This window comes from Nerophis lumbriciformis, linkage group LG03 (genome assembly GCF_033978685.3).
Source record: "Nerophis lumbriciformis linkage group LG03, RoL_Nlum_v2.1, whole genome shotgun sequence".
NCBI lineage: Eukaryota > Metazoa > Chordata > Actinopteri > Syngnathiformes > Syngnathidae > Nerophis > Nerophis lumbriciformis.
Window position 1 is genome coordinate 71,817,501 of NC_084550.2, and position 120,000 is coordinate 71,937,500.

The 120,000-nt window shown below is 41.3% G+C and overlaps 3 protein-coding genes across 13 annotated transcripts in view; 2 read left to right on the top strand and 1 right to left on the bottom strand.

The window, feature by feature from the left end:
- Nucleotides 1-12,282: 12,282 nt before the first annotated feature.
- Nucleotides 12,283-56,932, top strand: LOC133590099 (BTB/POZ domain-containing protein 10-like). Of its 2 annotated transcripts, XM_061942690.2 has the most exons (8): nucleotides 12,288-12,704; nucleotides 18,073-18,314; nucleotides 20,505-20,784; nucleotides 27,975-28,077; nucleotides 38,195-38,315; nucleotides 45,251-45,448; nucleotides 49,814-49,924; nucleotides 55,965-56,932. In XM_061942690.2, the coding sequence occupies exons 1-8, from the start codon at nucleotides 12,622-12,624 to the stop codon at nucleotides 56,390-56,392; spliced, it is 1,566 nt and encodes a 521-aa protein (XP_061798674.1). In that variant the 5' UTR covers nucleotides 12,288-12,621; the 3' UTR covers nucleotides 56,393-56,932. The 2 variants fall into 2 exon arrangements, with proteins under 2 accessions (XP_061798681.1, XP_061798674.1); XM_061942697.2 differs by lacking the exon at nucleotides 45,251-45,448 and having other exon boundaries at nucleotides 12,283-12,704.
- A 2,421-nt stretch (nucleotides 56,933-59,353) lies between these two features.
- On the bottom strand, nucleotides 59,354-105,175 carry LOC133590294 (basic helix-loop-helix ARNT-like protein 1). The gene is made up of 20 exons (XM_061942903.1): nucleotides 105,034-105,175; nucleotides 90,926-91,083; nucleotides 88,782-88,845; nucleotides 87,500-87,647; nucleotides 84,403-84,423; nucleotides 84,288-84,320; nucleotides 81,901-81,930; nucleotides 81,197-81,354; nucleotides 78,684-78,763; nucleotides 78,292-78,384; nucleotides 78,101-78,218; nucleotides 73,855-74,004; nucleotides 71,433-71,679; nucleotides 68,728-68,834; nucleotides 66,274-66,424; nucleotides 66,121-66,200; nucleotides 65,938-66,046; nucleotides 64,704-64,797; nucleotides 64,269-64,362; nucleotides 59,354-60,497 (listed from the first exon to the last, which is right to left on the bottom strand). Exons 3-20 carry the CDS (start codon nucleotides 88,825-88,827, stop codon nucleotides 60,340-60,342), a joined length of 1,917 nt encoding a protein of 638 aa, XP_061798887.1. The 5' UTR covers nucleotides 88,828-88,845; nucleotides 90,926-91,083; nucleotides 105,034-105,175; the 3' UTR covers nucleotides 59,354-60,339.
- Nucleotides 105,176-111,491: 6,316 nt separating this feature from the next.
- Nucleotides 111,492-120,000, top strand: part of LOC133590304 (liprin-beta-2-like) — a 103,982-nt gene continuing 95,473 nt past the window's right edge. For 9 of the 10 annotated variants that reach the window (XM_061942915.2, XM_061942930.2, XM_061942945.2 and 6 more), the window contains exon 1: nucleotides 111,492-111,709. The gene's annotated coding sequence lies outside the window, so the exon portion shown is untranslated. Of the gene's footprint in view, nucleotides 111,710-112,700; nucleotides 112,743-120,000 lie in introns of those variants that run through there. The other variant, XM_061942922.2, reaches the window with a different exon arrangement.

The following is a 120,000-nucleotide window of genomic DNA, read 5'->3' on the forward strand; positions in this document are numbered from 1 at the left end:
TACATTGTTATTTCATTTTAACGACTTATTGTCTCCTGTCCATTGTAATGCTTCTCACAATCATCAACAAAACTGTAAACAATTTCCTTAGCCTCAAATAGTTCTTTAATAATGTAATCACTTTTTTCATATTATTCTGATTTATTGAAATGTACCTGTATCAACCGAGACACACCAATATGATCTTTTTTCCAAGCTCAGATTAATGTGTCATATTCAGCATTGTGTTGCTCCTGCACAATAATAGCACTTTCCCCAGGGGGCTGGAATTCACGTTGTTACCAATTCATTGCTCCATTTCCCCCTCAGAGAGTATGGACTACTACATGTCTCGCATGTAGAAATGGTGGCCTCTGCCGGTCGGCCCGGACCTCCAGGGAAAGACGGCATTCCCCGGGTTGGAATGCCCAGGCATATCGGTCGACAAGGACGGTCCGGACCCCAAGGACCAGTAGACTGCAAAGACAAGATATTTCATGTTCACACTGAGAAACTTGTTTTTTTTTTGCAAATAATCATTGCAAAAAAGTGTTATGATATATATATATATATATATATATAAGAAATACTTGACTTTCATGGAATCTAGCTATATGTATATATATATATTTATTATATATATATATATATATATATATATATATATATATATATATATATATATATATATATATATATATATATATATATATATATATATATATATATGTATGTGTGGGAAAAAAATCACAAGACTATTTCATCTCTACAGGCCTGTTTCATGAGGGGGGGTACCCTCAATCATCAGGAGATTTTAATGGAAGCATTCGCATACCATGGTTTGTATAGGGCACAGAGTGGGTGGGTACAGGCTGGCGTAGGGGCGTGGTGATTGGCTCATGTGTTACCTAGGAGGTGTTTCCGTCTATGGCGGCATGCTGTTACAATTTCGCTGCGCTTGTTGAGGGATGACAGGTCTGGACGGTAAATAATAAACAGTTTCTCTTTCAAGCATAGGTTGCATCTTTTATTACCACTATTGTAAGGTGTGCTGGATGCAAGAATTTGCCATGTTATTGAATATTCAACATTATTGTCTTTGAGGTCCCAAATGTGTTTGCTGAGTTCTGTGGTATTCCGCAGGTTTTGGTTCCTGAAAGAAGCCTTGTGATTGTTCCATCTGGTTTTGAATTCTCCCTCGGTTAATCCTACATATGTGTCAGATGTGTTAATGTCCTTGCGTATTACCTTAGATTGGTAGACAACTGATGTTTGTAAGCACCCCCCGTTGAGAGGGCAATCAGGTTTCTTTCGACAGTTACAGCCTTTGTTGGTTTTGGAGTCGCTCTGTCCGGGGACCGACGGCTCATTTGCAATTGTTTTGTTGTGGTTTGAGATGATTTGTCGTTTATTGTTCATGCAGCTGTAGCTCAATTTAATGTTGTTCTTGTTGAATACTTTTCTTAGGGTGTTGTCTTTGGGAAAGTGTTTGTCAATCAGATTGAGGAATTTGTGTCCAATGTTAGTTGAGACGTTTTTGCTGTATGGGGGGTTGTACCAGATGATGTCGTTTCGTTTTCTGTTCTTTTTTGGCTGGTTTCCTGGCGTGGGTTCATAGGTGAGGGTGAAATTGTATCCGCTTTCATCAATGGCTTTTTGGTACGGGGGGGTTGCTTGGTCAAATTCAGCTTTGCTAGATGACAGCATCTCACACATACATATATTGCGCTCTACTACGGTATCGAGCACTATTTTTTGGATAACCTTATTAAGTATTTCTTATATATATATATATATATATATATATATATATATATATATATATATATATATATATATATATATAAGAAATACTTGACTTTCATGGAATCTAGCTATATGTATGTATATATATATATATATACATACATATAGCTAGATTCCATGAAAGTCAAGTATTTCTTATATATATATATATATATATATATATATATATATATATATATATATATATATATATATATATATATATATATATAAGAAATACTTGACTTTCATGGAATCTAGCTATATGTATGTATATATATATATATATATATATATATATATATATATATATATATATATATATATATATATAAATAAAATAAATACTTGAATTTCGGTGTTCATTTATTTACACATATACACACACACATAACACACATCTACTCATTGTTGAGTTAAGGGTTGAATTGTCCATCCTTGTTCTATTCTCTGTCACTATTTTTCTAACCATGCTGAACACCCTCTCTGATGATGCATTGCTGTGTGGCACGCACAAAAGTGCTTACATCAAATGCGCTAGAGTCTGGAATCTTCCATCTCTCCCTAGCATGGCCCAAAACCGGTCAATCTTTGTTTCCTGAGGAAGATCTTCACTGCCAAGCACTTGGTAGTCCACTACTTCTTCCTGGAGGCTATCCAGGTCCAATCGCAGCTGCGGCTTGGAACTTACAAGCGTATTTCTTCATCTTACTCGTCGTCGGCGTCGCCACGGCTGTATCTTCCTCGTTTTCTGCTTCGTCTCCTTGTTGTGTGCGCAGTTGTGCACTGCACTCGCTAAAAGCCCTAGATGTTATTGTCATATATGCATGTACACTAGATGGCAGTATTGTCCTGTTTAAGAGTGTCACAACATTGCTGTTTACGGCAGACCAACTGCTTTACGGTAGACGAAAACGTGACTGCTGTTGTTGTGTGTTGTTGCCGCGCTGGGAGGACGTTAATGAAACTGCCTAACAATAAACCCACATAAGAAACCAAGAACTCGCCCTCCATCATTCTACAGTTATAACGTCATTGGGCAGGCACTGTCATGACTTGGTCCAGGTGTTTAGTTTTTCTCGAAGGCAACGGAAAGTTGGCTCGGGCGAGACGGGAATGAAGGTACATCTTTATTTAAACACTATAAATACAAAACAAGGAAGTAAACAAAAGGCGCGCACAATGGCGGAGAACAAACTATGAAACCAAACACTTGCACAAAGGCAAAAACTATGAACAACAAAAAACACTAACTGTGGCAATAATAAACAAAACTTACTTGGCATGGACAAAAAGGTGCAGCGTGAACGATGGACATGAAAAAAGAGTCAGAAATGTGCAGAGCATAAATGTGGGGATGTCACCAGAAAGACAAACTGAAAACAATGAACTTAAATACTACAGACATGATTAACGAAAACAGGTGCGTGACTCAAAACGTGAAACAGGTGCGTGACGTGACAGGTGAAAACAAATGGGTTGCTATGGTGATAAACAAGAGTGCACAATGAGTCCAAACGTGGAACAGGTGAAACTAATGGGGTAATCATGGAAACAAGACAAGGGAGTGAAAAGCCAGAAACTAAAGAGTCCAATAACTAAACAAAACATGACTAAGACAAAACATGATTACACAGACATGACAGGCACGCTGTTTATATTGTGGGAAAGCGGACGTGAAAACAGGTCAGGTCCGTATGGAGCTGGAGGGGGCGTGGCCTCCAGCTCCGCCTGAATTTCGGGAGTTTTTCGGGAGAAAATTTGTCCCGGGAGGTTTTCGGGAGAGGCGCTGAATTTCTCCTTGGACGTATCCTTGCTCATCCATGCGGACTAGACACTGGCCCAGAGTTGGTGGGCGGCCGAGGGTTGCTTTGTTGGGTTTGCTCCTGCCTCTGGCCATGCTCCCCCACCCCAGCAGACGATGATGTCGAACACCGCAGAAGCCACCACAGTGTGTGTAGGTTGTTTTTTTGTTGTTGTTGTTGTTGTTGTTGTTTTTACTTTTGTAGCTGTATGTAGAAATCAGCTCTGTTCTTTTAATGTTCTTTGTGTTCTTTGATGTTTCCCTCTTACATGCATGCTTATGTGTGCTATGGCTATGAAGTTGTTTTTTTCTTCTAACCCTAACCCCCTGGACCCAGGCTTCGACTTTACCTGTTGCTCATATTATTGGTAAGGGGCTGCCTCCCTGTACTGTTTGATCCTGTTCTGTCTCCCTGTAATGTTTGATCCTGTTCTGTCTCCCTGTACTGTTTGTCTGATCTTGAATGAGATTGTGCTGAAAATCTTAATTTCCCCTCGGGGATGAATAAAGTATTTCTGATTCTAATTCTGATTCTGAAAATGTCTGCCAAACGTTTGTACACCGCCTTATCAAACGGCCAAACATTTTGCATAACAAACTACAACCCCCGTTTCCATATGAGTTGGGAAATTGTGTTAGATGTAAATATAAACGGAATACAATGATTTGCAAATCCTTTTCAAGCCATATTCAGTTGAATATGCTACAAAGACAACATATTTGATGTTCAAACTCATAAACTTTATTTTTTTTGAAAATAATAATTCACTTTAGAATTTGATGGCAGCAACACGTGACAAAGAAGTTGTGAAAGGTGGCAATAAATACTGATAAAGTTGAGGAATGCTCATCAAAGACTTATTTGGAACATCCCACAGGTGTGCAGGCTAATTGGGAACAGGTGGGTGCCATGATTGGCTATAAAAACAGCTTCCCAAAAAATGCTCAGTCTTTCACAAGAAAGGATGTGGCGAGGTACACCCCTTTGTCCACAACTGCGTGAGCAAATAGTCAAACAGTTTAAGAACAACGTTTCTCAAAGTGACATTGCAAGAAATGTAGGGATTTCAACATCTACGCTCCATAATATCATCAAAAGGTTCAGAGAATGTGGAGAAATCACTCCACGTAAGCGGCATGGCCGGAAACCAACATTGAATGACCGTGACCTTCCATCCCTCAGACGGCACTGTATCAAAAACCGACATGAATCTCTAAAGGATATCACCACATGGGCTCAGGAACACTTCAGAAAACCACTGTCACTAAATACAGTTGGTCACTACATCTGTAAGTGCAAGTTAAAGCTCTACTATGCAAAGCCAAAGCCATTTATCAACAACACCCAGAAACGCCGCCGGCTTCTCTGGGCCCGAGATCATCTAAGATGGACTCATGCAAAGTGGAAAAGTGTTCTGTGGTCTGACGAGTCCACATTTCAAATTCCATCCATCCATCCATCCATCTTCTTCCGCTTATCCGAGGTCGGGTCGCGGGGGCAGCAGCCTAAGCAGGGAAGTCCAGACTTCCCTCTCCCCAGCCACTTCGTCCAGCTCCTCCCGGGGGATCCCGAGGCGTTCCCAGGCCAGCCGGGAGACATAGTCTTCCCAACGTGTCCTGGGTCTTCCTCGTGCCCTCCTACCGGTCGGACATGCCCTAAACACCTCCTTAGGGAGGCGCTTGGGTGGCATCCTGACCAGATGCCCGAACCACATCATCTGGCTCCTCTCCATGTGGAGGAGCAGCGGCTTTACTTTGAGCTCCCCCCGGATGACAGAGCTTCTCACCCTATCTCTAAGGGAGAGCCCCGCCACCCGGCGGAGGAAACTCATTTGGGCCGCTTGTACCCGTGATCTGGTCCTTTCGGTCATAACCCAAAGCTCATGACCATAGGTGAGGATGGGAACGTAGATCGACCGGTAAATTGAGAGCTTTGCCTTCCGGCTCAGCTCCTTCTTCACCACAACGGATCGATACAGCGTCCGCATTACTGAAGACGCCGCACCGATCCGCCTGTCGATCTCACGATCCACTCTTCCCTCACTCGTGTACAAGACTCCGAGGTACTTGAACTCCTCCACTTGGGGCAAGATCTCCTCCCCAACCCGGAGATGGCACTCCACCCTTTTCCGGGCGAGAACCATGGACTCGGACTTGGAGGTGCTGATTCTCATCCCAGTCGCTTCACACTCAGCTGCGAACCGATCCAGCGAGAGCTGAAGATCCTGGCCAGATGAAGCCATCAGGACCAAATCATCTGCAAATAGCAGAGACCTAATCCTGCAGCCACCAAACCAGATACCCTCAACGCCCTGACTGCGCCTAGAAATTCTGTCCATAAAAGTTATGAACAGAATCGGTGACAAAGGGCAGCCTTGGCGGAGTCCAACCCTCACCGGAAACGTGTCCGACTTACTGCCGGCAATGCGGACCAAGCTCTGACACTGATCATTTCAAATTGTTTTTGGAAATATTGGACATCGTGTCATCCGGACCAAAGGGGAAGCGAACCATCCAGACTGTTATCGACGCAAAGTTCAAAAGCCAGCATGTGTGATGGTATGGGGGTGCATTAGTGCCCAAGGCATGGGTAACTTACACATCTGTGAAGGCACCATTAATGCTGAAAGGTACATACAGGTTTTGGAACAACATATGCTGCCATCTAAGCGCCGTCTTTTTCATGGACGCCCCTGCTTATTTCAGCAAGACAATGCCAAGCCACATTCAGCACGTGTTACAACAGCGTGGCTTCGTAAAAAAAAGAGTGCGGGTACTTTCCTGGCCCGCCCGCAGTCCAGACCTGTCTCCCATCGAAAATGTGTGGCGCATTATGAAGCGTAAAATACGACAGCGGAGACCCCGGAACTGTTGAACGACTGAAGCTCTACATAAAACAAGAATGGGAAAGAATTCCACTTTCGAAGCTTCAACAATTAGTTTCCTCAGTTCCCAATTGTTTATTGAGTGTTGTTAAAAGAAAAGGTGATGTAACACAGTGGTGAACATGCCCTTTCCCAACTACTTTGGCACGTGTTGCAGCCATGAAATTCTAAGTTAAAAATAAAGTTTATGAGTTTGAACATCAAATATGTTGTCTTTGTAGCATATTCAACTGAATATGGGTTGAAAAGGATTTGCAAATCATTGTATTCCGTTTATATTTACATCTAACACAATTTCCCAACTCATATGGAAACGGGGTTTGTAGTTGTTCCCTGGAATGAAGTGTAGAATCTTAGATAACAATTCAGTTTTCTTCTGACCTTTTGGATGGGATTACTCACAAAAGGTGACTGCATTGACTTGAGCTTCCCAAACATGTGCACGGCGCCATAAAGGTTAGTAAATGCTCCTCCAGATACTTCATTGAGAAAACCTTCTCTGACGTCAAATCGGCGTCAAAGCTCCATTTCGGGAGGCCGGTGTTCATGCCTGGTGGCCGTCGTAACCAGGGAGACGTGCCGGCCATCAATGGCCGTCGTAAATCCATGGAAAGTGTTGTGTGAGTCACAGCAGAAGGTCAGTGTCGGTGGTCATGTTTGCAAAGAGGAGGTGTTCCTGGCCTGTGATGTCATCAGCGCTCATGACGACAGCTCCTTATTGGCCGCCTATAAAAGACCTGTACTCCGCCGTTTATAGCATCACTGACAGACGCCATCACAAATGGTGCGGTTGACGCGCGTCCACATGAAATAAACTTCATTTGTGTAACTTGGCCTTTGTTTGTTAACAGGCTGCAGAGTTCATCATGAGAAGTTCAGTCGTGGTCATCGTCTGCATTTCACAAGTCTTCACTGTCGCCCAAGGCGGCCCCCTGAGGTAGATGACCACTTGCTTGTACTTTTCTAGGACCTTCAAGTTCAAGTACCGATGATTGCGTTGTGCATGTCGCAGGAAGAGGACGGTGAGCGAGGTCCAGCTCATGCACAACCATGGCGAGCTCAAACAGGTGCAGCAGCGCCGCGACTGGTTGCAGGTGAGGCTGCGAGGCCTCCACACCGCGCCGTGGACCAGGAGGAGGTTCTTTCTGGAGGAAGTGGGTGGCCTGACAGCAGAGGAGATCCAGGAAGCTTTGGACGCGTTCGACAAGCTCCTCAACTCCAAACGCTCTTGATGTCACTACAGTTGGAATTGTTCCTCTCTTTATATGCTCCAAAATGTTTTTATTTTCAATTCCATTTCCTTTTGTAGTTGTATTTATTACATTGTTATTTAAGACGCAATATGTACGAGCTGAGATTCAAGTAGGCACTATTTGTTTATTTGCAAGATGAAAAGTGAAGAATTGGACCAATGTCATTGATAAAATTCTAATTCAATTATTTTTTCCCGTTTGACTTGATTTCAAAATACATCTTTATTTTTTTATTTATCCGTTTAAAAAAATATGAACTTCGACCAATTATTTTACGAGTGTACCTGTTTTTAGAACAACATTTTTTTTTGACAATTTGGGATTGCCCTGAGACATTAAGAGGTCGCGTTAAGTCGTGATAGTAAACAACTTCCTGCTGCGCTACAACTTTCAGTCATAAAACAAAAATAACAACGTTCGAGCATTCAAAGTATTTGCATAGCGATAATATTTTTCCAAAAATGGAGTATTTCAATTATTAGCTTGAAAAGCAAACTTATTTAGATACGTCTGTCATGTCTGTGTGATCATGTTTTGTTTTAGTCTTTGTTTTGTTTAGTTATTGGACTCTTTAGTTTCTGTTTACGTTCCATTGTGTTTGCTTCCATCACGACCCATTAGTTTCACCTGTACTCGTTTGGACTCACGCACCTGTCTCATTTGTTTGAATCACACCTGTCGCTAATCAAGACATCACTATTTAAGCCTGTAGTTGCCAGGCAGTCAGCCTGGCGACATCACTCTTGACACACTGTTTCATGTTCATAGTCCATGCTGCCCTGTCCACGTCATCGAAAGTAAGTTTTGTTGATTAATGCCACAGTTAGTGTCTTTTGTTTTTTTGTCCATAGTTCTGCCTTTGTGCGAGTTTTTGTGTTTATAGCCAAGTTTTGTACTTCCGCCCTTGTGCGTGTCTTTTGTTTTTTCCTTTTTTGAGTGTTAAAATTAAATATGTATTCACCTTCACGCCATGTCCGGTCCAAATCCTTTGCACCTCGGGAAAACAATCCACGCCAAGGTCCACCTCTTGACAATGTCACCGCGAGTCAAAGTCAAAGCTAAGACAAAAAAGGGCAGCTTGAAATTTTAACAATGTATAATGTGGAGGATAAATGTTATTCTCATTTTTAAAGCGTGTTTGTCAATTATTTCTGCAGTTAGTAAATGAAATATATGCTATAGAGCAGTGGTTTTCAAATGGGGGTACGCGTACCCCTGGGGGTACTTGAAGGTATGCCAAGGGGTACGTGAGATTTTTTTTAAATATTCTAAAAATAGCAACAATTCAAAAATCCTTTATAAATATAAATAAAAACCTATCTTTTTTTCCAAATAGTTCAAGAAAGACCACTACAAATGAGCAATATTTTGCACTGTTATACAATTTAATAAATCAGAAAGGGTAAAAGAAACTAGATTTTTGGGAGTATTAATAGATGATCAAATGAACTGGAAATCTCATATACAAAACATACAACATAAGGTGGCAAAAAACATTTCAATAATGAATAAAGCAAAATATGTCCTGGGCCAAAAATCACTACATATTCTCTACTGCTCGCTAGTGTTACCATATCTGAGTTATTGTGCAGAAATATGGGGAAATAACTACAAATGTGCGCTACATTCGCTAACCGTGTTACAAAAAAGATCAGTTAGAATAATACATCATGTTGGATATAGAGAACACACAAACCCTTTATTTATTAAGTCAGAAATATTAAAGTTTGGTGATTTGGTAAAATTGCAAACAGCTAAAATGATGTACAAAGCAAACTATAACCTGCTACCAAAGAATGTACAACAATTCTTCTCAACTAAAGAGGAGAAATATAACCGTAGAGGAAAAAATAATTTAAAACATTTATATGCACGTACAACACTTAGAACTTTTAGCATATCAGTATGTGGAATTAAATGATGGAATGGATTAAGTAAAGAAGTTAAAAATTGTACTGATATGATCCAGTTTAAGAGGTTGTTCAAAATAATAGTGCTTGCAGAGTACAAAAAAGAAGAATTATGAGAAATACTTTCAACCTTATTGAAAATAAGATATTCTTCATCTCAGTATGTTAATAATGACTGAATTAATTAATTAATTACGTATTACAAAACTGTTGTATACTAATTCATAGATGTTATTTTATTATATAAAAAGGTCAGTAAATGATTCTATATATTTGTAAACGCTTTGAAGTGGGAAAGGGGTAGGATTAAATAAGCTTTGCTTCTTCCTACTCCTTTTCGGGCATGATGTCAAATGAAATGATATGAAATTGTGTGATGTATTATGATGTAAGTGTGTTCATGTTCCAAATAAACTCAAGAAAGAAAGAAAGAAAGAGAAACTGATGACATAGTGCTGTATTTTACTTCTTTGTCTCTTTTTTTCAACCAAAAATGCTTTAGGGGATACTTGAATTTAAAAAAAATTCACAGGGGGTACATCACTGAAAAAAGGTTGAGAACCACTGCTCTAGAGGAAACACCATCAGCTAGGGAACAGAAGTGGCTGACTTTTGGCGCATGCGCAAACACATCAGGCACTTATTAAATTGGGTTGATGGAGTTGAAGATGCAGGACATATATAATATATAGTATATCATATATTGACATATGCCATTCATTTCTGTAGAAAATGTACTTTTTACTTTGATTTCATACATACTTGCCAACCTTGAGACCTCCGATTTCGGGAGGTGGGGGTTGGGGGCGTGGTCGTGGGTGGGGCAGGGCATGGTTGGGGGCGTGGTTAAGAGGGGAGGAGTATATTGACAGCTAGAATTCACCAAGTCAAGTATTTCATACACACATATATATACATATATATATATATATATATATATATATATATATATATATATATATATATATATATATATATATATATATATATCCTGAAAATATGCAAACTGTGTTTAGATAATTGATACTTCAAACTTGCATAAATAAATATTAAGGAATATAACATAACTTGGCTTCTGAGAGCTTCAAAATGTAATGAATAAAATGCTAAAGTTGTTGATAAACAAGCATTTATTTTAATAATTAAATATGGTCATTTTAAATGAATTATTATGATAATTTAAAATTAATTATTTCAAATATGTTTATTTTAATGTATAATTCTAATGCCTGGATGTAATAAGGAGTCAGAAAAAATACAAATAAAAATACAATTCATTTTGATGTTTTTAGCAAAATATAGTAAAAATGTATTTAGTTTTTCTTTTTTTTTAAATTAATAGATATATTTATTTTTAGGTAAGATAAACATAATAATACAATTTATCTCTAGTCTGGATGATTTAGTTCTTGTCACCCTGTGGTCCTCCCGTCGTGAAAAAAGGCTGTCCTCACTCAGGTCCGCATGGAGCTGGAGGGGGCGTGGCCTCCAGCTCCGGCTGAAAATCGGGAGATTTTCGGGAGAATATTTGTCCCGGGAGGTTTTCGGGAGAGGCGCTGAATTTCGGGAGTCTCCCGGAAAATTCGGGAGCGTTGGCAAGTATGATTTCATAGGACGTACAGTGTAAATATGTTACATTTTGAGGTATTGTACCCACGTAAAAGATGTGTTAGCATTAAAGGCAGGCCCGGCCCTAACCAATCTGGCGCCCTAGGCAAGATTTTAGGTGGCGCCCCCCCACATCGGCAGTGAAGTGTATATACTCACAAGAAACCGAATAGCTTTGTCTTTGACCTTTTTTTTTTTACTTACAACTATACCTAATATATAAAGGGGTGGAAAAGTGACTATTACCTGCAGGGCAAACATAGCTAACCAGAAGGCAACAACAATGTAAAAAAAAAACAGCTGCTTAAAAGATCTAATACAAATGTCCCTGAAAAATGTAAGGTGGGAGTACTGTAATTACCTAACGTTACATTATTATTTTCCATAACAATTTAGCCCCCTCCACAATATTAACCCGACGTTAAAACAGAACTAGCTATTTATTGATTAACAATTGCCGAATCATGTAACATTAGCTTAATGCTAAAAAGCCAGGTTACTATCACATTCTGTAACAGACAAATAATTTCATGTAGGCTAACGTTACCTACCTGCTACCTCTGTCTTTTCTCGTTTCTCCTCCTCTTCTTTTCTCTTTTTTCTTCCCTGGGCACCTGACAGTTTTGGCCGTTTTGACATCTTGTGTTGATTTTTTGATGTGGTGACGTCCAAAAAGAGTCATGATACGGGAAGGGAGGGGGCTCAACGTGGGATTATTTTTTGTATTTAGAAATAATAGTACCAACTTTTATTTTATTTATTTTTTCTCCAACATTTGTGGCACTGGCGTGGCGCCCCCTGGTGGACGGCGCCCTTAGCATTTGCCTATACGGCCTATGCCACGGGCCGGCCCTGACATATATAATATATAGTATATCATATATTGACATATGCCATTCATTTCTGTAGAAAATGTACTTTTTACTTTGATTTCATAGGGCGTACAGTGTAAAAATGTTACATTTTGAGGTACGTAAAAGATGTGTTAGCATTACACAATCAAACACCAGAAAGCCTTCAAACGTCTGAAAAGAGACGAAAACTGTCGATTGTAGGGGACATCGTTTTGTTTCAGTCAAACATGCTTAACACAGTTCATTTTCTAATAGGGAAATAACAAATGAGTGGTGTACTAAATATATAAATAATAAAACGTAAGCGTCGCTAAGGCAATTAAGGAGGAGACGTGCGGCTTTTCCGAGGCGCACCTGAAGGCAGCATCGCTGTGACTCAGTCCTCCGGACTTTGAAAGTGTCTTGATGATGACTCGCCGCTGCATCATTTTTTTTCCTTTTTTTTTTTTTTTCCCCCCAACATTTTTCTTTTCTGACGCTCTCAATGTTTGAGCCGACGCGTTGACGGAGTGGAAGGAAGGATGCGGATGAAGTTGTCAAGTAATGAGCGAGGATGCTGAGGCTTTGTTGGGAGGACGACGAGGCTTTTGCTGCTTTGTCTTCTCCTGGTCCTCCCCGGAGCGCCGGTAGGATGCCTGATCCCTTTTTGCATTACAATTCTCACTTTTATACGACGTGTCTTTCATTCCCGTCTAGTGTGAGTGGGAAACTAACCCAAATATATCTATTTGTCCAGTTAATACATCATGTCACTGTAAGCTTTCTCCTTTGGCCATCAGTCCATGTCAGCATCCGCTAAATAATTGATGGAGCCCACGAGACTCTTGCTTTTAATAGATAGCCGTGACAGCTGGTGTCCTTAATTCCAACCTTATTGAAATAAATGTATCAGTGGTCAGCAAAATGCTGCACATGTGAAGATGGAGGAGTCACCTTCCCTCAATTCCTTTGTTTCTGTTGCCAGATACCTTTTTATCATCCACTTTCTGTTAGCATTTCACTTCTCTATCAGACATTTCTGTTGCCAGATACCTTTTTATCATCCACTTTCTGTTAGCATTTCACTTCTCTATCAGACATTTCTGTTGCCAGATACCTTTTTATCATCCACTTTCTGTTAGCACTTCACTTCTCTATCAGACATTTCTGTTGCCAGATACCTTTGTATCATCCACTTTCTGTTAGCATTTCACTTCTCTATCAGACATTTCTGTTGCCAGATACCTTTTTATTATCCACTTTCTGTTAGCACTTCACTTCTCTATCAGACATTTCTGTTGCCAGATACCTTTTTATCATCCACTTTCTGTTAGCACTTCACTTCTCTATCAGACATTTCTGTTGCCAGATACCTTTTTATTATCCACTTTCTGTTAGCACTTCACTTCTCTATCAGACATTTCTGTTGCCAGATACCTTTTTATCATCCACTTTCTGTTAGCACTTCACTTCTCTATCAGACATTTCTGTTGCCAGATACCTTTTTATTATCCACTTTCTGTTAGCATTTCACTTCTCTATCAGACATTTCTGTTGCCAGATACCTTTTTATTATCCACTTTCTGTTAGCATTTCACTTCTCTATCAGACATTTCTGTTGCCAGATACCTTTTTATCATCCACTTTCTGTTAGCACTTCACTTCTCTATCAGACATTTCTGTTGCCAGATACCTTTTTATCATCCACTTTCTGTTAGCATTTCACTTCTCTATCAGACATTTCTGTTGCCAGATACCTTTTTATAATCCACTTTTTGTTAGCACTTCACTTCTCTATCAGGCATTTCTGTTGCCAGATACCTTTTTATTATCCACTTTCTGTTAGCACTTCACTTCTCTATCAGACATTTCTGTTGCCAGATACCTTCTTATTATCCACTTTCTGTTAGCACTTCACTTCTCTATCAGACATTTCTGTTGCCAGATACCTTCTTATTATCTACTTTTTGTTAGCACTTCACTTCTCTATCAGACATTTCTGTTGCCAGATACCTTTTTACTATCTACTTTCTGTTAGCACTTCACTTCTCTATCAGACATTTCTGTTGCCAGATACCTTTTTATCATCCACTTTCTGTTAGCACTTCACTTCTCTATCAGACATTTCTGTTGCCAGATACCTTTTTACTATCCACTTTCTGCTAGCACTTCACTTCTCTATCAGACATTTCCCCCTCAAAGCGTATGTGGATGTTTTTGACAGTTACCCTGCTGGTGTCTTCAAGGACATTGCTGCTACTTCTTCATGGCAAGCAGGCTAATGTTGCTTCATCATATTTCACTCCTTCTCCTACTTGAAAATGAGCAGTAAAAATAAAACAATTCTTTACAGCAGGCGTGTCCAAACAGCGGCCCGTTTTCAGCATACAGCTCGATTTTATTGGCCCTTGGCATGTCATGAAAATACAATGATATATATAATATTTTATTTCTATTTTTTTTTATCTATGTTTCTGTTTTTATCTAGTGTTTATCAAGTGTTTTTCATGTTTTCATTTTTATTTTTATTTTCTATTATGTATTCTAACTTTTGGGTTGGTGCACTAACTGTAAGTGTACCTTGTGTATTTTATGTTGATTTAATAATAAAAAATAAAAAAATACAATCATTAATGAGACATAGTGTTAGATATTAAGGCGGGGGTCAGCAACTCGCAGCCCTCGAGCCGCATGTGACTCTTTAGTGCCGCCCTAGTGGCTCCCTAGAGCATTTTTTTAAAAAAGGATTGAAAATGGAAAAAGATGAGGGAACTTTTTTTTGTTTTGTTTTAGTATATTTTTTGTTTAAAGACAAACATGACACAAACCTTCCCATCCATCCATCCATCCATCCATCCATCCATCCATCCATCTTCTTCTGCTTATCCGAGGTCGGGTCGCGGGGGCAGCAGCCTAAGCAGGGAAGCCCAGACTTCCCTCTCCCCAGCCACTTGGTCCAGCTTCTCCCGGGGGATCCCGGACCAGCCGGGAGACATAGTCTTCCCAACGTGTCCTGGGTCTTCCCCGTGGCCTCCTACCGGTCGGACGTGCCCTAAACACCTCCCTAAGGAGGCGTTCGGGTGGCATCCTGACCAGATGCCCGAACCACCTCATCTGGCTCCTCTCCATGTGGAGGAGCAGCGGCTTTACTTTGAGCTCCTCCCGGATGACAGAGCTTCTCACCCTATCTCTAAGGGAGAGACCTGCCACCCGGCGGAGGAAACTCATTTCAGCCGCTTGTACCCGTGATCTTGTCCTTTCGGTCATAACCCAAAGCTCATGACCATAGGTGAGGATGGGAACGTAGATCGACCGGTAAATTGAGAGCTTTGCCTTCCGGCTCAGCTCCTTCTTCACCACAACGGATCGATACAGCGTCCGCATTACTGAAGACGCCACATCGATCAGCATGTCGATCTCACGATCCACTCTTCCCTCACTCGTGAACAAGACTCCCAGGTACTTGAACTCCTCCACTTGGGGCAGGGTCTCCTCCGCAACCCGGAGATGGCACTCCACCCTTTTCCGGGCGAGAACCATGGACTCGGACTTGGAGGTGCTGATTCTCATCCCAGTCGCTTCACACTCGGCTGCGAACCGATCCAGTGAGAGCTGAAGATCCTGGCCAGATGAAGCCATCAGGACCACATCATCTGCAAAAAGCATTTCAAATTGTTTTTGGAAACTGTGGATGTCGTGTCCTCCGGACCAAAGAGGAAAAGAACCATCCGGATTGTTCTAGGCGCAAAGTGCAAAAGGCAGCATCTGTGATGTATGAGGGTGTATTAGTGCCCAACATGGATAACTTACACATCTGTGAAGGCACCATTAATGCTGAAAGGTACATACAGCTTTTGGAGCAACATATGTTGCCATCCAAGCAACGTTATCATGGACGCCCCTGCTTATTTCAGCAAGACAATGCCAAGCCACGTGTTACATCAACGTGGCTTCATAGTAAAAGAGTGCGGGTACTAGACTGGCCTGCCTGTAGTCCAGACCTGTCTCCCATTGAAAATGTGAAGCCTAAAATAGCACAACGGAGACCCCCGGACTGTTGAACAACTTAAGCTGTACATCAAGCAAGAATGGGAAAGAATTCCACCTGAGAAGCTTCAAAAATGTGTCTCCTCAGTTCCCAAACGTTTACTGAGTGTTGTTAAAAGGAAAGGCCATGTAACACAGTGGTGAACATGCCCTTTCCCAACTACTTTGGCACGTGTTGCAGCCATGAAATTCTAAGTTAATTATTATTTGAAAAAAAAACCATCAAATATGTTGTCTTTGTAGCATATTCAACTGAATATGGCTTGAAAAGGATTTGCAAATCATTGTATTCCGTTTATATTTACATCTAGCACAATTTCCCAACTCACATGGAAACAGGGTTTGTATATCGAACATGGAGTTTAAATAAAAACATATCGAGATATACTTTTTGGTCCTTATCGACCAGCCCGACCGGCCATACAGCACCTTTAAGTGCTTGACTTCTCTGGTTTCCGATCGCTCTTTATATATGTATATATATATATAAATGTATATGTATGTATATATACATATATTTATATATATATGTATATACACACACATATACATATATATACATATATATATATATATATATACATATATATATATATATATATATATATATATATATATATATATATATATATATATATATATATATATATATATATATATGTATATATATATGTATATATATATGTATATGTGTGTGTATATACATATATATATATATATATGCATATGTGTGTGTATATACATATATATATATATATACACTAGAGATGCGCGGATAGGCAATTATTTCATCCGCAACCGCATCAGAAAGTCGTCAACCATCCGCCATCCACCCGATTCTAACATTTAATCAGAACCGCATCCGCCCGCACCCGCCCGTTGTTATATATCTAATATAGACGATGCAAGGCATTAGTGAGGTTATAAAGCTTTTGCCTGTTAAAGAAAGGAGACTGATCCAATGCAGTACAGACATTCGCGTGCCATTCTGTCACGGCCGAGACGCACACCAGTGCGCAATCATATGGGAGCTGCGCTGAGCGCACCTCCAAGCGCGTCTCGCTGCCGGCGACGGCCGGGTATGGTCCCGACGCTCCAGCGCCATCCATTTTCAGGGCTAGTTGATTCGGCAGGTGGGTTGTTACACACTCCTTAGCGGGTTCCGACTTCCATGGCCACCGTCCTGCTGTCTATATCAACCAGGGTGAGCCCCACCCCTTTCGTGAGCGCACTGCGCGCGGAGTGACCCCTGTTACGCGCCCCCGGCAACAGGGGTGGCGGGCAGGTAAGCTGTGCGGGTGGAGCGCGCAGAGTGACCCCTGTTACGAGCCCCCGGCCATGGGGGTGGCGGGCAGGTAAGCTGCTTACCTGCTGCGCGTGACGCCGGACGCGGCGAAGGCAGACGAGGCGGGGTGTCGGTGCGGTGGGCGCGGTGGTGACCCTGGACGTGCGTCGGGCCCTTCTCGCGGATCGCCTCAGCTACGGCTCCCGGTGGGGCCCTCTCGGGGGAAGGGGCCTCGGTCCCGGACCCCGGCGAGGCGTCCCTTCTCCGCTCCGTAAAAGTGTCCATCTCTTTTTCTTTTTTTTCTTCTGTTGTGGCATATGCTGCAGGTGCCTGCTCGTTTTTCGTATGTGGGTAACAACATTTAACTATGTATATATATTTACCAATTGGTTTAACTGCCACCCGCCTGAATCTATTTAAAATCTAATTTTTTTTTATTTCAACCGCCCGATCCGCGGATAATCCGCGGACTCCGTGGTTGTGCCCGCAAACCGCGCATCTCTAATACACACATATACATATATATATATATATATACACATATATATACTTTCATTTGTCATTGGACTGCCTTCAGCTGCTGGAAGTAAAACATCAGCTACACTGTTAAGCAACAATACTTGAATGACAATACTTGTTCTTTCATGATGCTGCACATTTGTGTCTTTGACTTGATGTCTTAGTGACAGGCATTGTGGCGTGTCAGTGTTGGACTGCCACCACCACCACCACCACCACCACCAGCAGCAGCAGCAGCAGCAGCAGCGGTGGAGCGGGAGCATGAGCCTGTACGGGAAGGATGACACCAGCGGTCAAGCAGGAGGACGGAGCGATAATGGCGATAATGGTGACTCGTCCCGTGAGAGAGAAGAGAGTCAGCTGACCCCCTGCATCAGGAATGTTACATCCCCGACCTGGCAGCATGGTGAGGATGGCTTAAAGGAGTGGCGTTGTTACATCCACCATGTTTGCTATACCGCTTACACCTTTTGTTGACTTAGAAAAACAATGACGGTGTGACGACAAACTTTTCAACATATCACAATAGATAGGGGCCACTAATGCTTCTGGACAAATAATCTAATAGATCCCTGAGCTGATCTTTTTGTTAAAAAGCCAGTCTGGATGCCATCTACCAGAGGTGGGACCAAGTCATTGTTTTGCAAGTCACAAGTAAGTCTCAAGTCTTTGCCCTCAAGTCCGAGTCAAGTCCCGAGTCAAGACAGATCCAATGCAGCACAGACATTCGCCACAATTTCCAGTCAAGTCCAAAGTCAAGACTGGAAAGTCTCAAGTCAAGTCCTAAGTCCTGCATTTTGAGTTTCGAGTCCTTTCAAGTCCTTTTAACCACAGACTAATATATTAACACAGATTGTGTATGCTTTTCAAACGCTGTATTTATTTATTAAAACAAGTGCATTTTAAATTGCAGGAAAGAAAATTGTGCTGACATTGCACTTTATAATAGCACTATTAACCAGTCATTTTAAACATTAACTCATTCCTTTACAGAACAAACACATTGAAAAATAAAGTGCAAATGTACTTATTTGTACAAAAGTGTTAACATTGAAAAAACATGACATATACGTGAACATAACAAAAAAGTTGTACTTTTTATATGTCAGGGCCCTATGCTGCATTGCATTTGCAAAAGACCAAATTAGCCAAGAGTCTGTCAGTCATTTGTGCACGATGGGGGCGTAGTATGATGCCACCATGGCTGAAAACTCGCTCCACTGGAGCACTGGAGGCAGGCACTGCCAAGACTCTCATGGCCACTCGGAACAGTGAAGGAAGAGTCTTCATGTTCAATGCCCAGAACAAAAGGGGGGAGAGAGTTGTTTTGGGTTGGTGCACTACTTGTAAGTGTATCTTGTGTTTTTTATGTTGATTTAATTAAAAAAAGAAAAAAAAAAAAAATTCTTGAGCGGCCCGATACCAATCGATCCACGGACCAGTACCGGGCCGCGGCCCGGTGGTTGGGGACCACTGAGGTAAACAACCAACAGTATGTCAGAAAGCTAGCTAAAACGGTACACATATTCATAATATAGTATACATTTTAACTGACCTTTATTTTACTATTTTTGTCTTTTTTTAGGCGGCTAAAATACGCGGTGCTGCTGACCGCCGTCTAACGTTACGTGTGATATATTGACTAACGTAACCCTGCTTAAAAAAAAATCACTGAACAAAAAGTATGAATAAGGTAGTGAACTGCAACAGATTCCCGTGTTTGCAATAACGTTATAACGTTAGCAGTGAGTTTACAGCCTCACTGATTTAACTACACAGCAAATAAAAGTCACGTTACTAAGCCAATAAACGTTATCTTACATTCAAAACTTACCCTTCTTTGTGCAACTTCAAATGCCGGACGAAGTTGGAAGTTGTTGCCTCTCCATCAGTCATTTTGGAACCGCATGTGTTGCATACTGCAAACCGTTTTGTGTTGACCACCTCGTCATTTTTATACCCAAACAAAATTATTTTAGGTATCATTTTTTGTTCACTGGCGTGTGGTTTGGACATGTCTTCTTCGTTGGTTGTCCTGCAATTTGATTGGATGAATGCTGTGTGATGAAAACAAAGTAGATGTAATTTGATTGGCTGTTGTACTGAGAGCACACCAGCTGACACACGCAACGCTGATAGACAAGTACACAATGAAAAATACGGAGCGCTCCCGAATAACTTTTTCATCTTTGGGTTTTGGGGAAAGTAGCAAGTCATGTCAAGTCATGTCAATTCAAAAGGCTCAAGTCCAAGTGAAGTCACAAGTCATTGATGTTAAAGTCGAAGTCCAGTTGCAAGTCTTTTTACATTTTGTCAAGTCGAGTCTAAAGTCATCAAATTCATGACTCGAGTCTGACTCGAGTCCAAGTCATGTGACTCGAGTCCACACCTCTGCCATCTACTATAGAGAGTTGTGCATTCACACATAGTCCTGTTATAATGTGTTTATTAACCAGGGCGCTGCAAATATATTGAAGGTGGGCCACCACAAACACTGCGTTAGATGGTGAAGGATGAAGAGTTTTGCTAAGATATAAGAAGTGATGCACAGCTGCACTTGGGAAATGTTAGAAATGTGTTGATTGAATCCCCGCAGATGGAGAAGGTGGTGATGGAGGCTCATCCTCCACATCTCCTCCTGGGGCCTCTCTTCCGTCTTCAAATGTAGAAGGAGGACACCTATCCCAAACCCCGAGCCACGCAAGAGGGGACCTCCACCCCAACACCCTTGGTCAAAGACCATGTGATACAATGGTTGTGTATAATAAAGAGTTTCATCACGGAGGAGGAGAGTGCTTGACGCTCGTCGTGGACAATACAAGATTTGTGGTGGACTCCGCCATCTTTACAGCCCAAGCCAACACCATGCTGGGAAGGTAAAGACATCACACTTCACAAACATGACTTGACATTTAGTGACAACTCCACCTTCACTGTATGGCAGCATTTAGCACACATGGAAGCGCCAGGATAGTCATTGGCTTCACAAAGAACCACACATTTATTGCAATTAGGGCGCAGAGGATAAGGCGCACTGCCAATGAATGCTCTATTTTCCACCCTTTTTCATGACCTTTGTTTTCATCTAATTCAGGGGTTCTTAACCTTGTTGGAGATACCGAACCGCACCACTTTCATATGCGCATTCACCCAACCCTTCTTTAGTGAAAAATAAAATGTTTTTTTTTTCAAATTCAAGACAAAGTTATATGTTTTGGTAACACTTTAGTATGGGGAACATATTCTAAGCAACAAAGACTTAATTTAGAGTTCTTTGGTTAGGGTTAGTGTCACGTTCAAACACTGAGGACATCTATTAAACAAGACAAAAGGCAAGGAATCAAACAGAGACAGAATTCAATTTGGACTCAATATTGAGGAGAGACATGGCCACTGCACTCTCTGTACAGTCCTGCACCACGCTCTGACCAAGAAGGTTTTCGTCACCTCCTTTATTCAGATGTTCAATGTTCACGCACCAACACATGTCACAGCAGGAATGGGGAGTATGTAAAACAGTCATTGTTTTCGGTCGCTTTGAAGTCCAAGAAGAGGATTTCTCGGGCTTGGGCTCTTCCTGGATCCAGCTGGGGCAGGTGTCGGAGGACAATGGATAACCCCTCCCGTCTCCTGACCACAGCGACTTCAAGAGGGCAGCGGGTCGTAAATAGCGTTGACCTCGGTTACCAAATAGTTGGAAGAGAGTTTGTGAAATACTTCAGAGAGAGTTCGTTTAACACTTCAAAGAGAGTTCCTCTGGAAGTTGAGCAGATCCTGCCATCTGTCCGTGTTGAAATCACAGTGGCGTTTCACGAGCGTTCTTCCTCTTGTTAGGCCTCGAAAGACAGCATTCATAATACAACGTTTCTTTTGTGATAACTTACAAACAATTATTCCAACAGTTAGGGTTAGGGTTAGGGTTATAATAAGGCATACTTGCCAACCCTCCCGGATTTTCTGGGAGACTCCCGAAATCCAGTGCCTCTCCCGAAAACCTCCCGGGACAAATTTTCTCCCGAAAATCTCCCGAAATTCAGGCAGAGCTGGAAGCCACGCCCCCTCCAGCTCCATGCGAACCTGAGTGACGTCAGGTGCGCAACACCACGTACATCGTTGGCCAACCAAAAAGTAACCCCAGTACGCTATAGCCAACATTCACCAGGAGATGGCAACAGACAAACATAGATCACTATTACATTCCTCCCCTTTTAGAAATGTATAGAAGTTACTCAAAATAAATAAGCAACCCAACCAAAAAATGCAGCAGCTCGATTAAAAAACTGTACTTAAGCCACATTCTTTTCTTTCTTTTTTTTAGTACTGAACTCTTAACCCTCATTTGTAAAAAAATAACATGCTTATTATACAAACAGTATTTGTACACCTTTAACACAGATTTTTATACTGTCTTCAGAGATTCAGTTTTTTTGGTGGTACTCGAAACCTTTCTGGGTACCTGCGAAAGGGTGTTCAGCATGGTTAGAAAAATAGTGACAGAGAATAGAACAAGGATGGACAATTCAACCCTTAACGCAACAATGAGTAGATGAGTGTTATGTGTGTGTATATGTGTAAATAAATGAACACTGAAATTCAAGTATTTCTTTTATTTATATATATATATATATATATATATATATATATATATATATATATATATATATATATATATATATATATAAATAATAAAATACATATATATATAGCTAGAATTCACTGAAAGTCAAGTATTTCTTATATATATATATATATATATATATATATATATATATATATATATATATATATATATATATATAAAATAAAATACATATATATATATAGCTAGAATTCACTGAAAGTAAATTCTAGCTGAATTCTAGCTGTAAATATACTCCTCCCCTCTTAGCCCCGCCCCCAAAAACGCCCCTGCCCCACCCCGACCACGCCCCCCACACCCCACCTCCCGAAATCGGAGGTCTCAAGGTTGGCAAGTATGTAATAAGGCCATGCCGAATAAGGCATTAATAAGTACTTAATAATGACTAGTTAAGAGCCAATATGTTACTAATTTGCATGTTAATAAGGATGGACAATTCAACTCTTAACTCAACAATGAGTAGATGAGTGTTATGTGTGTGTATATGTGTAAATAAATGAACACTGAAATTCAAGTATTTCTTTTATATATATATATATATATATATATATATATATATATATATATATATATATATATATATATATATATATATATATATATATATATATACATATATATATATATATATATAATAAAATACATATATATATATATAGCTAGAATTCACTGAAAGTACATTCTAGCTGAATTCTAGCTGTAAATATACTCCTCCCCTCTTAGCCCCGCCCCCAACCACGTTCTGCCCCACCCCGACCACGCCCCCCACCCCCCGAAATCGGAGGTCTCAAGGTTGGCAAGTATGTAATAAGGCCATGCCGAATAAGGCATTAATAAGTACTTAATAATGACTAGTTAAGAGCCAATATGTTACTAATTTGCATGTTAATTAGCAACTAATTAATGGTGAATATGTTCCCCATACTAAAGTGTTACCATATTTTATTACTGGTGCACAAAATGAAGCGTGCATGAACATCACCTTGTTCAAAGAACAAAACCAACATAAACTCACAACAAATGACACACCTGCAAATCAGTCTGACTTCTGCTGTTGTCGTATCCGTAATACGCCGATAGGGAGAAGTTTTTATTTACACGATGAGTCGGGTGTGTCTCGACCTCCGCCGAACCCCTGAGCCCGACTCACCGAACCCCTAGGGTTCCATCCAACCCAGGTTAAGAACCACTGCTCTAATTATCATTGCGATCAAAAATGGAATCATTCAATGATGTTGAAAAGTTGAAGTATCAGTATTGGCATTGGTATGACCACTACTGCACCTTTAACTACTTGGTATTGGATTGGTTCCCAAACTTGTAGTATCACCTAAAACTAATGTAAAGTATCCAAACAAAAGAAGAATACGTGTTCATTTTATTTCAACATAAGTGTAGATAGAAACATGTTACACCAGAAAGTAAGCAGATATCAACAGTAAATGAGCAAGTAGATGAATAATAGTTTTGACAAAATAATACAAGTGGAAATGACACGATGTTAGTCAGCTAAATTAGGAGCCTTTTTAACCTGTTTTGTCTATTATCATTTACATACCAAATATTGTGTTGTGATTCATTTCATTATGGAAGGAAAATGCAATAGAGATTTTAAATCATATCAATTGCAATTACTCCTCCACAGTTACAATCAATACACTCTCGTAATAGAAGGTAACATCTATTTCAATCCCACTTATAAATGTTCTGCCTCCGGGGCTGAATCGCTGCTCCACTGGCTTATGTATGGATTTGTTTGTGTGTGTGTGTGTGTGTGTGTGTGTGTGTGTGTGTGTGTGTGTGTGTGTGTGTGTGTGTGTGTGTGTGTGTGTGTGTGTGTGTGTGTGTGTGTGTGTGTGTGTATATGAATACACTATATTGCCAAAAGTATTTGGCCAGCCATCCAAATGATGAGAATCAGGTGTCCTAATCACTTGGCCCGGCCACAGGTGTATCAAATCCAGCACTTAGGCATGGAGACTGTTTCTACAAACATTTGTGAAAGAATGGGCCGCTCTCAGTGATTTCCAGCATGGAACTGTCATAGGATGCCACCTGGGCAACAAATCCAGTCGTGAAATTTCCTCGCTCCTAAATATTCCAAAGTCAACTGTCAGCTTTATTATAAGAAAAATGGAAGAGTTTGGGAACAACAGCAACTCAGCCACCAAGTGGTAGACCAGGTAAGGTGACAGAGAGGGGTCAGCGGATGCTGAAGCGCATAGTGCAAAGACTTTCTGCACAGTCAGTTGCTACAGAGCCAGGAGAACGCTACATTTCGGACTGCATTGTGCCGAGTGTGAAATTTGGTGGAGGAGGAATTATGGTGTGGGGTTGTTTTTCAGGAGTTGGGCTTGGCCCCTTAGTTCCAGTGAAAGGAACTGTGAATGCTCCAGGATACCAAAACATTTTGGACAATTCCATGCTCCCAACCTTGTGGGAACAGTTTGGAGCGGGCCCCTTCCTCTTCCAACATGACTCAGTGCACCAGTGCACAAAGCAAGGTCAATAAAGACATGGATGACAGAGTCTGGTGTGGATGAACTTGACTGGCCTGCACAGAGTCCTGACCTGAACCCCATAGAACACCTTTGCGATGAATTAGAAAGGAGACTGAGAGCCAGGCCTTCTCCACCAACATTGGTGTGACCTCACCAATGCACTTTTGGAGGAATGGTGGAAAATTCCTATGCATGTCTTTGGAGGTGGGAGGGGCCTATCCCCAGGTGCATTTGTTTGGAGGTGGGAGGGGCCTATCCCCAGGTGCATGTCTTTGGAGGTGGGAGGAAGCTGGAGTAGAACCCACGCAGTCACGGGGAGAACATGCAAACTCCACACAGAAAGATCCCGAGCCCGGGATCGAACCCAGGGCCAGATACTCTCATCATTTTACCACTGATGACCGTGTGTGCACCAGGTGATACTCTCATCATTTTACCACTGATGACCGTGTGTGCACCAGGTGATACTCCCATCATTTTACCACTGATGACCGTGTGTGCACCAGGTGATACTCCCATCATTTTACCACTGATGACCGTGTGTGCACCAGGTGATACTCTCATCATTTTACCACTGATGACCGTGTGTGCACCAGGTGATACTCCCATCATTTTACCACTGATGACTGTGTGTGCACCAGGTGATACTCTCATCATTTTACCACTGATGACCGTGTGTGCACCAGGTGATACTCTCATCATTTTACCACTGATGACCGTGTGTGCACCAGGTGATACTCTCATCATTTTACCACTGATGACTGTGTGTGCACCAGGTGATACTCCCATCATTTTACCACTGATGACCGTGTGTGCACCAGGTGATACTCCCATCATTTTACCACTGATGACCGTGTGTGCACCAGGTGATACTCCCATCATTTTACCACTGATGACCGTGTGTGCACCAGGTGATACTCCCATCATTTTACCACTGATGACTGTGTGTGCACCAGGTGATACTCCCATCATTTTACCACTGATGACCGTGTGTGCACCAGGTGATACTCCCATCATTTTACCACTGATGACCGTGTGTGCACCAGTTGATACTCTCATCATTTTACCACTGATGACCGTGTGTGCACCAGGTGATACTCCCATCATTTTACCACTGATGACCGTGTGTGCACCAGGTGATACTCCCATCATTTTACCACTGATGACTGTGTGTGCACCAGGTGATACTCCCATCATTTTACCACTGATGACCGTGTGTGCACCAGGTGATACTCCCATCATTTTACCACTGATGACCGTGTGTGCACCAGGTGATACTCCCATCATTTTACCACTGATGACTGTGTGTGCACCAGGTGATACTCCCATCATTTTACCACTGATGACCGTGTGTGCACCAGGTGATACTCCCATCATTTTACCACTGATGACCGTGTGTGCACCAGGTGATACTCCCATCATTTTACCACTGATGACTGTGTGTGCACCAGGTGATACTCCCATCATTTTACCACTGATGACCGTGTGTGCACCAGGTGATACTCCCATCATTTTACCACTGATGACCGTGTGTGCACCAGTTGATACTCTCATCATTTTACCACTGATGACCGTGTGTGCACCAGGTGATACTCCCATCATTTTACCACTGATGACCGTGTGTGCACCAGGTGATACTCCCATCATTTTACCACTGATGACTGTGTGTGCACCAGGTGATACTCTCATCATTTTACCACTGATGACCGTGTGTGCACCAGGTGATACTCTCATCATTTTACCACTGATGACTGTGTGTGCACCAGGTGATACTCCCATCATTTTACCACTGATGACCGTGTGTGCACCAGGTGATACTCCCATCATTTTACCACTGATGACCGTGTGTGCACCAGTTGATACTCTCATCATTTTACCACTGATGACCGTGTGTGCACCAGGTGATACTCCCATCATTTTACCACTGATGACCGTGTGTGCACCAGGTGATACTCCCATCATTTTACCACTGATGACTGTGTGTGCACCAGGTGATACTCTCATCATTTTACCACTGATGACCGTGTGTGCACCAGGTGATACTCTCATCATTTTACCACTGATGACTGTGTGTGCACCAGGTGATACTCCCATCATTTTACCACTGATGACCGTGTGTGCACCAGGTGATACTCTCATCATTTTACCACTGATGACCGTGTGTGCACCAGGTGATACTCCCATCATTTTACCACTGATGACCGTGTGTGCACCAGGTGATACTCCCATCATTTTACCACTGATGACTGTGTGTGCACCAGGTGATACTCTCATCATTTTACCACTGATGACCGTGTGTGCACCAGGTGATACTCCCATCATTTTACCACTGATGACCATGTGTGCACCAGGTGATACTCCCATCATTTTACCACTGATGACCGTGTGTGCACCAGGTGATACTCCCATCATTTTACCACTGATGACCGTGTGTGCACCAGGTGATACTCCCATCATTTTACCACTGATGACCGTGTGTGCACCAGGTGATACTCCCATCATTTTACCACTGATGACCGTGTGTGCACCAGGTGATACTCCCATCATTTTACCACTGATGACCGTGTGTGCACCAGGTGATACTCCCATCATTTTACCACTGATGACCGTGTGTGCACCAGGTGATACTCCCATCATTTTACCACTGATGACCGTGTGTGCACCAGGTGATACTCCCATCATTTTACCACTGATGACTGTGTGTGCACCAGGTGATACTCCCATCATTTTACCACTGATGACCGTGTGTGCACCAGGTGATACTCCCATCATTTTGTGGTGTGTGTCTACTAGTTGGTTTTTTGATACTGAGAAGTGTTCTCCAAATACTTGATAGCTGTTGCAGCCTATCTTGGCTCTGCATCGTCACGGTTTTCTCATGGTTCTGGATTCAAGATGCTTGTTGTTTTTTCTGCTTTCTTCGTAGGATGTTTAGCTCCGGGTGGGACAACAATTTCACAAGGCCCAATGAAAAAGGAGAGTTTGAAGTGGCGGATGGTATCAGCTGCTCTCTCCTCAGAGCCATTCTGGTAAGAATGACATCCCAACCCTTAGGCTGACATCTTTAACACTTTGTCTTAAGCTTCTTGGACATGTTTATTGTTTCATAAAATGAAAAACAAACTGCACGATTGTCATTAAAAGATCATTTATGAACTGAATGTTTATACTACGAGATGGAACATGAAGTAGGAGTAGAAGTAGGAAGAAGGAGAGCGATTACATCTATTTGACAAACACAAGCTATGCTCATGCATTTAGTTGACATTCTGCACCTCCAGTATGTCATACATCCATTTCATGGTGAGGTCTGCTCTGAGTGGAAAGTGTCAAGTCAAAGCGTGGAATGGTCTCCACCATCGTGCTGCAGTTCACATTCAGAGTGTCGCTCATCTTCTATTCTATACTATTCTTTTTTTTACATCCTCAGAGTTGCTCATGAGGTTATATCCGGGGTAGGGAACCTACCAGGTGTGGCTCTTTTGATGACTGCATCTGGCTCTCAGATAAATCTTAGCTGACATTGCTTAACACCATAAGTAACGAATGATTCCGCTGGTAATCACAGTGTTAAAAATAACATTCAAAATGAAAAACATTCTCATCCATCCATGTTCTATCGCACCTGTTCAAGAAGTCGCATTCATATTTTATTTATTTTTGGTTAGCTTCAGAATAGCAATGTTATTAAAAAGAACAAGAGACTTATTATACTCTAAAAATGTTAGTCTTACTTAAAATTGCACTTATTTAGTTGTATTCAGTGTTAAAAAATATTGGTAACACTTTAGTATGGGGAACATATTCTCAGTAACAAAGACTTCATTTAGAGTTATTTGGACACCAGGGGAACATTTAAGGGTTAGGGTTACTAATAAGCAATAATTCTGAGGTTATTGAGGGAAGAATCTTAGTTAATGGATTCCTGGTTGTATAATAAGGCCATGCAGAATAAGGCATTAATAAGTACTTAATAATGACTACCGTATTTTCCGCACCATAAGCCGCCCTGGGTTATAAGCCGCGCCTTCAATGAACGGCATATTTCAAAACTTTGTCCACCTATAAGCCGCCCCGTGTTATAAGCCGCATCTAACTGCGCTAAAGGAATGTCAAAAAAACAGTCAGATAGGTCAGTCAAACTTTAATAATATATTAGAAACCAGCGTGATGTGGGCGCGCATGGAGTCGTATATCAACATGGACGGAGCTGCGTGAAAAAAGCCACCCGGCCTCTTCGCGTAAACTTACCTTAACCACTCGCTCATCTTTTCTTCATCCATCCATCCCTTCGAGTTAGCTTTTATGATGACGCCGGCTGGAAAGGTCTCTTTTGGCAAGGTCTTCCTTTTGAATATCACCATGGGTGGAAGTTTCTGGCCATTAGCATGGTAAGCTAGAACCACAGTGAAGGATGACTTCTCATTCCCTGTGGTGCGAATATTCACCGTACGTGCTCCCGTTGTATCCACAGTGCGGTTCACAGGAATATCAAAAGTCAGTGGAACCTCGTCCATGTTGATAATGTTCTCTGGCCGGATCTTTTTTTCAGCTATCTTGTTTTTACAATATGCACGGAAAGTAGCCAGCTTTTCTTGAAAGTCTTTAGGCAGTTGCTGTGAAATAGTAGTCCGTGTGCGGATGGAGAGATTGCGTCTTGGAAACCTGTCGCTTAGTAGGAGCCATTTTGTGGTCTTTACAGATGTAAACACACAAAGGAAATGAAACGTAATATCCGCGCGCTTCTTCTTCTTCTTCTACGCGGGCGGGTGGTTGCTTACAGTAGAAGAAGAAGCGCTTCCTGTTCTATGGGGGCGGGTGCTTACCTTGGCAGTTGCTTGCGTAGAAGAAGAAGCGCTTCCTCTTCTACGGGGAAAAAAGATGGCGGCTGTTTACCGTAGTTGCGAAACCGAAACTTTATGAAAATGAATCTTAATATTAATCCATATATAAAGCGCACCGGGTTATAAGCCGCACTGTCAGCTTTTGAGTAAATTTGTGGTTTTTAGGTGCGGCTAATAGTGAGGAAAATACGGTAATTAAGAGCCAATATGTTACTAATTTGCATGTTAATATGCAACTAATAATGGTGAAGATGTTCCCCATACTAAAGTGTTACCAAAATATTATATGGCTCTCACAGAAATACATTTTACCAGGGGCGTCACTAGCTTTTAAGGACAGGGGGGGCTTAGCCCCCAGGAGATGCACAGGATGCGAGCAAACGTTACCACAAAACTTCACAAACGGCTAACAAAGACTTAGAAATTATTCATTGTTATTATTTTTTTTTTTTTTAAATGCACGGGACGAAATGAAATGCTCCCGGGACGATAGCTTTTCACCATTTTTTTTCTTTTTCTTTTTATGTATTTATTCATTTTACATTTTATATTAAATGTCCTGGTTTTTCCTCCCTCTGAAAATCCTATGAAATGTTTAACAAGCCATCCTATAATAATAAAACAGCTATTAATGTAACAATACAATAAAACAAATATATTTAATGATGTTTTTTTCATTATTTTAACAATAGGCTAATGTATATTACTTTATATAGATTCTACAAGAAACACAAAACTTAAAAAATAAATGATTTACAATTGCACACACAAGGTTTTGTGCAGCTTCACTCATTGTAAAGGAAGATAATGTGCTTCGTACACCTGCAGGACCGCAAGCAAGGTCGCAGAGAAAATGCGGACTGGAATTTGAGTGATGTGGGCATTTTCTATATGAACAAGTGGAATGGATTGGATACTGACGCACGAAAGGGGCTCTCTACCTTATGCTACGAAGTGAGGGGAAACTGAGTGAATAATAACAGGTTATATGATTATTTATTTAAACTCATATTCGGACCACTTTATAATGAATATGTCGGCATGTATATGTAAAAAAAAAAAAAACACCAAATTATTTAGGGGGGCTTAAGAATATTTTAGGGGGACTTGAGCCCCCCTAAAATATGCCTAACAGCGCCAATGCATTTTACAATATTTGGCTTTCATGGCTCTCTCAGCCAAAAAGGTTCCTGACCCCTGGGTTATATGATGAACTATTATGCAAGTGTGCAAATAAGAGCTGACTAAATGTAATATAAAAAGACAGAATAATACAAATAAAAACTAGTGAAATGATCTGTCCTTGCAGCTAGTTACAGTTGATAAGACATCGTAAATTAAGATTTGTATATCTAGAAATTAGCAGGACTTTGAAGATAGAAATACGTTTTTTGTGTGACGTGTAGGTGAAGTGGATCCCAAGTATGCAGAGACCTATATCGTATGGATAAGAGTTTTTCCTTTTATCTAGGAGGAAGCACAAAGTAGCAAAATAAAGGCGATGGTGGCAAACACAAAAAACACCATGCAAAAAAAACAACTTTGCGAAATAAAATACACATAACCACAAGCGCTAGACAAGGCTAGGAAACAAAGAACAAAATAAGAACACTAGAAAAGGCTAGGAAAATTACTTCATGCATACTTGCCAACCTTGAGACCTCCGATTTCGGGAGGTGGGGGTAGGGGGAGGGGCGTGGGGGTCGGGCGTGGTCGGGGGCGTGGCTAAAAGGGGAGGAGTATATTTACAGCTAGAATTCACCAAGTCAAGTATTTCATATCTATATATATAATATATATATATATATAACAAATACTTGACGTTCAGTGAATTCTAGCTATATATATATATATATATATATATATATATATATATATATATATATATATATATATATATATATATACGTATATATATATTTATTTTATTATATGTATATATATATTAATTTTATTATATATATATATGTCTTAATAAGGTTATCCAAAAAATATTGCTCGATACCGTAGTAGAGCGCAATATATGTATGTGTGGGAAAAAAATCACAAGACTATTTCATCTCTACAGGCCTGTTTCATGAGGGGGGGTACCCTCAATCATCAGGAGATTTTAATGGGAGCATTCGCATACCATGGTTTATATAGGGCACAGAGTGGGTGGGTACAGGCTGGCCTAGGGGCGTGGTGATTGGCTCATGTGTTACCTAGGAGGTGTTTCCGTCTATGGCGGCATGTTGTTACAATTTCGCTGCGCTTGTTGAGGGATGACAGGTCTGGACGGTAAATAATAAACAGTTTCTCTTTCAAGCATAGGTTGCATCTTTTATTAGCACTATTGTAAGGTGTGCTGGATGCAAGAATTTGCCATGTTATTGAATATTCAACATTATTGTCTTTGAGGTCCCAAATGTGTTTGCTGAGTTCTGTGGTATTCCGCAGGTTTTGGTTCCTGAAAGAAGCCTTGTGATTGTTCCATCTGGTTTTGAATTCTCCCTCGGTTAATCCTACATATGTGTCGGATGTGTTAATGTCCTTGCGTATTACCTTAGATTGGTAGACAACTGATGTTTGTAAGCACCCCCCATTGAGGGGGCAATCAGGTTTCTTTCGACAATTACATCCTTTGTTGGTTTTGGAGTCGCTCTGTCTGAGGGCCGACGGCTCATTTGCAATTGTTTTGTTGTGGTTTGAGATGATTTGTCGTATATTGTTCATGCAGCTGTAGCTCAATTTAATGTTGTTCTTGTTGAATACTTTTCTTAGGGTGTTGTCTTTGGGAAAGTGTTTGTCAATCAGATTGAGGAATTTGTGTCCAATGTTCGTTGAGACGTTTTTGCTGTATGGGGGGTTGTACCAGATTATGTCGTTCCGTTTTCTGTTCTTTTTTGGCTGGTTTCCTGGCGTGGGTTCATAGGTGAGGGTGAAATTGTATCCGCTTTCATCAAGGGCTTTTTGGTACGGGGGGGTTGCTTGGTCAAATTCAGCTATATATATATATATATATATATATATATATATATATATATATATATATATATATATATATATATATATATATATATATATATACATATATATATATATATATATATATATATATATATATATATATATATATAAAATAAATACTTGAATTTCAGTGTTCATTTATTTACACGTATACACACACATACCACTCATCTACTCATTGTTGAGTTAAGGGTTGAATTGTCCATCCTTGTTCTATTCTCTGTCACTATTTTTCTAACCATGCTGAACTCTGATGATGCATTGCTGTGTGGCACGCACAAAAGTGCTTTCATCAAATGCACTAGATGGCAGTATTGTCCTGTTTAAGAGTGTCACAACATTGCTGTTTACGGCAGACAAACTGCTTTACGGTATATAAAAACGTGACTGCTGTTGTTGTGTGTTGTTACCGCGCTGGGAGGACGTTAATGAAACTGCCTAACAATAAACCCACATAAGAAACCAAGAACTCGCCCTCCATCATTCTACAGTTATAACGTGATTGGGCAGGTATGCTGTTTATATTGTGGGTTAGCGGACTCAGGTCCTCATGGACCTGAGTCCGCCTGAATTTCGGGAGATTTTCGGGAGAAAATTTGTCCCGGGAGGTTTTCGGAGAGGCGCTGAATTTCGGGAGTCTCCTGGAAAATCCGGGAGGGTTGGCAAGTATGACTTCATGAAAGAAGTCAAACAGAAAAACAAAGAACAAAATAAGGACGCTAGACAAGACTATAAAAACCTGAGAAGATGGGCACGTTTGCTTTGTTTTCTTTGTACGTTGACTGTTATATGAGGAATAAATCATTTTCCTTAACTGCATGTTGCCTCCGGAGTTTCCGTCTGCATCCTGATGAACAACCCACACATAAACATGTGACATTTTGTTCTGAAAACAAGCATTATTTAACTTGCAATTCTTAAATTTAGCATCCCCGGGATGTTGCAGAATCTGTAAACAGTTATCTGTCTGGGTAAAACCAGAATATTTTATTTGAATAGCAAATAGACAAAATATAATTATTCATGCTAAAATTATGATTATGATGTAAAGTCAATTACTTTAAATAAATAAAAAAAATTCTCTTAAAACTAAGGACATTTCTAGAAATACAATTTTAAATCTTGGCAAGTGGCATAAAAGGTGCAGTGTGAAAGCACCAAATTGAACACACAATGTGCAAAGATGGAGACAAGTACTATAGTAAGAGTTTGAGTAGTGTAAATGATAAAACATAAATAAAACATGTCATTTTATATTGAACTAGAAAAGCAGTCAGGCCTCTGCCATGCTCTACCTCACAATAGTGAAAAGGTCCTAAATCTAGAAAGGGATTCGGCTGGCCTCCAAAATGTAGTCACTTGTTTTTTAATCCCACATTTCCTGAAACTTTGATCAAAATTTGCCATTTTAACATTTTTTGTTATCTACAGCAGAATTGAAGAAACAGTAGAAGTTAAAGCTCATAAAGTTATGTAGTAGAAATGCTCCAGAACAGCCTTAACATTTCTGACATTGCCTTAAGTTTGATGAAAATCCACCATAACTATTTGAGCTATCTGTAGCGGAATGAAAGAAAGTGAGTCAACCCTCTTGTCAGTCTCCACTATCTTTGTCTCTTTGGGGCCACAAGCATACACACACACAAAGGTTGAAGCTTGTAATGTAGCTGTGGTAGAAATGATCCATTACAGGCCCAAAATCTCATCAGTTGTTCCTTATTCCAAACATTTGCTGAAAATGTAATGAAAATCTGCCCATAGTGGCTGGTGCTGGTGGTCTGGGCTGCTGTTTCTGCTGCCGTTTGTTCATGGCTGCTGGGTCTGGTGCAGGGGTGTGGCTGATGTTGTGACTGGTGGCAGGGCACGTGCGTGGTGGTTGTCGGGGCTGACGAACTGTGTATATGTATGTATATGTGTGTGTATGTGTATGTGTATGTATGTATACTGTATGTGTACATGTATGTATATGTATATATGTGTATGTGTGTGTATGTGTACATGTATATGTGTATGTATATGTATATATGTATGTATGTATATTTCTGGGGGTACGCTCTGGGCCTGCCTGTCAGGCGGGGGTCGGCGCCTCAGGCTACTGCATCCGGACTGCGTGTCTGGAGCTCCTGGGTCCCACCGTCCATCCCTTCCGGGTGCCCGTCTTGGTTGGGGCCTGCTGGGTCTAGTCCCTGCGTCTAATGTGGTAGCTTGGTGCGGCAAAGGTATTCCGAGGTGCTGCGAGTTGGCCAGTTGCTGGGGTAGTGACCTTGTGTGTCAGCATGTCTGTGATCTTCTTTTAATTAAATTTTTAAAAAAAATTTTTTTTTTTTTTTTACTAATATTATTTTGTTATTTTTCCCCTCCCAGGGGGGGAACTCGGCGGGGTGATTGCTGGTTGTTCCATCTCCATCATTGGGGTCCCTGCGGGTGGGGTGGGTGGTTCCCGTGTCCCCGTGCCGGGTGGTCCTGCGGCGGCCGATTTGGGTGGGGTGGCCGGGGGCTGGCCTCGCCGCGCTCTCCGGGGGTGGGGGACGGGCTCGTGGGGGCCCGGTTGCCGGTGGGGCGGGGGCGGTCTTCCCGTCCGGTTGCGGGGACTCTCTGGGCCCCCCAGGCGGGGCGTCCCGCCTTTCTGCACGTGTGGGGTGTAGTCTCTCGCTGGCTTGGGGTCTGGCTGTCCCCTGCTTTTCTTGTGCCTTGTCCTCTGCCGGGTGCGTCTGTCTGGGGCCTGCTGCTGGCCCTTGTAGGCGGTGCGGTGGACCGGGCTCTGGGGTTCCTGTCGCTGGCCGGCTTGGCTGCGTGGGGGCAGTGGTCCCTGGTTCCCTGGGCACCACACCTACTGTTTGTGGGTTGGGCTCTCGGGGAGGCTGGGGCCGTGCTCTGGCTCCCACGCACACTGGGAGTCGAATATATTGTACATGCAAATTCACATACATACATACATACGTACACACATACGCTCCCACATACATACACAAATACAGTACATATTTACATACTCAAAGTTCGTACATCCACACGCACAATCATTATACAAACATACACATACACATACTGTACATACTGTACAAACATACATATACACATACTGTACATATACATTCACTGTACAATTACGGACACATTTCGGGTGTTGTTGTTGCACTAGTGAGCCACGGATGAGGAGATGCTGCTCCGTTATTGATTGAAGTAAAGTGTGAATGTCATTAAAACAGTTAGCTCCATCTTTTGACACTTCTTCCACTCCCGTCCTTGCACGCTACACCGCTACAACAAGGAGAAGACGCTGTCCAAGTGGAGGCACATAAATAAGAGCGCCCACAAAACGGCGCATCCTGAAGAGACTGTCAGAAAGTGAGTTGAAGATGATGTGTAAAACATCATCTATGCAACATTTTGAGCAAAGAAGCAGCATTACATGTTATGTAGACCACAAGGAAGTCTTTTACATTTAGAAAATAATCATAATAATATGACTCCTTTAATGCACCTTATAATCCGGTGCGCCTTTTGTATGAAAAAAGACCTGATTAGACCCGCTCATTGGCAACGTAGAATTAGAGATGCTAGTAGTTGTATCTGTGCTGGGAGTGGTAACGTGATGGTTTCCATGGCAACATAGAATTAGAGATGCTAGTAGTTGTATCTGTGCTGGTTTCCATGGCAACATAGAATTAGAGATGATAGTAGTTGTATCTATGCTGGAAGTGGTAACGTGATGGTTTCCATGGCAACGTAGAATTAGAGATGATAGTAGTTGTATCTGTGCTGGAAGTGGTAACGTGATGGTTTCCATGGCAACGTAGAATTAGAGATGCTAGTAGTTGTATCTGTGCTGGTTTCCATGGCAACATAGAATTAGAGATGATAGTAGTTGTATCTGTGCTGGAAGTGGTAAGGTGATGGTTTCCATGGCAACGTAGAATTCGAGATGCTAGTAGTTGTATCTGTGCTGGAAGTGGTAACGTGATGGTTTCCATGGCAACGTAGAATTAGAGATGATCGTAGTTGTATCTGTGCTGGAAGTGGTAACGTGATGGTTTCCATGGCAACTGTTGCGTTTTGGACCAGTTGTTCCTCCCAGGGAATTCAAGTCACAATTCGCTCCCAAGCTCTTTACGACACTTAAAGCTGAGTTGAAAAACCACCAGAGACAGAATAGGTATTTTGTTGTATATTTTCAAAGCTTTGCCAATATACATTTTGAGACCAGTCTAACCCTAGAACATTCTATTGCGCCTCCCAAAATGGTCTGTCTTCCCAACGCCAAAAACCCCTCTTTCCTTCCCCCTCCCTAGCCATAATACAAGTACAACGTCTCCCTAGCCATAATACATTCCAAAGAACTCAAGGTCAACACACACAGTTTACTTGCTGACAGAGCATCAAGAGAAGAAATGGAAAACACGAGCTGTTTTCAAATATGACAAAGAAATGGAAGAAGTACAACTTAAATTCGGATATATGTTAATATCTGCCTCCGACACAACGTATAATTAGAGATGCTAGTAGTTGTGTCTGTGCTGGAAGTGGTAAGGTGATGGTTTCCATGGCAACGTAGAATTAGAGATGCTAGTAGTTGTATCTGTGCTGGAAGTGGTAAGGTGATGGTTTCCATGGCAACGTAGAATTAGAGATGCTAGTAGTTGTATCTGTGCTGGAAGTGGTAACGTGATGGTTTCCAAGGCAACGTAGAATTAGAGATGCTAGTAGTTGTATCTGTGCTGGAAGTGGTAAGGTGATGGTTTCCATGGCAACGTAGAATTCGAGATGCTAGTAGTTGTATCTGTGCTGGAAGTGGTAACGTGATGGTTTCCATGGCAACGTAGAATTAGAGATGATCGTAGTTGTATTTGTGCTGGAAGTGGTAACGTGATGGTTTCCATGGCAACGTAGAATTCGAGATGATAGTAGTTGTATCTGTGCTGGTTTCCATGGCAAGGAGGGAGGTGGTCATGCTAGCAGGCTGCAGGCAGACATGGAGAGCTTGCAAAGTGGAGCAGTGGAGTGACGACAGCAGCTTTTCTCTTCATCAGCCCCCCCGCTGCCTTATTTAGCTCTCGTGATGCTGGCCCACTTTCACTTTGTCAGCACCGCACCTGCCCTCCACTCCTCTCTCCCTGCAGCCTCGGTGAGTCAAGCAGCATCAATAATGGCGTCTTGTTTTCTCATCCTCTGTGTGTGTGTGTGTGTGTGTGTGTGTGTGTGTGTGTGTGTGTGTGTGTGTGTGTGTGTGTGTGTGTGTGTGTGGGAACACCCTCCTTCCCGCACACTGTGTGCATGGCGCTGAAAATGGCAGGATTACTACAAATCAGGGATAATCCGCTGCCCTGACGGCGTTTCCATTCCTGAGCTGAGGGAGGCATGTGACTACCTGTGTATCTCCTTCAACTGCAGCACCATCAAGTGCAGAGACCTCAGTGAGTACACACTTCTTCTTCTTCCATGCTGGCCTCACACCATGTCGCGTACATTCAATGAATTGTTGTGCAGAATATGTTGTGTAACTCATGTTTGCGTTCTGGCTGTGGTTGCTTTGTTTGGGAGTGTGTGGGAGGGGCCACTTCTACTAATGGCACCTCTTGTCTTTCTAGATGTGTGTGTACGTGTGTGTGTGTGTGTGCGTGTGTGTGTGTGTGTGTGTGTGTGTGTGTGGGCAGCCAAAGTAAGTAATGATTACTGTGTTATGAGCTTGTCACGGTAACACATTTCGGTAGTGAATTCCCCACAATTCTTGATAGTTTTTTGAAAAAAACAAAAACTGAACCCATGTGCTTTTAAATTCACTACATTATTGAAAAGTGTGTCACGTCTTTAAGATCACTGTGCTTCAATGTCTTCTTGCACATATCATTAGGAGCTGCAAAGAGCTAATTATACATTCAAAAAGAACCTCCCAGTACATCAGAACAAACAATACTCTGCTTATAAAAATGATCATAGATAACAACAATAGTAGGGCTGCAGCTAACGATTATTTTTCTATCGATTAATCTATAGATTATTTTTCCGATTAATCGGTTAATCTATAGATTATTTTTTCGATTAATCTATAGATTATTTTTCCTTTTACCGATTTTTTTTATTTATTTAAAATGAAGAGGAAAAAATAAATGTAGGCCAGTTTTTTCAAAAGGCATGGCTTTTATTTACAAAAAAAAAAGTATGGCCACTAGTCAGTCAACATTGACAACAACATGACAAAATATTCTGTAACAATGTAAACATTTAAAACTTTTAACATTTAACAAAATTAAAAGTAGCTTATTTGCTTTTTAATGTGCAAATATAAAAGTAAACATCCAGTGCAAATCTTAATATTCTGGAATAGTATAAGCATTTCAAAAGTAAAAGTATTGATTATTTTGCTTTAAAATGTGCAAAAATAAAGATAAACATCCAATACAAAAAAGTGTACAGTGTAAACATTTCAACAAAAGTAAAAGTATTGCTTATTTTGCTTGATAACACAACAATGATAGTATGATTAAAGTGAAAGTTAATTGTTGGTTTGTACATAGTATATGTAACTGTTAATGTTGTAAAAGGTATTTGCACAACTAATTAACGTTAGCGTTTGTGACACGTCTTGTGCCGTGGGGTTCTTTCAGGACCGACAGACTGAACGCCAGACGGCTTTGCCAGGTTTACAATCTTTTAATTTTACACAAAGTCTTTTCTCTTCCAACTCTTTTCTCTTTCTTTCCTCGCTTTTCAGCTCCTCTTCCTCGCTCGCTCGTCGTCCCCTGTCTCTTGCGGCGTCACTCCCGGCGCGCCCCGCCTCGCCGCTCGCTCGCCGCCGCCTCTCCACAGCGTTAAAGAGGAGCGCGTCTTTGTAAACACTGAACAGGTACGCCAAACGCGCCTCTCAGAGCAAACGGTGCTTTAGTTTATGAATTTACAACGCAGATACAAATGACACATTCATGTTTTTGTGTAATAATGACAACGTATACGCACGCGGACGATTGACTTGTTGATGGTGATGGCAAGAACGCTGTCGGGGGTTTTCTTTTCAAATGTTCGTTCATAGCCGTTGTGCTGCTATGATAGGCCATTTCCGCTCGACACAGTGTGCATACAACAACATTATTAGGCCGTTTATTGAAATACTCCCACACTTTTGACGACTTTTGGCGTGCTTTTTTCCCCTCGCTCGCATCGTCTGCTTTGCGCTCCGCCATGACAGTAGTGTGACGTAAATATGCGACGCGACGACGCACAAAAACGGCGTCGACGTATTTACGTAACCGATGACGTCGACTACGTCGACGCGTCGTTTCAGCCTTAAACAATAGTCAACTATTTTACCTTTTAAAAGGAACAGCAACGACGTGGAGCCTTAAGTAGAGAAAACAAACCAGATTGTTATTCAAAATGTTTTCAATATGGTGGTAGTGTGATGTCATCATATCATTTGTAATGAAATAGGCTAATAAAAAGGCTAAAACATATATTTAAAGTGTTTGTATTCATTATTAGTATCAACAGGTCAGCCTTTGCTCATTACGTTGTGCTCTATTTTAAAATGTTTGTCTGTGTTTGTTTTATTTCTACAAAGTGCCACATAAAAAAGAGGTGCATTGAGCAAATGGAGCACACATTACCTTCCTGGTGAAACAAGTAATTACCTTCCTGGTGAAACAAGTAATTACCTTCCTGTTGAAACAAGTAATTACCTTCCTGGTGAAACAAGTAATTACCTTCCTGTTGAAACAAGTAATTACCTTCCTGGTGAAACAAGTACCGTATTTTCCGCACCATAAGGCGCCCTGGGTTATAAGCCGCGCCTTCAATGAACGGCATATTTCAAAACTTTGTCCACCTATAAGCCGCCCCGTGTTATAAGCCGCATCTAACTGCGCTAAAGGAATGTCAAAAAAACAGTCAGATAGGTCAGTCAAACTTTAATAATATATTAAAAACCAGCGTGATGTGGGCGCGCATGGAGTCGTATATCAACATGGACGGAGCTGCGTGAAAAAAGCCACCCGGCCTCTTCGCGTAAACTTACCTTAACCACTCGCTCATCTTTTCTTCATCCATCCATCCCTTCGAGTTAGCTTTTATGATGACGCCGGCTGGAAAGGTCTCTTTTGGCAAGGTCTTCCTTTTGAATATCACCATGGGTGGAAGTTTCTGGCCATTAGCATGGCAAGCTAGAACCACAGTGAAGGATGACTTCTCATTCCCTGTGGTGCGAATATTCACCGTACGTGCTCCCGTTGTATCCACAGTGCGGTTCACAGGAATATCAAAAGTCAGTGGAACCTTGTCCATGTTGATAATGTTCTCTGGCCAGATCTTTTTTTCAGCTATCTTGTTTTTACAATATGCACGGAAAGTAGCCAGCTTTTCTTGAAAGTCTTTAGGCAGTTGCTGTGAAATAGTAATCCGTGTGCGGATGGAGAGATTGCGTCTTTTCATGAACCGGATACCTGTCGCTTAGTAGGAGCCATTTTGTGGTCTTTACAGATGTAAACACACAAAGGAAATGAAACGTAATATCTGCGCGCTTTTTCTTCTTCTACGCGGGCGGGTGGTTGCTTACACTAGAAGAAGAAGCGCTTCCTCTTCTATGGGGGCGGGTGCTTACCTTGGCGGTTGCTTGCGTAGAAGAAAAAATTGCTCTAAAACTTGCTGGTAGACGGCTGCGTTGACCCTGGATCTCAGGAAACAGAGTGGACCGACACCAGCAGATGACATGGCACCCCAAACCATCACTGATGGTGGATACTTTACACTAGACTTCAGGCAACGTGGATCCTGTGCCTCTCCTGTCTTCCTCCAGACTCTGGGACCTCGATTTCCAAAGGAAATGCTAAATTTGCATGGTTGGGTGATGGTTTGGGGTGCCATGTCATCTGCTGGTGTCGGTCCACTCTGTTTCCTGAGATCCAGGGTCAACGCAGCCGTCTACCAGCAAGTTTTAGAGCACTTCATGCTTCCTGCTGCTGACCTGCTCTATGGAGATGGAGATTTCAAGTTCCAACAGGACTTGGCGCCTGCACACAGCGCAAAATCTACCCGTGCCTGGTTTACGGACCATGGTATTTCTGTTCTAAATTGGCCCGCCAACTCCCCTGACCTTAGCCCCATAGAAAATCTGTGGGGTATTGTGAAAAGGAAGATGCAGAATGCCAGAGCCAAAAACGCAGAAGAGTTGAAGGCCACTATCAGAGCAACCTGGGCTCTCATAACACCTGAGCAGTGCCAGAAACTCATCGACTCCATGCCACGCCGCATTAACGCAGTAATTGAGGCAAAAGGAGCTCCAACCAAGTATTGAGTATTGTACATGCTCATATTTGTCATTTTCATACTTTTCAGTTGGCCAACATTTCTAAAAATCCCTTTTTTGTATTAGCCTTAAGTAATATTCTAATTTTGTGACACACGGAATTTTGGATTTTCATTTGTTGCCACTTCAAATCATCAAAATTAAATGAAATAAACATTTGAATGCATCAGTCTGTGTGCAATGAATAAATATAATGTACAAGTTACACCTTTTGAATGCAATTACTGAAATAAATCAAGTTTTTCAAAATATTCTAATTTACTGGCTTTTACCTGTATATATATATATATATATATATATATATATATATATATATATATATATATATATATATATATATATATATATATATATATATAATAAAATAGATATATATACGTATATATATATATATGTATATATACATATAATAAAATAAATATATATATACATATATATACACATACATATAATAAAATAAATAAATATATATATATATATATATATATATATATATATATAGCTAGAATTCACTGAACGTCAAGTATTTCTTTATATATATATATATGAAATACTTGACTTGGTGAATTCTAGCTGTAAATATACTCCTCCCCTTTTAGCCACGCCCCCAACCACGCCCCCGTCCCACCCCGACCCGATATTTGTTTAAAAATCCTAAAATCAATTTTAAGGTTGTATTTTTTTCTCTAAAATTGTATTTCTAAAAGTAATAAGAAGCAAAGTAAAAAATAAATGAATTTATTTAAACAAGTGAAGACCCATCCATCCATCCATTTTCTACCGCTTATTCCAAGTGAAGACCAAGTCTTTAAAATATTTTCTTGGATTTTCAAATTCTATTTGAGTTTTGTCTCTTTTAGAATTAAAAATGTCGAGCAAAGCGAGACCAGCTTGCTAGTAAATAAATACAATTTAAAAAAATAGAGGCAGCTCACTGGTAAGTGCTGCTCTTTGAGCTATTTTTAGAACAGGCCAGCGGGCGACTGATCTGGTCCTTACGGGCTACCTGGTGACCGCGGGCACCGCGTTGGTGACCCCTGCCCTAGTATATACAATAATATAAACCAAGTCATTGTATTTCATTTAGGATTATTTCATATCTTCATTTAAATAAAAATATATTTGTATCTTTTTTAGATACAGTCAATAAATAATGTGAACATGTATCATAACATGGACATCTAAGAGAACGTGTTGTGGATGATTGTGGACTGGGAATTTTTTTAATTTTATTTTTTTACACATTTTTATAAAAAAAAGAAAAGTTTTTCCGACGTATTACATTTTAGACGATTTCTCTTCTTAGTTATTATTTCTCGGGCTGTAGAAAAGAGCCGCTCACAGGGCACAGAGGAGGCGACACAGTTGGCGTATCGGTCACGTGACCAAAACAGCTCATGATCGGTCACGTGACTTTCTAAAAGCGGTACGCGCACCGACACAGGGTTTTGCTCTATGAGCTCGACGCATGCGCCGATGCATCGGTGTTGCCGGACACATCACTAGTGCTGACAGGAAATCAAACAAACACAGAGGAAAAACTCAAACTTAACCAAGCCTGACAGTTAGAATTTGCTGAAGCTTGCCTAAACTTATGCACAGAAGGTCTGTTACGTAGGAGTTTTGCTCCTATGATGACAAGGTTTAGTGGAAGTGGGAACAAATTAAGGCTGAAACGACGCGTCGACGTAGTCGACGTCATCGGTTACGTAAATACCTCGACGCCGTTTTTGTGCGTCGGCGCGTCGCATATTTACGTCACTCTACTTTACTGTCATGGCGGAGCGCAAAGCAGACGATGCGAGCGAGGGGAAAAAAGCACGCCAAAAGTCGTCAAAAGTGTGGGAGTATTTCAATAAACGGCCTAATAATGTTGTTGTATGCACACTGTGTCGAGCGGAAATGGCCTATCATAGCAGCACAACGGCTATGAACGAACATTTGAAAAGAAAACCCCCGACAGCGTTCTTGCCATCACCATCAACAAGTCAATCGTCCGCGTGCGTATACGTTGTCATTATTACACAAAAACATGAATGTGTCATTTGTATCTGCGTTGTAAATTCATAAACTAAAGCACCGTTTCGCTCTGAGAGGCGCGTTTGGCGTGCCTGTTCAGTGTTTACAAAGACGCGCTCCTCTTTAACGCTGTGGAGAGGCGGCGGCGGCGAGCGAGCGGCGAGGCGGGGCGCGCCGGGAGCGACGCCGCAATCGTGCCCAGGTGCGCGTTCCGCGCAGTTGGAAGAGAAAAGACTTTGTGTAAAATTAAAAGATTGTAAACCTGGCAAAGCCGTCTGGCGTTCAGTCTGTCGGTCCTGAAAGAACCCCACGGCACAAGACGTGTCACAAACGCTAACGTTAATTAGTTGTGCAAATACCTTTTACAACATTAACAGTTACATATACTATGTACAAACCAACAATTAACTTTCACTTTAATCATACTATCATTGTTGTGTTATTAAGCAAAATAAGCAATACTTTTACTTTTGTTGAAATGTTTACACTGTACACTTTTTTGTATTGGATGTTTATCTTTATTTTTGCACATTTTAAAGCAAAATAAGCAATACTTTTACTTTTGAAATGCTTATACTATTCCAGAATATTAAGATTTGCACTGGATGTTTACTTTTATATTTGCACATTAAAAAGCAAATAAGCTACTTTTAATTTTGTTAAATGTTTAAAGTTTTAAATGTTTACATTGTTACAGAATATTTTGTCATGTTGTTGTCAATGTTGACTGAGTGGCCATACTTTTTTTTTTGTAAATAAAAGCCATGCCTTTTGAAAAAACTGGCCTACATTTATTTTTTCCTCTTCATTTTAAATATAAAAAAAAAATCGGTAAAAGGAAAAATAATCTATAGATTAATCGAAAAAAATAATCTATAGATTAACCGATTAATCGAAAAAAATAATCTATAGATTAATCGATAGAAAAATAATCGTTAGCTGCAGCCCTAGAACAAATGAATAAAAGTGTCAAATAAGTGATGTCAGAAGCTGTTCAAACTTCAACCAATCAGAAAGTCAACCCTCCTTTGGCAGGTGCCCTGATGCACGAGCTGTCCAATGACGGGGCCCGACGTCAGTTTGAGTGCTACCTGGAGGAGATGCTGCTGCCGCTGATGGTGGCCAGTGCCCACAGCGGGGAGAGGGAGTGTCACCTGGTGGTGCTGACTGATGACGATGTGCTGGACTGGGATGAAGAGTATCCTCCGCACATGGGAGAGGAGTACTCACAAAGTAAGACTTTTTGCCTTTCAATAGTCAACTAGGTTGGACCCCCTAAAACAGCAACATTTTAACATACAAAATGCCTTTTCATTTGAAAAACTAACTTTTGGACACTAAATATTGTTTGAAAAACATTTCAATTGCACATACCGTATTTTTTGGATTATAAGGCGCACTGCCGATGAATGCTCTATTTTTGATCTTTTTTCATATATAAAGCGCACCGGATTATAAGGTGCATTAAAGTGCTCATATTATTAGGGCCCGCATGGCCCATTGCATGGAGTCCTTATGCAATGGGACATAAGGACCTATTGAATTTGTAAGGTTTTATTCTTTATTCTTTATTCTTCCGCCGCCACATTAAACTGTAATTTGACCCACTTAACATGCTTCAAAACTCACCATATTTGACCCACACATCAGGACCTGCGGAAATTGCCTTTTTTAAAAACAAAACGAACCACAAAACTCAAAATTGCGCTCTAGAAAAAAACCAAACTAGACTGCCTGTAACTCCCACTAGGAAGGTCGGAGAGACATGAAACAAAAACCTCTATGTAGGTCTGACTTAGACCTACATTTCATAATAGTACACTGTTGGGCTAAACTCAACAGCAAGTTGGCAATTCCCCCTTCAAGACAAAAAAGTACTAAAAACAGTCACTTTTGCCTCTTTGAGCTGTAATTTGACCCCTTAACATGCTTCAAAACTCACCAAACTGAACGCACACATCAGGACTGGCAAAAATTGAGATCTAATAAAAAATCCTAACCCCAAATCTCAAAATTGTGCTCTAGCGCAATTTTTTAATAAAACGCACAAAAAACTGCTCCTCGGACGAAAAAACTGACAAAACTGCCTGTAACTCCCACTGGGAAGGTCGGAGAGACATGAAACAAAAACCTCTATGTAGGTCTGACTTAGACCTACATGTCATAATAGTACACTGTTGGGCTAAAATCAACAGCAAGTTGGCAATTCCCCCTTCAAGACAAAAAAGTACTAAAAACAGTCATTTTTGCCTCTTTGAGCTGTAATTTGACCCCCTTAACATGCTTCAAAACTCACCAAACTGAACGCACACATCAGGACTGGCAAAAATTGTGATCTAATAAAAAATCCTATCCCCAAATCTCAAAATTGTGCTCTAGCGCAATTTTTTAATAAAACGCACAAAAAACTGCTCCTCGGATGAAAACATTGACAAAACTGCCTGTAACTCCCACTGGGAAGGTCGGAGAGACATGAAACAAAAACCTCTATGTAGGTCTGACTTAGACCTACATTTCATAATAGTACACTGTCGGGCTAAAATCAACAGCAAGTTGGCAATTCCCCCTTCAAGACAAAAAAGTACTAAAAACAGTAACTTTTGCCTCTTTGAGCTGTATTTTGACCCCCTTAACATGCTTCAAAACTCACCAAACTGAACGCACACATCAGGACTGGCAAACATTGTGATCTAATAAAAAATCCTAACCCCAAATCTCAAAATTGTGCTCTAGCGCAATTTTTTAATAAAACGCACAAAAAACTGCTCCTCGGATGAAAAAACTGACAAAACTGCCTGTAACTCCCACTGGGAAGGTCGGAGAGACATGAAACAAAAACCTCTATGTAGGTCTCACTTAGACCTACATTCCATAAATTGACAACCCCCAGCAAAAATCAACAGGAAGTTTGCTATTCCCCCTTCAAAACAAAATTTTTGTAAAAACCGGTCACCTTTCTTCAAAATCTATCTCCTCTGAGCGCGTTTGTCGTTTCGGCTTCAAACTAACACAGGAGAGAGATTGAACCCTTGTGTATAAAATAACAGAACAGCGTTTTAATACCTGCTCCGGTTTTGATTTTATGACCCTTCAAAGACCCGCTGCGCTGATGCTGCTGCGCTGCTGTTTTTTTAAGATGGCTGCTTAAAAGCAGGAAGCACCAACGTGCCCACACAATGCAGACAAGGTAGGTACACTAGACAAAAGTCTTGGGACAATTATGACTACCACCGAACAAAAGTATTGGGACACTTGGGCCGAAAACTGGACAAAAGTATTGGGACACTTAGGCGGAAAACTGGACAAAAGTATTGGGACACTTGGGACTACAACTTGACAAAAGTATTGGGACACTTAGGACTACAACTTGCCAAAAGTATTGGGACACTTGGGACTAAAACTGGACAAAAGTATTGGGACACTTAGGACTAGCACCTGCCAAATACGCGGGCCCGACCAACGCTGCTTGCAGCTTTAATTATGATTATTTTCTAAATGTAAAAGACTTCCTTGTGGTCTACATAACATGTAATGCTGCTTCTTTGCTCAAAATGTTGCATAGATGATGTTTTACACATCATCTTCAACTCGCTTTCTGACAGTCTCTTCAGGATGCGCAGTTTTGCGGTCCTATTTACGTGCCTCCACTTGGACAGCGTCATCTTTGTTGTAGCGGTGTAGCGTGCAAGGACGGGAGTGGAAGAAGTGTCAAAAGATGGCGCTAACTGTTTTAATGACATTCACACTTTACTTCAATCAATAACGGAGCAGCATCTCCTCAACCGTGGCTCACTAGTGCAACAACAACACCCGAAATGTGTCCCGTGACCGGAACGCTCTAATAAGTAAAGTTCCTTGGGTGAATAATGTAAAGTCACTACACCGGTATGTTTTAGTGCTTTCATGGTGAGTTTACTGACAGATATAAGTAAGAACTTTACACTACTTTATATTAGAAATGGCAACAGCGGAGGATGAATGTCACGTTTTAATTTTTGTTGGTTGCTGCTTGACTGAACGATTTATTTTCAGCCATTTATTAATTATTTGCGATTTCAACGAGCGATGTTAACACCTCTATGATTGGTAATAAAAACTACAACTAAGACGCACGCTACAATCAAACAGCTGGTGTGAAATAAGTACACTTACAGTATAAACATATTGCAGGACTCAACAAAAGACAAGACTGGCATATTCAACTTAATGGCAAAGACTACTTCCTGGCTACGGCAACACACCAAGGACAAACTAAAATGCAAACATACTTGCAAATGAAGAAAACAAAATATAACTGGAGTGTACAGTTATTATTATCAGATAACTAATAATATGCACTTAAAAAAATCAAACATTTGTTATTAAAACACATTCATTACAACGTGAACATGAACGCGCTCACTGGAATCAATTCACTCACTTCAATCGCTGCGTGGCTCTCCCAAAACATCACAAGTCCAACATGTCTCATCAGTTTGAAAAAGAAAAGAAAAGTTTTGGATAAAAAAAAATATTGTTTCAAAAACAACACAAGCAGTTGGAGGAAGTCATGTACAGTCATAACAATGTACAAGGTTCATGTACAGTCATAACAATGTACCAGTTTAATGTACAGTCATAACAATGTACAAGGTTAATGTACAGTCATAACAATGTACAAGGTTAATGTACAGTCATAACAATGTACAAGGTTCATGTACAGTCATAACAAAGTACAAGTTTAATGTACAGTCATAACAATGTACAAGGTTCATGTACAGTCATAACAATGTACAAGTTTAATGTACAGTCATAACAATGTACAAGGTTATTGTACAGTCATAACAATGTACAAGTTTAATGTACAGTCATAACAAAGTACGAGTTTAATGTACAGTCATAACAATGTACAAGTTGTATGAAGTCATGTACAGTCATAACAATGTACAAAGTTAGTGTACAGTCATAATAATGTACGAGTTTAATGTACAGTCATAACAATGTACAAGGTTAATGTACAGTCATAACAATGTACAAGGTTCATGTACAGTCATAACAAAGTACAAGTTTAATGTACAGTCATAACAATGTACAAGGTTCATGTACAGTCATAACAATGTACAAGGTTAGTGTACAGTCATAACAATGTACAAGGTTATTGTACAGTCATAACAATGTACAAGTTTAATGTACAGTCATAACAAAGTACGAGTTTAATGTACAGTCATAACAATGTACAAGGTTCATGTACAGTCATAACAATGTACAAAGTTAATGTACAGTCATAACAATGTACAAGGTTAATGTACAGTCATAACAATGTACAAGTTTAATGTACAGTCATAACAATGTACAAGTTGTATGAAGTCATGTACAGTCATAACAATGTACAAAGTTAGTGTACAGTCATAATAAAGTACAAGTTTAATGTACAGTCATAACAATGTACAAGTTGTATGAAGTCAGTGTTTATGGATATGTGTGTGTGCGTATAATAATGTATACATCAATGCAAACATGAATGCTAACTTGTAAGATCATCATTGATCTTCAACGTTTTGTAATCTGCGTAGCAAGTTTCATTGAAGGCTAAAGCAAAGTTTCCTTTCTCCTGACCAGTCATTTACAGCACCAAACTCTACCGCTTCTTCAAATACATTGAGAACAGAGATGTGGCCAAGTCTGTGCTGAAAGACCGAGGACTGAAGAAGATCCGACTGGGCATAGAAGGTACTGTACATTCCCACTCAACACATCGAGCTTTAATGAACAGTCCGAAGCTGTCAAGTCCAAGCCAGGTAAACAATGGTAATATCCATCCATCTTCTTCCGCATATCTGGAGTTGGATTGAGGGGGCAGCATCCTAAACAGAAACAACTGATTTCAGCCAGCTTCTCCCGTGGGAACCCGAGGTCTTCCTAGACCAGTTGAGAGACATAGTCTCTCCAACCTTTCCTAAGTCTCCCACAAGGCCTCCTGCCGGTCCGACATGCCCTAGGGGCATCCTGACTTGATGCCTGAGCTACCACATCTGGCTCCTCTCAATGTGGAGGAGCAGCGACTGCACTGCGAGTTCCCCCTGAATGACAGCACTTCTCACCCTATCTCCAAGGGAAAGCCCACAAAGGAAACTCATTTCAACTGCGTGTTCATGTCCTTTCACCCAAAGCTCATGTCTATAGGTGAGGATAGGAACATAGATGGAGAGATAGCCTTCCAGCTACTTGAACTTGAATCTCATCCCTGAATACCTGGACCGGCAATGGCGCTGACTCCACCCTAACCCTGGCAAGAAACCATAGCCAGCTCTGACTTGGAGGTGCTGATTTTCAACCCTTCTGCTTCACACTCATACTCAAACCCATCCAGTGAGAACTGAAGATGACAGCCCAATGAAATCATCTGCAAAAAGTAGACCGGCCATTGGACTGGATCCCTAGAAATTCTGTCCATAAAAGTTCTGAATAGAATGACAAAGAGCATACCTGACCAAGTCCAAATGAACCCAACCGAGTGCCAGCTCTGCAGACCATCATACAGAGAGATAATAATCAATAATATGCCTTGTAAATTGATATTGCTAAAAATGGAAGGAAATCAATCCATAATCAATCAAATCGATTATTTGTACCCAGTCCTACTTCAAGGTACCGGTAGTCCTTTCCACGAAGCCCTTCCCTTCACCCGAGTGTCCAAGACTTAGAGCCGCAAGTTGCAGGATGTGGCTGAGACACTTGTGATTTAGGGCTATATAAATAAACATTGATTGATTGATAATGTGTCCTGGTGCCAAGCGCATGATCACAAAGCACCACTAGGGGTCAGCAACCTGCGGCTCTTTAGTGCCACCCTAGTGGCTCCCTGGAGCATTTTTAAAAAAGGATTGAAAATGGAAAAAGATGGGAGAAAATAATGATTTTATTTTAGTAGGTTTTTAATTTGAGGACACAAACCTTCCCAATTGTTAGAACTACCACTCTTTAATACGTTTGTTTGTGTATGCTTCACTGATGACATCCTTTTGTCCTACTCATTTCGGCGGTTTTTGAACTCACCATAGTGTGGACTGTGACGCAACAGTTTGTTTACATGTAAAATCGTCCACTCCTTCTTTGTCTCATTTTGTCCACCAAAAGTTTTATGCTGTGCGTGAATACACAAAGGTGAACTTTGTTGATGTTATTGACTTGCTGGAGTGCTGATCAGGCATATTTGGTCAGCGCATGGCTGCAAGCTAATCCATGCTAACATGCTATTTAGGCTAGCTGTATGTACATATTGCATCATTATATGACCTGGTCCCTACACACCGGAGCTCTTGTAAAAAGAGCTCAGCAGCGCATGCTAGTGATGGGTTGATGAGGCGTCATGAAGCGTTTCGACACATTGCAAAACTGTATTGATACTGTGTCGATACTGTGTCACTAAATACTGACATCTGCTGGACATTAAAAATCCCTACAGGCAACCTATGGACCGACTCAACTGACACTGATTTGATGACCTAGTATATACAATAATATAAACCAAGTCATTGTATTTCATTTAGGATTATTTCTAGAGATAAATGCATTAAAATGTAATATAGGAAATTATCGGTATTGTTTTTTTAAATTATCGGTATCGTTTTTTTTGTTGTTTTTTTTAAATCAACATAAAAAACCCAAGATACACTTACAATTAGTGCACCAACCCAAAAAACCTCCCTCCCCCATTTACACTCATTCACACAAAAGGGTTGTTTCTTTCTGTTATTAATATTGTGGTAGGTTCCTACATTATATATCAATATATATCAATACAGTCTGCAGGGATACAGTCCGCAAGCACACATGATTGTGCGTGCTGCTGCTCCACTAATAGTACTAACCTTTTACAGTTAATTTTACTCATTTTCATTAATTACTAGTTTCTATGTAACTGTTTTTATATTGTTTAACTCTTTTTTTATTCAAGAAAATGTTTTTAATTTATTTAACTTATTTTATTTTATTAATTTTTTAAAAAGTACCTCATCTTCACCATACCTGGTTGTCCAAAATAGGCAAAATAATGTGTTAATTCCACGACTGTATATATCGGTTGATATCGGTATCGGTTGGTATCGGTAATTAAAGAGTTGGGCAATATCGGAATATTGGCAAAAGGCCATTATCGGACATTCCTAATTATTTCATATTTTCATTTAAAAAAAACAGATTTTTATCTTTTTTAGATACAGTCAATAAATAATGTGAACATGTATCATAACATGGAAATCTAAGATAACGTGTTGTGGATGAGGACGCTTGTGGACTGGGAATGTTTTTTTTTGTTTTTTTTACACATTTTTATTTAAAAAAAACCTGTTTTTCCAACGTATTAAATTTTAGACGATTTCTCTTCTTAGTTATTATTTCTGGGGCTGACAGCATTGAGGAGGTGGATTTGTTAATGTACGACAATTCTGTCGTACAAATGAGACATTTAACCTGCAGAAAATATGAATAGTAAACTAAGAATCATTTTGAAGAGATTTTGAATTCTAATAGATCAAGTGGAAACTTTGAGAGAAGAGGATGAAACGACAAGGAAATTAACACAAATACATTTTTTTCCGATATATGATCAAAATATTCCCACACGGCGGAAATCTTTCTTTTTGCCTGAGGCTGCTCCATGATCTCCGACGACGATAAATTAGAAATGACCAACGACAGAAGTGCGACAATTGTGTTGGCAGCAGCATCTCGTTGACAGATGCGTTTCCTTATAAAAACACAGTTTGGCGCGCAGGCGTCAGTGCGACACAGTTGGCGTATCGGTCACGTGACCAAAACAGCTCATGATCGGTCACGTACGTGACTTTCTAAAAGCGGTACGCGCACCGACACAGGGTTTCGCTCTATGAGCTCGACGCATGCGCCGATGCATCGGTGTTGCCGGACCCATCACTAGCGCATGCACTTTTTGCGTGGGATGAAAAGAGCACAGCTCTCTCAGCACATTCTACAGAGGCACTATAGAGACCACCTGCATCTCTGTCTGGACTGGAGACTGCAATGCCTCAGACTGGAAGTCTCTCCAGAGAGCGGAAAAGATCATCAGGACTCCTCTTCCTCCTATCCAGGAGATGGCAAAAAGCCGCTGCCTGACCAGGGATCAGAAAATCAGCAGAGACTCCTCCCACCCCCACCAAGGACTGTTTTCACTGCTGGACTCTAGAAAGAGGTTCCGCAGCCTCCGAAGCAGAACCTCCAGGTTCTGTAACAGCTTCTTCCCTCAGGCCGTAAGACTCTTGAACGCATCATAATTCAATTATCCCCTCAACTCCCCCCAAAATGGATGAAGTGGCTGGAATAGAAGGAAATAAAGAAAAGGCCATGTAACACAGTGGTGAACATGCCCTTTCCCAACTACTTTGGCACGTGTTGCAGCCATGACATTCTAAGTTAATTATTATTTGAAAAAAAAAAAAGGAGTTTATGAGCTTGAACATCAAATATGTTGTCTTTGTAGCATATTCAACTGAATATGGCTTGAAAAGGATTTGCAAATCATTGTATTCCGTTTATATTTACATCTAACACAATTTCCCAACTCATATGGAAACGGGGTTTGTACAGGTAAAAGCCAGTAAATTAGAATATTTTGAAAAACTTGATTTATTTCAGTAATTGCATTCAAAAGGTGTAACTTGTACATTATATTTATTCATTGCACACAGACTGATGCATTCAAATGTTTATTTCATTTAATTTTGATGATTTGAAGTGGCAACAAATGAAAATCCAAAATTCCGTGTGTCACAAAATTAGAATATTACTTAAGGCTAATACAAAAAAGGGATTTTTAGAAATGTTGGCCAACTGAAAAGTATGAAAATGAAAAATATGAGCATGTACAATACTCAATACTTGGTTGGAGCTCCTTTTGCCTCAATTACTGCATTAATGCGGCGTGGCATGGAGTCCATGAGTTTCTGGCACTGCTCAGGTGTTATGAGAGCCCAGGTTGCTCTGATAGTGGCCTTCAACTCTTCTGCGTTTTTGGGTCTGGCATTCTGCATCTTCCTTTTCACAATACCCCACAGATTTTCTATGGGGCTAAGGTCAGGGGAGTTGGCGGGCCAATTTAGAACAGAAATACCATGGTCCGTAAACCAGGCACGGGTAGATTGTGCGCTGTGTGCAGGCGCCAAGTCCTGTTGGAACTTGAAATCTCCATCTCCATAGAGCAGGTCAGCAGCAGGAAGCATGAAGTGCTCTAAAACTTGCTGGTAGACGGCTGCGTTGACCCTGGATCTCAGGAAACAGAGTGGACCGACACCAGCAGATGACATGGCACCCCAAACCATCACTGATGGTGGAAACTTTACACTAGACTTCAGGCAACGTGGATCCTGTGCTTCTCCTGTCTTCCTCCAGACTCTGGGACCTCGATTTCCAAAGGAAATGCAAAATTTGCATGGTTGGGTGATGGTTTGGGGTGCCATGTCATCTGCTGGTGTCGGTCCACTCTGTTTCCTGAGATCCAGGGTCAACGCAGCCGTCTACCAGCAAGTTTTAGAGCACTTCATGCTTCCTGCTGCTGACCTGCTCTATGGAGATGGAGATTTCAAGTTCCAACAGGACTTGGCGCCTGCACACAGCGCAAAATCTACCCGTGCCTGGTTTACGGACCATGGTATTTCTGTTCTAAATTGGCCCGCCAACTCCCCTGACCTTAGCCCCATAGAAAATCTGTGGGGTATTGTGAAAAGGAAGATGCAGAATGCCAGACCCAAAAACGCAGAAGAGTTGAAGGCCACTATCAGAGCAACCTGGGCTCTCATAACACCTGAGCAGTGCCAGAAACTCATCGACTCCATGCCACGCCGCATTAACGCAGTAATTGAGGCAAAAGGAGCTCCAACCAAGTATTGAGTATTGTACATGCTCATATTTTTCATTTTCATACTTTTCAGTTGGCCAACATTTCTAAAAATCCCTTTTTTGTATTAGCCTTAAGTAATATTCTAATTTTGTGACACACGGAATTTTGGATTTTCATTTGTTGCCACTTCAAATCATCAAAATTAAATGAAATAAACATTTGAATGCATCAGTCTGTGTGCAATGAATAAATATAATGTACAAGTTACACCTTTTGAATGCAATTACTGAAATAAATCAAGTTTTTCAAAATATTCTAATTTACTGGCTTTTACCTGTATGTATTTTGGGTTTGATATGGCTCTTTCAACGCTTGAGTTGCCGACCCCTGGGTTGGACCAATCAAGCTTCTCCAGGTGTCGTGTTGGCCAACAAGAGTCCCCCAGCGGAACTAGGGAATCCCCAGAGTAAACTACTTCCTCTAGAGGATCCAAAAAAGGAGGTACTTTGAACTGCTGTTGAGCACATAAGCATAAACAACAGTCAACTGAACTGAACTCTTCCATTGCCTCTCACGTCTCACCCTGGCGACGCCAGTGCAGGAGAAAGTCCAAACGCTCTGCAGACCCCCTGCTGTGTTTCCAACTGAGTCGAGCTGGAACTTCCCAACCTTGCGCAATAGCTCTGACTCCTTTTCCCACGAGACAGGTGATCCAACCACTCAGGTAGTAACATAACACAAATACATTCATCATTGATTCAAATGTAGGAATAATCCATCATGATGGCTTCACTACTGGACAGGAAGTTGTCGCTACTAGACAGGAAGTTGTCATTCTGCTGTTGAAGTCTAAACATCAATGCTAAGCTAAGCTAAGCTGTGCTCCAAGTTCCTGACGGTGTTCCTCTTCTGCAGGCTACCCTACCTACAAAGAGAAGGTGAAGCGGCGTCCAGGAAGTCGCCCGGAGGTGATCTACAACTACGTCCAGCGTCCTTTCATTTGCATGTCCTGGGAGAAAGAGGAGGGGAAAAGTCGCCATGTGGACTTCCAGTGCGTCAAGTCCAAGTCCACCACCAACCTGGCTGCAGACATCCCCCAGGACCGGCTGGTGATTCTCCAACCTTCGGGCCCGCAGCTGGACACACCCCCTTGGGATGGCTCACACCCGCCGCCCGGCTCAGGCCAGGCGGCGAAGGCCCAGCAGGTTCATCACACAATCGCTCCTCGCCGGTCTGAGGAGATCCAAAGTCCGACACCGAGCAATCGCACTCAGGCACTTTACCGCCACCAGCCGCACCCCCGACCCCCGCCCCGGTCCGCTTTTGCCACGTCAGCACTTTGAGGGTGGAGAACCTACTGACCTTTGACCTGCAACTAAAACACCACTTTGCCTTTTTGTGCTTCAAACGGAACTCATTTGCTTTTACTCAGCACACCAAAGTGGTGTGTTCACAACACCACCCAATGTCTGACCACTAGGTGGCGCTGTTCACCTGACTGGAAGCACACCCTCCATTTTACACTTACTGGACTTCTTTTTTCAAACATGTGACCATGATGTTGAACAAATATTAAATGCAAGCACATGCTGACGTCATGAAGTCAATCTTTGTTAAAAAAAATATGATCTTAGTTCATGAATTTGCACATTTTCTCCCACCTAGTGGTGGGTGCTGGTATAACCCTTAAAGTGACAAAGAGAATGACGATGGTATTTGTCTCAACCAGTGATCTATATTAACCATTCAAGTACAGTAAAGGTTATTGTTAGCTGATATTGAAGCATCCATGCATTCATAAAACACTGATGTGTCACTTTTTACTTCATGAAAACATCACATGACCAATGCAGCTGCTGTTTCTTTGAACTATAAAGCGCTAAACTGGAGTGTTTTGTTCAGCTTGTACTAAAAGAAATCGGAGAAGTTCTGCATTTGTCACCATCATCGATCTAAATGGAACTAAGAAAAACAAAACAAAAAATGATTTTGATCCTTAATCACCAAATCCGGAAGAACTTTGAACATGTCACGAGGGAGGTGCTGGACATTGAGTCCGAGTGGACCATGTTCCGCACCTCTATTGTCGAGGCGGCTGATTGGAGCTGTGGCCGCAAGGTAGTTGGTGCCTGTCGTGGCGGTAATCCTAGAACCCGTTGGTGGACACCGGCGGTGAGGGATGCCGTCAAGCTGAAGAAGGAGTCCTATCGGGTTCTTTTGGCTCATAGAACTCCTGAGGCAGCGGACAGGTACCGACAGGCCAAGCGGTGTGCGGCTTCAGCGGTCGCGGAGGCAAAAACTCGGACATGGGAGGAGTTCGGGGAAGCCATGGAAAACGACTTCCGGACGGCTTCGAAGCGATTCTGGACCACCATCCGCCGCCTCAGGAAGGGGAAGCAGTGCACTACCAACACCGTGTATGGTGCGGATGGTGTTCTGCTGACCTCGACTGCGGAAGTTGTGGATCGGTGGAGGGAATACTTCGAAGACCTCCTCAATCCCACCAACACGTCGTCCTATGAGGAAGCAGTGCCTGGGGAGTCTGTGGTGGGCTCTCCTATTTCTGGGGCTGAGGTTGCTAAGGTAGTTAAAAAGCTCCTCGGTGGCAAGGCCCCGGGGGTGGATGAGATCCGCCCGGAGTTCCTTAAGGCTCTGGATGCTGTAGGGCTGTCTTGGTTGACAAGACTCTGCAGCATCGCGTGGACATCAGGGGAGGTACCTCTGGATTGGCAGACCGGGGTGGTGGTTCCTCTCTTTAAAAAGGGGAACCGGAGGGTGTGTTCTAACTATCGTGGGATCACACTCCTCAGCCTTCCCGGTAAGGTCTATTCAGGTGTACTGGAGAGGAGGCTACGCCGGATAGTCGAACCTCGGATTCAGGAGGAACAGTGTGGTTTTCGTCCTGGTCGTGGAACTGTGGACCAGCTCTATACTCTCGGCAGGGTCCTTGAGGGTGCATGGGAGTTTGCCCAACCAGTCTACATGTGTTTTGTGGACTTGGAGAAGGCATTCGACCGTGTCCCTCGGGAAGTCCTGTGGGGAGTGCTCAGAGAGTACGGGGTATCGGACTGTCTGATTGTGGCAGTCCGCTCCCTGTATGATCAGTGCCAGAGCTTGGTCCGCATTGCCGGCAGTAAGTCGGACACGTTTCCAGTGAGGGTTGGACTCCGCCAAGGCTGCCCTTTGTCACCCATTCTGTTCTGAACTTTTATGGACAGAATTTCTAGGCGCAGTCAAGGCGTTGAGGGGATCCGGTTTGGTGGCTGCAGGATTAGGTCTCTGCTTTTTGCAGATGATGTGGTCCTGATGGCTTCATCTGGCCAGGATCTTCAGCTCTCACTGGATCGGTTCGCAGCTGAGTGTGAAGCGACTGGGATGAGAATCAGCACCTCCAAGTCCGAGTCCATGGTTCTTGCCCGGAAAAGGGTGGAGTGCCATCTCCGGGTTGGGGAGGAGATCTTGCCCCAAGTGGAGGAGTTCAAGTACCTCGGAGTCTTGTTCACGAGTGAGGGAAGAGTGGATCGTGAGATCGACAGGTGGATCGGTGCGGCGTCTTCAGTAATGCGGACGCTGTATCGATCCGTTGTGGTGAAGAAGGAGCTGAGCCGGAAGGCAAAGCTCTCGATTTACCGGTCGATCTACGTTCCCATCCTCACCTATGGTCATGAGCTTTGGGTCATGACCGAAAGGACAAGATCACGGGTACGAGCGGTCGAAATGAGTTTCCTCCGCCGAGTGGCGGGGCTCTCCCTTAGAGATAGGGTGAGAAGCTCTGTCATCCGGGGGGAGCTCAAAGTAAAGCCGCTGCTCCTCCACATGGAGAGGAGCCAGATGAGGTGGTTCGGGCATCTGGTCAGGATGCCACCCGAACGCCTCCCTAGGGAGGTGTTTAGGGCACGTCCGACCGGTAGGAGGCCGCGGGGAAGACCCAGGACACGTTGGGAAGACTATGTCTCCCGGCTGGCCTGGGAACGCCTCGGGGTCCCACAGGAAGAGCTGGACGAAGTGGCTGGGGAGAGGGAAGTCTGGGCTTCCCTGCTTAGGCTGCTGCCCCCGCGACCCGACCTCGGATAAGCGGAAGAAGATGGATGGATGGATGTTTTAATCCAGCAGATGCCGGATGAACATAATGAAAGCTCGTATCAGTGCAGTGTCAATACAGCTAGTGAGTGTACAACACACTCACTGACAAATCACTAGTTTCATGGTATTCAATAAGTTACTCCCATACAACAACAAGTCAATAAATGTACAGTGAGGTAAATAAAGTCACTATTTTAGGTCATATCATATAAACAGCAAAAAAAGACAGAAACAAAGTTTTATTTTAAAAAATAATTGACTGCTGATACATACAATACACTCATCATACTCATATATTTGCATAAAGTATAATATTTGATACATTATTCTGTGACGGGGGAGGGGGTATATAGACATGGGTACACTTTATTGTTGTGTCTAACATTAAAACAAGGTCAAACACTAAAACACAGTAGACCTCACCATTGCTGCCGGCTTGGAAGAAAAAGTTCACCACAAAGGTTGCGTCTCAAGTGGAATCAAATATACTCTGGCTTTTTCTTCGTCTCACCTTTTTAGTGTGAATGGTAAGCACTCCTTCAGCGTGCTGCTGGCCAGTAAGACGACTATTAAGGATGTTGGACGTCCATCACAGCTACTGACAGTGCAAGGCAGTTTGTATCATAGACCTTTGACAAAAATATTCTGCTTTTTTGCCATGTACCTGTATATAGCAGGTCACGTCCTGGAATAAGAAATATGAAATAATGTCACACATGCGAGTAGATATTTGATCATTCCAATGATTGTTAGGGAGTGTTCCTATTTGAGTAGGAGGTACAGTACTGTAGATATGGCATCTTGTAAGAGTGCTGAGGGTCACCACTGGCAGATGTGCAGGGAGAAGTAATGGTGAGGTCTACGTGCTCTGCTGAGGACCACTACAAACCTTCAGGAAGGTTTCCAGATCCATCGTCAGCACTGGACTCACAGCAAGTGGAAGTTGGAGAGTTCCGGAAACATCTGGATGTTTTTCCTCTGATCCACAAGTGGAATTGTTAGATGGCGAGTCTTCCAGCGTTTGCTGTGGTCCAGAGCCAGTGTTAGAAAGAGGTCAACTACTGGGTTCTACAGTACAAGGAGCCATGATCTCAGAGTCCTTTGCTGGCCTTCATTCACGCAGCAAACATTTCCTCCTGGCTCAACTCTCTCTAGCGCTGGCTTTGGTGCAGGAGGGAGGCTCCTGGCGATCCTCTCCACAGTCCTCTTACAAAGGCCAGGGCAGGTCGCTGAAGTCCACAGGGCCGCCTAAGCCGGCGTCCGCCTCCAGGAGGGACATAATGACCGCCATGGCCGCCTCGTCGTTGCTGGGGCTGCTGGAACCGGGCTCATCCATGATGTCGATACCCAGGTGGGAGTTGTCACCTGAGTGGACGACAGTTACACTTGACTGGGAGCGGCCAAGAAGACTGTCTTGTATTTCTACCCTTCTTGAGACATCAACAAGGAAAAGTAGCTTCCATATGAGGAGGTGTGAACAAGTTAGGACATAAATCATTGCATCTAATAGAGAGCCAAATACTAGAGTCCGTGAACATTGCTCCAAAGTCAGAATTTTTTGTTGATTTAATGTGCATACCAAAGTAAACATTGACAGGTGCAAAGGCAGCAATATATGATCAAACAAGACGGCAGCTAAAGAAGGACTTCCTGTTTATCACCGCCAGGTGAACATCTGATTTGACCACTTCCTGTGCTGACGTAAGACAACCCGAGTCCCTTATGTGACCTTAGGATGAATGAATACACTATGCTACTAAGACTATGGTGGCTATTGATCCCTGACTCCTTTCTGGTCCCTGACTGCTTTGTCATCTGTGGTCCCTGACTCCTTTGTCATCTGTGGTCCCTGACTCATTTGTCATCTGTGGTCCCTGACTCCTTTGTCATCTGTGGTCCCTGACTCCTTTGTCATCTGTGGTCCCTGACTCCTTTGTCATCTGTGGTCTCTGACTCCTTTGTCATCTGTGGTCCCTGACTCATTTGTCATCTGTGGTCCCTGACTCCTTTCTGGTCCCTGACTCCTTTGTCATCTGTGGTCCCTGACTCCTTTGTCATCTGTGGTCCCTGACTCCTTTGTCATCTGTGGTCCCTGACTCATTTGTCATCTGTGGTCCCTGACTCCTTTCTGGTCCCTGACTCCTTTGTCATCTGTGGTCCCTGACTCCTTTGTCATCTGTGGTCCCTGACTCCTTTGTCATCTGTGGTCCCTGACTCCTTTGTCATCTGTGGTCCCTGACTCCTTTGTCATCTCTGGTCCCTGACTCCTTTGTCATCTGTGATCCCTGACTCCTTTGTCATCTGTGATCCCTGACTCCTTTGTCATCTGTGGTCCCTGACTCCTTTGTCATCTGTGGTCCCTGACTCCTTTGTCATATGTGGTCCCTGACTCCTTTGTGATCTGTGGTCCCTGACTCCTTTGTCATCTGTGGTCCCTGACTCCTTTGTCATCTGTGGTCCCTGACTCCTTTGTCATCTGTGGTCCCTGACTCCTTTGTCATCTGTGATCCCTGACTCCTTTGTCATCTGTGGTCCCTGACTCCTTTGTCATCTGTGGTCCCTGACTCCTTTGTCATCTGTGGTCCCTGACTCCTTTGTCATCTGTGGTCCCTGACTCCTTTGTCATCTGTGGTCCCTGACTCCTTTGTCATCTGTGGTCCCTGACTCCTTTGTGATCTGTGGTCCCTGACTCCTTTGTCATCTGTGATCCCTGACTCCTTTGTGATCTGTGGTCCCTGACTCCTTTGTCATCTGTGGTCCCTGACTCCTTTGTCATCTGTGGTCCCTGACTCCTTTGTGATCTGTGGTCCCTGACTCCTTTGTGATCTGTGGTCCCTGACTCCTTTGTGAGCTGTGGTCCCTGACTCCTTTGTCATCTGTGGTCCCTGACTACTTTGTCATCTGTGGTCCCTGACTCCTTTGTCATCTGTGGTCCCTGACTCCTTTGTCATCTGTGGTCCCTGACTCCTTTGTCATCTGTGGTCCCTGACTCCTTTGTCATCTGTGGTCCCTGACTCCTTTGTCATCTGTGGTCCCTGACTCCTTTGTCATCTGTGGTCCCTGACTCCTTTGTCATCTGTGGTCCCTGACTACTTTGTCATCTGTGGTCCCTGACTCCTTTGTCATCTGTGGTCCCTGACTCCTTTCTGGTCCCTGACTCCTTTGTCATCTCTGGTCCCTGACTCCTTTGTCATCTGTGGTCCCTGACTACTTTGTCATCTGTGGTCCCTGACTCCTTTGTCATCTGTGGTCCCTGACTACTTTGTCATCTGTGGTCCCTGACTCCTTTGTCATCTGTGGTCCCTGACTCCTTTGTCATCTGTGGTCCCTGACTACTTTGTCATCTGTGGTCCCTGACTCCTTTGTCATCTGTGGTCCCTGACTCCTTTCTGGTCCCTGACTCCTTTGTCATCTGTGGTCCCTGACTACTTTGTCATCTGTGGTCCCTGACTCCTTTGTCATCTGTGGTCCCTGACTACTTTGTCATCTGTGGTCCCTGACTCCTTTGTCATCTGTGGTCCCTTACTCCTTTGTCATCTGTGGTCCCTGACTACTTTGTCATCTGTGGTCACTGACTCCTTTGTCATCTGTGGTCCCTGACTACTTTGTCATCTGTGGTCCCTGACTCCTTTCTGGTCCCTGACTCCTTTGTCATCTGTGGTCCCTGACTCCTTTGTCATCTGTGGTCCCTGACTACTTTGTCATCTGTGGTCCCTGACTCCTTTCTGGTCCCTGACTCCTTTGTCATCTGTGGTCCCTGACTCCTTTGTGATCTGTGGTCCCTGACTCCTTTGTCATCTGTGGTCCCTGACTCCTTTGTCATCTGTGGTCCCTGACTCCTTTGTCATCTGTGGTCCCTGACTCCTTTGTCATCTGTGGTCCCTGACTCCTTTGTCATCTGTGGTCCCTGACTCCTTTGTCATCTGTGGTCCCTGACTCCTTTGTCATCTGTGGTCCCTGACTCCTTTGTCATCTGTGGTCCCTGACTCCTTTGTCATCGGCCTTAAGCACGTTACAAATAACAAAAAATAGAGATCTCATTTGCACCCCTGGTGGTGACATCTATCAAATTGAGGGTGGTCCCAAAAAGGAGGGATTTTTCAAATTGACTGTGTGTCGCTTTTAAAAGTGCTCCCCCTCTGGCCAACATATATAATAACAAGTGTGTGTAAGAAATTGAAATGCGCCCCCTTTGACCAAAATTAACTAAAAAAATGAAATAAAGATGTATATAGAGACATACTGTAATAACTTTAGGTAAATAAAGAAGATTAAAAAACAATTACAAAAAAAATAAAAATAAATTAACTAAAAGCAGTCTTTTTTTCACATTGTGTCGACTTTCTCATATTCTTTCGGTTTCTGTAATATTGCAATTTTTATCGTAAAATTATTACTTTTTTATGTAACATTATTACCTTTTAATGCAAAATGCTGACATTTGTCGTATCAAATTCTGACTTATCACAATATTTTTTTTGTTGTTCTTGTAAAATAGTGACAATTTTGCCAAGTAAAATTCCGATTATTATTATATTGCCAACATTTGAAAGTTTTCTTATAAAATTGTTACTTTTGTCGAGTAAAATTGTGACTCTTCATAAAATTGCCAAAATGTTAAGCTTTTCTTGTAAAATTGCAACTGTTATTGAGTAAAATTCCAACTTTTATCATAATATTGCACAAATGTTCAGCTTTTCTTCAATGTCAATCAATCAATCAATCAATGTTTATCTATATAACCCTAAATCACAAGTGTCTCAAAGGGCTGCATAAGCCACAACGATATCCTCAGTTCAGAGCCCACCTAAGGGCAAGGAAAAACTCACAACCCAGTGGGATGTCATATTCTTGTAAAATTCTGACTTGCGTTGAGTAAAATGACAATTTTTATTATAATACTGCCAACAATCTAAGTTTTTCTTGTGAAATTGTAACCTTTTTCTTGTGAAATTCCAACTCATTTTTCACAACAAGCTTTTTTATATGTGCATAGTATGTATATATTATTCATGTTGTAAATGCAAATCTTTATATATCTAGAAAGGCTGGTCCTAAAGAGGTAGGCATTTGTCTCAGGTCTCAAGAAGGTAACACATACAATAATGTGTGTGTGTGTGTGTGTGTGTGACCTACTCATGATGGACTGGTTGGAGTAGGGGTATCCCACAGAATCAGGTCCAGGTAGGATTCCAGTGCTGGCCAGCTCAGGTGTTCCTCCATTGTGAATCTATCAGAGGAAACATTCATTCAACAACTTGGTCTCTTGGACATTTAATAATCATATTTACAGCAAGGAATGAATATTACCCTACATCTTCAGTCATTTTTAAAATTGGATAAATGTAAATGTGTTTATGATTTTCTGTCAAAATCACAAGGGATAAACAACAGTAATAGTGGATTGTTGGGATTTATGATATTCAGAGGTGTAAAAAAACTCATCTAAAAAAGTGACAACAACCAAACAGTGGATTTTGTGAATGGTTTCTCCACTAGTGTGAGTGTGTGTGTGTGTGTGTGTGTGTGTGTGTGTGTGTGTGTGTGTGTGTGTGTGTGTGTGTGCATCACCTTCTTCCCCCCTGGAGAGCAGGTGTCAGGTGGAGGTGTGCTGGTGATGTTTAGTGGGCTGGATCCACAGCTGGAGGGGGAGGAGCCTCGAATCCTACAATGGAAACATTTCATCGTAATTAATAGTAATAGTGATTAATACTGTTAAGTGGGTTTTGAATTTTGGCCCCCTGCATGATTGAGTTTGACACCCCTGGATAAATGTTGTGTACTTTATATACAGTACAGGCCAAACGTTTGAACACACCTTCTCCTCATTCAATGTGTTTTCTTTATTTTCATGACTATTTACAAGCACAAACCCCGTTTCCATACGAGTTGGGAAATTGTGTTAGATGTAAATATAAACGGAATACAATGATTTGCAAATCCTTTTCAACCCATATTCAGTTGAATATGCTACAAAGACAACATATTTGATGTTCAAACTGATAAACTTTATTTTTTTTGCAAATAATCATTAACTTTAGAATTTGATGGCAGCAACACGTGACAAAGAAGTTGGGAAAGGTGGCAATAAATACTGATAAAGTTCAGGAATGCTCATCAAACACTTATTTGGAACATCCCACAGGTGTGCAGGCTAATTGGGAACAGGTGGGTGCCATGATTGGGTATAAAAGTAGATTCCATGAAATGCTCAGTCATTCACAAGAAAGGATGGGGCGAGGTACACCCCTTTGTCCACAACTGCGTGAGCAAATAGTCAAACAGTTTAAGAACAACGTTTCTCAAAGTGCAATTGCAAGAAATGTAGGGATTTCAACATCTACGCTCCATAATATCATCAAAAGGTTCAGAGAATGTGGAGAAATCACTCCACGTAAGCGGCATGGCCGGAAACCAACATTGAATGACCGTGACCTTCCATCCCTCAGACGGCACTGTATCAAAAACCGACATCAATCTCTAAAGGATATCACCACATGGGCTCAGGAACACTTCAGAAAACCACTGTCACTAAATACAGTTGGTCGCTACATCTGTAAGTGCAAGTTAAAGCTCTACTATGCAAAGCCAAAGCCATTTATCAACAACTGTGATGATTATCTTGTGTGATGACTGTATTATGAAAATAATATATATCTGTATTATGAATCAATTTAAGTGGACCCCGACTTAAACAAGTTGAAAAACTTATTCGAGTGTTACCATTTAGTGGTCAATTGTACGGAATATGTACTTCACTGTGCAATCTACTAATAAAAGTTTCAATCAATCAATCTGCTCTTACCTTTGAATCTCCATAACTTCCTCTGCGATCATTCTTCCAATTTTTCCCGCTCCTGCCCTGGTGCCACCGGGAATGCCAGGCACTGTTTGTAGGGCTCGCCTTCCTCCACCTACAAGTCCACAGCAATCAGGAAGAGAAGGATTAGCACACAAGTCACTACTGTGCTTGAATGCAACGTTTTACCTTCTGAGGGGAGAAGACTGTCCATACTCTGTGGAGAGGCAGCAGACTGAGTGTACACGGATCCTTCAATCATGGGACACCTTGAGAGAGACAACCATTCCGTTTCTTAACACACACTTCTCTGACATTCTCCATTGATCTTTTGACACTTACGACACAACCGTGTTGGTGGAGACAATGTACTCCACCTCCTTGGTCCAGGGGTTCATGAAGCTGAACCATCGGCTTCTCAGCGTGATGAAAGAGCCATCTTTGATCTTAAATTTGTAACAATTGGTGTTGATCTTTTCTCTCATCTGCAACACTATGACAGAGGACAGAAGGAATCATTCAGTTCTTGTTGTGTCTGCGATACAAAAGCAGTTGTAGCTTCTCAGTTCACATCCATTGTTTACCAATCAAACAACAAAGCCACAAGCATCTTTGTTGGAAGAGAAGCCAACACAAAATAGCACACGTCAAAAGGTAAAGTTACAGTGGAATCGACATAAGCGGTTGTCGACATAACCCAAACTAGCACTGAACAGGTTATGAGAGTGTGTGTGTGTGTCTGTATGTGACCCCTATGGTGTCTGCAGAGTTACTGCAAGGGGGTCGTAAAATCTTTGCTTGATTACTTTTTCGTGATATATTTTTTTTATATTTCCCCATGGCCATTTGTTCACAAATTTAAGTGTAAATACACATTAACATGAATCCAATAGTGTAGTTTATAAATGGCAGTGGCATTGCCACCTTACTTACTGTACCTTAAAAATATTAGTGTCAGCATTTAAGATAGCTAGTGATTAGCGCTCTAGTTGCCAGCTAAAAATGAACACTGTATTATTTGAATATCTTAGTATTGGACAATAAAATGGTACTTTTAGTACAAGTTTAATTTCAAACACATTTTATACAGGCTATACAAGTAGAAAAGAGACGTCCAAATTGTGTACACTAAGGACTGTAATACTGAAGGTTTGTGCTGTAGGTTAGGAAGCATTTTATTATTAATAGTATTAACATTTCAACTTTTTCTTTTTATATTATGTCTTATTGCTCTTTTTCTTACATTTAACTGTTTTTTCGTTAGATTTTATTTCGACGATATGCTGCCAATCAACAAAACTCAAGCTATGGGCCACAATTGGCCTGGAAAACGCTGAAGACCTTTAAATTATAAAGTAGCTTAGCGATGATGATGTACCGTATTTTCCGCACTATTAGCCGCACCTAAAAACCACAAATTTACTCAAAAGCTGACAGTGCGGCTTTTAACCCGGTGCGCTTTATATATGGATTAATATTAAGATTCATTTTCATAAAGTTTAGGTCTCGCAACTACGGTAAACAGCCGCCATCTTTTTTCCCCGTAGAAGAGGAAGTGCTTCTTCTTCTACGCAAGCAACCGCCAAGGTAAGCACCCGCCCCCATAGAACAGGAAGCGCTTCTTCTTCTACTGTAAGCAACCACCCGCCCGCGTAGAAGAAGAAAAAGCGCGCGGATATTACGTTTCATTTCCTTTGTGTGTGCTCCTACTAAGCGACAGGTTTCCGGTTCATGAAAAGACGCAATCTCTCCATCCGCACACGGATTACTATTTCACAGCAACTGCCTAAAGACTTTCAAGAAAAGCTGGCTACTTTCCGTGCATATTGTAAAAACAAGATAGCTGAAAAAAAGATCCGGCCAGAGAACATTATCAACATGGACGAGGTTCCACTGACTTTTGATATTCCTGTGAACCGCACTGTGGATACAACGGGAGCACGTACGGTGAATATTCGCACCACAGGGAATGAGAAGTCATCCTTCACTGTGGTTCTAGCTTGCCATGCTAATGGCCAGAAACTTCCACCCATGGTGATATTCAAAAGGAAGACCTTGCCAAAAGAGACCTTTCCAGCCGGCGTCATCATAAAAGCTAACTCGAAGGGATGGATGAAGAAAAGATGAGCGAGTGGTTAAGGTAAGTTTAAGTTTACGCGAAGAGGTCGGGTTGCTTTTTTCACGCAGCTCCGTCCATGTTGATATACGACTCCATGCGCGCCCACATCACGCTGGTTTTTAATATATTATTAAAGTTTGACTGACCTATCTGACTGTTTTTTTGACATTCCTTTAGCGCAGTTAGATGAGGCTTACAACACGGGGCGGCTTATAGGTGGACAAAGTTTTGAAATATGCCGTTCATTGAAGGCGCGGCTTATAACCCAGGGCGCCTTATGGTGCGGAAAATACGGTAGTTAACAGCACAACACGTCGACATAAACGGACCATTTTTCTTTTAAAGAAATTGGCCCCTTTGACTCATGTTTTATGTCGACAAAAGCGGCCGAACATGCATGCGGATGTCGACCTAAGCGGGCACTTTTCAGTAATAGGAAGAACATGGTGAACCAGGACTAGATGAGTTGGTCCACACAGACTGGCTGACTCAAACGGGTTCCATGGTGGACACCACCAATGTGTGTTTGCACATTTCTACTCGTCTCATTTTGAATAAAATATCTAATTTCATTGAATGGGTCACACACTCCAATCATCAACTGATGATAAATGAAGCACATTATCCAACTTAGCACACGTGTGGAGCAGAACTTTTTTTCTGTACTTTCCAAATACCTTGTCTGTGGCACTCTGCTAGATGGCCAATGTCATCCTGATGAAAATATTCATAGAAGGAGGTTCCCAGCAGCTCCTGGGGTAGGTATGCTAGGATAGCTGTTGCCCTGAAAACAACAACAACAACAGGTTTTTAGAGGAGACACCTAGAAGTTAAGTAGTAGCAGGCTGTGCTTACAAGCATTTATGCAGCTATGAATCCATATAATCTATATCGCGTCAACCCTCATGAAAGACAGTTTTGCCAAGTCAACTCACATAATGAACACCTAAACAGGATCTATATTTCAAGTGGCAAAGTTCTGTAAAAAAATTAAAAACTATTATCACTCTGGCCATGAATTGATTGACTTAAACAAGTGTAAAAACTTATTGGGGTGTTACCATTTAGTGGTCAATTGTACGGAATATGTACTGTACTGTGCAATGTACTAATAAAAGTTTCAATCAATCAATCAATGGCCCCTTCGAGAGTATTGAGCACCGCACGGAACATTGTTAAAAAACACAATACAGAGAAACCTTTGCAGGATCCTGAGACAGTTTTGCGAGATCCAGTGACAGTTGTGCGAGATGCAGAAAAACTTTTGCGAGATCCGGACAAACTTTTGCAAAATCGTTAAATAGTCTTGTGAGATCCTTAAATAGTTTTGCCAGATACCAAAACTAAAACTTAGAAACGTGTGCTATATCCCCTTGATACCAATACCAACATTGATATAACTTATCGATACCGGTATTCATCGGTACTCTTATTGGTACTATTTGTAATTTGTGTAAAAAGCATTTTAATTAGCACGAGAGGTTGTGCACTAGCAACATTCAAGATATAACATCTCACAACATGGAAGTATTTGATCAACACCTGCTTTTTAGGTCTTAAACAGGTCAACTATGTTTCCATGTGCAAAGTTCAATGCAGAAGTAATGTCATCATCTTGTAACGACCACACAGATCCATCACTGTGTTTCTATTCATTACAATTACACTCAGTATACCCAACCATCCATTTTCTACCACTTGTTCCTATAATAATTTTAGATAATAGTAATTAAATAATACATTAAAATAATATGTGTGGAATTCATGTTCATTCACAGACCTTTAACATGATACCTCATATTAAATATATAATACAAATCAATACAATCAATTCGCATGTTCGGGGGGGGTGTGCATTTTGTAACAACAGGAATGGTTATTCGTGTTTATGTTGCTATTAAACTGACGGCTCGGAAGCCAGTGTTGACAGCCACCAACAAATATTCATCTGTGTCGTGCGTGCATTTCATAAATAAAAAGACCCAATAATTATTTTAAATGTGAACTTTTTTGAGTGGATTAATACTGGCCTGTGAATGACTTGATCACTGGATCAACGCTCGGTTTGACACTTACTCTTTTTAGCATGTGTGACTTTGGGGACTGGGAGTTAATATTGTTGTGTTACAAACTTTTGTGTGGTGTTGCTTCCTTATTTGTGATTATTCCAGGCTGATTAACATCTGCCCGTGAGTACTAGAGCCACTAGAACTGAATGTGACAGCGTGTCACAATTACGACGATCAGCTGGTAAAAAAAAAAATACAGATAGCAGGATCATTAGTCCAGAATCTTAACGGTCTTCCCTATTAGGAACCGGTAGCAAAAAAAAACCAAATAACAGTACCCGGTATAAATCCCTAATTCATAGATAGTTTTATGAGGTCCTTAGTTTTGCAAAATCCATAGATAGTTTTGCAAGATCCCAAGAAACTGTTCCAAATGCTGCAAGTGTTGTGGATTGCTAATCACCAGATAAGGATTTCTTGGGGTCACAACAGATCCTTACAGAGGGCATAATGTGCATGCAAAGGGTTAAAGTGGGCCAAAAATGTATTTTGTTAAGTAAAATGATCAAATATAATCACAGCGAGGATGGTTGTGCGATGCTTGCTATAGAGAGAATGTTGTGACGCTAGGCTAGTCTACAGTAAAGACCACATTTTATGTCATTATGTTTTAGTCTGATTTCAAAGTAAAAGTTAAGCCTTACCAAAACGCTGAAAATACTGAAAGGAAATAATACCTGACCCAAAAATATTTTAAAAACTATCTTAGGATCTTCCAATATTTTCTTAGGATTGTGTTTTGTTTTTTGCGCTCGTTTATTTTTTTCCGACCATGTCCCCTAGAGCAGTGGTCCCCAACCACCGGGCCGTGGCCCAGTACCGGTCGGTCCGTGGATCGATTGGATGTTATTAAATCAACATAAAAAACATAAGATACACTTACAATTAGTGCACTAACCCAAAAAACCTCCCTCCCCCATTCACACAAAAGGGTAGTTTCTTTCTGTTATTAATATTTCTGGTTCCTACATTATATATCAATATAGATCAATACAGTCTGCAGGGGTACAGTCCGTAAGCACGCATGATTGCATTTTTTAAATGACAAAAAAAAATAATAATAAAAAAAAAAAAAAATTTGTTTAGATTAAGAAAAATAAAGAAGATTTAAAGAAGGGTCTCCTCCCTACTCGCATATTTTAAATCGTTTTTCTCTTGATGGAAGTTTCATAATAGTTCAGACCATCATGACTAAATGAAGCATAAATTCAATCAGTAGCCTAAGTGAGAAGATTATGGGTTGAATGAGCGATTGTTTAGTTTAAATACATACGGTTCTTTTCCAAGTGATGGTTTGCATGACACTGACTTACCTTTGGTCAACAAAGACAAATTTGCCATCGATAGCATGTCGAGAGACATATTCGGTGGGTTTCACCCTGATGTCTGCCAGGCTGGGCTGCGGGACAATATGTGGATGCAGCCGACCGATGGCTACCAGGCAGCTCAAGTTGCAGCCCTCGTTGTCTGGCTCATTGTCTTCATCCAGACCCATCTTTGTGGGGGGCCAGCTTTTTAGATACCCTGTGCTATGGATGGTGCAGAAGCTTTTACGATCAGCTGTGGTGGAAATACAACAAGAAAGTGGAAGATGCTAAGTTTACATCCTTTGAACACACATTCAAGTACAGTGTGTCCCCAGAGTCACTATACACATCCATCCATCCATTTTCTACCGCTTATTCCCTTTGCGGTCGCGGGGGGTGCTGGAGCCTATCTCAGCTACAATCGGGCGGAAGGCGGGGTACACCCTGGACAAGTCGCCACCTCATCGCAGGGCCAACACAGATAGACGGACAACATTCACACTCACATTCACACACTAGGGCCAATTTTAGTGTTGCCAATCAACTTATACTTTTTTCTATTTGGTTTTAGGTATCATTCAGACAGACATCAGAATTTAACAGCTTAGGCTTTGCATTTCTTTGCCCATGGCTCGCCAATTGACATTGGAAGAGTGTTGCAAAATGACCGCCTGGTGAGAAGTTGTTCTGTCCCTGACTGCAGTTCAGCAACAGTTAGAGAAGCTTTATCCTGTCACACTGCGTAGCACAATTTATGCTATCTACAGCAAGTTTTTTGAAACAGGATCTGTTTGTTTTTTTAAAGCAAGGGTGTGTGGTGTTAATTGTTTCTCACCAGGTGGCAATTTTGCTATGCTGTCCCATGAAAACTAAAACTGTTTTCAACAAAGTAATGGACATGGATTCAGTTTTTTTAATTTTTATAGTGATATCGAATAAAATGAGAATGGAAAGACTGTCAGCCATCCGGAAACTTAAAGGACTATACGTTGCACCTCATCTCCTGTTATTACTTTACAAAAGCATTGTTCAACCCATCCTTCTGTACTGTTCCACATGTTTTTTCACCATGCTTTCTGTAACCAACCGGACCAAACTCACACGCATTACAAACATAGCAGCTAAAATCATCGGCCTACCCACACCCAACATTTCAGACATAAACCACAGGTCCATCACCCGACTGGCAAAAACAATAGTCCAGGATATCACTCACCCACTACACCAATACATCATCCCACTACCATCAGGGCGCAGGTACAGAACAATCAAATTCCGGAGGGCCCGCCTCAGGAAAAGCCTGATCCCTGCAGCTATAGCCGCCCTTAATAGCAGGCCCGGCCGACCTGTCTGACAAGCCTGTAAATGTGTGTTAGTCATGTATGATGTCTTTTTGTTATTTTTTTTGTGTGATGTGTAATGTCTAGTGTTTAAATGTACGGCAGTGACAATGAATTTCCCCAAGGGGACCAATAAATCTAATCTAATCTAATCTAATCTAAATACACAAGTATCGGTATCGACTACTAACATTTTGGTATTGTGACAGCCCTATTACTAGGGGATCAAATACTTATTTCATTGAGTGACATGCAAATACATCTTTTTTCCAATATGATTTTCAGGATTTTCTTTTAGATATTCTGTCTCTCACTGTTCAAATAAACGCATCATTAAAAGTGAAGACCGTTCATTTCTTAGTCAGTGGGTGAACTTATAAAATCAGTGAGAGATTTTATCATTATATGCGCTGTTGTAAAAGTTATAAATTCATTTGAATAAATAGAGTATTTGATTGAGGGAAATACCTGTTTAACGTAACGTAGCAAAGTACTATGTCTCCGGACCTTAATCCCATAGAAAATCTGTGTAAGGAAGTCAAACACCCGAGTTGCCAAGCGACAGCCTTAAAACCTTACGTATTCGGAGGGTATCTATAAAGAGGGGTGTAGCAAAATCCCTCCTGAGATGTGTGCAACCATAGTGACCACAAGCACACAAGAATGACCTCTGTGCTTGCCAACAAGGAGTTCTATCCCAAGTACTAAATCACTGTTTGTAGTAGCAAATGAATCAATACATTTAATAAATGCTTTAATCTTTTTCCGTCTCTCCCGATTACAATAAACGCCCCAACAATGTTTGTAAGTGGTAAAAAAAAGGTCTAATCAGCAGGGTATCAGACCTAATGCACTTATGCATTCAGTTGTGTAATGTCTTGTGCTAAGTGAAGTGAGAGTCCTGCTTTTAACAAGGATGTGGCCTTTCAAATAGAAAGAGGGACCTTTGCATTTGTTCTATTTCAAACATGTGAGGTGAAGGTCTGGGAAACAAGTGTGGGACAATACTTTCAGCACTACAAGAAGTGCTTGTTTTGGAGCAAAGGGAGATTACAAATTGTGTACGTCGTGTTTGAAAAGCACTCTACCTTTTTTCTTGGAACAGGTAGAGGGAAAGTCTTTATCTTCTACTTTGACAGAGGGTCTGTTACACTTCATCCTGCAGAAAAATGAGCGTCTGGCTCCAGAACAAAGTCGAGATGGACCAGGCGTGATGTCCGTCTTCACTGGAAGACCAGCTGCAATACAAAAAAAGACAACAGAATTTAGAAAATGTAATGTAAAAAAGTGGTAAAAATGATCGTGTCAATATGAGAAATTCTGTCATAATACCAATAACATTGAAAAACAACTTTAATAAAGACAAAAAAAACGCTCCAATGAGGCGAGATTACTTGTTCTATGGCTGCAGTACGAGTAGGTAGAAACAGGCACTTGAGGGTAACATCATTATCATCATTTCTACTAAATAAGATCAAGATATGAATTTGTGGAGCCCATTTATTAACATTTTGTGTTTTGTGGGAAATCATCGGAGCAATGTCCGTTGGCATGCAACGCCCACATTTATGGTGTAGGCAACATCTGTTTACAATTTATTATTACCTCTATGTGTAGTATCTGTAATTGCTACTGCAACTCATTTGGCTAAAGTCCCTAGGAGAAGTTCATTAAAGTACAACCCCTTTTTTTCGTTGAAAATTGGCTAATAACCATCAGAGCAAAGTTTGGCGCTATACCACGCCTACATCTTATGGCATAAGACAAAATTTGTTCGCAATTTATCATCACCTATAAGTGCAGTATCAGAAATTTTAACCGAGACTCTTTTGGTCAAAGTCCTTAGGAGGAGTTTGTTATAGTACGAACCCTTTTTGTACGAAAACAAAGATGGCCGACTTCCTGTCCGTTTTCAGGTATGGGTTCCTGAGACTTATGTGCGTCCCATCAGGATAGACGTCCAGACGTCTCGCAATGTTCGTGCCGATACGTGAAACTTGTAGGAGGGTATGATTTTTTTTGTCATTTTAAAAGGTGGCGTTAAAGAGACAATTTTGAAATTTCATTTGCAGCTGCAAAATATGAGGCCTTTTTGTGCGTGTTAAGGGCCTCAAAAAAGGTATCCAAACATAAAGAATAAAAAACACAGCAATTTCAATAGGGCCCTGGCGGTGTTCTGCATTGACCCTGTGGGGCTTGCTGCGCTGCTCGGACCCTGAGAATAATGCAAGTCACCATTTAAAACTACCGTATTTTCCGCACTATAAGGCGCACCTAAAAACCACAAATTTTCTCAAAAGCTGACAGTGCGGCTTATAACCCGGTGCGCTTTATATATGGATTAATATTAAGATTCATTTTCATAAAGTTTCGGTCTCGCAACTACGGTAAACAGCCGCCATCTTTTTTCCCCGTAGAAGAGGAAGTGCTTCTTCTTCTACGCAAGCAACCGCCAAGGTAAGCACCCGCCCCCATAGAACAGGAAGCGCTTCTTCTTCTACTGTAAGCAACCACCCGCCCGCGTAGAAGAAGAAGAAGCGCGCGAATATTACGTTTCATTTCCTTTGTGTGTTTACATCTGTAAAGACCACAAAATGGCTCCTACTAAGCGACAGGGATCCGGTTCATGAAAAGACGCAATCTCTCCATCCGCACACGGATTACTATTTCACAGCAACTGCCTAAAGACTTTCAAGAAAAGCTGGCTACTTTCCGTGCATATTGTAAAAACAAGATAGCTGAAAAAAAGATCCGGCCAGAGAACATTATCAACATGGACGAGGTTCCACTGACTTTTGATATTCCTGTGAACCGCACTGTGGATACAACGGGAGCACGTACGGTGAATATTCGCACCACAGGGAATGAGAAGTCATCCTTCACTGTGGTTCTAGCTTGCCATGCTAATGGCCATAAACTTCCACCCATGGTGATATTCAAAAGGAAGACCTTGCCAAAAGAGACCTTTCCAGCCGGCGTCATCATAAAAGCTAACTCGAAGGGATGGATGGATGAAGAAAAGATGAGCGAGTGGTTAAGGTAAGTTTACACGAAGAGGCCGGGTGGCTTTTTTCACGCAGCTCCGTCCATGTTGATATACGACTCCATGCGCGCCCACATCACGCTGGTTTTTAATATATTATTAAAGTTTGACTGACCTATCTGACTGTTTTTTTGACATTCCTTTAGCGCAGTTAGATGCGGCTTATAACACGGGGCGTCTTATAGGTGGACAAAGTTTTGAAATATGCCGTTCATTGAAGGCGCGGCTTATAACCCGCCTTATGGTGCGGAAAATACGGTATATCAACTTCTATTTCACATTACTGTAGAATTGTTTACCATTGTACTGTAATTGGAAGGTAAAAAACTTTTAGTTATCCTAAATAAAGAAAAAAACTTAAATGGACTCATCACCGTAAGCAAAAATTGTACTTTAATATTAAATACCTCAAAGTGCATTTTTTCCCAGTTGGAAAAACTACTTTGGATTGTCTTTTTTTTGTTGTCATCACAACATTCTCGCTTGTTTGTTTGTGGAGATGAGCTCATTTTGGGCGACATATCATATTCCCATAACGGGACATTTGGCTTTGTAATCATATTTTTCCTCTTTTTTTTTTTTTTTTTAACTTCACACTAGTGAGTCGCGAGGCTCTCTGTTCGTGCTTCTTGTGAGTGTAAGCAACGGTCTTCCTCTCCGCCCACCGAGACACAGATTGTGAATCAGTGAAAAGAGGGCTCATTGCGTTCAGTAAATTCTACTGTTAGATAAACACGCTCAGGTGATAAAAGCAATCCAGAGATTGAGACCTATTTCTCCCTGTTTTTAGAGGGAGATTAAGAAAATAAACACACACGGACAGAGCAATTATCATTTAGTGTTTGATTGTCTTATTGACCATCGGCCAAGGACAAGTCACCATTAAAACTTTTTCCAACACCAATGTTTGTTATTAGCTGGCTCCACTGCAGCGCAGACAAACTTGCTGTTTTCTTAAACACTTTTGATTACCATGAATTGATTTTTCAACTTGCTTAAACAAGTTGAAAAACGTATTCGAGTGTTACCATTTAGTGGTCAATTGTACGGAATATGTACTGTACTGTTTCAAATAATGTATTCTCTTCCTTTGCAATCTACTAATAAAAGTTTCAATCAATCAATCAAATTGGCCCAGAGGCCAAGGACATGAGGCTCAACAATTCTGACTTGCTAACATGTCTATCACTCAAATGCCGGAAAACCCCCCCGCCTTTTGCGGTTATTTATCACGCTAATTAAAATCTTGACGTCGATTCGATGTATCGATGTTGATTAATTGTGCAGCCCTAACCCGTAATGTGCTGTAGCAAATCAAGCGCTCTCCTAAAAACTTTTAACGACCAGTCATAAATGTCCTCTCAGCAATATATAAACATAGGCCGATCGTGAGGGACTTCTTCACGATTTGAAAAGGAAGACTGTAAGAATTTGAATCTTCATGATTCAATTTGATACAGATTCTTGGGGTGACGATTCAAATCATAACCAATTCAAAATGATTCTTGCAATTAATTGTTTGGTATGTAAGGAACAATAGTATTAATGATAAACCGCTGGTTAGTATTCCTGTTTTAAAATAAAAGTACTGTAAAATATTGATGACTGCTACTGGTGCAGGAAAAAATTGATTCACATCCGACTTGCAACTCTTATTTAATACGATTTTTGAATCAATTCAAAATATTCAAGTATCAATTCTAAAAATACGTTTTCAGCGCTTATGTCAGGAGTTCGAGTCCTGAAAACTTTGTATCGATCCAGAATCATAATAAATAAGAATCTTTTTTTTCTTTTCTCGTCACTCTAAGAAGAATGTTCTGCAAACATTCCATGAGGAAGAGAAAAAAACATTGTGCAACGACACATCAAACCACATTAGCCACCGGTAACGCCAGCATTGCTACAACGGTGTTTCGAAAGCCTAAAAAGATGCCTGCTGCTAAAGAAGCTGCCCCAAAGCCAGCCGCAAAGTAAGACCAAGAGGCTTGTCCTTGTCACTGCGGCTTCTGAAAAGTGCATTAAGTTTTGCCGAGGGCTAAAGCTATCTGTGATTTTAACATGGAAATCATGGCCCGAGACGGCCAGCACTTCACCATTGTTGAAGATACTGGCTTTTGCAAGGACAAATTAAAAAGGCACAGTTTGTTAAATCCACCTTTGTTAGAGTCTTTCTTACCTTCAGATGTGCATAAACCATACTTAAATCTACATTTAAAAAATAACAGTTTTAAATAACCTATCAGTCCTAAGAAGCAGAAATGTATCACTAGAAGAAGGTATTTGCCTACTTTTAGCATCAATGAGCCTCTCACGAGGGGCGGTGTCGGAAGAAGACAGCTGTTCTTTCACCTTGGCAATGTCTTTAGGATGCAGGTAGTCAAAGAGACTCTGACCTATCAGGTCATTCTGAAAAAGAAAACATCAAAGATTGAATTTGTCCTCAGACTGCTTGGCTTACATCAAATGTTTGTTCACTTACCTGGCTGTAGTTAAGAATCTTGTAAACAGATTCTGAAACAAAAAGAATTTTTCCACGATCACAGCCGACCACAAACAGGAAACCATCGGCAGCCTGCAAAAACAGACAACAATTCTGATTTTAGAAATTGTACCAACACATATGTCATTAATACTTTCATCAATAGCAGAAACAAATTATTCTTACTGTATAAATGATCTTTATTCATCTGATGAATGACTAACAGTTGGATTGACTTCAAGGTTACGAAGACATGACCATGATAAATTGATTTGAAGAAAAAAGGTTAGAAAATAATGACTTCCCCAAATGTGGCTACCAATTTGTAATTGTGATAGATTCACAATTTCTAAAAAGGAAGAAGTTCATATTATAAAGTGTATAGAACTCACCCTAAGTATCAAATGTTTCAGCTCATCGTCAGAAAGGAAGGAAGGCTTGTAGTTGGCCTCTGTGTAGGGGTTTGCTGCTCCTGCATACAACAGCAAACACACATTTTACATCTATTACTTCTTATTACTTTCATCAATCTTCCCTGGACACAGAAGGACATTGAGGTTAAAAAACTAAAGATTTAAAAAAGTAATAGTAGTTTTTGCTTTTGTTTAGTTATTGTGTACTATTGACTTCATTTTGATCAAACAATTGTACGTAATACAAGCTCATAGGAACCAGTTTCAATAGGTTTTGATATTGTTACACTGTCAATAGCACTCACCATAAATAAGTTAAAAATAGACAGTTAATAAATGTGAATATATCGGCCGATCTCACTCATCAGTATCGGAGTCAACAGCATAAAACTGATTGAAACATCCCTAAAAATGTTTTTTTGTAAAGCCTAAAATACTGTTGAATTCAATGATCTTATTGAATATCCATGCATCACAGAATAAATTATCAAAAAAATTATTGACAAACAGTGGGTTGGCGAGTTATTAAAGACCTATTCTCCAACTGCAATGATTCTGCCCCTCAATTTAAATTTTTCAGTGCGCGCCTTCATCCAAGATGCACACTTTAGGTCGAGCAACCATTAAATGTGGGCATTTCCTGTCAAATGAAAAGGTCGTATCAATCCAAGCCGCACGCACTTGTGTTGCCATGGTGATGTAGTGCGTGTCTGCACACTACAACCGTTTATTCTTCCTGGCTAGATGTCACTCAGTGGATGACATTTTATTTACTTGTTATTATTCACCCTAATGTTATTTGTGATCTTAAGATGTGTTTAGTACAAAAGCAGTGACGTGTCAGAGAGGCTTGTATGTGTGTGTGTGCCTCAAATGTGTCGAGTGCAGCTGACCGTTTGAGTGTTAAAAAAAGTGAAATAAATCAGTTGATAGATAGATGCTAGGGCTGCACGATTTTGAGAAAAAACCTAAATTGCAATTTTTCTCTCTAAAAATTGCGATTGTTTTTTTTTTTTACATAAAAATGCCAAAAAGTGCAAAACTAACAAGTAACGACATGTTTCTTGTTGACTGTAAATCAACCTACTTTTGTCTCAAGGTGCCACAGATTAGAAGAATATGCAATCATTTACCGGTACTTGAAAAAAATATTTGGCTTTATGCAGACAGACTCAGAGCCTTTGGCTACAGCATACTCTTGAACTGAAGAAATAATCCAAAACATTTTACAGTGTTATAATGTAATGAAATCATGATATGTAATAATATTGCAAGTAACCATTTACAAGGTTTTTAAACTTTCATTTTTTTTTATTACTGCAGAATTGTTTACCATTGTGCTGCAATTGGAAGGTAAACAACTTTGTTATCCTAAATAAGTAGATAAAACAAGACATAAAGTGGACTTATTTCTGCAAGCAAAAACGTGCCTTAAATAAATAACGTCTGTGTTGATGGGCTAATAATACCCATCTGATCTGAAGCTGAAATATTACCACAAAGGAACATTTGGCTTTGTTATCATATTTTTTGTCCTTCTAATTTGTGTTACTTTACAGCAAGTGGCGAGGCTGCCTGTGCTTCCTGTGTGTAAAGCTGGCACGCCGCTCTCCGGCCACCGAGACAATGGGAAACGGGTTATACTTGAATAGCGCTTTTCTACGCCCTTAAGACACTCTTTTCCACATTCACAGACTGATGGCGGGAGCTGCCATGCACGGCCCTAACCACGACCCATCAGGAGCAAGGGTGAAGTGTCTTGCTCAAGGACACCACAAATGTGACGAGGATGGCGGAAGCTGGGGATCGAACCAGAAACCCTCAAGTTGCTGGAATGGCTGCTCTACCAACCGAGCCACGCCGTTGATAAAGATTGTGAATGACTGAAAAGAGGGATCATTGCCTTCAGTTAATTCTATTGTTAAATAAATGTGTTCAGGTGCTGAGAGCGATGCACACAGTTTTTCTCCCTGTTTGAAGCGAGAGGCGGACAAACGCAAGGCTCAACAATTCTGATTGGTGACCATGGCTGTCACTCAAATGGCGGTCAATCTCAGCCTCTTGTGGTTATTTATTAAACTAATCAAAACCTTAAGGTTGATTCGATGTTGATTAATCGTGCAGCCTTAATAGACACTACAACAAATATGTCATTTCTATCCAATAGTCACATAGTTCAATGATAACGATCCAGATGAAATCGATGTATTACTTCCACTAGTACCAGGATGTCCAAACAAGGCTGATATATGCGGGGTCCCCTTCGGATGTGTAAATAAAGGTGGTGTTCTTGTTATATTTTTTAATTTAAAAAATGTTACTGTGAGAAAGTTGCAAACAGCACCTCTACAAAGTTACGGGGCGGGCATATCTGCAGACTTGATGGGAGAATACAAAAAGGAGTATCTTGCATAACGTCAAGAACGTAAAAAAACTAAAGTGCAAATCGGAGAATCTGGCCCTAAGAACAAAGTAAGAGGTTTTGCTCTGACCTCTAAGTGTCTTCATGTGCTGAACAGCCATGCGCAGAACCGTCAGCTTGTCCAGTTTACGAGACATGGCGTTACACGTGGGCACCAGTGACGCCAGTTCATCAATAAAACTGTTCATCTTGTCCCTGCGGCGCTTCTCAATCTGGCTGTGAGCCTCTCTGTGAAGAAGCGTGAGAAAAAGTACACATGAACACATAATGAAACATGACATTTTTATCCCTCAGTTTGTATTGCTCACACAGTCCCAAAAATCCACAACTGTAATCTTCATTTGTAGGGTCGGCGACTTTTTGGTCAAAACAGCAATTTTGAGCCATTTTACACTAAAGAAAAACAGCCTGGAGTTACAAAAAATTACAAAATCAATTTCTGAATTTTTTTTAAGGTTTTTTAACAGAAGCGTGTGGTGTGCCTAAGGGATGCCAGCTAGTGTGGCTGTGCCATAGCTTTAAAAAAAATCTCAGAGCTTATAGCAAAGGAAGCAACAAGGAGGAGGATAAAAAGGCAAAAACTACTACTACTATACAACTGTGGCAAGAAAAGAACATTTTGTATAACTTTCTAAACACCTTCACCTTTAGCTACCCATTTTAGCAGGCGCAGCCAGCGAGCATTGGTATGTCCATACACTCCTGTCTTTCATTTACTGGGTCTGCCTCAAATCAGGCAATGACATTTCATTGAAAGAACAAAATATCCCATACCTGGCATTCTTTATCCGTCCTGGTTGGTCACTGAAAAGAGAAAATACGATTTAAAGGAACGAGTAGCTGTAAGTTAAACACAATAGTCATTCAAATATGTCAATAACATAATTACAAAGATTACTAAGTAGGGATGTAACTATCAAAATTGCATATCACCAAAATGTTCTCGATTATCATTAACCGGTATTGTTGAATTTGCTCAAAAGTTGCTTTTACACACTGAAATCTTGAATTTTTAAAATAACTTAAATAAGTAGACCTACTGTTAGAAATCCCACTTTTGTATGTTTTGCGTTTCAAATGCTTCACTGATAAGAGCATTCTGGCGGGCGTTGTGGTGTCCTACTGTGTTCAGCAGTCCTGAATACACCGTAGAAACACCTTCGTGTCATGTTCCTCCGAGTTTCTATCAATTACTCTGCTAAGACAGCACAGTTTGTAGGTACAATGTGCACAATTAAATATCTTAGTTGTTTGGACAGCAATGTGTTTCTACAAGTTTAGATTGAGGTACACCGTTTCTTAATGGGGTAAGATAATAATGTCTCTTGTTTTCATGTTAAAATTTAAGCTAGCAAGCTAGTACCAGTGTGTCCGTGAGTTTATCAAAGTATGGCTATCAATCAGGGTTTTTCGATCATTTTAATTTGAAATGAAAACACCAACTTTCAAGAGTTTTACCGCAGTTATCATTATTACCGTTTATCCTTACATCCCTATTACCGTATTTTCCGCACTATAAGGCGCACCTAAAAACCACAAATTTTCTCAAAAGCTGACAGTGCGCCTTATAACGCGGTGCGCTTTATATATGGATTAATATTAAGATTCATTTTCATAAAGTTTCGGTCTCGCAACTACGGTAAACAGCCGCCATCTTTTTTCCCCGTAGAAGAGGAAGTGCTTCTTCTTCTACGCAAGCAACCGCCAAGGTAAGCACCCGCCCCCATAGAACAGGAAGCGCTTCTTCTTCTACTGTAAGCAACCACCCGCCCGCGTAGAAGAAGAAGAAGCGCGCGGATATTACCGTACGTTTCATTTCCTTTGTGTGTTTACATCTGTAAAGACCACAAAATGGCTCCTACTAAGCGACAGGTTTCCGGTTCATGAAAAGACGCAATCTCTCCATCCGCACACGGATTACTATTTCACAGCAACTGCCTAAAGACTTTCAAGAAAAGCTGGCTACTTTCCGTGCATATTGTAAAAACAAGATAGCTGAAAAAAAGATCCGGCCAGAGAACATTATCAACATGGACGAGGTTCCACTGACTTTTGATATTCCTGTGAACCGCACTGTGGATACAACGGGAGCACGTACGGTGAATATTCGCACCACAGGGAATGAGAAGTCATCCTTTACTGTGGTTCTAGCTTGCCATGCTAATGGCTAGAAACTTCCACCCATGGTGATATTCAAAAGGAAGACCTTGCCAAAAGAGACCTTTCCAGCCGGCGTCATCATAAAAGCTAACTCGAAGGGATGGATGAAGAAAAGATGAGCGAGTGGTTAAGGTAAGTTTACGCGAAGAGGCCGGGTGGCTTTTTTCACGCAGCTCCGTCCATGTTGATATACGACTCCGTGCGCGCCCACATCACGCTGGTTTTTAATATATTATTAAAGTTTGACTGACCTATCTGACTGTTTTTTTGACATTCCTTTAGCGCAGTTAGATGCGGCTTATAACACGGGGCGTCTTATAGGTGGACAAAGTTTTGAAATATGCCGTTCATTGAAGCTTATAACCCAGGGCGCCTTATGGTGCGGAAAATACGGTACTAACACATTCAACAAATCGTCAGGATTAGAACAGTAAAACCAGCATCAATAAAGAATGTAGAATGTGCAAACTTGCACGTGTTTTAAAGTGTCTTTTCAAAAATGTAATTGTTTGTGAATGCACCTTGCTTACCATGACCTTGATCGGTACATCTAAAGGAAGTGTTGTGTTGCTGCGGGTGCTACAGTGAAATGTGTGTGTGGTGTTAGAACTAAGCAAAGCTGTTCACGTGTTCAGAAGCCTGGCAATGAAGTTGAACAGACTCAAGAACAAGCACTGTATAGTGGCACCAATAGCTAACCCTTTTCACCCTGTCAGCTTACTACAATTTGTGTCGGTACCCATCTATTACAGAACAAAGTTTCGCTAATTATCCCAATTTGTAATCAGTGTAAACACATTTAGTTTTACAGACTGAGATTATCATCAAAGACCAAGTAACACCACGATCCTGGAGATAAAATCAAACTTTAGTATCTTAAAAAGCATGCTTTGCTTAATTTGTTAATAATGACTGTATGAAGTGTTGATGTAACATACTAATGGGTGAAAATCTGGTTTATGGAAAAGCAGGTTTAATAAATAGTAACGGTGGCCTCTTACCTTCCCAGTTTATCTTTGTCTGGGTCTAAATTGCTGAAGAGGGAGAGATAATGCATTCAGCAATGGAAGTGTGTCAGACTGAGCCTGATTTGACTGTTAATGTGTTTGCACTTACTCATATGGGAAGCCATCGATTCTGAAAAAGAAAACATTCATCTGTCAGGTTGTATCACTATATACATTTTATGAATACATGAGATATGATGGCTATATATATTACACTATTGTCTTGTGGCGTTTGCAATGACCTTTCTCGACCATCCGTTTTTGTTTTGATGACGCCACAGACGGGAAAATAGACGTACTGTTTAACGTCTTTATTATTAAAAGTGCTAAACTCCACATAAAGTCTGATTCTGTTCGTGAATCCTATGTTCTCCTTTTTCTAATATCGATAAAATCTATTTATAAATGGTTGATTTATAAAGGCTAGTAAGGTAAAGTTTCGATTCCCTTATAAAACAAACTTGGACCTATCACGCATGCACGCTAAAATAAAAAAGTTCATTTTAATTCTCATTAATGTACACTCAGTACCCCATCTTGACATAAAAAAAGTAATGTAGAATTTTTTGCAAATATATTTAAAAAAAATACATGTCCATAAGTATTTAGACCCTCTGCTGTGACACTTATATTTAACTCATATGGTGTCAATTTCTTCGGATCCTCTTTGAGACGGTTCTGCTCCTACATTGGAGTCCAGCTGTGTTTAATTAGACTGATTGGACTTGATTAGAAAAGGCACACACCTGTCTATATAAGACCTTACAGCTTACAGTGCATGTCAGAGCAAATGAGAGTTATGAGTTCGAAGGAACTGCCGAAGGAGCTCAAAGACAGAATTGTGGCAATCCACAGATCTGGCCAAAGTTACAAAATAATTTCTGCAGCACTCAAGCTTCCTAAGAGCACAGTGGCCTCCATAATCCTTACATGGAAGAAGTTTGGGATGACCACAACTCTCCCTAGAGCTGGCCATCCAGCCGAACTGAGCAATTGTGGGAGAAGAGCTTGGGTGAGAGAGGTAAAGAAGAACCTAAAGATCACTGTGGCTGAGCTCCAGAGATGCAGTAGGGAGATGTTGCCACAAGTTCCACAGAGTCCACTATCACTGCAGTCCTCCACCAGTCGTGGTTTTATGATAGAGTGGCCCGACGGAAGCCTCTCCACAGTGCAAGACATATGAAAGCCTGCATAAAGTTTGCCAAAAAACACATGAAGGACTCCAAGACTATGAGAAATAAGATTCTCTGGTCCGATGAGACAAAGAATAAAAGTTTTGCTTTAAATCTAAGCGATATGTGTGGACAAAGCCAGGCGCTGCTCATCACCTGCCCAATACAATCCCAACAGTCAAACATGGTGCTGACATCATCATGCTATGGGGGTGTTTTTCAGCTGATGGGACAGGGCAACTGGTTGCAATTGAAGGAAAGATGAATAGGGCCAAGTACACAGATATCCTGGAAGAAAACCTCTTCCAGAGTACTCAGGACCTCAGACTGGGCCAAAGGTTCACCTTCCAACAAGACAATGAGCCTAAGCACACAGCTAAAATAACAAAGGAGTGGCTTCGGAACAACTCTGTGACTTGAATGGCCCAGCCAAAGCCCTGACCTAAACCCAATTGAGCATCTCTGGAAAGACCTAAAAATGTCTGTCCACCAATGTTCACTAGCCAACTTGACAGAACTGGAGAAGATCTGCAAGGAAAAATGGCAGAGGATCCCCAAATCCAGGTGTGAAAAACTTGTTGGACCATTCCCAAGAAGACTCATGGCTGTACTAGCTCAAAAGGGTGCTTCTACTCAATACTGAGCAAAGGGTCTAAATACTTATGACCTTGTGATATTTCAGTTTTTCTTTTTTAATAAGTTTGCAAAAAATTCAACATTTCTGTTTATTTTCTGTAGAGACGGGGTGCTGAGTGTACATTAGTGAGAAATATAAGTAATTAATGATGATTTAGCAAATGGCTGCAATGAGTCAAAAAATTAAAGGGGTCTGAATACTTTCCGTACCCACTGTGTGTGTATGTATGTAAGAATGTGTGTATGTATATATATATATATATATATATATATATATATATATATATATATATATACATACATATGCACACGCAGGCACGCACACACATCTACACTCTTGAACTGAATTAATAATGATTAATTACCAGTTATTTGTTTGCTTTCATAAATCAAATTCACTTAAGAAAATACCCCAATAGTTGGATACAACTGCATTTTTGTAGTCAGAATGTCATACAGAAACATGTCTCATTCATCCAGGTCATTGTATTCTCAGGAAATTCAATCAATCGCAACTGCACTGTTTGGTTTGTCTTAGAAGACGTTTCGCCTCTCATCCAAGTAGGCTTCATCAGTTCATGCTCATAGACTTAGATTGGTCAAATCTAGTCTAGCGGCTGGTGCCAATACCTCAGTAGACTTCATCAGTCCATGCTCATTGACTTAAGATTGATGAAGCCTAATCGGATGAGAGGCGAAACGTCTTCTAAGATAAACTAAAAAATCCAGTTGCGATCGATTGAATGCCCTGAGATCAAACAGGAACATTTTTTTAAATGTTTTACTGAACTGCAAGTCATTGATTTGCTCAAAACTTGGTGACAGTAAGTATAGTAAGAATTAAGTGCACACTTTGAAAATATTTGCAATAATACTGTATAGCATACTAGGTACAGATGTACAGTATGTAACGCATGTGAACGGTGATTTGCGGTAAACGCAAATAAACGTAGGCAGCATAATTTACTGTCCTGTTTGCTGCCCATTCAGCATTCATGCTAGCGACGCCATCCTAACGTTCAAGTTTCGTTTTAAGATTCTATTTTAAACTTGATGTGCGCCGATGATAAGAGTTTGTCGCTGCATTACCTCAGTTTTACCTAAAGTTTCGTCTGAGTTTATTTTGAAGGGCGCAGAGCTCATCACTCTATCATCACACTGGCTGTGACGAGATCACTGCCTGTGCAATGTGTGCCACCTTGTAGTGGTCAAAACAAACAATGTGATTAATCATTTTCCATTTATGATAACGCAATAAAACATTTTTTATTAATCACACGCGTTAACGAGTGTACCACTGACAGCCCTAATTTTTAACCCAATGAATGTGTCCCCCCCGAGTCTAAAGGTTTTGGGACCCTAGCTCTATGGTGTATGCTGTACAAATACATTGCTTACTGGTATTCTGTGGTGCTGCCCTTTCTCTTCCGAGTGTAGTCCATGCTGGGAGTGCTGATAGAACTGGAGATGAGGTCAGTAGAGCCGGGGGACATAAAGTCAGTCATTGTAGAGGAGATGTCCATCCTTTGGTCTGCCATTAGGTCATCTGCAGAGGCAAAATCACAGTACCATTATATGGAGGATTCAGCAGCATTTTTGATAGGCATTTCCTACAAATTCTGTAAATTCTGTAAAAATGCAAGAAAACTTACCAATGGTTTCTGTTAGATAAAATAAACTGAAAAACACATCTCTATTGCATGACTGTACTACATCATCAATAGTTCATTGTTTTTGTGGCGGAAATATCTTCACCATATCAATGCAAGTCATTCCAAAATGTACAACATCCATAGTTTATGTCCTTAGTTCAATGTTTTGTCTGGTTTAGAAAATCTTTTCACTACATCCCTATAAGGTATTTCATGAATACATGAGATAGTGTGGCTATATTTCATTAAAAAAACATTGTAATTGTAAAAACTTAAATATGTTGTTGAACTAGTGAGTGACTTAGTAAAGTCATGGGTGTAAGATTAATTCATGGTATCTGCTACAAGATTTTTAGTACAATTATAACTTGAAGCTTTTAATTATACGTAATCTTAATAAATTCATGAACATACTGTAATGGCGGCAGCAATATGAAGGAGGCAGAATGACTGTGCGCAAGTCAGCCTTTTATTTGTTTTTATAAACTAGCACTGTACAGCGAAACACAGGCCTTGTTCACACTGCAGGTCAATTCCGATTTTTTTGACCATATGTGACCTGTATCGGATTTTTTCATTTCAGTGTGAACACTGCAATTGCCAAAATGCCTTCACACTGACGCCGGCAAAAGCATGTATGAATTGCCCACTTTTCTTACAGAGGTTGTTCCTGCTATAGGGACGTGTCCACATGTTAGAAAAGCATAATAAAATACATTTAGACAGTCAGTCAGCGCAGGCTGCACTAGGCCTACTGAGTGGCTAGCGTAGCCAGCTATGACTCTAAGCGGCCAGCGAGCCACAGTGCGCCGGAAAGTGTGAACAAGTCAGCTACTGTAGGCTGCACTCGGCCTGCTAGCGATACGGAAATTGAAAAAAAGATATCACTTTGGCTAGACAAATAGCGGAGTTCCACTAAATAAAGGACATCTGGGATGCCCGGTCATTATTTAACAAATAGGACACTATTAGCCGGAGACAATGTTGAGCTGACATGTGGAATAAAGCAGAATGAAATGAAGTCTCACCACAGATGTTCATCACAGCCTCTGTGTTAAAATCATCTCCTTCCATCCACTCTTGAGCCCTCAACTGTGAACAAAGAAAGAATGCATCGCTCAGAAAACGTACAGAGTAAAAAAAAACACTATCAATTTGCAGACACAAATAGGTCATTCCAAATTAGGTGCAGGAAGAATATGAAAAGGTGCAACCTTTTCCACTTCTGATGATACTCAATAAGCTTTGAGTACTAACCGATACCAATACAGATTCGATACAATAACAGCAGAAATCATACATACTTTTAACATTTTGTTGCGTAGAATGTTAGAAAAAGTTAAATCAAGGGAAATTAGACAGACAGAACAATGGCACTAACCTATTTATTATTAACCATCTACAATGGACTTATGCTGTCTTTAAGTTACGACATGACATCCAGTGACCACAGTAATTAAAGAAGTTAAGTTTATGACTTAGTTGAATGATGCGGACATGTCTGTTACTGGATACTTTCTAATACACAGAAGCGTATTGAAAAGTATCAAGGATATGGGTATGCGACAGTGGTGATAGCTCTAAGATTGCAAGACAGCGTCCCCTAAAGTATCACGCCAAAAGTGGTCAAATATGTACTTTTGTGTTTACATTTCATTAACTAAATATGCGCGACGATACATTAAACATTTGTTTGGAATCAGCTACTTTCGTGACAGCTTTCTTCTCATTCATTCGGAGCATAGAGTGGGTTGTTCCAAGTGGGTGTGGCCGAGACGCCAGGCTTCTGCATGATCTGTCTGAGGCTGATTCCCTTTTCCATTGATAGCAAAATGAGCGAATCAGAGATCTTGAAATATAAACTACTGCCATAGCATTTTTCAATTTTCATTTCATTGTTCCTGTTGATATGGAGAATTGTACTATCTTTTAAGTGACTTTTTTTTGTCAAAACTAGCATCTTTATATATTTTTTTGGAGACTGTACATGTGTTTAGAGAGTAGCTGAAAATTAGCTTCCCTTACTTGAAAGACCAGCATACGCCACTGGTATACGGCCTGTGTTACATTATACAATAAAAAATGTCTGCTGTCATTAGGATGCCGACTGATAGAATCTTATTGTAGTCCTGTTTAGATGACTCACTAAGAAATGGGCGGTGGAACCAAGCATCTTTTCGTGTCAATCTTGCCATTTCAGGGTCTAAATTTGCTGTAAAAGGTTACCAACTTGTCAGAATACGTCCTCACCCTTCTACTTTCCAGGTGAAAGGCCTTGATCTAGAATAAAGTTTGACGAGCAAGGAAAGGAGGAAGCAGCTCATCAGTCGATCATGTCAACATTGGCACGCAAGCTTGTGATCAATGGCACCACTATAAAAAGTTACTCTGTGTTAGCGCTTATAATACCAATATCACTAATACTTGGTTAATATTGAAGTCACAAAATGTAAATGGAGTATTGTTGGCGCTTTTTGGATGTTTTTTGGGGGGAGTTTTATGGGCAGAATAGAGGACCTCCCATTGGCTCCGCTGTAAGCTTACGTTTATTTACATTTATTTACAAGTTACAATGCTTGAAAAAATACATCCGTTGTCATGTATTTAATAATGATTGTGAATGATATGGAAAATTCCCCAAAAACTGCAGTTCCCCTATAATGGGCGGGGCTAAATATGTGTAGGCACATGAATGAATGTTGAAGCTGGACAAACACTTTTCAAGTGTAAAACATACACAGAGAATGTCTTCAACTTGTGGACAACAGAGCAGATAGCGGACAATCAAGAAGCCTTTGGTGGTGTTTCTTTCTTTAGTTATAATTAAGTCATTTAATGATTAGTTATAATCAATCAAAACAGTACATTAATTTGACAATGAGCTCTGAGAATTTTAAATCTGTGTTGTATAAAATGAGTAGAACATCAATACAGTATTTGTTTTCCAATTTTTGTTAAAATCCTGTGCTTTTTTAGGTCAATGAATGCTTAAAAACATTGATAACCAATTCTTAACTTCACAAGTAGATTTGCCTTAAATAAGCCTCAAAACATTGCAACTTTTGCCGCAACCCTCTGGAAAAAGCTGCTGTGGATTCAGGCATTTTAGACTGCAAATATCACAAAAAAGCTTGCAATGTGAATCAAGGGACTGACTGAGGCACTTCATTACCTGGATAAGAAACAGCAACAGGCCTCCCTAATGAGACTTGTATCTGTCCCAGACTGGTCAGCTGATATTTGATGTGGTCTCTGGTGGATTCAGCTCAGCCAAGTTCCATCCACGTAATCTGCTCTGATCCCTAAATAGCAGGTGCTCGCTGTGAAACTCTGCAAAAAATCAAACATAATCAGATTTTTAGCATAAAGGCTAAACAGTGTTTTACCTGGTAACTTGATTAATCGACAAACTATTGACGGATTACTAAAACGGTCGATAGCTGCAGCACTAAAACGTACTAATTTAGCCCATCTCTCCAGGAAAGGCATTTATTGTGCAGTTCTGGAGCTTTTTCATACTCTACTTGAGATCAGCAAACCTTGTTTCTCTGAGGAACATTTCTTTATGTTTCATTTTTATTGGTAGTAGTAGTAGTGGTAGCATGAACTAACAAATATTTATTTGGAAAAAATAGCTGAAATAACTGATTTTTCTGTTTGCCATAACCATACTTGCCAACCTTGAGACCTCCGATTTCGGGAGGTGGGGGGCGTGGTTGGGGGCGTGGTTAAGAGGGGAGGAGTATATTGACAGCTAGAATTCACCAAGTCAAGCATTCCATACACACATATATATACATACATACATACATACATACATACATACATACATACCGTATTTTCCGCACTATAAGGCGCACCTAAAAACCACAAATTTTCTCAAAAGCTGACAGTGCGCCTTATAACCCGGTGCGCTTTATATATGGATTAATATTAAGATTCATTTTCATAAAGTTTCGGTCTCACAACTACGGTAAACAGCCGCCATTTTTTTTCCCCGTAGAAGAGGAAGTGCTTCTTCTTCTACGCAAGCAACCGCCAAGGTAAGCACCCGCCCCCATAGAACAGGAAGCGCTTCTTCTTCTACTGTAAGCAACCACCCGCCCGCGTAGAAGAAGAAGAAGCGCGCGGATATTACGTTTCATTTCCTTTGTGTGTTTACATCTGTAAAGACCACAAAATGGCTCCTACTAAGCGACAGGTTTCCAAGACGCAATCTCTCCATCCGCACACGGACTACTATTTCACAGCAACTGCCTAAAGACTTTCAAGAAAAGCTGGCTACTTTCCGTGCATATTGTAAAAACAAGATAGCTGAAAAAAAGATCCGGCCAGAGAACATTATCAACATGGACGAGGTTCCACTGACTTTTGATATTCCTGTGAACCGCACTGTGGATACAACGGGAGCACGTACGGTGAATATTCGCACCACAGGGAATGAGAAGTCATCCTTCACTGTGGTTCTAGCTTGCCATGCTAATGGCCAGAAACTTCCACCCATGGTGATATTCAAAAGGAAGACCTTGCCAAAAGAGACCTTTCCAGCCGGCGTCATCATAAAAGCTAACTCGAAGGGATGGATGAAGAAAAGATGAGCGAGTGGTTAAGGTAAGTTTAAGTTTACGCGAAGAGGCCGGGTGGCTTTTTTCACGCAGCTCCGTCCATGTTGATATACGACTCCATGCGCGCCCACATCACGCTGGTTTTTAATATATTATTAAAGTTTGACTGACCTATCTGACTGTTTTTTTGACATTCCTTTAGCGCAGTTAGATGCGGCTTATAACACGGGGCGTCTTATAGGTGGACAAAGTTTTGAAATATGCCGTTCATTGAAGGCGCGGCTTATAACCCAGGGCGCCTTATGGTGCGGAAAATACGGTACATACATACATACATACATACATACATACATACATACATACATACATACATACATACATATATATATATACACACACATCCTGAAAATATGCAAACAAAACTGTGTTTAGATAATTGATACTTCAAACTTGCATAAATAAATCTTAAGGAATATAACATAACTTGGCTGAGAGCTTCAAAAAGTAATGAATAAAATGCTAAAGTTGTTGATAAACATGCAATTATTTTAATAATTAGATATGGTCATTTTAAATGAATTACTATGATCATTTAAAATTAATTATTTCAAACATGTTTAATTTAATGTATAATTCTATGGCTGGATGTAATAAGGAGTCAGAAAAAATACAAATAAAAATACAATTAATTTGGATGTTTTTAGCAAAATATAGTAAAAATGTATTTAGTTTTATTTTTTTTAATTAACAAATATATTTATTTGTAGGTAAGATAAACATAATAATACAATTTATCTCTAGTCTGGATGATTTAGTTCTTGTCACCCTGTTGTCCTCCCATTATGAAAAAAAGGCTGTCCTCACTCAGGTCTGCATGGAGCTGGAGGGGGCGTGGCCTCCAGCTCCGGCTGAAAACCGGGAGATTTTCGGGAGAATATTTGTCCCGGGAGGTTGTCGGAGAGGCGCTGAATTTCGGGAGTCTCCCGGAAAATTCGGGAGGGTTGGCAAGTATGGCCATAACCCTAATTTTGTCTTAATAAATGCATATCAACAACATTGAAATTGCACTTTTAACACGTGTGCCTCAATATAAATGTGAAAAAAGATCACAGAGCCCCACCGCTCTCATTTCTGCTCTATTGTGCAAGAAATATATGTACGCATATTAGAAGTTCGGTGCACTTTATGCGGTCCGGACTTGATACATTTTTACTATACTCAAACAGTTATAGGAGCAACAAAATATAAATTGAAGCTTTTTTCTCATCACCCAAGTACGTTTACCCCCTTGCAAAGAGATGCTTAGTCCAGAATTTAAAGCTCGAGAGACAATATTTTTGTACCAAATAAAGTATATGGTTATGAATGAATTTGTGTTTGATTGAGTGACATATGAGTTTGATATAGTATGTCAACATTTTAACGTTGAATCTGTTGGAGGCGCCATTTTTTTGACAAGTGCAGGTCTTAAACCATTTGTTCATCATCATTATTCGGTGATACACAGGTTGTTATGGTAACCAAAATGTACCACTCTTCTTTGTGTCATGTTAGCTAGCTAGTGGCCATGTTTGCATGATATATCTTCCTCAGTAACAAGTTACTATTTGTGTTACTATTGCTAGATGCAAAAGGTAGTTAGTTCACGACAAGACCGCTTCAGCTTTACCTTGAATTTAGTATATAGCGATATGTGGAGCTCCGATAGATGCTCGATCAAAGTGCTACCTTCTCTTTTCTTTTTTCTTACCGCCATGATCACAGCACGTTTACTACGGTGGAAGATCCAGCATGGTGATCTGTATTTGTACAGCAAGTGAAGTATTCCCAAAGAGTCATTTTAAATGAAGGGAAAAGTTTTCCTTCGTCTGTCATACTATCTGCAGAGCTGTGTGCTGCAGAAGGATTTCTAACTTCCACTACGTATGAAGGAGATTTTTTACTGGTTTTGTAACAGACATTTTTTTAATATCGTCCAATGTCTATAAATTATATTAGTGCTTAATTTGGTCTCAAACCATGCTGACAATAACATTGTTTATTGGCAATCATTTGTGGGACAATATATGGTCCAGCAAAATGTATAATCAGTCCATGCCTAGACTATGTTTCCACTGATTGAACAAAAAACACATTGATGAAGTTCAAACATGTTAAATAAAGAATGGTGCAAAGGTTCCCCCCATGCCTGAGGCTACACTCACACTGCAGGTTAGGATGCCCAATTAGGATTTTTTGGTCTAATACGATCTTTCTACGTCAGCGTTCACAATACAAGACAAATGGGATGTCTAATTTGAACACAATCTGACCTGCATGCAGACATGTCGTCATGACGTCACTCGTGCTGCAGTGTTTACAGAAGTAAACATCAGTCTCAATCCTGGTACATGTGTGGCTATTTCAAGACAACATTTTCTGAACTGAATTATTGCGCAAGGCAAGTATTTTGGCTCTTGCAGTTTGCAGGACATTTTACTTACACATCTGCTCCGTGTCATTGAATAGTCGGAGACATGAATGGTTGAACATTGACTATTTATTTTATAACCATCTATTTTGGCGAAGAATTATGACGCTTATCGCTTTTTGAGGACATTCTGTTAGGATGAATGTGTCTGGCGCTTGGGAGCGTTCACACGGCAGTCCAATCGCATACATATCCCATTTATATCCATCCATCCATCTCCATCCATCTTCCTCCGCTTATCCGAGGTCGGGTCGCGGGGGCAGCAGCTTAAGCAGGGAAGCCCAGACTTCCTTCTCCCCAGCCACTTCGTCCAGCTCTTCCTGTGGGACCCCGAGGCGTTCCCAGGCCAGCCGGGAGACATAGTCTTCCCAACGTGTCCTGGGTCTTCCCCGCGGCCTCCTACCGGTGGGACGTGCCCTAAACACCTCCCTAGGGAGGCGTTCGGGTGGCATCCTGACCAGATGCCCGAACCACCTCATCTGGCTCCTCTCCATGTGGAGGAGCAGCGGCTTTACTTTGAGCTCCTCCCGGATGGCAGAGCTTCTCACCCTATCTCTAAGGGAGAGCCCCGCCACCCGGCGGAGGAAACTCATTTCGGCCGCTTGTACCCGTGATCTTGTCCTTTCGGTCATAACCCAAAGCTCATGACCATAGGTGAGGATGGGAACGTAGAACGACCGGTAAATTGAGAGCTTTGCCTTCCGGCTCAGCTCCTTCTTCACCACAACGGATCGATACAGCGTCTGCATTACTGAAGACGCCGCACCGATCCGCCTGTCGATCTCACGATCCACTCTTCCCCCACTCGTGAACAAGACTCCGAGGTACTTGAACTCCTCCACTTGGGGCAAGATCTCCTCCCCAACCCGGAGATGGCACTCCACCCTTTTCCGGGCGAGAACCATGGACTCGGACTTGGAGGTGCTGATTCTCATCCCAGTCGCTTCACACTCAGCTGCGAACCGATCCAGTGAGAGCTGAAGATCCTGGCCAGATGAAGCCATCAGGACCACATCATCTGCAAAAAGCAGAGACCTAATCCTGCAGCCACCAAACCAGATCCCCTCAACGCCTTGACTGCGCCTAGAAATTCTGTCCATAAAAGTTATGAACAGAATGGGTGACAAAGGGCAGCCTTGGCGGAGTCCAACCCTCACTGGAAACGTGTCCGACTTACTACCGGCAATGCGGACCAAGCTCTGGCACTGATCATACAGGGAGCGGACCGCCACAATCAGACAGTCCGATACCCCGTACTCTCTGAGCACTCCCCACAGGACTTCCCGAGGGACACGGTCGAATGCCTTCTCCAAGTCCACAAAACACATGTAGACTGGTTGGGCAAACTCCCATGCACCCTCAAGGACCCTGCCGAGAGTATAGAGCTGGTCCACAGTTCCACGACCAGGACGAAAACCACACTGTTCCTCCTGAATCCGAGGTTCGACTATCCGGCGTAGCCTCCTCTCCAGTACACCTGAATAGACCTTACCGGGAAGGCTGAGGAGTGTGATCCCACGATAGTTAGAACACACCCTCCGGTTCCCTTTCTTAAAGAGAGGAACCACCACCCCGGTCTGCCAATCCAGAGGTACCGCCCCCGATGTCCACGCGATGCTGCAGAGTCTTGTCAACCAAGACAGCCCCACAGCATCCAGAGCCTTAAGGAACTCCGGGCGGATCTCAACTACCCCCGGGGCCTTGCCACCGAGGAGCTTTTTAACTACCTCAGCCCCAGAAATAGGAGAGCCCACCACAGACTCCCCAGGCACTGCTTCCTCATAGGAAGACGTGTTGGTGGGATTGAGGAGGTCTTCGAAGTATTCCCTCCACCGATCCACAACATCCGCAGTCGAGGTCAGCAGAACACCATCCTCACCATACACGGTGTTGATAGTGCACTGCTTCCCCTTCCTGAGGCGGCGGATGGTGGACCAGAATTGCTTCGAAGCCGTCCGGAAGTCGTTTTCCATGGCCTCACCGAACTCCTCCCATGTCCGAGTTTTTGCCTCTGCGACCGCTGAAGCCGCACACCGCTTGGCCTGTCGGTACTTGTCCGCTGCCTCAGGAGTCCTATGAGCCAAAAGAACCCAATAGGACTCCTTCTTCAGCTTGACGGCATCCCTCACCGCCGGTGTCCACCAACGGGTTCTAGGATTACCGCCACGACAAGCACCAACTACCTTGCGGCCACAGCTCCAATCAGCCGCCTCGACAATAGAGGCGCGGAACATGGTCCATTCGGACTCAATGTCCAGCACCTCCCTCGTGACATGTTCAAAGTTCTTCCGGAGGTGGGAATTGAAACTCTCTCTGACAGGAGACTCTGCCAGACGTTCCCAGCAAACCCTCACAATGCGTTTGGGCCTGCCAGGTCTGTCCGGCATCCTCCCCCACCATCGCAGCCAACTCACCACCAGGTGGTGATCGGTAGAAAGCTCCGCCCCTCTCTTCACCCGAGTGTCCAAAACATGAGGCCGCAAATCCGATGACACAACTACAAAGTCGATCATGGAACTGCGGCCTAGGGTGTCCTGGTGCCAAGTGCACATATGGACACCCTTATGTTTGAACATGGTGTTTGTTATCGACAATCTGTGACGAGCACAAAAGTCCAATAACAAAACACCACTCGGATTCAGATCCGGGCAGCCATTCTTCCCAATCACGCCTCTCCAGGTTTCACTGTCGCTGCCAACATGAGCATTGAAGTCTCCCAGTAGAACGAGGGAATCACCCGGGGGCGCACTCTCAAGTACTCCCTCGAGTGAATCCAAAAAGGGTGGGTACTCTGAGCTGCGGTTTGGCGCATAAGCGCAAACCACAGTCAGGACCCGTTCCCCCACCCGAAGGCGGAGGGAAGCTACCCTCTCGTCCACCGGGTTGAACTCCAATGTGCAGGCTTTGAGCCGAGGTGAAACAAGAATTGCCACCCCAGCCCGTCGCCTCTCACTGCCGGCAACGCCAGAGTGGAAGAGAGTCCAGCCCCTCTCGAGAGAACTGGTTCCAGAGCCCTTGCTGTGCGTCGAAGTGAGTCCGACTATATCTAGCCGGAACTTCTCCACCTCGCGCACTAGCTCAGGCTCCTTCCCCCCCAGCGAGGTGACGTTCCACGTCCCAAGAGCTAGCTTCTGTAGCCGAGGATCGGACCGCCAAGTGCCCTGCCTTCGGCTGCCGCCCAGCTCACATCGCACCCGACCTCTATGACACCTGCTATGGGTGGTGAGCCCATTGGAGGGGGGACCCACGTTGCCTCTTCGGGCTGTGCCCGGCCGGGCCCCATGGGGGCAGGCCCGGCCACCAGGCGCTCGCCATCGTGCCCCACCTCCGGGCCTGGCTCCAGAGGGGGGCCCCGGTGACCCGCGTCCGGGCGAGGGAAATCTGGGTTCCTTGTCAGTGTTCCTCATAGAGATCTTCATTTTCATCTCCATTTATATCCACATATGAAAAAGACCTGGGTCGGATATGAAAAATTCGGAATAGCACTGTTCACATTGACATAAAAAAATGAGATACAGGTCGCATTTGGGCAAAAAAATCGGAATTGGCTTGCAGTGTGAACGAAGTCATAGACATGGTTAACAATATTAACAATGTGAGCACACGCTAAATAGCAACAATCATGGAAATACATGGTGAAGAAAAAAACACTACTACAAATGTTGTACTCTGCACTGGACTAAATGAAGAAAAAAATTATGCACAATTTGTTGTGAATCACACATTTGGCCTGGGTTCACTTGGCGTTCAAACACTGCTCCAAAACGTATTCCTTGTTTTGATATGGAAGGTACATATTTAAAAATTGACCAACAAATGATGTGCAGCACTTTTAGATGAGAAGTGTGTAAAATCCTTGTGACAAAAGTCAGCATCTGAAGTCTGTCAATAAATGTGAAAAGTCGAAAACCTCCACGGGCACATGACTGACACCTGCAGCGTAAATAAAACAATCCTTGCAAAATATTCACCACTTCACAGTGATGCCAAATGCAAAATTACAAATTACCAAGCTTAAAATAATATTTTGAAAAAAATGATCATCTTTTGATATCGCTAAGGGCCTTCTGCTATAGTAAAACATTACCACAGATCTTATATAGTTTAGCGGATAATGCAGTTTTAACTGTATTCAAACTGACAATACTGTGGGGCGGCATGGCGTAGTGGGTAGAGCAACCGTGCCAGAAACCTGAGGGTTGCAGGTTCGCTCCCCGCCTCTTACCATCCAAAAAAAAAAAAAAAATCGCTGCCGTTGTGTCCTTGGGCGGGACACTTCACCCTTTGCCCCCGGTGCCACTCACACCGGTGAATTGAATGATGAATGATAGGTGGTGGTCGGAGGGGCCGTTGGCGCAAATTGCAGCCACGCTTCCGTCAGTCTACCCCAGGGCAGCTGTGGCTATGAAAGTAGCTTACCACCACCAGGTGTGAATGATTGATGGGTTCTACATGTAAAGCGACTTTGGGTACTTAGAAAAGCGCTATATAAATCCCAGTTATTATTATTATTATTACTGTTGAAAAAAATAACATACCTGGCTGTATCCTGTTTAGGTTTGCTGATAGTCATTTAATAAAGGGGTCAAACAATCACTACTTTTCAAACAGAGATCTGGGGAGTCATTGAGGTACAGAGGGTGAAACGATCATACAAATAAATACAAGGATTAATCTAGATCTGGCAACACTGCTGCTTCATCACAAATGAAGAAAGACATGTCATGTTGAGGTGTCTAGTACAGCTACTCGCACTCAAAAATGGAATGTGAGCTAAAGTATATGATCAAATATTTGTAGCAGACATGACACCGAGATATGACAAATCAATAGTATCCTGTTTGCAGTTACAAGTCATTTACAATATTTTGCATAGTCGCAGTTTTCCCATCTTTTGGAAAACAATGCACTGACTAAATAAACAAAATACAACTTAAGTGCTGTGTTATGTTACAATATAAATCAGGGTTTCCCCTTCATGTAACTGAATGTGACGCACCGCCATAGCAATATCATAACCACCACACCTTCAAAATAAGTTGTTTTACATGAAAACAAATTAAAGTAATATGATGTATTGTACCCTTCAGAAAAAGTCACACAAAGTCTGACGCTATTTTTAACTTTTGTTGCCAATCTTATGCCAACAAACGGCACACTTCTAACAGGTTTTAGCTCCAGTGCATTCACTTTCGTCTCTGTGCTTCCTCATACACATATAAAACATTAGTTTTTAAATGTATGCATACATTTTCTGAGAAATCATCCATCCATCCATCCATTGTCTACCGCTTATTCCCTACAGGGTTGCGGGGGACGTTGGAGCCTATCTCAGATCATTATCATAGCAAATTCTGTTTATTGTGTGACGACGTCATGGTAACCACGCCTGTAACCACGTCCCCACTGCCACAGGTATCTTGGCAATCTAGAGAACATCTTGTATATTGTAATACGCCATAAAAATATCAGCCATACAATAAAATGTCCTATTGTTTGTAACGTAATTTTACTTCTGGGCTACGGCTAATGTCACTGCAAGAACAATGCTGCTTTGTGGTAGCGTTTTTACGTCGCCAATGTCAACAACATTGCACGGACAGAAAGCACAATGGAAGCTAAACCAACAAAACCCGAAAAGGATATGGTCTAAAAACGTTGGAAAAGAAACTGTTTGGATACAAAAAATAGACACAGACCAAACAAGAATCTACAAAACATGCCAGCAACAAGTTGTTGCTAACGATTTGAACACGCTATTGTTTCCTATCACTTGAAGACACACCATGAACAACAGTACACAGACAGTGTTAGAATGCAACAAAGTACTAACGTTACCTTAAAACCACAAAGTAATGAAAATAAAAACACACCAAACAAGCCCTACAGAGTTGTCGTCAAAAAACACTGTCTATTAAAAGCAATTTTGGAAATTACAGATTAATCTCTAAACTCATATATGTAGACATGACCTAGTACAGTTGTTTTTCAACCACTGTGCCGCGGCACAATAGTGTGCCATGAGATACAGTCTGGTGTGCTGTGGGAGATGATCTAATTTCACCTATTTGGGTAAAAAAGTATTTTTTGCAAACCAGTAATTCTAGTCTGCAAATGATGTGTTGTTGTTGTTGTTGTTGAGTGTCGGTGCTGTCTAGAGCTCGGCAGAGTAACCGTGTAATACTCTTCCATATCAGTAGGTGGTAGCTATTTGCTTTGTAGATGTCGGAAACAGCAGGAGGCAGCATGCAGGTAAAAAGATGTCTAATACTTAAACCAAAAATAAACAAAAGGTGAGTGTCCCTAAGAAAAGGCATTGAAGCTTAGGGAAGGCTATGCAGAACCAAACTAAAACTGAACTGGCTACAAAGAAAACAAAAACAGAATGCTGGACGACAGCAAAGACTTACTGTGGAGCAAAGACGGCGTCCACAAAGTGCATCCAAACATGACATGACAGTCAACAATGTCCCCACAAAGAAGGATTAAAAACAACTGAAATATTCTTGATTGCTAAAACAAAGTAGATGCGGGAAATATTGCTCAAAGGAAGACATGAAACTGCTACAGGAAAATACCAAAAAAAGAGAAAAAGCCACCAAAATAGGAGGGCAAGACAAGAAGTAAAACATTACACACAGGAAAACAGCAAAACAGTCCAAATAAGTCAGGGTGTGATGTGACAGGTGGTGACAGTACACCTACTTTGAGACAAGAGCTATAGTGATGCATGCTTGGTTATGCTTTAAAGTCATATCCAACGACTTTTTACTGTCAACTGAGTTTCGTTTTTTAATGATTTCTGCTGGTGGTGTGCCTCCGCATTTTTTCAACGCAAAAAATGTACCGTGGCTCAAAAAAGGTTGAAAAACACTGACCTAGTATATACACTGTAGGAAAAAGGGACTTGTAATTACAAGTGTTTATTGTTTTTTTTAATGCTCTCGATAACAATAGTAAATAACAATAGAGTGGTACCTTGCCTTACCAATTTTGTTTAGATATGAGCAGAAATGTGGTTACTTCAATAAACTATTGTACCCTTGTTAACAGGTTGTACTTAGTAAAAAGAATGTTACATATTAAAGGTGTTTGTGTTTAGGGGCTTAGACTGTACTACTGGAATTCCAATGGGGAACACTGCTTTGAGGTGCAAGTAGGGCTGGGCGATATATCGATATACGCGATATATCGCGAGTTTGTCTCTGTGCGATTTAGAAAATGACTATATGGTGATATTGGAGTATACGTTCTCACACAGTTGCTTTTAGCTGCTGGCATTACACTACAGGCTCTCCTCGCTCTTTCCTGTCTCTCCTCACAGACAGCAAGCGCACCTTCTTACATACGTCACATACTGTCACGTCATACGTCACATACGTATACGCCCTCGCGCAGCAAAGAGGTAGCAGCATGGGTAATGTTAGCTGTGATGCTAGGGGTAATACGAGAAAAAGAAGGTGCGACTCTGGTAACAAATGAAGGAATAATGAATTCCCCCCAAAAACAGCAGGGGGTCCATCGTCTGGCGGTGGTTTGGCTTCAAGTGGGAATATGTCGAACAGACAACCGCAATTTGTCAAGTGTGGGGCAAAAGCGTTGCTATAAAAAGTAGCATTACTGCTAATATGTAGCATCATTTGAAAAGTCACCTGCTAGAGAATGAACAGTGCTTACTCCGCATGTCAACATCTCCGTTCTGTGCCACACCAACAAAATGCCGAGGCAACCATTTCCACATCAACACCTTATGAAAAAAAAAATGACATAAGGAGATAACGTCCACCGGAACCTACCACATAGTGAAGGACATACTCTATTTGATTTCCTATTATGCAGCTCATTTTTATTTGACACTTATTGAAATATCTTGTGTGACATCATGCACAAAAGTGCACTTTATTTGTTTTAAACTATTGTAGTGGCGTTCAGTACAAAAAGTGCACTTTAATTTAGTGTTGTTTTGATTTGTCATCTTTAGGACATCATGCACAAAAGTGCACTCATAGCTCGTTTTAAAATGTCTCTTACAATCTCGCACGTTCTGTTTTGAAATGACATGAATGTTTGTGCCACTGCTTAATAACTGTTGAATAAATACACTTTTAGTTGTGATTTACCTCTCTGCATGAAAGTTTAAAAGTAGCATATATTAATGCAGTATGAAGAAGAATGTTTTAATGTAGACACATAGAATCAGAGGTGGGTAGAGTAGCCAGAAATTGTACTCAAGTAAGAGTACAGTTACTTTAGAGATTTATTACTCAAGTAAAAGTAAGGAGTAGTCACCCAAATATTTACTTGAGTAAAAGTAAAAAGTATGTTGTGAAAAAACTACTCAAGTACTGAGTAACTGATGAGTAACATACACACACATATCATATATATACATATATACACACAAACATATATATATATATATATATATATATATATATATATATATATATATATATATAAACACACACACACACATATATACATATATATATATATATATGTATACATACATTGATATATACAGTATATAATTTATATTTATTTATTTTGCCGTTTTTGTTTACATGTTAATGGTGTTTTAATGAATATACATGCATGTTTAACACATATAGATTCCTTTCTTTCATGAAGACAAGAATATAAGTTGGTGTATTACCTGAATCTGATGACTTGCATTGATTGTAATCAGACAGTAGTGATGATAACGTCCACGTTTTCAAATGGAGGAGAAAAAAAGTTCCTCCTTTCTGTCTAATACCACATGAAAGTGGTTGGTTTTTGGCATCTTATTTGTCCAGCTTCCATATTCGTTTTTATACACTTTACAAGAAATACATTGGCGGCAAACTCCGTAGCTTGCTAGCTTGTTTGCGCTGGCTTTCGGAGACTCTTATTTTGAAAGCGCAGGCGCGATGGAGCGGCACTTTTATTGTGAAGACAGGAACTGTGCAGTCAGTCTTTAGGCTTTTGACGGGATGTACGGTTGAAATGGAAAAGGGTCTTTTTTCCTTCACACTTTTGATTGATTGATTGGAACTTTTATTAGTAGATTGCACAGTACAGTACATATTCCGTACAATTGACCACTAAATGGTCAGACCCGAAATAAGTTTTTCAACTTGTTTAAGTCAGGTCATGTGACCCCTGGCTCTGTTTGATTGGTCCAACGTCACCAGTGACTGCATCTGATTGGTGGAACGGAGTGAACGTCACCAGTGACTGTATTTGTTGAAACGCAGGCACTATGAAGGTCTGTCTGACAGACCAAAACAAACAAAGCGTGCATTAACAGATCGATAAAAATTAGTAGCGAGCTGAATGTAGATAAAAGTAGCGGAGTAAAAGTAGCGTTTCTTCTCTATAAATATACTCAAGTAAAAGTAAAAGTATGTTGCATTAAAACTACTCTTAGAAGTACAATTTATCCCAAAAGTTACTCAAGTAGATGTAACGGAGTAAATGTAGCGCGTTACTACCCACCTCTGCATAGAATCATCATACTGCTGTGATTATATGCATCAAGTGTTCATTCAAGGCTAAGGCAAAAATATTGCGATATATATCGTGTATCGCGATATGGCCTAAAAGTATTGAGATATTAAAAAAAGGCCATATCGCAAGTATTTTGGATTATGAGCTTGTCACAGACATATTAAACTCGTTAGTTGTAACACTTCCGTAATGAATGATGTGGCTCATGACCAAACATCAATAATAATAATAATAAGTAGATGTTAATGTAACACAGCTGACGAGCATTTTCCGATGACTTGGACAGAACATAATCAGAATTGACGTCACAACGCAAACATTGTCTGCTTTTTCACGAGCGAATATGAGCAGCTCCCGTGGCTTAAATCACGTCACGGTCATCTTCAATGAACAATATGTTTGTAAATGTGTGGTTTAATGGCGGGGCTGAGGTATAAATGTGTGGTTTAATGGCGGGGGTGAGGCCTGTTTACATATACTAGCCTCTCAGCTATAGTTAGCATGCTTATTAGCAGCTTTGACAGGCATACTTGCAGACGCCTAAAAAGGCTGATTTATCTCGAAACAAACACTCGTTTAATGATAAAAGTCATTGAAGCTAAATGACACACGATAACATTGACTAGACTAATATTAGCAGCAGCCAGCTAGTCACACGCTAATGTGGCAGCCTGGAAAACATCGACGACATCCAAGATGATGGATCAACACAAAAGTCGGCGACATAGACAAATGTTGTATTTCCATACTCACATGTAGCCTGCAATGATGTGTGCGTCCATGGAAGAAGGCTAGGTGAGCTGTTATGGAAGTGAAAAGTGTGACATAAAGGATTGTCAATGGTGACCCAGTTTCTCTTCTCCGTCATGCTGTCGGACCACTAACCTACTTTCCCAGCCAATGGCAGCAGTGCTGCCGCCATTGGTGCGCCTCTGGCCAATCAGCAGCGAGAATAGGGCGGGGAAGATGACGGGGGGGGCCCAGATTGACCAATCACAGCCTTCAGTCAAACGGAATGCAGAGCTCCTTGCGTGAGTGCGGCAACACTGTAATGCAGACTCACGACGCAAGATGGCGCAATGGAAGACAAATCATTCAGGGTTGTCCAAAGGGAAACAATCGGACATTTTTCATTATAAATCAAATCAAGCAGCAAAGATGTAAAAAATAGAGAACAAGCTCAAATGTTGACATAATAACTAACTAAAGCGGAAATAGTATTCATTTATGAATCAATTTAAGTGGACCCCGACTTAAAGAAGTGGAAAAACTTATTGGGGTGTTACCATTTAGTGGTCAATAGGCGAGGGCGGACCTACGTCACTTCCGCCTGCCAATCCCCTAGCAACCGGTCGCCATATTGCATTCGTTGAAAACAAACCAGCTCACAGCGAACACAGCATTGACAGAAAAGGCATTTAACGAGGTTTCACGGCATTTTAAACTGTTCTAAATGGCGTATGCAGGGCCGGCCCGTGGCATAGGCCGTATAGGCAAATGCTAAGGGCGCCGTCCATCAGGGGGCGCCACGCCAGTGCCACAAATGTTGGAGAAAAAAAAAAGAAAAAAAAAAGTTGGTACTATTATTTCTAAATACAAAAAATAATCCCACGTTAATTAAAATGCAAAGTAAAGCCTATTTAATAGAAATATTATTTGTTACAACATTCCGCGCCCCCCCACCCCCCCTCCTCCCCCCGCACGGTGCGCCCCCCTCCCTTCCCGTATCATGACTCTTTTTGGACGTCACCACATCAAAAAATCAACACAAGATGTCAAAACGGCCAAAACTGTCAGGTGCCCAGGGAAGAAAAAAGAGAAAAGAAGAGGAATAGAAAAATTATGAAATTATTTGTCTTTTACAGAATGTGATAGTAACCTGGCTTTTTAGCATTAAGCTAATATTACATGATTCGGCAATTGCTAATCAATAAATAGCTAGTTCTGTTTTAACGTTGGGTTAATATTGTAAAGGGGGCTAAATTGTTATGGAAAATAATAATGTAACGTTAGGTAATTACAGTACTCCCACCTTACATTCCTCAGGGACATTTGTATTAGATCTTTTAAGCAGGTGTTTTTTGTTTACATTGTTATTGCCTTCTGGTTAGCTAATGTTTGCCCTGCAGATAATAGTCACTTTTCCACCCCTTTATATATTAGGTGTATCCATCCATCCATCCATTTTCTACCGCTTATTCCCTTTGGGGTCGCGGGGGGCGCTGGAGCCTATCTCAGCTACAATCGGGCGGAAGGCGGGGTACACCCTGGACAAGTTGCCACCTCATCGCAGGGCCAACACAGATAGACAGACAACATTCACACTCACATCCACACACTAGGGCCAATTTAGTGTTGCCAATAGTTGTAAGTAAAAAAAAAAAAGGTCAAAGACAAAGCTATTCGGGTTCTTGTGAGTATATACACTTCACTGCCGATGTGGGGGGGCGCCACCTAAAATCTTGCCTAGGGCGCCAGATTGGTTAGGGCCGGGCCTGGGCGTATGATTATGTAAATAGTCTTTCCAGTGAGGCTAGGTTAAGATACGAGTTAAAATGTTCTGTAGTTGGATTAAACGACTGCCCTTACCGCCTTCCAGCAGATGCGTGGACTGATAATCCTACACAATGGCCGGACATGGAATTTGGAAATCTTTATGTCTACCTCACAAGCGCACCAGGTCAGTTGTTAGCTTCGGTTGTTATATAACCAATAAATCACATAAAAATGGTTAAATCACCCAAGGTATGTTGATAAATGATAATAAGGATGACACGGTGGCTACCAGTATCTGTATATTTATTATATCTGTAGAGAGCTCATTCAAATTCAGTTCAGTATTATGATTTATTATTTGCTGAATGACTGGAAATAGCCTTTATACCGTATGTTATTGTTGTGCAACAACAACAACTTCAGCTGTCGAACGTTATTCAGTAAAAATTCAACGGGTTCAACATTAGCATGGACCAAGTTGTGGTTAAGAAGGTGGATTTTTGTTCCTTATATTTACCAGAAACGAAGTGATCCGAACACACGACCCGGGATTTTGGGGGACTCCAGTGAGAACCGTCCTCGTTTTCCCGGTGTAAAGCTGCGAGCCATTTGTCTCGTCTCTGTGGGCTTTTAGCACGCTTTGGCAGAACAAAATACGACCTTTGTTTTCCCTGTTTCCAGTTGTGGTTTGCACAACCAAAAACAACACAGTTTTTTGGCATTTTGGAGGCAGAATGACGGGTTTAATCAGCGCAGGTCGACAGGTTAAAGAGTAATGGCGACGGTTTGTTTTCAACGCCAGTCAGGTTGCTATGGCTCGAAGAACCCGTATGTAGCTCAGTTGCCCGGATGTCGGCCCTGCCCTATTGTAGGGAATATGTACTTCACTGTGCAACCTACTAATAAAAGTCTCAATCAATCAATCAATCAATAATAACTAATGACGAAACATACATATTGTAGCGGTAAACTGGACATCTTTATGTGCTCGACGCCTCAATCATTGGTATGTTTTCATCTTCAAAAGCATTCTGGGTATCACTCCATCTTATCTGTCTTGTCTTTTAACGAAGAAACAAGGAAGTCACAATCTTCGTTCAATGAATGTTCTGCAATTTGTCGTCCCCAAAGTAAGAAGTGAACTGGGCAAGAAAGCATTTAGGTTTTCAGCAGCGAAGGCTTGGAATAACCTACAATGGAATATTCAACTTCAAACCCTTGTTACGTTGAATGAGTTTAAATCTTCTGTGAAAGGACTGCAGTCTACCTGGGACGGCATGGCGCAGTGGAAGAATGGCCGTGCGCGACTCAAGGGTCCCTGGTTCAATCCCCACCTAGTGCTAACCTCGTCGTGTCCTGAGCAAGACACTTCACCCTTGCTCCTGATGGGTGCTGGTTAGAGCCTTGCATGGCAGCTCCCTCCGTGAATGTGTGTGTGAATGGGTAAATGTGGAAGTAGTGTCAAAGCTGGTCGTGGAACTGTGGACCAGCTCTATACTCTCGGCAGGGTCCTTGAGGGTGCATGGGAGTTTGCCCAACCAGTCTACATGTGCTTTGTGGACTTGGAGAAGGCATTCGACCGTGTCCCTCAGGAAGTCCTGTGGGGAGTGCTCAGAGAGTATGGGGTATCGGACTGTCTGATTGTGGCAGTCCGCTCCCTGTATGATCAGTGCCAGAGCTTGGTCCGCATTGCCGGTAGTAAGTCGGACACGTTTCCAGTGAGGGTTGGACTCCGCCAAGGCTGCCCTTTGTCACCGATTCTGTTCATAACTTTTATGGACAGAATTTCTAGGCGCAGTCAAGGCGTTGAGGGGATCTGGTTTGGTGGCTGCAGGATTAGGTCTCTGCTTTTTGCAGATGATGTGGTCCTGATGGCTTCATCTGGCCAGGATCTTCAGCTCTCACTGGATCGGTTCGCAGCTGAGTGTGAAGCGACTGGGATGAGAATCAGCACCTCCAAGTCCGAGTCCATGGTTCTCGCCCGGAAAAGGGTGGAGTGCCATCTCCGGGTTGGGGAGGAGATCTTGCCCCAAGTGGAGGAGTTCAAGTACCTCGGAGTCTTGTTCACGAGTGGGGGAAGAGTGGATCGTGAGATCGACAGGCGGATCGGTGCGGCGTCTTCAGTAATGCGGACGCTGTATCGATCCGTTGTGGTGAAGAAGGAGCTGAGCCGGAAGGCAAAGCTCTCAATTTACCGGTCGATCTACGTTCCCATCCTCACCTATGGTCATGAGCTTTGGGTTATGACCGAAAGGACAAGATCACGGGTACAAGCGGCTGAAATGAGTTTCCTCCGCCGGGTGGCGGGGCTCTCCCTTAGAGATAGGGTGAGAAGCTCTGTCATCCGGGAGGAGCTCAAAGTAAAGCCACTGCTCCTCCACATCGAGAGGAGCCAGATGAGGTGGTTCGGGCATCTGGTCAGGATGCCACCCGAACGCCTCCCTAGGGAGGTGTTTAGGGCACGTCCCACCGGTAGGAGGCCGCGGGGAAGACCCAGGACACGTTGGGAAGACTATGTCTCCCGGCTGGCCTGGGAACGCCTCGGGGTTCCACAGGAAGAGCTGGACGAAGTGGCTGGGGAGAGGGAAGTCTGGGCTTCCCTGCTTAAGCTGCTGCGCCCGCGACCCGACCTCGGATAAGCGGAAGAAGATGGATGGATGGATGGATGGTGTCAAAGCGCTTTGAGTACCTTGAAGGTAGAAAAGCGCTATACAAGTACAACTCATTTATTTGTCTGTATGCACATGTGTCATGTCAGCAAGTTTTAAATGTTGGAATAATTGTTTGTAAGTTATCACAAAAGAAACGTTGTACTACATTATGTTCCTGATAAGAAGATGAAGGCTGTCTTTCGAGGCCTAACAAGAGGAAGAAGGCTCGTGAAACTCCACTGTGATTTCAACACGGACAGATGGCAGGATCTGCTCAACTTCCAGAGGAACTCTCTTTGAAGTATTTAACAAACTCTCTTTGAAGTATTTCACAAACTCTCTTCCAACTATTTGGTAACCGAGGTCAACGCTATTTACGACCCGCTGCCCTCTTGAAGCAGCTGTGGTCAGGAGACGGGAGGGGTTATCCATTGTCCTCCAACACCTGCCCCAGCTGGATCCAGGAAGAGCCCAAGCCCGAGACATCCTCTTCTTGGTCTTCAATGTGACCGAAAACAGTGACTGTTTTACATACTTCCCATTCCTGCTGTGACATGTGTTGGTGCGTGAACATTGAACATCTAAATAAAAGAGGAGACGAAAACCTTCTTCGTCAGAGCGTGCTAAGACACTGTAAGAGGTTACAGGTCGACGCCGTCTCTCCTCAATTGAGTCCAAATTGAATTCTGTCTCTGTTTGATTCCTTGGCTTTTGTCTTGTTTAATAGATGTCCTCAGTGTTTGAACGTGACATTAATGTTGTAAATGTCATGTTTTATGTGTTGTTTACTGTTTTTAATGTAACCTTGCTGCTGCCCTCTTGGCCAGGTCTCCCTTGGAAAAGAGATCTTTGATCTCAATGGGATTTTACCTGGTTAAATAAAGGCTAATAATAATAATAGTAAAGTCCTATACTATTACTGCTACTGGTTGTCGAATATAAATGAAGCTAGTTCAGACGTGTGCAGCCAGGCTAATAAAAACTTATTGGGGTGTCACCATTTAGTGGTCAACTGTACGGAATATGTACTGTACTGTGCAATCTACTAATACAAGTTTCAATCAATCAATGTCCAGAATTGTGTCCATGTTCAACCAAAATGTTTATTATCATAAAGACACGTATATAAAACTCACTTTGTAGCAAAACGGAAAATAAACTGGAGCAAACAAATAATAGCCTGGCACAGTCAAAAAGTGTTACGCTTCCACTCAGCAACACCTGTTGCTGAGGGTCTGGGATCATGCTCAGGTCCTGAGCATGATCCCAGAGTATAAAAACTACAAATACACAACTACAAGTACTACAATTACAAGAAGATGCTTACACTTTACTACAAGTACTATGACTACAATAAATTGCATGTACTTTACTACAAGTACTAAAACTACAAACAACTTCTAGTACATTACAACAAGTATTACAACTATAAGAAACTACAAGTATACTACTACAAGTACTACAAGTATAAGAAACTACAGACACACTTGTACAAGTACTACAAGCACAATAAACATTTGGTATCAAAGAAGTACTAAGTTAATTTGGTCTTGGGAAGAAAATAATTCATTTGTAAACCTGATTTGTTCTATTTGATGTGTTTGTAGAAACTGTGATGATCATTTTGTGAACTTACTGAACCAGCAGGAGGTCAAGTACTTTGTACTTGGGCCAGAGATATCATTTGAGTGTGTGTTCTTCAATATATTTGTTGTCTGTAAGGATGATTACATTTTTTGTTGTTAATTGAAGATGATCAGATTTATTCACACATTTGGATTTAAATAAGCCATTTTTACATCCAAATGTTATTGAAAGGTTATTTCCAGTAGATGGCAGTGTTGAGTAGTGAACAAATATTAATGATGCCCTGAAAATCCTAACGTTTTTTATTTAAATATGCATTCATAATTTTATAACCCAAGTTGACATTTTTTAAATGAAAAAAGAATTGACAAACACTGTCACGCAGTAATATTAACAAAGTGACAGTTTCAAGGTTTTTGTAATACACGTCAATGGTTTTAACAACACTTAGATGAGAGCTGTTGTGTTGGTCGCAGCTTTTTCGCGACATGGAACTGCTTTATAAAATATGCTATACAAGGTCTGTGCTGACATTTTACTGTAGAAAATAGCCCTGATTGACGTCAAATCGGGTATTCACGATACTTTTTTTCTCAGGATACAATAATTCATTTTAAGATTCCTATCCGGCAAAACTGTTCACGAGCTCTTTTTTCCGAGGAATACTTGAAGGCACCATTGAAGTCACATGGCAGGTGAGCGAGCGCGAGGCAGACACTAAAACATTACACGAATAGTTGACAACAACAACAGCACTACACAACAGCACCACACAACAGCACTACACTACTACACGACAGCACTACACTACTACACAACAGCACTACACAACTACACAACAGTACTACACTACTACACGTTAGTACTACACCACTACACAACAGCACTACACTACTACACAGCAGCACTACACCACTACACAACAACACTACACAACAGCACTACACTACTACACAACAGCACTACACAACTACACAACAGTACTACACTACTACACATTAGTACTACACCACTACACAACAGCACTACACTACTACACAGCAGCACTACACCACTACACAACAACACTACACTACTACACAGCAGCACTACACCACTACACAACAACACTACACTACTACACAACAGCACTACACAACTACACAACAGTACTACACTACTACACATTAGTACTACACCACTACACAACAGCACTACACTACTACACAGCAGCACTACACCACTACACAACAACACTACACAACAGCACTACACTACTACACAACAGCACCACACAACAGCACTACACTACTACACAACAGTACTACACCACTACACAACAGCACTACACAACAGCACTACACCCCTACACAACAGTACTACACTACTACACATTAGTACTACACAACAGCACTACACTACTATACAACAGTACTACACTACTACACAACAGCACTACACTACTACACAACAGCACAACAGCACTACACAACAGTACTACACTATTACACAACAGTAGCAGCACTACACTACTACACAACAGCACTACACTACTACACAACAGTACTAAACTACTACACAACAGTACTACACTACTACACAACAGTACTACACTACTATACAACAGTACTACACTACTAGTGTACAACAACTGCCGCACGACACACCTTGTTGGGAATGTTTGTGTGTCATTTAATGGTCATATGCAACAACCTTGGGAGATCTAGCACTCTAAAGAGGAACTACAATGTGAGTAAAAGCAATTACTGGATGCCATGTAACGTTTGTCTTGTTTGTTTGTTGCAACGTTTGTCTTGTTTGTTTGTTGTAACATTTGTCGTGTTTATTTGTTGTAACGTTTGTCTTGTTTGTTTGTTGTAACGTTTGTCTTGTTTGTTGTAACGTTTGTCTTGTTTGTTTGTTGTAACGTTTGTCTTGTTTGTTTGTTGTAACGGTTGTCTTGTTTGTTTTTTGTAACGTTTGTCTTGTTTGTTTGTTGTAACGTTTGTCTTGTTTGTTTGTTGTAACGTTGATCTTGTTTGTTTGTTGTAACGTTTGTCTTGTTTGTTTGTTGTAACGTTTGTCTTGTTTGTTTGTTGTAGCGTTTGTCTTGTTTGTTTGTTGTAACGTTTGTCTTGTTTTTTTGTTGTAACGTTTGTCTTGTTTGTTGTAATGCTTGTCTTGTTTGTTTTTTGTAACGTTTGTCTTGTTTGTTTGTTGTAACGTTTGTCTTGTTTGTTTGTTGTAACGTTTGTCTTGTTTGTTGTAACGTTTGTCTTGTTTGTTGTAACGTTTGTCTTGTTTGTTTTTTGTAACGTTTGTCTTGTTTGTTGTAACGTGTGTCGTGTTTGTTTGTTGTAACGTTTGTCTTGTGTGTTTGTTGTAACGTTTGTCTTGTGTGTTTGTTGTAACGTTTGTCCTGTTTGTTTGTTGTAATGTTTGTCTTGTTTATTTGTTGTAACGTTTGTCTTGTTTGTTTGTTGTAACGTTTGTCTTGTTTGTTTATTGTAACGTTTGTCTTGTTTGACTGTTGTAACGTTTGTCTTGTTTGTTTGTTGTAAAGTTTGTCTTGTTGTTGTAACGCTTGTCTTGTTTGTTGTAACGTTTGTCTTGTTTGTTAAATTTAACGTTTATCTTGTTTGATTGTTGTAACGTTTGTCTTGTTTGTTTGTTTTAACGTTGATCTTGTTTGTTTGTTGTAATGTTTGTCTTGTTTGTTTGTTGTAACGTTTGTCTTGTTTGTTTGTTGTAACGTTTGTCTTGTCTTGATTAGCACGTCTTCTTGTCTGCTCCTTCTTGCTCTTACTTGCTCAAGAGATCGTCCATCAACCTCATCGTCATCCGTTCAACGTGTGGGCAGAAACTATTTTTATTTTAGCTCTGGTTACTAGCAGGAATCCTGTGTACTAGAGTACTGTGCACTGGTTACTAGCAGGAATCATGTGTACTAGAGTACTGTGTACTGGTTACTGGCAGGAATCATGTGTACTAGAGTACTGTGCACTGGTTACTAGCAGGAATCATGTGTACTAGAGTACTGTGCACTGGTTACTAGCAGGAATCATGTGTACTAGAGTACTGTGCACTGGTTACTAGTAGGAATCATGTGTACTAGAGTACTGTGCACTGGTTACTAGTAGGAATCATGTGTACTAGAGTACTGTGTACTGGTTACTAGCAGGAATCATGTGTACTAGAGTACTGTGTACTGGTTACTAGCAGGAATCATGTGTACTAGAGTACTGTGCACTGGTTACTGGCAGGAATCATGTGTACTAGAGTACTGTGTACTGGTTACTGGCAGGAATCATGTGTACTAGAGTACTGTGTACTGGTTACTAGCAGGAGTCATGTGTACTAGAGTACTGTGCACTGGTTACTAGCAGGAATCATGTGTACTAGAGTACTGTGCACTGGTTACTAGTAGGAATCATGTGTACTAGAGTACTGTGTACTGGTTACTAGCAGGAATCATGTGTACTAGAGTACTGTGTACTGGTTACTAGCAGGAATCATGTGTACTAGAGTACTGTGTACTGGTTACTAGCAGGAGTCATGTGTACTAGAGTACTGTTCACTGGTTACTAGTAGGAATCATGTGTACTAGAGTACTGTGTACTGGTTACTAGCAGGAATCATGTGTACTAGAGTACTGTGCACTGGTTACTAGTAGGAATCATGTGTACTAGAGTACTGTGTACTGGTTACTAGCAGGAATCATGTGTACTAGAGTACTGTGCACATGTGCCATTACACTTTGATACAATATTGAGGTAAAGAAGAATTTGCATATGATGAGTAATGTTTATTATGTATTTACAGTACAGACCAAAAGGTTTGGACACACCTTCTCCTCATTCAATGTGTTTTCTTTATTTGACTTTATATGACTATTTACATTGTAGATTGTCACATCAAAACTATGAATGAACACATGTGGAGTTATGTACTTAACAAAAAAAGGTGAAATAACTGAAAACATGTTTTATATTCTAGTTTCTTCTAAATAGCCACCCTTTGTTCTGATGACTGCTTTGCACACTCTTGGCATTCTCTCCATGAGCTTCAAGAGGTAGTCACCTGAAATGGTTTTCACTTCACGTGTTCATTCATTGTTTTGATAGGGACGGCGTGGCGCAGTGGAAGAGTGGCCGTGCGCGACCCGAGGGTCCCTGGTTCAATCCCCACCTAGTACCAACCTCGTCATGTCCGTTGTGTCCTGAGCAAGACACTTCACCCTTGCTCCTGATGGGTGCTGGTTAGCGCCTTGCATGGCAGCTCCCTCCATCAGTGTGTGAATGTGTGTGTGAATGGGTAAATGTGGAAGTAGTGTCAAAGCGCTTTGAGTACCTTGAAGGTAGAAAAGCGCTATACAAGTACAACCCATTTATCATTTTGATTCATTCATAGCCTGTGCTGTATGTATGTATGTTGTATTGTATGTATGTAGAGTGTATTGTGTGTTGTACAGGCACAGGCGTTCAGTAGGTTCTCCATAAAAAGTTTAGTCCTGGCAACCCTCAGATAGAAAACAAAGCTAGTTGGTTGTTTCATGCACTTTGGGCTATGAAAAGATGCTAAGTTGCAGTGACACATGCTGCGTTATTGCACATCATCAATTTGTGTGTGTGTGTGTGTGTGTGTGTGTGTGTGTGTGTGTGTGTGTGTGTGTGTGTGTGTGTGTGTGTGTGTGTGCGAAGAGCTCCCAACCGCTGATAATCTGCTGCAAGGTAGAATACAGTCTCAACAATTTGCCACCATGGATGTATATCGTTAGGATTTTAGCGATACAAAGAGCTATGTATATACATATATGTATATATGTATATACATAAATAAACATATATACACATATGCACATATACTTTGTACCGGTATGTAAATATACATTGATTGATTGATTGAGACTTTTATTAGTAGGTTGCACAGTGAAGTACATATTCCCTACAATTGACCACTAAATGGTAACACCCCAATAAGTTTTTACACTTGTTTAAGTCGGGTTCATTCATGATACAAATATATACTATCATCATAATACAGTCATCACACAAGATAATCATCAGGGTGTATACATTGAATTATTTACATCATTTACAATTCGGGGTGGGGGGGTTAGGTTTGGTTGTTATCATCAATCATCAATAATTGAGAACAGAGAAATGGATATTGAAACAGTGGAGGTCTGACTTGGTAGGATATGGACAGCAAGTAGTGGACATAGAGAGAGAGAGAGAAAGAGAGAGAGAGAGAGAAAGAGAGAGAGAGAGAGATCAGAAAGCATAAGAAAAAGTGTCTACATTTGATTATTTACATTTGATTATTTACAATCCGGGGAGGGTGTTAGTTTAGGGTTGAAGTTGCCTGGAGGTGTTCTTTTAGTGCGGTTTTGAAGGAGGATAGAGATGCCCTTTCTTTTATACCTGTTGGGAGCACATTCCATATTGATGTGGCATAGAAGGAGAATGAGTTAAGACCTTTGTTAGATGGGAATCTGGGTTTAACGTGGTTAGTGGAGCTCCCCCTGGTGTTGTGGTTATGGCGGTCAGTAGTTTGACATGTACTTCGGTATCAGGGAGGTGTAGCGGATTTTATAGACTAGGCTCAGTGCAAGTTGTTTTACTCTGTCCTCCACCCTGAGCCAGCCCACTTTGGAGAAGTGGGTAGGAGTGAGGTGTGATCTGGGGTGGAGGTCTAGAAGTAATCTGACTAGCTTGTTCTGGGATGTTTGGAGTCTAGATTTGAGGGTTTTGGAGGTGCTAGGGTACCAGGAGGTGCATGCGTAATGGAAAAAGGGTTGAACAAGAGTTCCCGCTAGAATCCTCATGGTGCTTTTGTTGACCAGAGAGGAGATTCTATAGAGAAATCTCGTTCATTGGTTGACCTTTTTGATGACCTTGGTTGCCATTTTATCACAGGAAAGATTAGCCTCTAGAATGGAACCTAGGTAGGTGACCTCATCTTTCCTGGTGATAACAATGTCACCCACTTTTATAGTGAAGTCATTGACTTTCTTAAGGTTGATGTGGGACCCAAACAGGATGGATTCAGTTTTACTCAAGTGTATGGATAGCTTGTTGTCAGCGAGCCAGGTGCAAGTTCTACTGAGGATTTTCTCCACATGTGACTTGTCCTTGTCTGATACCAGCAGGGCCAAGTCATCCACAAACAAGAACAATTCACAGTCCCATGCTGATGACAAGTCCTTTATGTATACTAGGAACATTAAAGGCCCCAATATACTGCCTTGGGGGACTCCACAGCTCACTGAGAGGGGGGGGGGGGGGGACACGGTGCCGTTCACCTCTACCACCTGTTTCCTCCCCTCCAAGTAAGATTGCATCCAGCTCCATGAGGTTTTGTCAAATCCGATTGCTCTGAGCTTATCCAACAGTATAGCGTGGTCAACGGTGTCAAAGGCCTTCTGAAGGTCCAACATGACCATGCCCACGTCCACCTCATGTTTGATGTGGTCGCTCAGATAGAGAAGGCATGTGTCAGTTGAGTGGTTAGTTCTGAAGTCAGATAGAGAAGGCATGTGTCAGTGGAGTGGTTAGTTCTGAAGCCAGATTGGAATTTATACATGAGTTTATTAGTGGCAAGGTAACTATCGACCTGTTCATAAACTATTTTTTCCATTACTTTCGAAATGGAACTGAGAATAGAAACATGTCGGTAGTTGCCAGGTTCCAATTTGCTTCCTTTTTTAAAGAGGGGAGTTACTCTTGCTATCTTAAAATCTTTTGTTACTTGGCCTTGTGTAATTGATAGGTTTATTATGTGCGTGATGATCGGGGCAATGATGGAGGCAGAGTCCCTGAGGAATCTGGAGGGGATATTGTCAAGGCCTGTGGCCTTGTTTGGGTGGAGCGCGCTCAATTTTTTAAGCACCTCCTCCGCTGAGACCATTTCTAATTTGAAATCATTGTTGGATACTCCTAGCTTTCTGTAGAAGGCTTTAATGTGTTCTACACCAAAGCGACCAGAGTGGTGGGACAGCTTGTTGACAAGAGTTGTGGCTATGCTGCTGAAAAAGGCGTTAAGTCTGCTTGCTACCTCCATTTTGTCTGTAATGAGGGAGTCACCCTCCTTGATGCTGATGTTGGTGAGTCTGGTTTTAAGTTTTTGGCTGCAACCAGGAAGCTGGTTGTTGAGGATTTTCCAGAGCTCACGTGGCTTATTTGTGTTTTCCTCTTTTTTGTCGTTAATGTAATTTTTTTTTAAGGATTTAGTCAGGTTAGTTGACTTATTTCTCAATTTATTGCATTGCTTTTTGAGAGTTGAAAGGAATGATTGGAGGTTGTTATTATTGGGTTGTTTATCTACTTCTGTTTTACACTTTTGGTATTCGGAGTATTTTCTGTCTCTGTCTTTTATGGCAGCTAGTAGGTCCGGATTCATCCATGGTTCAGAGCGGGCTTTGATTCTGACTGTTTTCACGGGAGCCATGTCATTTAGTATCTTTAGGAACGCTAAAGCAACATCGACCAGGTTGTTCGCGAGTATATATATATATATATGTATATACTTATATACATACATCTATACATATATACACATCTATACATACATATATACATATACTGTATATGTATACTGTATATGTGAGAGGTGCCGGGTTCAAATCCCGGACGAGCCCCCAAATTGTTGCGTTTTGGACCAGTTGTTCCTCCCAGGGAATTCAAGCGGCTAGTCGCTCCCAAGCTCTTTATGACAGTACAGCTGAGTAGAAGAACCACCAGAGACAGAATAGGTATTTTGTAATTTTATCTCCAAAGCTTTGGAAACATAATGAGACCAGTCCAGCATAGAACATTCAATCGCGCAGCTAAGATGGTCTGATCTAAAATATGGAAACCTTCTCTTCTATAAAGTGTCTCTCCCTCCCACCCTCGTTGTCTTGTCTCTCTTTCCAGCCCAAACACATGCCCATTGTCCTCCTCAGCTGGGCACAGGAACAGATAAGGAAAAGGAGTATCTCTCCTCCTTACATTCCAAAGTCAAGGTTAGCACACAGTATTTGCAGACAACCAAAAGACCACAATTGGAAGAACAATAGCTGTTTTGTAAAATGATTATGAAAATAAAGAAGTAACACTTAAATACGGATATATGTAAATATCTGCCTCCGACAATATGCATATATGTATATATATATATATATATATATATATATATATATATATATATATATATATATATATATATATATATATATATATACACAATATATGTATGTAAATATATATATGTACATATAGTGTATGTGTATATATATATTTATATACAGTAAATGTAATGTTAACTCCTGCAGCTGTGCGCCAGAAGAAAGGATGTGAAGTGAGGAGCTGGTAGTTGCAAGCACAAAAGCAAAGTAGTGCTGCTAATCTGCAAGAAATAATCCTGTGTTTCCTGCGTGAAGCAGCGAGAGAGGAAGGGAGAGAAAGAAGTGCTTATGTGCTCTGCTGTCAGTCCAGGAAAAGTAGGAACCCAATGTGAAGAACGAGAGGAGAAGGAGAAAATTGCGGATTGGAAGAAAGTGTAAGAGGAAAAAGGTGTAGATTGAAATGATGCAGTAATGCTTGTAAACATTGGAAACTTGGACTGTATTATTTATAATTCTTAGTGCCAGACAGGAAAATGTTATTAAGTCCATTTTATTTTCGTGTTTATTTATTTAGGTGTTACATTATACAATAAGCAGCAACAATTGCAAAATAGAGCAAAACTATGTAATATATGACCAAAAAAATATGTTAACACTAATTAATAATGACACAGGTTTATTTTTAAATGTATGTAAAACATTTTCTTCAGTCTTTTTAAAGAAAATATATGTATCTTTTTAAAGTCAATATATGTATCTCATGCAAATGATATGATGATGTCATATTGATCCATATTGTGCCCCCACTGCCACAAGAAAATTGAAAATCTATGTTAACTATTATATATGTATAATATAATATATGTATGTATATTGTATTAGTGTATATGCAGTAATATG

Excerpts from the sequence above, each read along its gene's own strand:
- LOC133590099 (XM_061942690.2), top strand. The coding sequence starts at position 12,622 with ATGAGCGAGGATGCTGAGGCTTTGTTGGGAGGACGACGAGGCTTTTGC. Across the intron at positions 28,078-38,194 it reads CTCTCCTCAGAGCCATTCTG|GATTACTACAAATCAGGGAT; the intron begins GTAAGAATGACA and ends TGAAAATGGCAG. Across the intron at positions 49,925-55,964 it reads GATCCGACTGGGCATAGAAG|GCTACCCTACCTACAAAGAG; the intron begins GTACTGTACATT and ends CCTCTTCTGCAG.
- LOC133590294 (XM_061942903.1), bottom strand. The coding sequence starts at position 88,827 with ATGGAAGGAGATGATTTTAACACAGAGGCTGTGATGAACATCTGTG. Across the intron at positions 68,835-71,432 it reads TTTGTCTTTGTTGACCAAAG|GGCAACAGCTATCCTAGCAT; the intron begins GTAAGTCAGTGT and ends TGTTGTTTTCAG. Across the intron at positions 60,498-64,268 it reads CTCCAACCAGTCCATCATGA|GTGACAACTCCCACCTGGGT; the intron begins GTAGGTCACACA and ends TCGTCCACTCAG.